The sequence below is a fragment of the Salmo trutta genome, chromosome 13, assembly GCF_901001165.1.
Source record: "Salmo trutta chromosome 13, fSalTru1.1, whole genome shotgun sequence".
Classification (NCBI taxonomy): domain Eukaryota; kingdom Metazoa; phylum Chordata; class Actinopteri; order Salmoniformes; family Salmonidae; genus Salmo; species Salmo trutta.
The window spans coordinates 41,373,962-41,491,566 of NC_042969.1; the positions used below are offsets into that span (position 1 = coordinate 41,373,962).

At 44.3% G+C, this 117,605-nt stretch overlaps 3 protein-coding genes across 6 annotated transcripts; 2 read left to right on the forward strand and 1 right to left on the reverse strand.

The window, feature by feature from the left end:
* Nucleotides 1-27,909: 27,909 nt before the first annotated feature.
* Nucleotides 27,910-29,001, reverse strand: LOC115204904 (neuropeptide Y receptor type 2-like). The gene has a single exon (XM_029770497.1). The coding sequence runs from the start codon at nt 28,999-29,001 to the stop codon at nt 27,910-27,912; it is 1,092 nt and encodes a 363-aa protein (XP_029626357.1).
* A 17,740-nt stretch (nt 29,002-46,741) lies between these two features.
* On the forward strand, nt 46,742-78,596 carry trim105 (tripartite motif containing 105). Of its 4 annotated transcripts, XM_029772097.1 has the most exons (10): nt 46,742-46,853; nt 48,907-49,278; nt 50,698-50,793; nt 52,268-52,501; nt 57,679-57,692; nt 58,055-58,170; nt 59,586-59,767; nt 61,050-61,211; nt 61,684-61,919; nt 78,569-78,596. In XM_029772097.1, the coding sequence occupies exons 2-9, from the start codon at nt 48,994-48,996 to the stop codon at nt 61,897-61,899; spliced, it is 1,305 nt and encodes a 434-aa protein (XP_029627957.1). In that variant the 5' UTR covers nt 46,742-46,853; nt 48,907-48,993; the 3' UTR covers nt 61,900-61,919; nt 78,569-78,596. The 4 variants fall into 4 exon arrangements, with proteins under 4 accessions (XP_029627957.1, XP_029627956.1, XP_029627959.1 ...); XM_029772096.1 differs by lacking the exon at nt 78,569-78,596 and having other exon boundaries at nt 61,684-62,365; XM_029772098.1 differs by lacking the exons at nt 46,742-46,853; nt 78,569-78,596 and adding an exon at nt 46,861-47,128 and having other exon boundaries at nt 61,684-62,365.
* On the forward strand, nt 69,903-110,633 carry LOC115206769 (mucin-1-like). Its single transcript, XM_029773972.1, has 4 exons — nt 69,903-70,396; nt 103,948-104,044; nt 107,758-108,395; nt 110,551-110,633. Exons 1-4 carry the CDS (start codon nt 70,339-70,341, stop codon nt 110,631-110,633), a joined length of 876 nt encoding a protein of 291 aa, XP_029629832.1. The 5' UTR covers nt 69,903-70,338.
* Nucleotides 110,634-117,605: the final 6,972 nt, after the last annotated feature.

Here is a 117,605-nt window from a genome sequence, read left to right on the forward strand (position 1 = left end):
TTTCCCAGCTCTGTGCGTCATGTAGATTTTTCCCAGCTCTGTGCTGTCATGTAGATATTTCCCAGATCTGTGCTGTCATGTAGATATTTCCCCTCTGTGCTGTCATGTAGATATTTCCCCCAGCTCTGGTGCTATCATGTAGATATTTCCCAGCTCTGTGCTGTCATGTAGACATTTCCCAGATCTGTGCTGTCATGTAGATATTTCCCAGATCTGTGCTGTCATGTAGATATTCCAGCTCTGTGCTATCATGTAGATATTTCCCAGCTCTGTGCTGTCATGTACATATTTCCCAGATCTGTGCTGTCATGTAGATATTTCCCAGCTCTGTGCTGTCATGTAGATATTTCCCAGCTCTCTGCTATCATGTAGATATTTCCCAGCTCTGTGCTGTCATGTAGACGTTTCCCAGATCTGTGCTGTCATGCAGATATTTCCCAGCTCTGTGCTGTCATGTAGATATTTCCAGATCTGTGCTGTCATGTAGATATTTCCCAGCTCTGTGCTGTCATGTAGATATTTCCCAGCTCTGTGCTGTCATGTAGATATTTACCAGCTCTGTGCTGTCATGTAGATAATTCCCAGCTCTGTGCTGTCATGTAGATATTTCCCAGCTCTGTGCTGTCATGTAGATATTTCCCAGCTCTGTGCTGTCATGTAGATATTTCCCAGCTCTGTGCTGTCATGTAGATAATTCCAGCTCTGTGCTGTCATGTAGATATTCCCAGCTCTGTGCTGATATGTAGATATTTCCAGATCTGTGCTGTCATGTAGATATTTCCCAGCTCTGTGCTGTCATGTAGATATTTCCCAGCTCTGTGCTGTCATGTAGATATTTCCCAGCTCTGTGCTGTCATGTAGATAATTCCCAGCTCTGTGCTGTCATGTAGATATTCCCAGCTCTGTGCTGATATGTAGATATTTCCAGATCTGTGCTGTCATGTAGATATTTCCCAGCTCTGTGCTGTCATGTAGATATTTCCCAGCTCTGTGCTGTCATGTATACATTTCCCAGATCTGTGTTGTCATGTAGATATTTCCCAGATCTGTGCTATCATGCAGATATTTCCCAGATCTGTGCTATCATGCAGATATTTCCGAGATCTGTGCTGTCATGTAGATATTTCCCAGCTCTGTGCTGTCATGTAGATAATTCCCAGCTCTGTGCTGTCATGTAGATATTTCCCAGCTCTGTGCTGATATGTAGATATTTCCCAGCTCTGTGCTGTCATGTAGATATTTCCCAGCTCTGTGCTGTCATGTAGATATTTCCCAGCTCTGTGCTGTCATGTAGATATTTCCCAGATCATTGCTGTCATGTAGATATTTCCCAGCTCTGTGCTGTCATGTAGATATTTCCCAGCTCTGTGCTATCATGTAGATATTTCCCAGGTCTGTGCTGTCATGTAGACTTTTCCCAGATCTGTGCTGTCATGTAGATATTTTCCAGCTCTGTGCTATCATGTAGATATTTCCCAGCTCTGTGCTGTCATGTATACATTTCCCAGATCTGTGTTGTCATGTAGATATTTCCCAGCTCTGTGCTGTCATGTATACATTTCCCAGATCTGTGTTGTCATGTAGATATTTCCCAGCTCTGTGCTGTCATGTAGATATTTCCCAGCTCTGTGCTGTCATGTAGATATTTCCCAGATCTGTGCTGTCATGTAGATATTTCCCAGATCTGTGCTGTCATGTAGATATTTCCCAGCTCTGTGCTATCATGTAGATATTTCCCAGCTCTGTGCTGTCATGTAGATATTTCCCAGATCTGTGCTATCATGCAGATATTTCCCAGCTCTGTGCTGTCATGTAGATATTTCCCAGCTCTGTGCTGTCATGTAGATATTTCCCAGCTCTGTGCTGTCATGTAGATATTTCCCAGCTCTGTGCTGATATGTAGATATTTCCCAGATCTGTGCTGTCATGTAGATATTTCCCAGCTCTGTGCTGTCATGTAGATATTTCCCAGCTCTGTGCTGTCATGTAGATATTTCCCAGATCATTGCTGTCATGTAGATATTTCCCAGCTCTGTGCTGTCATGTAGATATTTCCCAGCTCTGTGCTATCATGTAGATATTTCCCAGGTCTGTGCTGTCATGTAGACTTTTCCCAGATCTGTGCTGTCATGTAGATATTCCCAGCTCTGTGCTATCATGTAGATATTTCCCAGCTCTGTGCTGTCATGTATACATTTCCCAGATCTGTGTTGTCATGTAGATATTTCCCAGATCTGTGCTGTCATGTAGATATTTCCCAGCTCTGTGCTGTCATGTAGATATTTCCCAGCTCTGTGCTGTCATGTAGATATTTCCCAGATCTGTGCTGTCATGTAGATATTTCCCAGCTCTGTGCTGTCATGTAGATATTTCCCAGCTCTGTGCTATCATGTAGATATTTCCCAGGTCTGTGCTGTCATGTAGACATTTCCCAGATCTGTGCTGTCATGTAGATATTTCCCAGATCTGTGCTATCATGCAGATATTTCCCAGATCTGTGCTGTCATGTAGATATTTCCCAGCTCTGTGCTGTCATGTAGATATTTCCCAGCTCTGTGCTGTCATGTAGATATTTCCCAGCTCTGTGCTGTCATGTATACATTTCCCAGATCTGTATTGTCATGTAGATATTTCCCAGCTCTGTGCTGTCATGTAGATATTTCCCAGCTCTGTGCTGTCATGTAGATATTTCCCAGCTCTGTGCTGTCATGTAGATATTTCCCAGCTCTGTGCTGATATGTAGATATTTCCCAGATCTGTGCTGTCATGTAGATATTTCCCAGATCTGTGCTGTCATGTAGATATTTCCCATCTCTGTGCTGTCATGTAGATATTTCCCAGCTCTGTGCTATCATGTAGATATTTCCCAGCTCTGTGCTGTCATGTATACATTTCCGAAATCTGTGTTGTCATGTAGCTATTTCCCAGATCTGTGCTGTCATGTAGATATTTCCCAGCTCTTTGCTGTCATGTAGATATTTACCAGCTCTGTGCTGTCATGTAGATATTTCCCAGATCTGTGCTGTCATGTAGATATTTCCCAGCTCTGTGCTGTCATGTAGATATTTCCCAGCTCTGTGCTATCATGTAGATATTTCCCAGCTCTGTGCTGTCATGTAGATATTTCCCAGATCTGTGCTATCATGCAGATATTTCCCAGCTCTGTGCTGTCATGTAGATATTTCCCAGCTCTGTGCTGTCATGTAGATTTTTCCCAGCTCTGTGCTGTCATGTAGATATTTCCCAGATCTGTGCTGTCATGTAGATATTTCCCAGCTCTGTGCTGTCATGTAGATATTTCCCAGCTCTGTGCTATCATGTAGATATTTCCCAGCTCTGTGCTGTCATGTAGACATTTCCAAGATCTGTGCTGTCATGTAGATATTTCCCAGATCTGTGCTGTCATGTAGATATTTCCCAGCTCTGTGCTATCATGTAGATATTTCCCAGCTCTGTGCTGTCATGTACATATTTCCCAGATCTGTGCTGTCATGTAGATATTTCCCAGCTCTGTGCTGTCATGTAGATATTTCCCAGCTCTGTGCTATCATGTAGATATTTCCCAGGTCTGTGCTGTCATGTAGACTTTTCCCAGATCTGTGCTGTCATGTAGATATTTTCCAGCTCTGTGCTATCATGTAGATATTTCCCAGCTCTGTGCTGTCATGTATACATTTCCCAGATCTGTGTTGTCATGTAGATATTTCCCAGCTCTGTGCTGTCATGTATACATTTCCGAGATCTGTGTTGTCATGTAGATATTTCCCAGCTCTGTGCTGTCATGTAGATATTTCCCAGCTCTGTGCTGTCATGTAGATATTTCCCAGATCTGTGCTGTCATGTAGATATTTCCCAGATCTGTGTTGTCATGTAGATATTTCCCAGCTCTGTGCTATCATGTAGATATTTCCCAGCTCTGTGCTGTCATGTAGATATTTCCCAGATCTGTGCTATCATGCAGATATTTCCCAGCTCTGTGCTGTCATGTAGATATTTCCCAGCTCTGTGCTGTCATGTAGATATTTCCCAGCTCTGTGCTGTCATGTAGATATTTCCCAGCTCTGTGCTGATATGTAGATATTTCCCAGATCTGTGCTGTCATGTAGATATTTCCCAGATCTGTGCTGTCATGTAGATATTTCCCAGCTCTGTGCTGTCATGTAGATATTTCCCAGATCATTGCTGTCATGTAGATATTTCCCAGCTCTGTGCTGTCATGTAGATATTTCCCAGCTCTGTGCTATCATGTAGATATTTCCCAGGTCTGTGCTGTCATGTAGACTTTTCCCAGATCTGTGCTGTCATGTAGATATTTCCCAGCTCTGTGCTATCATGTAGATATTTCCCAGCTCTGTCCTGTCATGTATACATTTCCCAGATCTGTGTTGTCATGTAGATATTTCCCAGATCTGTGCTGTCATGTAGATATTTCCCAGCTCTGTGCTGTCATGTAGATATTTCCCAGCTCTGTGCTGTCATGTAGATATTTCCCAGATCTGTGCTGTCATGTAGATATTTCCCAGCTCTGTGCTGTCATGTAGATATTTCCCAGCTCTGTGCTATCATGTAGATATTTCCCAGCTCTGTGCTGTCATGTAGACATTTCCCAGATCTGTGCTGTCATGTAGATATTTCCCAGATCTGTGCTATCATGCAGATATTTCCCAGATCTGTGCTGTCATGTAGATATTTCCCAGCTCTGTGCTGTCATGTAGATATTTCCCAGCTCTGTGCTGTCATGTAGATATTTCCCAGCTCTGTGCTGTCATGTATACATTTCCCAGATCTGTATTGTCATGTAGATATTTCCCAGCTCTGTGCTGTCATGTAGATATTTCCCAGCTCTGTGCTGTCATGTAGATATTTCCCAGCTCTGTGCTGTCATGTAGATATTTCCCAGCTCTGTGCTGATATGTAGATATTTCCCAGATCTGTGCTGTCATGTAGATATTTCCCAGATCTGTGCTGTCATGTAGATATTTCCCAGCTCTGTGCTGTCATGTAGATATTTCCCAGCTCTGTGCTATCATGTAGATATTTCCCAGCTCTGTGCTGTCATGTATACATTTCCGAAATCTGTGTTGTCATGTAGCTATTTCCCAGATCTGTGCTGTCATGTAGATATTTCCCAGCTCTTTGCTGTCATGTAGATATTTACCAGCTCTGTGCTGTCATGTAGATATTTCCCAGATCTGTGCTGTCATGTAGATATTTCCCAGCTCTGTGCTGTCATGTAGATATTTCCCAGCTCTGTGCTATCATGTAGATATTTCCCAGCTCTGTGCTGTCATGTAGATATTTCCCAGATCTGTGCTATCATGCAGATATTTCCCAGCTCTGTGCTGTCATGTAGATATTTCCCAGCTCTGTGCTGTCATGTAGATTTTTCCCAGCTCTGTGCTGTCATGTAGATATTTCACAGATCTGTGCTGTCATGTAGATATTTCCCAGCTCTGTGCTGTCATGTAGATATTTCCCAGCTCTGTGCTATCATGTAGATATTCCCAGCTCTGTGCTGTCATGTAGACATTTCCAAGATCTGTGCTGTCATGTAGATATTTCCCAGATCTGTGCTGTCATGTAGATATTTCCCAGCTCTGTGCTATCATGTAGATATTTCCCAGCTCTGTGCTGTCATGTACATATTTCCCAGATCTGTGCTGTCATGTAGATATTTCCCAGCTCTGTGCTGTCATGTAGATATTTCCCAGCTCTGTGCTATCATGTAGATATTTCCCAGCTCTGTGATGTCATGTAGACGTTTCCCAGATCTGTGCTGTCATGCAGATATTTCCCAGCTCTGTGCTGTCATGTAGATATTTTCCAGATCTGTGCTGTCATGTAGATATTTCCCAGCTCTGTGCTGTCATGTAGATATTTCCCAGCTCTGTGCTGTCATGTAGATATTTCCCAGCTCTGTGCTGTCATGTAGATATTTCCCAGCTCTGTGCTGTCATGTAGATATTTCCCAGCTCTGTGCTGATATGTAGATATTTCCCAGATCTGTGCTGTCATGTAGATATTTCCCAGATCTGTGCTGTCATGTAGATATTTCCCAGCTCTGTGCTGTCATGTAGATATTTCCCAGCTCTGTGCTGTCATGTAGATATTTCCCAGCTCTGTGCTATCATGTAGATATTTCCCAGGTCTGTGCTGTCATGTAGACTTTTCCCAGATCTGTGCTGTCATGTAGATATTTCCCAGCTCTGTGCTATCATGTAGATATTTCCCAGCTCTGTGCTGTCATGTATACATTTCCCAGATCTGTGTTGTCATGTAGATATTTCCCAGATCTGTGCTGTCATGTAGATATTTCCCAGCTCTGTGCTGTCATGTAGATATTTCCCAGCTCTGTGCTGTCATGTAGATATTTCCCAGATCTGTGCTGTCATGTAGATATTTCCCAGCTCTGTGCTGTCATGTAGATATTTCCCAGCTCTGTGCTATCATGTAGATATTTCCCAGGTCTGTGCTGTCATGTAGACATTTCCCAGATCTGTGCTGTCATGTAGATATTTCCCAGATCTGTGCTATCATGCAGATATTTCCCAGATCTGTGCTGTCATGTAGATATTTCCCAGCTCTGTGCTGTCATGTAGATATTTCCCAGCTCTGTGCTGTCATGTAGATATTTCCCAGCTCTGTGCTGTCATGTATACATTTCCCAGATCTGTGTTGTCATGTAGATATTTCCCAGATCTGTGCTATCATGCAGATATTTCCCAGATCTGTGCTATCATGCAGATATTTCCGAGATCTGTGCTGTCATGTAGATATTTCCCAGCTCTGTGCTGTCATGTAGATTTTTCCCAGATCTGTGCTGTCATGTAGATATTTCCCAGATCTGTGCTGTCATGTAGATATTTCCCAGCTCTGTGCTGTCATGTAGATATTTCCCAGCTCTGTGCTATCATGTAGATATTTCCCAGCTCTGTGCTGTCATGTAGATATTTCCCAGATCTGTGCTATCATGCAGATATTTCCCAGCTCTGTGCTGTCATGTAGATATTTCCCAGCTCTGTGCTGTCATGTAGATAATTCCCAGCTCTGTGCTGTCATGTGGATATTTCCCAGCTCTGTGCTGATATGTAGATATTTCCCAGCTCTGTGCTGTCATGTAGATATTTCCCAGCTCTGTGCTGTCATGTAGATATTTCCCAGCTCTGTGCTGTCATGTAGATATTTCCCAGATCATTGCTGTCATGTAGATATTTCCCAGCTCTGTGCTGTCATGTAGATATTTCCCAGCTCTGTGCTATCATGTAGATATTTCCCAGGTCTGTGCTGTCATGTAGACTTTTCCCAGATCTGTGCTGTCATGTAGATATTTCCCAGCTCTGTGCTATCATGTAGATATTTCCCAGCTCTGTGCTGTCATGTATACATTTCCCAGATCTGTGTTGTCATGTAGATATTTCCCAGATCTGTGCTGTCATGTAGATATTTCCCAGCTCTGTGCTGTCATGTAGATATTTCCCAGCTCTGTGCTGTCATGTAGATATTTCCCAGATCTGTGCTGTCATGTAGATATTTCCCAGATCTGTGTTGTCATGTAGATATTTCCCAGCTCTGTGCTATCATGTAGATATTTCCCAGCTCTGTGCTGTCATGTAGATATTTCCCAGATCTGTGCTATCATGCAGATATTTCCCAGCTCTGTGCTGTCATGTAGATATTTCCCAGCTCTGTGCTGTCATGTAGATAATTCCCAGCTCTGTGCTGTCATGTAGATATTTCCCAGCTCTGTGCTGATATGTAGATATTTCCCAGATCTGTGCTGTCATGTAGATATTTCCCAGATCTGTGCTGTCATGTAGATATTTCCCAGCTCTGTGCTGTCATGTAGATATTTCCCAGATCATTGCTGTCATGTAGATATTTCCCAGCTCTGTGCTGTCATGTAGATATTTCCCAGCTCTGTGCTATCATGTAGATATTTCCCAGATCTGTGCTGTCATGTAGATATTTCCCAGCTCTGTGCTGTCATGTAGATATTTCCCAGCTCTGTGCTATCATGTAGATATTTCCCAGCTCTGTGCTGTCATGTAGACATTTCCCAGATCTGTGCTGTCATGTAGATATTTCCCAGATCTGTGCTGTCATGTAGATATTTCCCAGCTCTGTGCTATCATGTAGATATTTCCCAGCTCTGTGCTGTCATGTACATATTTCCCAGATCTGTGCTGTCATGTAGATATTTCCCAGCTCTGTGCTGTCATGTAGATATTTCCCAGCTCTCTGCTATCATGTAGATATTTCCCAGCTCTGTGCTGTCATGTAGACGTTTCCCAGATCTGTGCTGTCATGCAGATATTTCCCAGCTCTGTGCTGTCATGTAGATATTTTCCAGATCTGTGCTGTCATGTAGATATTTCCCAGCTCTGTGCTGTCATGTAGATATTTCCCAGCTCTGTGCTGTCATGTAGATATTTACCAGCTCTGTGCTGTCATGTAGATAATTCCCAGCTCTGTGCTGTCATGTAGATATTTCCCAGCTCTGTGCTGATATGTAGATATTTCCCAGATCTGTGCTGTCATGTAGATATTTCCCAGATCTGTGCTGTCATGTAGATATTTCCCAGCTCTGTGCTGTCATGTAGATATTTCCCAGCTCTGTGCTGTCATGTAGATATTTCCCAGCTCTGTGCTATCATGTAGATATTTCCCAGCTCTGTGCTGTCATGTAGATATTTCCCAGATCTGTGCTATCATGCAGATATTTCCCAGCTCTGTGCTGTCATGTAGATATTTTCCAAATCTGTGCTGTCATGTAGATATTTCCCAGCTCTGTGCTGTCATGTAGATATTTCCCAGCTCTGTGCTGTCATGTAGATATTTCCCAGCTCTGTGCTGTCATGTAGATAATTCCCAGCTCTGTGCTGTCATGTAGATATTTCCCAGCTCTGTGCTGATATGTAGATATTTTCCAGATCTGTGCTGTCATGTAGATATTTCCCAGCTCTGTGCTGTCATGTAGATATTTCCCAGCTCTGTGCTGTCATGTAGATATTTCCCAGCTCTGTGCTGTCATGTAGATAATTCCCAGCTCTGTGCTGTCATGTAGATATTTCCCAGCTCTGTGCTGATATGTAGATATTTCCCAGATCTGTGCTGTCATGTAGATATTTCCCAGCTCTGTGCTGTCATGTAGATATTTCCCAGCTCTGTGCTGTCATGTATACATTTCCCAGATCTGTGTTGTCATGTAGATATTTCCCAGATCTGTGCTATCATGCAGATATTTCCCAGATCTGTGCTATCATGCAGATATTTCCCAGATCTGTGCTATCATGCAGATATTTCCGAGATCTGTGCTGTCATGTAGATATTTCCCAGCTCTGTGCTGTCATGTAGATAATTCCCAGCTCTGTGCTGTCATGTAGATATTTCCCAGCTCTGTGCTGATATGTAGATATTTCCCAGCTCTGTGCTGTCATGTAGATATTTCCCAGCTCTGTGCTGTCATGTAGATATTTCCCAGCTCTGTGCTGTCATGTAGATATTTCCCAGATCATTGCTGTCATGTAGATATTTCCCAGCTCTGTGCTGTCATGTAGATATTTCCCAGCTCTGTGCTATCATGTAGATATTTCCCAGGTCTGTGCTGTCATGTAGACTTTTCCCAGATCTGTGCTGTCATGTAGATATTTTCCAGCTCTGTGCTATCATGTAGATATTTCCCAGCTCTGTGCTGTCATGTATACATTTCCCAGATCTGTGTTGTCATGTAGATATTTCCCAGCTCTGTGCTGTCATGTATACATTTCCGAAATCTGTGTTGTCATGTAGATATTTCCCAGCTCTGTGCTGTCATGTAGATATTTCCCAGCTCTGTGCTGTCATGTAGATATTTCCCAGATCTGTGCTGTCATGTAGATATTTCCCAGATCTGTGTTGTCATGTAGATATTTCCCAGCTCTGTGCTATCATGTAGATATTTCCCAGCTCTGTGCTGTCATGTAGATATTTCCCAGATCTGTGCTATCATGCAGATATTTCCCAGCTCTGTGCTGTCATGTAGATATTTCCCAGCTCTGTGCTGTCATGTAGATATTTCCCAGCTCTGTGCTGTCATGTAGATATTTCCCAGCTCTGTGCTGATATGTAGATATTTCCCAGATCTGTGCTGTCATGTAGATATTTCCCAGCTCTGTGCTGTCATGTAGATATTTCCCAGCTCTGTGCTGTCATGTAGATATTTCCCAGATCATTGCTGTCATGTAGATATTTCCCAGCTCTGTGCTGTCATGTAGATATTTCCCAGCTCTGTGCTATCATGTAGATATTTCCCAGGTCTGTGCTGTCATGTAGACTTTTCCCAGATCTGTGCTGTCATGTAGATATTTCCCAGCTCTGTGCTATCATGTAGATATTTCCCAGCTCTGTCCTGTCATGTATACATTTCCCAGATCTGTGTTGTCATGTAGATATTTCCCAGATCTGTGCTGTCATGTAGATATTTCCCAGCTCTGTGCTGTCATGTAGATATTTCCCTGCTCTGTGCTGTCATGTAGATATTTCCCAGATCTGTGCTGTCATGTAGATATTTCCCAGCTCTGTGCTGTCATGTAGATATTTCCCAGCTCTGTGCTATCATGTAGATATTTCCCAGGTCTGTGCTGTCATGTAGACATTTCCCAGATCTGTGCTGTCATGTAGATATTTCCCAGATCTGTGCTATCATGCAGATATTTCCCAGATCTGTGCTGTCATGTAGATATTTCCCAGCTCTGTGCTGTCATGTAGATATATCCCAGCTCTGTGCTGTCATGTAGATATTTCCCAGCTCTGTGCTGTCATGTATACATTTCCCAGATCTGTATTGTCATGTAGATATTTCCCAGCTCTGTGCTGTCATGTAGATATTTCCCAGCTCTGTGCTGTCATGTAGATATTTCCCCGCTCTGTGCTGTCATGTAGATATTTCCCAGCTCTGTGCTGATATGTAGATATTTCCCAGATCTGTGCTGTCATGTAGATATTTCCCAGATCTGTGCTGTCATGTAGATATTTCCCAGCTCTGTGCTGTCATGTAGATATTTCCCAGCTCTGTGCTATCATGTAGATATTTCCCAGCTCTGTGCTGTCATGTATACATTTCCGAAATCTGTGTTGTCATGTAGCTATTTCCCAGATCTGTGCTGTCATGTAGATATTTCCCAGCTCTTTGCTGTCATGTAGATATTTCCCAGCTCTGTGCTGTCATGTAGATATTTCCCAGATCTGTGCTGTCATGTAGATATTTCCCAGCTCTGTGCTGTCATGTAGATATTTCCCAGCTCTGTGCTATCATGTAGATATTTCCCAGCTCTGTGCTGTCATGTAGATATTTCCCAGATCTGTGCTATCATGCAGATATTTCCCAGCTCTGTGCTGTCATGTAGATATTTCCCAGCTCTGTGCTGTCATGTAGATTTTTCCCAGCTCTGTGCTGTCATGTAGATATTTCCCAGATCTGTGCTGTCATGTAGATATTTCCCAGCTCTGTGCTGTCATGTAGATATTTCCCAGCTCTGTGCTATCATGTAGATATTTCCCAGCTCTGTGCTGTCATGTAGACATTTCCCAGATCTGTGCTGTCATGTAGATATTTCCCAGATCTGTGCTGTCATGTAGATATTTCCCAGCTCTGTGCTATCATGTAGATATTTCCCAGCTCTGTGCTGTCATGTACATATTTCCCAGATCTGTGCTGTCATGTAGATATTTCCCAGCTCTGTGCTGTCATGTAGATATTTCCCAGCTCTGTGCTATCATGTAGATATTTCCCAGCTCTGTGCTGTCATGTAGACGTTTCCCAGATCTGTGCTGTCATGCAGATATTTCCCAGCTCTGTGCTGTCATGTAGATATTTTCCAGATCTGTGCTGTCATGTAGATATTTCCCAGCTCTGTGCTGTCATGTAGATATTTCCCAGCTCTGTGCTGTCATGTAGATATTTCCCAGCTCTGTGCTGTCATGTAGATAATTCCCAGCTCTGTGCTGTCATGTAGATATTTCCCAGCTCTGTGCTGATATGTAGATATTTCCCAGATCTGTGCTGTCATGTAGATATTTCCCAGATCTGTGCTGTCATGTAGATATTTCCCAGCTCTGTGCTGTCATGTAGATATTTCCCAGCTCTGTGCTGTCATGTAGATATTTCCCAGCTCTGTGCTATCATGTAGATATTTCCCAGGTCTGTGCTGTCATGTAGACTTTTCCCAGATCTGTGCTGTCATGTAGATATTTCCCAGCTCTGTGCTATCATGTAGATATTTCCCAGCTCTGTGCTGTCATGTATACATTTCCCAGATCTGTGTTGTCATGTAGATATTTCCCAGATCTGTGCTGTCATGTAGATATTTCCCAGCTCTGTGCTGTCATGTAGATATTTCCCAGCTCTGTGCTGTCATGTAGATATTTCCCAGATCTGTGCTGTCATGTAGATATTTCCCAGCTCTGTGCTGTCATGTAGATATTTCCCAGCTCTGTGCTATCATGTAGATATTTCCCAGCTCTGTGCTGTCATGTAGACATTTCCCAGATCTGTGCTGTCATGTAGATATTTCCCAGATCTGTGCTATCATGCAGATATTTCCCAGATCTGTGCTGTCATGTAGATATTTCCCAGCTCTGTGCTGTCATGTAGATATTTCCCAGCTCTGTGCTGTCATGTAGATATTTCCCAGCTCTGTGCTGTCATGTATACATTTCCCAGATCTGTGTTGTCATGTAGATATTTCCCAGATCTGTGCTATCATGCAGATATTTCCCAGATCTGTGCTATCATGCAGATATTTCCGAGATCTGTGCTGTCATGTAGATATTTCCCAGCTCTGTGCTGTCATGTAGATTTTTCCCAGATCTGTGCTGTCATGTAGATATTTCCCAGATCTGTGCTGTCATGTAGATATTTCCCAGCTCTGTGCTGTCATGTAGATATTTCCCAGCTCTGTGCTATCATGTAGATATTTCCCAGCTCTGTGCTGTCATGTAGATATTTCCCAGATCTGTGCTATCATGCAGATATTTCCCAGCTCTGTGCTGTCATGTAGATATTTCCCAGCTCTGTGCTGTCATGTAGATAATTACCAGCTCTGTGCTGTCATGTAGATATTTCCCAGCTCTGTGCTGATATGTAGATATTTCCCAGCTCTGTGCTGTCATGTAGATATTTCCCAGCTCTGTGCTGTCATGTAGATATTTCCCAGCTCTGTGCTGTCATGTAGATATTTCCCAGATCATTGCTGTCATGTAGATATTTCCCAGCTCTGTGCTGTCATGTAGATATTTCCCAGCTCTGTGCTATCATGTAGATATTTCCCAGGTCTGTGCTGTCATGTAGACTTTTCCCAGATCTGTGCTGTCATGTAGATATTTCCCAGCTCTGTGCTATCATGTAGATATTTCCCAGCTCTGTGCTGTCATGTATACATTTCCCAGATCTGTGTTGTCATGTAGATATTTCCCAGATCTGTGCTGTCATGTAGATATTTCCCAGCTCTGTGCTGTCATGTAGATATTTCCCAGCTCTGTGCTGTCATGTAGATATTTCCCAGATCTGTGCTGTCATGTAGATATTTCCCAGATCTGTGTTGTCATGTAGATATTTCCCAGCTCTGTGCTATCATGTAGATATTTCCCAGCTCTGTGCTGTCATGTAGATATTTCCCAGATCTGTGCTATCATGCAGATATTTCCCAGCTCTGTGCTGTCATGTAGATATTTCCCAGCTCTGTGCTGTCATGTAGATAATTCCCAGCTCTGTGCTGTCATGTAGATATTTCCCAGCTCTGTGCTGATATGTAGATATTTCCTAGATCTGTGCTGTCATGTAGATATTTCCCAGATCTGTGCTGTCATGTAGATATTTCCCAGCTCTGTGCTGTCATGTAGATATTTCCCAGATCATTGCTGTCATGTAGATATTTCCCAGCTCTGTGCTGTCATGTAGATATTTCCCAGCTCTGTGCTATCATGTAGATATTTCCCAGGTCTGTGCTGTCATGTAGACTTTTCCCAGATCTGTGCTGTCATGTAGATATTTCCCAGCTCTGTGCTATCATGTATATATTTCCCAGCTCTGTGCTGTCATGTATACATTTCCCAGATCTGTGTTGTCATGTAGATATTTCCCAGATCTGTGCTGTCATGTAGATATTTCCCAGCTCTGTGCTGTCATGTAGATATTTCCCAGCTCTGTGCTGTCATGTAGATATTTCCCAGATCTGTGCTGTCATGTAGATATTTCCCAGCTCTGTGCTGTCATGTAGATATTTCCCAGCTCTGTGCTATCATGTAGATATTTCCCAGGTCTGTGCTGTCATGTAGACATTTCCCAGATCTGTGCTGTCATGTAGATATTTCCCAGATCTGTGCTATCATGCAGATATTTCCCAGAACTGTGCTGTCATGTAGATATTTCCCAGCTCTGTGCTGTCATGTAGATATATCCCAGCTCTGTGGTGTCATGTAGATATTTCCCAGCTCTGTGCTGTCATGTATACATTTCCCAGATCTGTATTGTCATGTAGATATTTCCCAGATCTGTGCTATCATGCAGATATTTCCGAGATCTGTGCTGTCATGTAGATATTTCCCAGCTCTGTGCTGTCATGTATATTTTTCCCAGATCTGTGCTGTCATGTAGATATTTCCCAGATCTGTGCTGTCATGTAGATATTTCCCAGCTCTGTGCTGTCATGTAGATATTTCCCAGATCTGTGCTATCATGTAGATATTTCCCAGCTCTGTGCTGTCATGTAGATATTTCCCAGATCTGTGCTATCATGCAGATATTTCCCAGCTCTGTGCTGTCATGTAGATATTTTCCAGATCTGTGCTGTCATGTAGAGATTTCCCAGCTCTGTGCTGTCATGTAGATATTTCCCAGCTCTGTGCTGTCATGTAGATATTTCCCAGCTCTGTGCTGTCATGTAGATACTTCCCAGCTCTGTGCTGATATGTAGATATTTCCCAGATCTGTGCTGTCATGTAGATATTTCCCAGATCTGTGCTGTCATGTAGATATTTCCCAGCTCTGTGCTGTCATGTAGATATTTCCCAGCTCTGTGCTATCATGTAGATATTTCCCAGCTCTGTGCTGTCATGTAGACATTACCCAGATCTGTGCTGTCATGTAGATATTTCCCAGATCTGTGCTATCATGCAGATATTTCCCAGCTCTGTGCTGTCATGTAGATATTTTCCAGATCTGTGCTGTCATGTAGACATTTCCCAGCTCTGTGCTGTCATGTAGATATTTCCCAGCTCTGTGCTGTCATGTAGATATTTCCCAGCTCTGTGCTGTCATGTAGATATTTCCCAGCTCTCTGCTGTCATGTAGATATTTTCCAGCTCTGTGCTGTCATGTAGATATTTCCCAGCTCTGTGCTGATATGTAGATATTTCCCAGATCTGTGCTGTCATGTAGATATTTCCCAGATCTGTGCTGTCGTGTAGTTATTTCCCTGCTCTGTGCTGTCATGCAGATATTTCCCAACTCTGTGCTATCATGTAGATATTTCCCAGCTCTCTGCTGTCATGTATACATTTCCCAGATCTGTGCTGTCATGTAGATATTTCCCAGATCTGTGCTGTCATGTAGATATTTCCCAGCTCTGTGCTGTCATGTAGATATTTCCCAGCTCTGTGCTGTCATGTAGATATTTCCCAGATCTGTGCTGTCATGTAGATATTTCCCAGCTCTCTGCTGTCATGTAGATATTTCCCAGCTCTGTGCTATCATGTAGATATTTCCCAGCTCTGTGCTATCATGTAGATATTTCCCAGCTCTGTGCTGTCATGTAGACATTTCCCAGATCTATGCTATCATGTAGATATTTCCCAGCTCTGTGCTGTCATGTAGATTTTTCCCAGCTCTGTGCTGTCATGTAGATATTTCCCAGATCTGTGCTGTCATGTAGATATTTCCCAGCTCTGTGCTGTCATGTAGATATTTCCCAGCTCTGTGCTATCATGCAGATATTTCCCAGCTCTGTGCTGTCATGTAGATATTTTCCAGATCTGTGCTGTCATGTAGATATTTCCCAGCTCTGTGCTATCATGTAGATATTTCCCAGCTCTGTGCTGTCATGTAGATATTTACCAGCTCTGTGCTGTCATGTAGATTTTTCCCAGATCTGTGCTGTCATGTAGATATTTCCCAGATCTGTGCTGTCATGTAGATATTTCCCAGCTCTGTGCTGTCATGTAGATATTTCCCAGCTCTGTGCTATCATGTAGATATTTCCCAGCTCTGTGCTGTCATGTAGATATTTCCCAGATCTGTGCTATCATGCAGATATTTCCCAGCTCTGTGCTGTCATGTAGATATTTTCCAGATCTGTGCTGTCATGTAGAGATTTCCCAGCTCTGTGCTGTCATGTAGATATTTCCCAGATCTGTGCTGTCATGTAGATATTTCCCAGCTCTGTGCTGTCATGTAGATATTTCCCAGCTCTGTGCTGTCATGTAGATATTTCCCAGCTCTGTGCTGATATGTAGATATTTCCCAGATCTGTGCTGTCATGTAGATATTTCCCAGATCTGTGCTGTCATGTAGATATTTCCCAGCTCTGTGCTGTCATGTAGATATTTCCCAGCTCTGTGCTATCATGTAGATATTTCCCAGCTCTGTGCTGTCATGTAGACATTACCCAGATCTGTGCTGTCATGTAGATATTTCCCAGATCTGTGCTATCATGCAGATATTTCCCAGCTCTGTGCTGTCATGTAGATATTTTCCAGATCTGTGCTGTCATGTAGACATTTCCCAGCTCTGTGCTGTCATGTAGATATTTCCCAGCTCTGTGCTGTCATGTAGATATTTCAAAGCTCTGTGCTGTCATGTAGATATTTCCCAGCTCTCTGCTGTCATGTAGATATTTCCCAGCTCTGTGCTGTCATGTAGATATTTCCCAGCTCTGTGCTGATATGTAGATATTTCCCAGATCTGTGCTGTCATGTAGATATTTCCCAGATCTGTGCTGTCGTGTAGTTATTTCCCTGCTCTGTGCTGTCATGCAGATATTTCCCAACTCTGTGCTATCATGTAGATATTTCCCAGCTCTCTGCTGTCATGTATACATTTCCCAGATCTGTGCTGTCATGTAGATATTTCCCAGATCTGTGCTGTCATGTAGATATTTACCAGCTCTGTGCTGTCATGTAGATATTTCCCAGCTCTGTGCTGTCATGTAGATATTTCCCAGATCTGTGCTGTCATGTAGATATTTCCCAGCTCTCTGCTGTCATGTAGATATTTCCCAGCTCTGTGCTATCATGTAGATATTTCCCAGCTCTGTGCTATCATGTAGATATTTCCCAGCTCTGTGCTGTCATGTAGACATTTCCCAGATCTATGCTATCATGTAGATATTTCCCAGGTCTGTGCTGTCATGTAGATTTTTCCCAGCTCTGTGCTGTCATGTAGATATTTCCCAGATCTGTGCTGTCATGTAGATATTTCCCAGCTCTGTGCTGTCATGTAAATATTTCCCAGCTCTGTGCTATCATGTAGATATTTCCCAGCTCTGTGCTGTCATGTAGACATTTCCCAGATCTGTGCTGTCATGTAGATTCTTCACAGATCTGTGCTATCATGCAGATATTTCCCAGCTCTGTGCTGTCATGTAGATATTTTCCAGATCTGTGCTGTCATGTAGATATTTCCCAGCTCTGTGCTGTCATGTAGATATTTCCCAGCTCTGTGCTGTCATGTAGATATTTACCAGCTCTGTGCTGTCATGTAGATATTTCCCAGCTCTGTGCTGTCATGTAGATATTTCCCAGCTCTTTGCTGATATGTAGATATTTCCCAGATCTGTGTTGTCATGTAGATATTTCCCAGATCTGTGCTGTCATGTAGATATTTCCCAGCTCTGTGCTATCATGCAGATATTTCCCAGCTCTGTGCTGTCATGTAGATATTTTCCAGATCTGTGCTGTCATGTAGATATTTCCCAGCTCTGTGCTGTCATGTAGATATTTCCCAGCTCTGTGCTGTCATGTAGATATTTCCCAGCTCTATGCTGTCATGTAGATATTTCCCAGCTCTGTGCTGTCATGTAGATATTTCCCAGCTCTGTGCTGTCATGTAGATATTTCCCAGCTCTGTGCTGTCATGTAGATATTTCCCCGATCTTTGCTGTCATGTAGATATTTCCCAGCTCTGTGCTGATATGTAGATATTTCCCAGATCTGTGCTGTCATGTAGATATTTCCCAGCTCTGTGCTGTCATGTAGATATTTCCCAGCTCTGTGCTATCATGTAGATATTTCCCAGCTCTGTGCTGTCATGTATACATTTCCGAAATCTGTGTTGTCATGTAGCTATTTCCCAGATCTGTGCTGTCATGTAGATATTTCCCAGCTCTGTGCTGTCATGTAGATATTTCCCAGCTCTGTGCTGTCATGTAGATATTTCCCAGATCTGTGCTGTCATGTAGATATTTCCCAGCTCTGTGCTGTCATGTAGATATTTCCCAGCTCTGTGCTATCATGTAGATATTTCCCAGCTCTGTGCTGTCATGTAGACATTTCCCAGATCTGTGCTGTCATGTAGATATTTCCCAGATCTGTGCTATCATGCAGATATTTCCCAGCTCTGTGCTGTCATGTAGATTTTTCCCAGCTCTGTGCTGATATGTAGATATTTCCCAGATCTGTGCTGTCATGTAGATATTTCCCAGATCTGTGCTGTCATGTAGATATTTCCCAGCTCTGTGCTGTCATGTAGATATTTCCCAGCTCTGTGCTGTCATGTAGATATTTCCCAGCTCTGTGCTGTCATGTAGATATTTCCCCGATCTTTGCTGTCATGTAGATATTTCCCAGCTCTGTGCTGATATGTAGATATTTCCCAGATCTGTGCTGTCATGTAGATATTTCCCAGCTCTGTGCTGTCATGTAGATATTTCCCAGCTCTGTGCTATCATGTAGATATTTCCCAGCTCTGTGCTGTCATGTATACATTTCCGAAATCTGTGTTGTCATGTAGCTATTTCCCAGATCTGTGCTGTCATGTAGATATTTCCCAGCTCTTTGCTGTCATGTAGATATTTCCCAGCTCTGTGCTGTCATGTAGATATTTCCCAGATCTGTGCTGTCATGTAGATATTTCCCAGCTCTGTGCTGTCATGTAGATATTTCCCAGCTCTGTGCTATCATGTAGATATTTCCCAGCTCTGTGCTGTCATGTAGACATTTCCCAGATCTGTGCTGTCATGTAGATATTTCCCAGATCTGTGCTATCATGCAGATATTTCCCAGCTCTGTGCTGTCATGTAGATTTTTCCCAGCTCTGTGCTGATATGTAGATATTTCCCAGATCTGTGCTGTCATGTAGATATTTCCCAGATCTGTGCTGTCATGTAGATATTTCCCAGCTCTGTGCTGTCATGTAGATATTTCCCAGCTCTGTGCTATCATGTAGATATTTCCCAGCTCTGTGCTGTCATGTATACATTTCCCAGATCTGTGTTGTCATGTAGATATTTCCCAGATCTGTGCTGTCATGTAGATATTTCCCAGCTCTGTGCTTTCATGTAGATATTTCCCAGCTCTGTGCTGTCATGTAGATATTTCCCAGCTCTGTGCTGTCATGTAGATATTTCCCAGCTCTGTGCTATCATGTAGATATTTCCCAGCTCTGTGCTGTCATGTATACATTTCCCAGATCTGTGTTGTCATGTAGATAATTCCCAGATCTGTGCTGTCATGTAGATATTTCCCAGCTCTGTGCTGTCATGTAGATATTTCCCAGCTCTGTGCTGTCATGTAGATTTTTCCCAGATCTGTGCTGTCATGTAGATATTTCCCAGATCTGTGCTGCCATGTAGATATTTCCCAGCTCTGTGCTATCATGTAGATATTTCCCGGCTCTGTGCTGATATGTAGATATTTCACAGATCTGTGCTGTCATTTAGATATTTCCCAGATCTGTGCTGTCATGTAGATATTTCCCAGCTCTGTGCTGTCATGTAGATATTTCCCAGCTCTGTGCTATCATGTAGATATTTCCCAGCTCTGTGCTGTCATGTATACATTTCCCAGATCTGTGTTGTCATGTAGATATTTCCCAGATCTGTGCTGTCATGTAGATATTTCCCAGCTCTGTGCTGTCATGTATACATTTCCCAGATCTGTCTTGTCATGTAGATATTTCCCAGCTCTGTGCTGTCATGTAGATATTTCCCAGCTCTGTGCTGTCATGTAGATATTTCCCAGCTCTGTGCTATCATGTAGATATTTCCCAGCTCTGTGCTGTCATGTATACATTTCCCAGATCTGTGTTGTCATGTAGATATTTCCCAGATCTGTGCTGTCATGTAGATATTTCCCAGCTCTGTGCTGTCATGTAGATATTTCCCAGCTCTGTGCTGTCATGTAGATATTTCCCAGATCTGTGCTGTCATGTAGATATTTCCCAGCTCTGTGCTGTCATGTAGATATTTCCCAGCTCTGTGCTATCATGTAGATATTTCCCAGGTCTGTGCTGTCATGTAGACATTTCCCAGATCTGTGCTGTCATGTAGATATTTCCCAGATCTGTGCTATCATGCAGATATTTCCCAGATCTGTGCTGTCATGTAGATATTTCCCAGCTCTGTGCTGTCATGTAGATATATCCCAGCTCTGTGCTGTCATGTAGATATTTGCCATCTCTGTGCTGTCATGTAGATATTTCCCAGCTCTGTGCTGTCATGTAGATATTTCCCAGATCTGTGCTGTCATGTAGATATTTCCCAGCTCTGTGCTGTCATGTAGATATTTCCCAGATCTGTGCTGTCATGTAGATATTTCCCAGATCTGTGCTGTCATGTAGATATTTCCCAGCTCTGTGCTGTCATGTAGATATTTCCCAGATCTGTGCTGTCATGTAGATATTTCCCAGCTCTGTGCTGTCATGTAGATATTTCCCAGATCTGTGCTGTAATGTAGATTTTTCCCAGCTCTGTGCCGATATGTAGATATTTCCCAGATCTGTGCTGTCATGTAGATATTTCCCAGATCTGTGCTTTCATGTAGATATTTCCCAGCTCTGTGCTGTCATGTAGATATTTCCCAGCTCTGTGCTATCATGTAGATATTTCCCAGGTCTGTGCTGTAATGTATACATTTCCCAGATCTGTGTTGTCATGAATATATTTCCCAGATCTGTGCTATCATGCAGATATTTCTCAGCTCTGTGCTGTCATGTAGATATTTCCCAGATCTGTGCTGTCATGTAGATATTTCCCAGCTCTGTGCTGTCATGTAGATATTTCCCAGCTCTGTGCTGTCATGTAGATATTTCCCAGATCTGTGCTGTCATGTATACATTTCCCAGATCTGTGTTGTCATGTAGATATTTCCCAGATCTGTGCTATCATGCAGATATTTCCCAGCTCTGTGCTGTTATGTAGATATTTCCCAGATCTGTGCTGTCATGTAGATATTTCCCAGCTCTGTGCTGTCATGTAGATATTTCCCAGCTCTGTGCTGTCATGTAGATATTTCCCAGCTCTGTGCTGTCATGTAGATATTTCCCAGATCTGTGCTGTCATGTAGATATTTCCCAGCTCTGTGCTGTCATGTAAATATTTCCCAGCTCTGTGCTATCATGTAGATATTTCCCAGCTCTGTGCTGTCATGTAGATATTTCCCAGATCTGTGCTGTCATGTAGATTCTTCACAGATCTGTGCTATCATGCAGATATTTCCCAGCTCTGTGCTGTCATGTAGATATTTTCCAGATCTGTGCTGTCATGTAGATATTTCCCAGCTCTGTGCTGTCATGTAGATATTTCCCAGCTCTGTGCTGTCATGTAGATATTTACCAGCTCTGTGCTGTCATGTAGATATTTCCCAGCTCTGTGCTGTCATGTAGATATTTCCCAGCTCTGTGCTGATATGTAGATATTTCCCAGATCTGTGTTGTCATGTAGATATTTCCCAGATCTGTGCTGTCATGTAGATATTTCCCAGCTCTGTGCTATCATGCAGATATTTCCCAGCTCTGTGCTGTCATGTAGATATTTTCCAGATCTGTGCTGTCATGTAGATATTTCCCAGCTCTGTGCTGTCATGTAGATATTTCCCAGCTCTGTGCTGTCATGTAGATATTTCCCAGCTCTATGCTGTCATGTAGATATTTCCCAGCTCTGTGCTGTCATGTAGATATTTCCCAGCTCTGTGCTGTCATGTAGATATTTCCCAGCTCTGTGCTGTCATGTAGATATTTCCCCGATCTTTGCTGTCATGTAGATATTTCCCAGCTCTGTGCTGATATGTAGATATTTCCCAGATCTGTGCTGTCATGTAGATATTTCCCAGCTCTGTGCTGTCATGTAGATATTTCCCAGCTCTGTGCTATCATGTAGATATTTCCCAGCTCTGTGCTGTCATGTATACATTTCCGAAATCTGTGTTGTCATGTAGCTATTTCCCAGATCTGTGCTGTCATGTAGATATTTCCCAGCTCTTTGCTGTCATGTAGATATTTCCCAGCTCTGTGCTGTCATGTAGATATTTCCCAGATCTGTGCTGTCATGTAGATATTTCCCAGCTCTGTGCTGTCATGTAGATATTTCCCAGCTCTGTGCTATCATGTAGATATTTCCCAGCTCTGTGCTGTCATGTAGACATTTCCCAGATCTGTGCTATCATGCAGATATTTCCCAGCTCTGTGCTGTCATGTAGATTTTTCCCAGCTCTGTGCTGATATTTAGATATTTCCCAGATCTGTGCTGTCATGTAGATATTTCCCAGATCTGTGCTGTCATGTAGATATTTCCCAGCTCTGTGCTGTCATGTAGATATTTCCCAGCTCTGTGCTGTCATGTAGATATTTCCCAGCTCTGTGCTGTCATGTAGATATTTCCCCGATCTTTGCTGTCATGTAGATATTTCCCAGCTCTGTGCTGATATGTAGATATTTCCCAGATCTGTGCTGTCATGTAGATATTTCCCAGCTCTGTGCTGTCATGTAGATATTTCCCAGCTCTGTGCTATCATGTAGATATTTCCCAGCTCTGTGCTGTCATGTATACATTTCCGAAATCTGTGTTGTCATGTAGCTATTTCCCAGATCTGTGCTGTCATGTAGATATTTCCCAGCTCTGTGCTGTCATGTAGATATTTCCCAGCTCTGTGCTGTCATGTAGATATTTCCCAGATCTGTGCTGTCATGTAGATATTTCCCAGCTCTGTGCTGTCATGTAGATATTTCCCAGCTCTGTGCTATCATGTAGATATTTCCCAGCTCTGTGCTGTCATGTAGACATTTCCCAGATCTGTGCTGTCATGTAGATATTTCCCAGATCTGTGCTATCATGCAGATATTTCCCAGCTCTGTGCTGTCATGTAGATTTTTCCCAGCTCTGTGCTGATATGTAGATATTTCCCAGATCTGTGCTGTCATGTAGATATTTCCCAGCTCTGTGCTGTCATGTATACATTTCCCAGATCTGTGTTGTCATGTAGATATTTCCCAGATCTGTGCTGTCATGTAGATATTTCCCAGCTCTATGCTTTCATGTAGATATTTCCCAGCTCTGTGCTGTCATGTAGATATTTCCCAGCTCTGTGCTGTCATGTAGATATTTCCCAGCTCTGTGCTATCATGTAGATATTTCCCAGCTCTGTGCTGTCATGTATACATTTCCCAGATCTGTGTTGTCATGTAGATATTTCCCAGATCTGTGCTGTCATGTAGATATATCCCAGCTCTGTGCTGTCATGTAGATATTTCCCAGCTCTGTGCTGTCATGTAGATTTTTCCCAGATCTGTGCTGTAATGTAGATATTTCCCAGCTCGGTGCTGCCATGTAGATATTTCCCAGCTCTGTGCTATCATGTAGATATTTCCCGGCTCTGTGCTGATATGTAGATATTTCACAAATCTGTGCTGTCATTTAGATATTTCCCAGATCTGTGCTGTCATGTAGATATTTCCCAGCTCTGTGCTGTCATGTAGATATTTCCCAGCTCTGTGCTATCATGTAGATATTTCCCAGCTCTGTGCTGTCATGTATACATTTCCCAGATCTGTGTTGTCATGTAGATATTTCCCAGATCTGTGCTGTCATGTAGATATTTCCCAGCTCTGTGCTGTCATGTATACATTTCCCAGATCTGTCTTGTCATGTAGATATTTCCCAGCTCTGTGCTGTCATGTAGATATTTCCCAGCTCTGTGCTGTCATGTAGATATTTCCCAGCTCTGTGCTATCATGTAGATATTTCCCAGCTCTGTGCTGTCATGTATACATTTCCCAGATCTGTGTTGTCATGTAGATATTTCCCAGATCTGTGCTGTCATGTAGATATTTCCCAGCTCTGTGCTGTCATGTAGATATTTCCCAGCTCTGTGCTGTCATGTAGATATTTCCCAGATCTGTGCTGTCATGTAGATATTTCCCAGCTCTGTGCTGTCATGTAGATATTTCCCAGCTCTGTGCTATCATGTAGATATTTCCCAGGTCTGTGCTGTCATGTAGACATTTCCCAGATCTGTGCTGTCATGTAGATATTTCCCAGATCTGTGCTATCATGCAGATATTTCCCAGATCTGTGCTGTCATGTAGATATTTCCCAGCTCTGTGCTGTCATGTAGATATATCCCAGCTCTGTGCTGTCATGTAGATATTTGCCATCTCTGTGCTGTCATGTAGATATTTCCCAGCTCTGTGCTGTCATGTAGATATTTCCCAGATCTGTGCTGTCATGTAGATATTTCCCAGCTCTGTGCTGTCATGTAGATATTTCCCAGATCTGTGCTGTCATGTAGATATTTCCCAGATCTGTGCTGTCATGTAGATATTTCCCAGCTCTGTGCTGTCATGTAGATATTTCCCAGCTCTGTGCTGTCATGTAGATATTTCCCAGATCTGTGCTGTCATGTAGATATTTCCCAGCTCTGTGCTGTCATGTAGATATTTCCCAGATCTGTGCTGTAATGTAGATTTTTCCCAGCTCTGTGCCGATATGTAGATATTTCCCAGATCTGTGCTGTCATGTAGATATTTCCCAGATCTGTGCTTTCATGTAGATATTTCCCAGCTCTGTGCTGTCATGTAGATATTTCCCAGCTCTGTGCTATCATGTAGATATTTCCCAGGTCTGTGCTGTAATGTATACATTTCCCAGATCTGTGTTGTCATGAATATATTTCCCAGATCTGTGCTATCATGCAGATATTTCTCAGCTCTGTGCTGTCATGTAGATATTTCCCAGATCTGTGCTGTCATGTAGATATTTCCCAGCTCTGTGCTGTCATGTAGATATTTCCCAGCTCTGTGCTGTCATGTAGATATTTCCCAGATCTGTGCTGTCATGTATACATTTCCCAGATCTGTGTTGTCATGTAGATATTTCCCAGATCTGTGCTATCATGCAGATATTTCCCAGCTCTGTGCTGTTATGTAGATATTTCCCAGATCTGTGCTGTCATGTAGATATTTCCCAGCTCTGTGCTGTCATGTAGATATTTCCCAGCTCTGTGCTGTCATGTAGATATTTCCCAGATCTGTGCTGTCATGTAGATATTTCCCAGCTCTGTGCTGTCATGCAGATATTTCCCAGCTCTGTGCTGTCATGTAGATATTTTCCAGATCTGTGCTGTCATGTAGATATTTCCCAGCTCTGTGCTGTCATGTAGATATTTCCCAGCTCTGTGCTATCATGTAGATTTTTCCCAGCTTTGTGCTGTCATGTAGATATTTCCCAGATCTGTGCTGTCTTGTAGATATTTCCCAGCTCTGTGCTATCATGTAGATATTTCCCAGATCTGTGCTATCATGCAGATATTTCCCAGATCTGTGCTGTCATGTAGATATTTCCCAGATCTGTGCTCTCATGTAGATATTTGCCAGATCTGTGCTGTCATGCAGATATTTCCCAGATCTGTGCTGTCATGTAGATATTTCTGAGCTCTGTGCTGTCATGTAGATGTTTCCCAGTTCACCATTATTCAGAAATTCCCAGCAGAGGATAAACAGCACTGAGTTCAATGAATGACGGCTTAGTTGAACTACATCCTGTTGTGAATGATTCCGGAACGTTGACAGTTGTTGCGTCTCAAACCGCATCCTATTCCCTTTATAATACACTACTTTTGACCAGGACCCTATGGGAAGGGATCAAAAGAAGACCACTATATAGTGAATAGGGAGCCATGTTGGACACAGCCTGTCACGTTCCTCGTATTCTCCCTCATCGGAAGATATATCGAAATCACTCGATGACCAATACGCTGCGGGTTGACTGTTCCACATCATATTTATTATAGATGGAAACTACAAAACAAAATAAACACGCAAAGGAGAAAGGTGACAGTTTCACAGGTGAAACGAAACACAGTGCAAAATACAATTACCCACAAACACACAGACAAACACACCCTACTAATATAGGACTCCCAATCAAAGGCAACTCAACACACCTGCCTTCAATTGAGAGTCCAGCACCCAACCTACACATAGAAAACCTAACCTAGAACCTAAACCAACACTCACAACCCCACTATACCATAACCAAACATAACTCTGCCACGTCCTGACCAAATATAATACAAAAATACCTAAGTATATGGTCAGGACGTGACACAGCCACTGATTTAAACAAGTAAAAAAAATCCATTCATGTAAATGACCATGTCTTCTCTCTGCTCATCCTGTTTGTGGTCAGTTTTAAAGAGTCCTGTTACAACCAAAGATGATGGCTTGATCAATCAACACATCTTTCAATTCATTGGACAAGCGTAGTTAATTATTTAGAAGTACCATACACAGTTAGATGAAATAGCGACACATAAAACATTTACACATGCAATGCCTTCTTTCAACTTTAAACCTCAGTTAGTCAGTAATCTTAAGGTAGAAGCCAGATAGTCAATGTCAGGCCATTCAATTCAGACAGTTTCAGTTTCACCTTATTAAGGTCCTTTATAAAGTCTCATATTAATCTTCAAATAGGGCCAGGAGTTTTTCCCTGATCCAGACCATGTGATCTGACCAAAGCTATATAACTAGGACCCAGAAATGTTCTAGTCATCCCACACAGTCAGGTAACTATAGGGTCCAGAGTTTATCCTAGTTATACCATACGGTCAGGTAACTATAGGGTCCAGAGTTTTTCTTGCACAGGTCGCTTGTGAGGTCAGGAAAACTCCTGGTCCTAGTCATCATCATTGATGAGCGGCTTTAATGATAAGTGCAGGAATTCAGATGTCCTTTCTGTTGGCACTAATATCACTCCATACAGCAGTATAGTGTCCTGTCCAGGGGGTGTACTCCATACAGCAGTATACTGTTCTGTCCAGGGGGTATACTCCATACAGCAGTATAATGTCCTGTCCAGGGTGTGTACTCCATACAGCAGTATAATGTTCTGTCCAGGGGGTATACTCCATACAGCAGTATAATGTCCTGTCCAGGGTCTGTACTCCATACAGCAGTATAATGTTCTGTCCAGGGTGTGTACTCCATACAGCAGTATAATGTTCTGTCCAGGGGGTGTACTCCATACAGCAGTATAATGTCCTGTCCAGGGGGTGTACTCCATACAGCAGTATAATGTCCTGTCCAGGTGTACTTGTACATAAATATATCATATGCCATTTAGCAGGCGCTTTTTTCCAAAGCGACCTACGTTCTGGTTCACTCTACAGAAACAGGAGATGGACTCCTGCCCTATGGGCCATTCTGTTTCACTGTACAGAAACAGGAGATGGACTCCTGCCCTATGGGCCGTTCTGGTTCACTCCACAGAAACAGGAGATGGACTCCTGCCCTATGGGCCGTTCTGGTTCACTGTACAGAAACAGGAGATGGACTCCTGTCCTATGGGCCGTTCTGGCTCCGACAAGGCTTATTTAAAAAATGTTCAGCAGCCTCAGATTCCCGGCAGATCAATCAAGCAATCAGACGGCAGATCAATCAACCAATCAGACGGCAGTAGGAGGGTGTCCTCCGTTCCTCCTGTTCAGAGACATTCTCCTTAGTGTCCGGGTCCTGAAGGATCCCTCAGGGTGAATACTGTCTGGTTTATCCTCACACCTGAACACCATGAGGAACCCATTCCTGTAGTTCTTATTCATCCAGCCGTACAGGAGCGGGTTGGCGAAGGTGGAGCACATGGCTACGATGTGGAAGAGAGTATAGATGAGCTTGTATTGTCTTAAGCTGAGCACCAGGTCTAGGTCACTGGCTAGTTGAAACACGTGGAAGGGCAGCCAACATGTGGCGAAGACTACAACCACCATAACCAGCATCTTGGTGGTCTTCTTTCTGCGCTGGACCGCGTCGATGCGGCTCGCTGGACTCACGTGGTTCTTCAGCTTCACCCAGATGCAGATGTAGGCATAACTGATGATGGAGAGTGGCAGCACGTACTGCAGCAGTAACATAGACAGGCTGTAAATGACTCCATCTCTGCTGCTGCCGTAAGGCCACTTCTCATAGCAGACTGAGATCCTCAGGTTGATGGACGGGATCTCCTCCTGACGGTACTCTCTGAAGATGGCGAGCGGGCCGGCCAGCACGGCGGACAGCGTCCAGGTGAAAGCCATGATGAGCAGGCTGCTTCGCCAGGTGAGGCGCTGGCCCAGGTGGAACACGATACACCTGTAGCGCTCCAGAGCGATGACGGCCAGCATCAGGATCGATACGTGCACGCTCAGCGCCTGGGCGAACGGGACCATGTGACACAGCACTGCGCCAAACTTCCACTCGTCGAGCAAGGTATAAACCAGTTTGAACGGTAAACACAACGTATCCACCAACAGGTCGGCCAGGGCCAGGTTAGCTATGAAGAAGTTAGTGACTGTCCTCATGTTCCGGAAGTGGATGATCATGTAGATGACTAGGGCGTTGCCTACTAGGCCCAGTAAGATGATCAGACTATACGCTGTGATCAAAGCAGCCTGGACTCCTACATGCTTGGTGATGTCAGAGTGGAACCCCGGCCGGTCGAGGTGGAGGCTGAGACTGTCGTTACCCAGGATGCCTTGTTGCAAGTGGGTGGAGGTGGTGTCCATGTGGACTGGCAGGCCAGGTGCTAGGTCGGCCGTGCTGTTGGTTGGGTGGAGGTGGTGTCCATGTGGACTGGCAGGCCAGGTGCTAGGTCGGCCGTGCTGTTGGTGGGGTCTGAGGGGTCCAGGGGGCTCATGTTGTCTGCTGGGAGGGAGGGTGGGGTATTATACGATATTATCTATTGTCTGTAGTGGTGAGTTAACTTATCTTTGACCCTAACCTACCCAGCACCTCATTACTCCCAGCCTCAGCCTCCAACCCTCCCAGCACCTTATCCCTCCCAGACTCAGCCTCCAACCTTCCCTGCACCATATCCCTCCCAGCCTCAGCCTTCAACCCTCCCAGCACCTCATCCCTCCCAGACTCAGCTTCCAACCCCCCAGCACCTCATCCCTCCCAGACTCAGCCTCCAACCCTCCCAGCACCTCATCCCTCCCAGCCTCCAATCCTCCCAGCTCCAGGGGAGACAAACACAGATAGAAATGGAATGCCAGAAAGAATTCTGACTGAAATATAGAATCAGAAGCATGCTGCATGCGTCTGGGTCAGAAATAAGGCTTACGAATACATCTATCTGGGTTTGTGTTTATTACACAGGCTATACTGAGATTGGGACCATAACAACTGGGTTTGTGTTTATGACGCAGGCTATACTGAGATTGGGACCATAACAACTGGGTTTGTGTTTATTACACAGGCTATACTGAGATTGGGACCATAACAACTGTGTTTGTGTTTATTACGCAGGCTATACTGAGATTGAAGTACTTGGTGCTTAGTGATTGCCTCCAGGGCTTTGTAAAGAGCAGGCATTTGATTCCAATAAACTTATACACCACGCAGAAGCCAACTCACCATTTACAGTGGCTTGCGAAAGTATTCACCACCCTTGGCATTTTTCCTATTTTGTTGCCTTACAACCTGGAATTCAAATGGATTTTAGGGCGGTTTATATCATTTGATTTTCACAACATGCCTACCACTTTGAAGTTGCAAAATATTTTTTATTGTGAAACAAAAACCAAATAAGACAGAAAAACAGAACACTTGAGCGTGCATAACTATTCAACCCCAAAGTCAATACTTTGTAGAGCCACCTTTTGCAGCAATTACAGCTGCAAGTATCTTGGGGTATGTCTCTATAAGCTTGGCACATCTAGCCACTGGGATTTTGCCCATTCTTCAAGGCAAAACTACTCCAGCTCCTTCAAGTTGGATGGGTTCCGCTGGTGTACAGCAATCTTTAAGTCATACAACAGATTCTCAATTGGATTGAGGTCTTGGCTTTGACTAGGCCATTCCAAGACATTTAAATGTTTCCCCTTAAACCACTCAAGTGTTGCTTTAGCAGTATGCTTAGGGTCATTGTCCTGCTGGAAGGTGAACCTCCATCCCAGTCTAAAATCTCTGGAAGACTGAAACAGGTTTCCCTCAATAATTTTCCTGTATTTCGGCGCCATCCATCATTCCTTCAATTCTGACCAGTTTCCCAGTCCCTGCCAATGAAAAATATCCCCACAGCATGATGCTGCCACCACTATGCTTCACTGTGGGGATGGTGTTCTCAGGGTGATGGGAGGTGTTGGGTTTGCGCCAGACATAATGTTTTACTTGATGGCCAAAAAGCTACATTTTAGTGTCATCTGACCAGAGTACCTTCTTCCATATGTTTGGGGAGTCTCCCACATGCCTTTTGGCGAACACCAAATGTGTTTACTTATTTCTTTCTTTAAGCAATGGCTTTTTTCTGGCCACTCTTCCGTAAAGTCCAGCTCTGTGGAGTGTACGGCTTAAAGTGGTCCTATGGACAGATACTCCAATCTCCACTGTGGAGCTTTGCAGCTCCTTCAGGGTTAATTTTGGTATCTTTGTTGCCTCTCTGATTAATGCACTCCTTGCCTGGTCCTTGAGTTTTGGTGGGCGGGCCTCTCTTGGCAGGTTTGTTGTGGTGCAATATTCTTTCAATTTTTTTATGAATGGATTAAATGGTGCTCCGTGGAATGTTCAAAGTTTCAGATATTTTTTTATAACCCAACCCTGATCTGTACTTCTCCACAACTTTGTCCCTGACCAGTTTGGAGCGCTCCTTGGTCTTCATAGTGCCGCTTGCTTGGTGGTGCCCCTTGCTTAGTGGTGTTGCAGACTCTGTGGCCTATCAGTACAGGTGTGTATATATACTGAGATCATGTGACAGATCATGTAACACTTAGATTGCACACAGGTGGACTTTATTTAACTAATTATGTGACTTCTGAAGGTAATTGGTTGCACTAGATCTTATTTAGGGACTTCATAGCAAAGGGGGTCGATACATGTGCACAAACCACTTTTCAGTTTTATTTAATTTTTTATTTTTTGAAACAAGTGATTTTTTTCATTTCACTTCACCAATTTGAACAACTTTGTGTATATTCATTATATGAAATCCAAATAAAAATCAATTGAAATTACAGGTTGTAATGCAACAAAATAGAATAAAAACGCCAAGGGGGTGAATACTTTTGCAAGGCACTCTGTATACCACACAGAAGTCAACTCACCATTTATATACCACACAGAAGTAAACTCACCATTTATATACCACACAGAAATCAACTCACCATCTGTATACCACAAAGAAGTCAACTCACCATCTGTATACCACACAGAAGTCAACTCACCATCTGTATACCACACAGAAGCCAACTCACCATTTATATACCACCCAGAAGTCAACTCACCATCTGTATACCACACAGAAGTCAACTCACCATCTGTATACCACACAGAAGCCAACTCACCATTTAAATACCACACAGAAGTCAAGTCACCATCTGTATACCACACAGAAGTCAACTCACCATCTGTATACCACACAGAAGCCAACTCACCATTTACATACCACACAGAAGTCAACTCACCATCTGTATGCCACCCAGAAGTCAACTCACCATCTGTAGATCACCCAGATGTCAACTCACCATCTGTAGATCACCCAGATGTCAACTCACCATCTGTATACCACACAGAAGTCAACTCACCATCTGTAGATCACCCAGAATTCAACTGACCATCTGTATACCACCCAGAAGTCAACTCATCATCTGTATACCACCCAGAAGTCAACTCATCATCTGTAGATCACACAGAAGTCAACTCACCATCTGTATAACACACAGAAGTCAACTCACCATCTGTATACCACACTGAAGTCAACTCACCATTTATATACCACCCAGAAGTCAACTAACCATCTGTAGATCCCTATTCATAGTCTAGTGACAGCGCACTACTCATCAAGATCCATGTGTAATTTAATTATCCTTATTGTGTGTTGGGTTTAGGCTGTATGGATGTTATTTAATCATGTCTCAGTAGTCTCTATTTACCAAAGGCAGTGCTTATACATTTAATCAGAATCCATCACGCTGTATCACTGAAACAGATGATGATGAAAGTGCGTTGCGTTAACCTACGGACGGGTCCTTCAGATCCCTAAACTATTAACCGGGATATATACCGTCACGCTTTGATCATCACATTATAAAACTGGTCGATCAACAGTCATTTTTAATCATGTCAATGTATACTCCAAATCAGTTCTATATTATTGTGTAGGTAAACTACATACATCTTCGGTAACCTATCCACCCGTTCAATTACTCACCTTTCCCCCTCTTAGTCGCAGGCTATAGCTCCTTGGTAAACGGTGTCTTCATATGAGATGTTGCACAGAACAAGTGAAAATCCTGAAGCTCCTCCTGAGCAGAGAACAGAGAGGAGTGTAGAGCGCATATGGTGCATGTGCCTTTTTTCTCTCTCTCTCTCTCTCTCTCTCTCCTCTCTCTCTCTCTCTCTCTCTCTCTCTCTCTCTCTCTCTCTCTCTCTCTCTCTCTCTCTCTCTCTCTCTCTCTCTCTCTATATATATATATATATATATATATATATATATAAATATATCTATCTCTCTCTCTATATATATATATATCTGTCTATATCTCTCTCTATATATATATATATATCTATCTCTCTCTCTCTATATATATATATATCTGTCTATCTCTCTCTCTATATATATATATATATCTATATCTCTCTCTCTCTATATATATATATGTCTATCTCTCTCTCTATATATATATATATATATATATCTCTATATATATCTGTCTATCTCTCTCTCTATATATGTATATATATATCTGTCTATATCTCTCTCTCTATATATATATATCTATCTATCTCTCTCTCTCTATATATATATATCTGTCTATCTCTCTCTATATATATATATATATCTATATCTCTCTCTCTATATATATATATATGTCTATCTCTCTCTCTATATATATATATATATATATCTCTCTATATATATCTGTCTATCTCTCTCTCTATATATGTATATATATATCTGTCTATCTCTCTCTCTATCTATCTCTCTCTCTCTCTGTTGTGTAAACTAGCAGCAAAATAGGATAAATTATAGAATTGTTAGTGTCACTAAAAGGTCATTGTCTGTTTTAGCTAGGGAATCTTGACCCTGCAATCTCTGATCAAAATAGTCACTAGACCAGTACATTGTAATATAAGAACACCATAAAGACAGAGTAAGCTCTCAGGAGATCATAAAGACAGAGTAAGCTCTCAGAATATCATAAAGACAGAGTAAGCTCTCAGGAGATCATAAAGACAGAGTAAGCTTTCAGAACATCATAAAGACAGAGTAAGCTCTCAGAACATCATAAAGATAGAGTAAGCTCTCAGAATATCATAAAGACAGAGTAAGCTCTCAGAACATCATAAAGACAGAGTAAGCTCTCAGAACATCTGTAACGTTCGTCTTTGGAAGAAGGAGTAGACCAAAGCGCAGCGTGGTACGTGTTCATGATGTTTATTAATAACTTGAACACTGCAACAACAAAACAAAGTGGAACAAAACGCAACAGCTCTGTCATGTGAACACACCAAACAGAAAACAACTACCCACACCAACCCTGTGGGAAAGGGCTACCTAAGTATGGTTCCCAATCAGAGACAACGATAGACAGCTGTCCCTGATTGAGAACCATACCCGGCCAAAACAAAGAAATACTAAAACATAGAAAAAGGAACATAGAAAATCCACCCTAGTCACACCCTGGCCTAACCAAAATAGAGAATAAAAACCTCTCTATGGCCAGGGCGTGACAACATCATAAAGACAGAGTAAGCCACATTAAAAGATAAAGATACATTGATTAATGAATATGGGTCCCAAATAGCACCTTATTATCTCAAGGCCCTGGTCAAAAGTAATGCACTACATAAGGAATAGGGTCAAAAGTAGTGCACTACATAGGGAATAGGGGCAAAAGTAGTGCAATACATAAGGAATACGGTCAAAAGTAGTACACTACATAGGGAACAGGGTCAAATGTAGTGCACTACATAGGGAATAGTTTGCCATTTGGGACACAAGTAATCAGATGCTGGTGTTCTCCACCTCATATTCAGAATGGGTCTGCTGTCTATTCAGAATGGGACTGCTGTCTATTCAGAATGGGTCTGCTGTCTATTCAGAATGGATCTGCTGTCTATTCAGAATGGATCTGCTGTCTATTCAGAATGGATCTGCTGTCTATTCAGAATGGGACTGCTGTCTATTCAGAATGGGACTGCTGTCTATTCAGAATGGGACTGCTGTCTATTCAGAATGGGTCTGCTGTCTATTCAGAATGGGACTGCTGTCTATTCAGAATGGGTCTGCTGTCTATTCAGAATGGATCTGCTGTCTATTCAGAATGGATCTGCTGTCTATTCAGAATGGGACTGCTGTCTATTCAGAATGGGACTGCTGTCTATTCAGAATGGGACTGCTGTCTATTCAGAATGGGTCTGCTGTCTATTCAGAATGGGACTGCTGTCTATTCAGAATGGGTCTGCTGTCTATTCAGAATGGGTCTGCTGTCTATTCAGAATGGGTCTGCTGTCTACATTGCATTACGACATGTGTGGATGTTTAATTCCCTGAAACATAGTTGAATCCAGGGAACATTTATGTCATTTAACAGATGGTCTTATCCAGAGCGACTTACAGGAGGAATTAAGGGTTAAGTGCCTTGCTCAAGAGCAAACGGACAGATGTTGTGTAATTTGGAACACAGCCACTGTACAGAGAGAACTGCCTCTGTCTGTGATTGTAACATTTGGGATATATCAACTGAAGCTGGTAAAAAGAGACTACAACATGTAAAGCCTACAGTTTATAAGCATAGATTAGCCTGTCAACGTGAGAAATAAATGACATGTGAATATCTTAGTATATAGACCTAGTGGTATTATCTATCACAGTATACAGACCTAGTGTATCCACCGGATGTGCACCAAACTCACTAAAAGTGGCAGTAACAAAGCCTCTCTTGAAAAAGCCAAATCTTGACCTGGAAAATATTAAAAACTATCGGCCTATATCGAATCTCCCATTTCTCTCAAAACAAAATTAAAAAGCTGTTGCGCAGCAACTCACTGCCTTCCTGAAGACAAAAAATGTATACAAAACGCTTCAGTCTGGTTTTAGACCCCATCATAGCACTGAGACTGCACTCGTGACGGTGGTAAATGACCTTTAAATGGCATCAGACTGAGGCACTGCATCTGTCCTCGTGCTCCTAGACCTTAGCGCTGCTTTTGATACAATCGATCACCACATTCTTTTGGAGAGATTGGAAACCCTAATTGGTCTACACAGACAAGTTCTGGCCTGGTTTAGATCTTATCTGTCGGGAAAGATATCAGTTTGTCTCTGTGGATGGTTTGTCCTCTGACAAATCAACTGTAAATTTCGGTGTTCCTCAAGGCTCCGTTTTAGGACCACTATTGTTTTCACTATATATTTTACCTCTTGGTAATGTCATTCGGAAACACAATGTTCACTTTCACTGCTATGCGGACGATACACAGCTGTACATTTCAATGAAACATGGTGAAGCCCCAAAATTGCCCTCCCTGGAAGCCTGTGTTTCAGACATAAGGAAGTGGATGGTGGCATATGCTCTACTTTTAAACTCGGACAAAACAGAGATGCTAGTGCTAGGTCTCAAGAAACAAAGAGATCTTCTGTTGAATCTGACACTACATCTTAATGGTTGTACAGTTGTCTCAAATAAAACTGAAGGACCTCGGCGTTACTCTGGACCCTGATCTCTCTTTTGACGAACATATCAAGACTGTTTCAAGGGCAGTTTTTTTCCATCTACGTAACATTGTAAAAATCAGAAACTTTCTGTCAAAAATGATGCAGAAAAGTTAATCCATGCTTTTGCCACTTCCAGGTTAGACTACTGCAATGCTCTACTTTCCACCTACCCAGATAAAGCACTAAATAAACTTCAGTTAGTGCTAAACATGGCTGCTAGAATCTTGACTAGAACCCAACAATGTTATCATATTACTCCAGTGCTAACCTCTCTACACTGGCTTCCTGTTAAGGCAAGGGCTGATTTCAAGGTTTTACTGCTAACCTACAAAGCATTACATAGGCTTGCTCCTACCGATCTTTCCGATTTGGTCCTGCCGTACATACCTACATGTACGCTACGGTCACAAGACGCAGGCCTCCTTACTGTCCCTAGAATATCTAGGCAAACAGCTGGAGACAGGGCTTTCTCCTATAGAGTTCCATTTTTATGGAATGGTCTGCCTACCCATGTGAGAGACGCAGACTCGGTCTCAACCTTTAAGTCTTTATTGAAGACTAATTTCAGTAGGTCCTATGATTGAGTGTAGTCTGGCCCAGGAGTGTGAAGGTGAACAGAAAGGCTCTGGAGCAACGAACCGCCCTTGCTGTCTCTGCCTGGCCAGTTCCCCTCTCTCCACTGGGATTCACTGCCTCTAACCCTATTACAGGGGCTGAGTCACTGGCTTAATGGTGCTCTTCCATGCCGTCCCTAGGAGGGGTGCATCATTTGAGTGGGTTGAGTCACTGACGTGGTCTTCCTGTCCGGGTTGACGCCCCGCCTTGGGTTGTGCCGTGAAGGAGATCTTTGTGGGCTATACTCTGCCTTGTCTCAGGATGGTAAGTTGGTGGTTGAAGATATCCCTCTAGTGGTGTGGGGGCTATGCTTTGGCAAAGTGGGTGGGGTTATATCCTACCTGGTTGGCCCTGTCCGGGGGTATCATCGGATGGGGCCACAGTGTCTCCTGATCCCTCCTGTCTCAGCCTCCAGTATTTATGCTGCAGTGGTTTATGTGTCAGGGGGCTAGGGTCAGTCTGTTATATCTGGAGTATTTCTCCTGTCTTATCCGGTGTCCTGTGTGAATTTAAGTATGCTCTCTCTAATGCTCTCTTTCTTTCTCTCCTTCTCTTTTTCTTTCTTTCTCTCTCTCGGAGGACCTGAGCCCTAGGACTATGCCTCAGGACTACCTGTCCTGATGACTCATTGCTGTCCCCAGTCCACCTGGCCATGCTGCTTCTCCAGTTTCAACTGTTCTGCCTGCAGCTTTGGAACCCTGACCTGTTCACCGGACGTGCTACCTGTCCCAGACCTGCTGTTTTCAACTCTCTAGAGACAGCAGGAGCGGTAGAGATACTCTGAATGATCGGCTATGAAAAGCCAACTGACATTTACTCCTGAGGTGAAGACCTGTTGCACCCTCGACAGCCACTGTGATTATTATTATTTGACCCTGCTGGTCATCTATGAACATTTGAACATCTTGGCCATGTTCTGTTATAATCTCCACCCGGCACAGCCAGAAGAGGACTGGCCACCCCTCATAGCCTGGTTCCTCTCTAGGTTTCTTCCTAGGTTCAGGCCTTTCTAGGGAGTTTTTCCTAGCCATCGTGCTTCTACACCTGCATTGCTTGCTGTTTGGGGTTTTAGGCTGGGTTTCTGTACAGCACTTTGTGACATCAGCTGATGTAAGAAGGGCTTTATAAATAAATTTGACTGATTGATTTGATAGTGGTACTATCTATCACAGTATATAGACCTGGTGGTATTATCTATCACAGTATATAGACCTGGTGGTACTATCTATCACAGTATATAGACCTAGTGGTACTATCTATCACAGTATATAGACCTTGTGGTACTATCTATCTATCTCAGTATATAGGACTAGTGGTATTATCTATCACAGTATATAGACCTAGTGGTACCACTGTATCTATCTCAGTATCAAATCAAATTGTATTTGTCACATGCGCCGAATACAACAGATGTAGACCTTACAGTGAAATGCTCACTTACAAGCCCTTAACCAAAAATGCAGTTTTAAGAAAACACAGAGAGAAAAAATGTAAGAGATAAGAATAACAAATAATTAAAGAGCAGCAGTAAATAACAATAGCGAGGCTATATACAGGGGGTACCGGTACAGAGTCAATGTGCGGGGGCACCGGTGTCAAGGTAATTGAGGTAATATGTACAGAAAGTGAGGGGGGGCAAGCAAATAGTCTGGGTAGCCATTTGATTAGATGTTCAGGAGTCTTATGGCTTGGAGGTAGAAGCTGTTTAGAAGCCTCTTGGACCTAGACTTGGCACGCAGGTACTGCTTGCCGTGCGGTAGCAGAGAGAACAATTTATGACTAGGGTGACTGGAGTATTTGACAATTTCTAGGGCCTTCCTCTGACACCGCCTGGTATAGAGGTCCTGGATGGCAGGAAGCTTGTCCCCAGTAATGTACTGGGCCATACGCACTACCCTCTGTAGCACTTTATGGTCAGATGCCAAGCATTTGCCATACCATGCAGTGATGCAACCAGTCAGGATGCTCTCGATGTTACAGCTGTAAAACATTTTTAGGATCTGAGGACCCATGCCAAATCTTTTCAGTCTCCCGAGGGGGAATAGGTTTTGTCATGCACTCTTCACGACTGTCTTGGTGTGCTTGGACCATGTTAGTTTGTTGGTGGTGTGGAACTTGAAGCTGTGTGGACGTCAAGGAACTGTCTCATCGTTGTCGGTGATTAGGCCTACCACTGTTGTGTCGTCAGCAAACTTAATGATGGTGTTGTGTTTGGCCACGCAGATGTGGGTGAACAGGGAGTACAGGAGGGGACTAAGTACACACCCCTGAGGGGCCCCAGTTTTGAGGATCAGCGTGGCAGACGTGCTGTTGCCTACCCTTACCACCTGGGGGCGGCCCGTCAGGAAGTCCAGAATCCAGTTGCAGAGGGAGGTGCTCAGTCACAGGGTCTTTAGCATATTGATGAGCTTTGTGGGCACTATGGTGTTGAACACTGAACTGTAGCCAATGAACAGCATTCTCACATAGGTGTTCCTTTTGTCCAGGTGGGAAAGGGCAGTGTGGAGTGCGTTTGAGATTGCATCATCTGTGGATCTATTGGGGCGGTATGCAAATTGGAGTGGGTCTAGGGTATCTGGGAGGATGCTGTTGATGTGAGCTATGATCAGCCTGTCAAAGCACTTCATGGCTACCAACGTGAGTGCTACGGAGCGGTAATCATTGAGGCAGGTTACCTTCACTTCCTTGGGCACAGGGACTATGGTGGTCTTCTTGAAACATGTAGGCATTACAGACTTGGCCAGGGAGAGGTTGAAAATGTCAGTGAAGACATTTGCCAGTTGGTCCGTGCATGCTTTGAGTACACATCCTGGTAATCCGTCTGGCCCCGCGGCTTTGTGAATGTTGACCTGTTTTAAGGTCTGGCTCACATCGGCTACCGAGAGCGTTATCATACAGTCATCCAGAACAGCTGGTGCTCTCGTGCATGCTTCAAGTGTTGCTTACTTCGAAGCGAGCATAAAAGGCATTTAGCTCGTCTGGTAGGCTCGTGTCACTGGGCACCTCACATCTGGGTTTCCCTTTATAGTCCGTAATAGTTTTCAAGCCCTGCCATATCCGACGAGCGTCAGAGCCGGTGTAGTAGGATTCAATATTAATCCTGTATTGACACTTTGCCTGTTTGATGGTACGTCTGAGGGCATAGCGGGATTTCTTATAAGCATCCAGATTAGTGTCCCGCTCCTTGAAAGCGGCAGCTCTAGCTTTTAGCTTGATGCAGATGTTGCCTGATGTCCATGGCTTCTGGTTGGGATATGTACGTATGGTCACTGTGGGGACGACGTCATCGATGCATTTATTGATGAAGCTGGTGACTGAGGTGGTAAACTCCTCAATGCCATTGGATGGACCCTGGAACATATTCCAGTCTGAGCTGCAAAACAGTCCTGTAGCGTAGCATCCACGTCATCTGACCACTTCCGTATTGAGCGAGTCACTGGTACTTTCTGTTTTAGTTTGTAAGCAAGAATCAGGAGGATAGAATAATTTATTTTACTAGGCAAGTCAGTTAAGAACAAATTCTTATTTTCCATGACGGCCTAGGAACAGTGGGTTAACTGTCTTGTTCAGGGGCAGAACGACAGATTTTTTACCTTGTCAGCTCGGGGATTCGATCTTGCAACCTTTTGGTTACTAGTCCAATGCTCGAACCACTAGGTTACCTGCCGCCAGGGCGGGGGAGAGCTTAGTATGCATCTCTGTGTGTGGAGTAAAGGTGGTCTAGAGTTTGTTTTCCTCTGGTTGCACATGTGACATGCTGGTAAAAATTTGGTAAAACTGATTTAAGTTTGCATTAAAGTCCCCGGCCACTAGGAGCGTCACTTCTGGATGAGCATTTTCTTGTTTGCTTACGACCTTATTTGGCTCGTTGAGTGCGGTCTTAGTGCCAGCATCGGTCTGTGGTGGTAAATAGACGGCTACGAATAATATAGATGAGAACTCTCTTGGTAGATAGTGTGGTCTACAGCTTATCATGAGGTACTCTACCTCAGGCGAAAAATACCTCAAGACCTTAATATTAGACATGCACACCAACTGTTATTGACAAATAGACACACACACCCACCCCTCGTCTTTCCAGACGTAGCTTCTCTGTTCTGCCAGTGCATGGGAAATCACACCAGCTCTATATTATTCGTGTCTCGGTGAAACATAAGATATTACAGTTTTTAATGTCCAGTTGGTAGGATAATCTTAATCATAGGTCATCAATTTTATTTTCCAATGATTGCACGTTAGCCAATAGAACGGATGGCAGTGGGAGTTTACTCGATCGCCAACCAATTCTCAGAAGGCAGCCTGACAGCCGCCCCCTTTTTCTTTGTTACCTATGCATAGTCACTTTAACTCTACCTACATGTACATATTACCTCAATTACATTGACTCTGTACCGGTACCCCCTGTATATAGCCTCGCTATTGTTATTTTACAGCTGCTGTTTAATTATTTGTTACTTTTATTTTCTATTTTTTACTTAACACTTTCTTTTTGTTTTTCTTAAAACTTCTTAAAACATTTTTGGTTAAGGGCTTGTAAGTAAGCATTTCACTGTACGGTCTACACATGTTGATTTTGGCACATGTGACAAATAAAATTTGATTTGAGTCTTAATAATAACCCTAAAGAAAAAGTACCGAAGACAAACTGTGTCGTTCTTCTTCTATAAAGGTTTCATTGGCGGACTACATCCAAAAAGGTGGATTGCCGCCACCTACTGGGTGGGGTGAAAACTAAATAAAACAATCACATTATTCTCAATAATCAAAAGTCAATTTATTCCTTCACTTAGTCAACTGTAGTCAGATCCCTACAAAGGCTCTGGGCCCTGGGGGAAGCATCTTCAGACAGTATTTCCTGGTTCAGCTGTGAAATCCTAGAGATCCAAGAACCTTTTTAGCCATTTTCACAATGATGTCCAGTTTCTTTTGATTTGTTTGTTAGTTTGTCCTGTACAATTAATCACCTGCGCAATAAAACACAAAAAAATCAACCTTCTTCACGATTAGTGTTTCAGGATCTCTCAACTGACTGACATCCACAGGCTGCTGGGTATCCACTGGGCATCCACTGGGCATCCACTGGACATCCACTGGGCATCCACTGGGCATCCACTGGGCATCCACTGCCATAGCTTCATCATCTCTATCCGTTCCTTTGAACACGTTTCACCGCCTCTGTACAGGAGACCTTCAACCGCCCTAATCCTTTCTGCTTTGAGCCTCCTTCAACCCTAACAGGGCAATAAGGGAACTCTGAAACGTGATTCCCATCACAATTGCAACACTGTGCATCCTCAGACTATTCAACAATGATATTCCGTTTGCAGACGCTTGACACGTGGCCAAAGGTTTTTTTTCTATTTATGGCATTGAAGTGGCTTTTGTACATAAGTTCGCATCGCATATCTCATATATCACAGATTGACACGGGTCAGGAGAAATTCTTCATCAAACATCAATAATATAAAGACTTTCCTCCTCGTTTCCATTCATCGTGCGGGTTAAGTGATGTGAATCAACTGTTCCTGGCATGTTCCTCTTAAACCATGAAGCCTCAATATCCATCGAGACACCTGATATGACAGCTTTTATTGGTGCCCTACTCCGATAATCATAACGTTCCACTTTATGTGTCGATAAAAGAGCCACAGTGCTTTCCCCTTTTGTTCTTTTGTTTCTTTTCACACATGAAAAATCAACATCATACCACTCCTGGTCACTCTGACGACTCCACTTCTCCCAATGATTCCTTCACCATCTTTGTGACCGCAAACGGATTCCTCCCTCAAAAAAACATCCTTGCTCATGAATCACACTCCAACAAGGAATGAGGCATTATCGTACCGAGGTTAATCTTCAATAAACAGCTTTAGGCCTTTCAGCTCCGTTTTTAGATGTTACAGCGTTCCATTCCCCCTATCTTCACTCACACCAACAGAATCCATCAGTGCTTCTGCTTCTGCTTCAGCCACTGCTCCCATAACGTTCCCTTATAGCATTTCAAAGCAACAGCAAACATCCTCAACTGGAAAATTCTTATTCGATTGGGTTTAACGGCAGTTGGCATCCAATATTAATGGTGCATTACCGCCACCAGTTTTGGACAGGATATTGAACGAGAAAACACTAATATATTGCTAGTAAGGGGGGGAAAAATACAAAATACAAAAATAGACATGTTAAACAAACAATCCCTATCCCACTTATTCAATCACACTCCAGAATGCATCCCTACACAGGCTCAGGGGCCTGTGATGGAGCTACATTCACAGACAGGATTTCTTGCACGGCCTCGGCTGTGAAATCACGAAAACCCCAAAACTGTTCAGCGGCATTCATAATGAATCCAATTTTCTTAGACTTCTTCTCCGCTTGTGCTGTAGTTTAGAACTATTTCAATAAATAATACAAAATCCACCATTTTAACATGTAGCATTTCACTATCCCTCAGTTGATGAGAAACATTCACTGGTCGTGGTCGCTCTACTACCATTGTTTCTTCCCCGCCACTCGTTCTTCTCACTGCCTCCAGACAGGAGACAGGCTGGACACTCCTTACCCTTGCCACCTCATTCTCCTTCAACCCTAACAGGACACTCCAAGAAATTCAGGCGCATGTTCACCTCCACAGTTGTAGCGTTTCCCTTCATCTGGCACCCGATACTCTTCTCTTCTGCACACACTTGGCACATCTTTTACATTTATGACACTGAAGGGGCTTGTGCACAAAAGCTCTTTCAGGGTATCTCATGAATCCGAACTTTATATGAGAAGGGAGAGACTCTTCATCAAAGAACAGTAGCATGGATGAAGTAAATGTATTTTCTCCAGCAACCATATGGGTCAGTCGACGAGCACCAACCACTCCATTGACGTCTTCAGTAATATACTCTGCCTTTATTTTTTGCGCCATCCCAGAAATAACCCCCTCCCTCGATAGGCGCCCTGCTTCGAAAATCCACACGGGAAACATTCCACTCCGATATCTTTTTGAGTCTTAAAACATGCTTCTTCTGCTCCTCAGACTCACAATAAGACCACTTGTGACTCTCACAAACTCCACACTTTCCTCCAACACATTCCAGATTTTCCTTGAGACATTAAACAGATTTTCCATGTAGCATTGGTCCAACACCTTCACTCTGACTAAAAACGAGTCTAAGGGTTTCCTAAGTTTCCACCACAACTGTACTTCTCTTGTATCCCTTTTTTCGTCACCATGGTAACCCACTCATTCTCACTTTCTGTACTATTAGCTTCACCTGACTCACTAGCAGTTTCAAACAAAACCTCAGTTTCTGCAATCTTCTCACTTCCTTGAAGTAATTCCAATCTCCACAAGTTTCTATCTACTGCAGAGATAGCCTGCAGAGTTCTGTCGTGCTATCCAGGTCTGTGCCCAAACAGTTCGAGCTTCTACGTTTAAAAATCCACCTTTCCAGAAATAAGTCTCTCACTGTTGCCGCTTGTTATAGACCCCCCTCAGCCCCCAGCTGTGCTCTGGACACCATATGTGAATTAATTGCCCCCCATTTATCTTCAGAGATTGTACTGTTAGGTGACCGAAACTGGGATATGCTTAACACTCTGGCCGTCCTACAATCTAAGCTAGATGCCCTCATTCTCACACAAATTATCAAGGAACCTACCAGGTACAACCCTAAATCCGTAAACACGGGCACCCTCATAGATATCATCCTGACCAACCTGCCCTCTAAATACACCTCTGCTGTCTTCAACCAGGATCCCTGCTTCCGTAATGGGTTCGCGGTCAAATGACCATCCCTCATCACTGTTAAATGATCCCTAAACACTTCAGCGAGCAGGCCTTTCTAATCGACCTGGCCCGGGTATCCTGGAAGGATATTGACCTCATTCCGTCAGTAGAGGATGCCTGGTTATTCTTTAAAAGTGCTTTTCTCACCATCTTAAGTAAGCATGCCCCATTCAAAAAATGTAGAACTAAGAACAGATATAGCCCTTGGTTCACTCCAGACCTGACTGCCCTTTACCAGCACAAAAACATCCTGTGGTGTACTGCATTAGCATAAAATAGCCCCCGCGATATGCAACTTTTCAGGGAAGTTAGGAAACAAGATACACAGGCAGTTTGGAAAGCAAAGACTAGCTTTTTCAAACAGAAATTTGCATCCTGTAGCACAAACTTCAAAAAGTTCTGGGACACTGTAAAGTCCATGGAGAATAAGAGCACCTCCTCCCAGCTGCCTACTGCACTGAGGATAGGAAACACTGTCACCACTGATAAATCTACGATAATCGAGAATTTCAATAAGCATTTTCCTATCGCTGGCCATGCTTTCCACCTACAAATTGGATGTAGTCTATCACAGTACCATCCGTTTTGTCACCAAAGCCCCATATACTACCCACCACTGCGACCTGTATGCTCTCGTTGGCTGGCACTCGCTTCATATTCGTTGCCAAACCCACTGGCTCCAGGTCATCTATAAGTCTTTGCTAGGCAAAGCCCCGCCTTATCTCAGCCCACTGGTCACCATAGCAGTGCCCACCCGTAGCACGCGCTCCAGCAGGTATATTTCACTGGTCACCCCCAAAGCCAACTCCTCCTTTCGCCGCCTTTCCTTCCAGTTCTCTGCTGCCAATGACTGGAACGAATTGCAAAAATCACTGAAGCTGGAGACTTATATCTCCCTCACTAACTTTAAGCATCAGTTGTCAGAGCAGCTTACCAATCATTGCACCTGTACATAGCCCATCTGTAAATAGCCCATCCAACTACCTCATCCCAAAACCATTCTTTTTTATTTTTTGCTCCTTTGCACCCCAGTATCCCCAGTATCTCTACTCTGCACATCTATCACTCCAGTGTTTAATTGCTAAATTGTAATTATTTCGCCACTACGGCCTATTTATTGCCTTACCTCCCTAATCGTACTACATTTGCACACACTGTATATAGACTTTTCTATTGTGTTATTGACTGTACGTTTTGTTTATCCCATGTGTAACTCTGTTGTTTGTGTCACACTGCTCTGCTTTATCTTGGCTAGGTCGCAGTTGTAAATGAGAACTTGTTCTCAACTGGCCTACCTGGTTAAATAAAGATGAAATAAAAAATAAAATAAATAAAAAAGTCGATGTTGAAACAAACACTGCTTGAATGGACCCTCCATTCAAACTTGCCACAGCAGAGGTCCAAATGTATAACAAAATCCAGCCATGAGTAGTGAAATGACACACCTGGATCATTCACGCCCCACTGTTTACTGACCGAGCCAGATGAACCTGAGTGGCGCAGCGGTCTACGAGGTGTTAATACAGACACCCTGGTTTGAATCCAGGCTGTATCACAACCGGCTGTGATTGGGAGTCCAATAGGGACTCACACCAGTTGGCTGGTGTGAGGCCTTCATTGTAGATAAGATTTGTTCTTAACTGACTTGCCTAGTCATGTTAAATAAAAACCAATCACGGAAGCCTTTGTACTATTGGGGCGTACACAGTACATCATGTCCCCTGTTCAGGATCGCAATCTTTGCAAGTTACCGTTACATTGAGCTACTTAGAAAACGATGTCGCGGGTGAAAATGTGTTTCGGGTTTTTGGCCTACTTCTAAATTACACAGCGGCCCGCCACGACATTTTTCTTTAAAAATATATATATATTTCACTGTGACCTGCTGATTATCAGTGAATAAGTAAAGGCAGGAGTGTGTGTTGAGGCTGATCACTGCTGCAGGCAGCTGAGTCACCTGATTCAGAGGATACTTTTTACCAGTTGAAGGTAGGCTGTGTAAATTGTCACAACAGAGATACCTATTTCCAACCTTTTTTTCCCTTTTCATCCATAAAACATTAACGCGCATCAAAGAAATAACGGCGACAACGCACAGAAACAGACTTTTAATGCGCATTAAATAAGTTCACTTGGAAATAGTTTTCAAGCCTTGTGTGGGCGGGTTTTGAGTAGTCAATAATTGGCTAGAAATTGACTGTAGACCTGGCAACCCTGACTGTGTCTGGACTTCACAGGCGAGGCGGGGAGTGCAGCTAACAGCTGGCGAAAAGCTCGTTGAAAGCTCTCCAACTCGGCTTGCAGAGACAGTAGGTCACATTCCTTCGACTCCTTTTATACACAAGTTGTAGTTTGTATATTAAATAGTAGCTTGCTAGTGTGTGACTGTTGTTGTTTTTTAGCATGTAGCTAGATAGCGTGTATTAGCTAACTAGAGTATGCTGGCTAGCTTGCCAGCTAACTACAACCGCAAAGGTTTCTAAACAAGAGGCGCAAGATTGGAAAACTTCAGGAAAAACTCCAGGGGAAACTTACGAAAGAGACCAAACCGACCAGGCCTGGGTTTGAGAATTCAATGAGAGAAGTACAAAATGATTCCTTTTAGTTAATTTTTTTTCAATCTAAAGGCATCACGAAGTAGTTAAACATTGTCAATTTCACGCGGTTGGTGTAATAACAAACTGACAAGTTTTCATTTTCGTAAAAAATTACTTTATATCATTTCTGTCTTTGCTATTTACCCCAGCTAGCTAGCTAGCTAGCTAACGTTAGCTAGCTGTTCTTGTCAGCTGACTATGCCAATATCCAGGTTACTTTCGAGTGCAGAGAACTGGGACCAGCTAACGTTATTACGAAAAAACTAAAAATGACTTGTGATTTAGAAGCTTCTAATGATAGACTGGAAACAGGAACATTTTAACAATATATATTTATTTTCTTCTCTTCATAATATTGCCGTAGTTTTGAAGTAATCACGAAACAAAAACCAGGCCTTTTATTTTTGGCCCATTTTTCACCCTGCCACCTCCTGTTAGTTATATTGAGCACCGTGGTACCAACTCGCCTGCAGAACCGTCTATTCCCAGTTTATTGTTCCGTGTGGCTCAGTTGGTAGAGCATGGTGTTTGCAACGCCAGGGTTGTGGGTTCGATTCCCACGGGGGACCAGTACGGAGAAAAAGAAAAAAAGAATGTATGAAATGTATGCATTCACTACTGTAAGTCGCTCTGGATAAGAGCGTCTGCTAAATGACTAAAATGTAAATGTGGTGTTTTACGGCACCATGCCTGCTTTGCTACTGTGGGCAATGAGATCTGTCCACGTTACTGCTCGTTAAGATGTAAACAACATGACTCATGTTACTCTGTCGTCCCATTGTTTTACTATAGGGGAAATATAGGTATCTCTGTCTATTTTGCCAAATATCTCGCAATGTGTACATTTAGTTTTTGTTTTAATTGGACATGATGATCTTATCTTTCTAATTATGTAAGGCAGGGCAGCGTACTCCATTGTCACCAAAAGGCTAGCCCCGAAATACCTTTTGCCCTTTGAACGTTGAGCTACCCCCCCATTGTTTTCCTATGGAGAGGCATGCTTGTCTTTCGCAAAATATCTCGCAATATGTACATTTTAGATTTTTTTTTTTAAGGTCGTACAGCAGTTTTAGTCAGGATACTCTCCTCTTTCTAATTACATAAGGTTGGGCAGCGTACTCTGCTGTGGTCGATCCCTTAGACCAGAAATAGTCAATCCCCCCCAGTCACTTTCTCGTTCTGCAGACACAAGCACACTTGGCACCATCGAGGTGTTTTACTTTCGACACAAGTTATTTTTCAGTTTCGTTCTAAGAACATATTGTTGTGGTAAAATAAGAAAGGGGCTAAACCATTTTGAAATGGAACTGTAAGCGTCTAAACAGGCGAACGGTCCATTCATCGGCTATGGGCTCGGCTTAGACAACGTTCGTTGGACAAATTTTTCAGACTTGGCTGAATTTTCGATTCATTCTATTGTCCAGCCTACTAATGAGCTGTAAATGCATGTTTTCTTTAGTGAACATCCCCCAGCCTAATGGTTAGCTATGTAATAGACCTAATGTTATTTGCTTGCTGGGTGCAGTCTCTCTGAAGGCTGTTACTTTAGCCTGGCTGAAAACATCATTTTGTGTTTTGATAAATTCCATTATAGATGGTGATAGAGTTTAGAAAGCTAAAAGGCTAAACTATTAGCCTACTGTCAGTTAATGTCACTGAGAAGCAGTGTAGCTAGCTACTGTACTGATATGAATACTGTGTGTGTGTTAGAAACGCACCAAAAAAACTCTGACACAGGACTCTCTCACTTTCTCTCACCCTCCAGTCTCTTAGCTACCAGCCCTGTGGTCTGCCTCTAACCCATCTATGAACTGAAGTGCCTCGTTTCTAAAAGAACAGACGGTGCCCCATCATGTCTGCGGCGGCTCCCAACAGTAAGAGCCAGTCCAGTCTCAGAGAAGACTTGACCTGCGCTATCTGCTGTGACCTCTTTACTGAGCCGGTGATGCTGGGGTGTATGCACCACTTCTGTAAGCACTGTATCAGTACCTACTGGAGGGGTACCCAGACACCGGTTTCCTGTCCCCAGTGTAGGAAGGAGTTCACCACCAAACACTTCCAGACTAACTATCTGGTGACTGCCATGGTGGAGAAGGTTAGGGCCTCCACCTCGGACTGCTATGTCAAGAATATACAGGTGAGTTAGATATTTTAAGAGTGAGTTGAGAATATAGAGGTGAGTTAGTTATTTTCAGAGTTGTCTTTTGGTTTGTGCACCTGTTGTGAGTTTTGTAGTATGGAGTGTGATGTGTTGTTTTCTTATATTACCGAACAAATGAAAAGCAATGGTTGGTGCACACCTAAAAAAGAATGTAGGTGGAGGTGCAGATTAATGGCTAGTAAACTGTAGCCTATAAAAATGCATAGTCGGACTATATATATGTGCACGCAAGCTCCCAGTCATTTATTGGGTAAACAGACATTTTGGTATCACTGTGCCTTCTTCAGACCCCTGAAGGCAGAGTGATGCTGAAACATTGTCGGTTTATCCAATAAAAATGACGGAGTTTGTATTGTCTAACTTCAAGCCTTCCTTGACTTTCACTAAAGATTTGGTTCATCCGTGTGCAGTAACATGCGTGAGGATGATTCAGGGATTCTGTTTGAAACTTTAATGAATAGAAACTTCAAGTCATCATATGTCAACATGAATGGAAAGTGACCTTTGAGTTAAGGAAGTGGGGGAAAATGGCTTCTCGTCTGTCTCTTACTCTTTCCTCATCTCGCTCTCTTCCCCCCTCCGTCTCTCAATTCAATTAAGAGGGCTTTATTGGCATGGGAAACGTATGTTAACATTGCCAAAGCAATTGAAGTAGATAATACATTTAAACAGTATACATTACACTCACAAGTTCCAAAATAATAAAGACATTTCATACGTCTATATACAGTGTAACTGTAACCACCTCCCTGTCTCTCTCTCTCTCTCGCTGTTCCTCCCTGTCTCTCTCTCGCTGTCTGGGTGCTGAGGTAATGAAGGAATGTTCTTCCACCAAGCAGCACAGTGTAATCTAACTGACAATAATTCACTCTAGGGGTTCATCCCAAATGACCCTATACCCTATACCCTTTCTTTTGACCGGGGGCCGTAGGGATTATATAGGGAATAGGGTGCCATTTGGAACACATGGTCTCAAACCAAAGGTCTCTTTCCTTTTATATTCCCTGATATCAGGGATGGGCAACTTGTATCCCTGCAGGCCTGTGGTTTTCTCTTGTTATGTTAGCCACAGTAATTCAATTAACCCATGTTATTTTCCAATAGTTGCGTCCGGAATGCAAATCAATTTATAACATTTTTGACATGCGTTTTTCTGGATTTTTTTGTTATTCTGTCTCTCACTGTTCAAATAAGCCTACCATTAAAATGAGAGACTGATCATTTCTTTGTCAGTGGGCAAATGTACAAAATCAGCAGGGGATCAAATACTTTTTTCCCTCACTGTATATTCTTCCAATTAAGACACAGGAACCCGGTAAACACTTTCCTCATTAACGTGTTTCTTTTGACGTAGTGTAACATTTTGACCACATTATTTTTATGTTTCGCTGTCAGAAACAACAGAAGGATTTGTTGGAGGCCCACAGACAGAGACGAGAGGATTTCATCACTGTTCTAAACCGAGACAAGGACAAGATGGAGTGCATCAAGGTGAAGACCACTGTGTGTGTGTGTGTGTGTGTTATATGCAGAGACGAGGAACGCATGGAGTCCATAAAGGTATCGTAGGACATCCATCAACATTGTCTGTCCTCTTGTCCGACACAAGTTAAAACAAATAGTTGGACAAAAAAATTAGTTTTAATTTAAAAAAATCATTAGTGTCTAGTTTGAGAAACAAGTCCTCAACTGGCAGCTTGATTAAATAGTACCTGCAAAACACCAGTCTCGACGTCAACAGTGAAGAGGCGACTCCGGGATGCCGGGAGTTCCTCTGGCCAGCGTCTGTCCTTTTGCCCATCTTAATCTTTTATTTTTATTGGCCAGTCTGAGTTATGGCTTTTTATTTTCAACTCTTCCTTGAAGGCCAGAATCCTGGAGTCGATAAGTGACCCCAAACTTCTGACGTTGACTGGTGTTTTGTGGGTACTATTTAATGAAGCTGCCAGTTTAGGATTTGTGAGGCGTCTGTCTCAAACTAGACACTCAAATGTACTTGTCCTCTTGCTCAGTTTTCTACCGGGGCCTCCCACTCTTTCTATTCTAGTTACAGCCAGTTTGCGCTGTTCTGTGACGGGAGTAGTACACAGCATTGTATGAGATCAATGGCAATTTCTCGCATGGAATAGCCTTCATTTCTCATAACAAGAATAGACTGAAGAGTTTCAGAAGATAGTTCTTTGTTTCTGGCCATTTTGAGCCTGTAATCGAACCCACAAAGGCTGACGCTCCAGATACTCAACTGTCTAAAGAAGGCCAGTTTTATTGCTTCTTTAATCAGGACAACAATTTTCAGCTGTGCTAACATAATTACAAAAGGGTTTTCTATTGATCAATTAGCCTTTAGAAATGATAAACATGGATTAGCTAACACAACGTGCCATTGGAACACAGGAGTGATGGTTGCTGATAATGGGCCTCTGTAGATATTCCATTTTTTTTTTTAAATCAGCCGTTTTCAGCTACAATAGTCATTTACAACATTAACAATGTCTACACTGTATTTCCGATCAATTTCAGTTTATTGTAATGGACATAAAGCACCTTGTTTTTCCTTTAAAAAAACAGGGACATTTCTAAGTGACCCCAAACTTTTGAAAGGTAGTATATATATTTTTTGTATATCGGCCCAGGGGTGACAGGTGGCTAAAAACAAGTTACTGTCAAACCTGTAGTGTGTTGAAGGGGAGGACTGTAGTTAGAAGTTATTTATGTTCCTTTGTTTTGGATGGTTGTTGGTGTGTAAGATGGGGGTTTGGTTGTTCTTGTGTTTCCTGATTTCATGAGCGTCCCACTCAGGTCAGTTCATCTCACACGGCTATGGATTCATCTTAATTCAGTCAACTTTATTTTCCCCAGAAGGATTTATTTATTTAATTTAGGAGTTGATTTTATTTATGCTGTCAACATATTCAGGTTGACGTCCATCCCCCCCCCCCCCCCCATCACTCCCCTCTGTCTGTAGAGAATTGGCTCTGAGCTGCAGGTGCGGATCCAGGGGGAGTTCCAGGCGTTGCGGGCTTTCCTTGCGGAGGAGGAGGCGTGTGTGTTGGAACGGCTGCGGAGGGAGCAGGAGGCGGCTCTGGAACAGCTGCAGCGCCACCTGGAGGTCGTCAGAGAGGCTGTCAGTCAACTGGATCACAGTATGAGACTCCTGCATGAGGCTGCTACCACCACGCACCAGGCTGGACTAGTAGAGGTATTGAAGAGTTCTTCATGGTTTATAGAAATCCCAAGTAGGCGTGTATGTGACTAATAGAGAAGGTAATGTTGTGGGGTTGAGAACGGAGAATAGTGTTTCCTAAAACTCTCCTTGACTTGAGCATTAACGACCACGTTCCAGTCTGCTAATAGAGGGGACTACTGTTGGACTGTTTTGACTCTTCAGGGTTTATAGAGGGGACTACTTAAGGCCATTTTTTTGCAATTCTACACATTTTGCCATGCAGCTGAGACAACATCTTGCAGTTTTAAAGCAAATGTCCTGCTATGCTACATATTCTAACATAGATTTTAAGGAAATGTTTGCAGATTTTAAAATTAATTTCCAGAATTTAGGGGGATTTTTGCCACAGCTAATGCTGTGCTCGATTGCTCATAATACAATCTATATGGCTAAATTCATTGTTTTTGGAATACATTTTTCCTGACTGTCTAACTTTGATTTGGGTGATTGTTAGTTATTAAACATTATAATCATTATTAAACATTATAATACTTCTTTTCTACATTTATCTACTAGATACACTACCGTTCAATAGTTTGTGCTCACTTAGAAACGTCCTTGTTTTTGAAGGTGAAGCACTTTTTTTTTTGTACATTTAAAATAACCTCATTGATCAGAAATACAGTGTTAATGTTGTAAATTACTATTGTAGCTGGAAAATAAAAATAATTTAAAAAAATGTATGGAATATCTACATAGGCATACAGAGGCCCATTATCAGCAACCATCACTCCTGTGTTCCAGTGGCACGTTGTGTTAGCTAATCCAAGTTTATCATTTTAAAAGGCTAATTGATCATTAGAAGACCCTTTTGCAATTATGTTAGCACAGCTGAAAACTGTTGTCCTGATTTTAAAGAAGCAATAAAACTGGCCTTTTTTAGACTAGTTGAGTATCTGGAGCATCAGCATTTGTGGATTTGATTACAGGCTCAAAATGGCCAGAAACAAAGAACTTCCTTCTGAAACTCGTCAGTCTATTCTTGTTCTGAGAAATGAAGGCTATTCCATGTGAGAATTGCCAAGAAACTGAAGATCTGGTACTGTGTACTACTTCCTTCACAGAACAGCTCAAACTGGCCCTAACCAGAATAGGAGTGGGAGGCCCCGGTGCACAATTGATCAAGAGGACAAATACATTTGAGTGTCTAGTTTGGGAAACAGTCGCCTCAAGTCCTCAACTGGCAGCTTCATTAAATAGTACCCACAAAACACCAGTCTCAATGTCAATAGTGAAGAGGTGACTCCGGGATGCTGGCCTTCTAGGCAGAGATGCAATGAAAAAGCCATATCTCAGACTGGCCAGTTTTTAAAGAACATATTAAGATGGCAAAAGAACAAACACTGGACAGAGGAAGATTGGAATAAAGTGTTATGGACAGACAAATCTAAGTTTTGAGGTGTTCGGATCACAAAACATTCGTGAGACGCAGAAAAAATGAGAAGATGCTTGACGCTATCTGTGAAGCATGGTGGAGGCAATGTGATGGTGTGGGGGTGCTTTGGTGGCGGTAAAGTGGGAGATTTGTACAGGGTAAAAGGATCTTGAAGAAGGAAGGCTATCACTCCATTTTGCAACGCCATGCCATACCCTGTGGACAGCGCTTAATTGGAGCCAACTTCCTCCTACAACAGGAAAATGACCCAAAGCACAGCTTCAAACTATGCAAGAACTACACTGCTCAAAAAAATAAAGGGAACACTTACATTGTGTTGTTTAACTCCAAGTCAATCACACTTCTGTGAAATCAAACTGTCCACTTAGGAAGCAACACTGATTGACAATACATTTCACATGCTGTTGTGCAAATGGAATAGACAACAGGTGGAAGTTATAGGCAATTAGCAAGACACCCCCAATAAAGGAGTGGTTCTGCAGGTGGGGACCACAGACCACTTCTCAGTTCCTATGCTTCCTGGCTGATGTTTTGGTCACTTTTGAATGCTGGCGGTGCTTTCACTCTAGTGGTAGCATGAGACGGAGTCTACAACCCACACAAGTGGCTCAGGTAGTGCAGCTCATCCAGGATGGCACATCAATGCGAGCTGTGGCAAGAAGGTTTGCTGTGTCTGTCAGCGTAGTGTCCAGAGCATGGAGGCGCTACCAGGAGACAGGCCAGTACATCAGGAGACGTGGAGGAGGCCGTAGGAGGGCAACAACCCAGCAGCAGGACCGCTACCTCCACCTTTGTGCAAGAAGGAGCAGGAGAGGCACTGCCAGAGCCCTGCAAAATGACCTCCAGCAGGCCACAGATGTGCATGTGTCTGCTCAAACGGTCAGAAACAGACTCCATGAGGGTGGTATGAGGGCCCGACGTCCACAGGTGGCGGTTGTGCTTACAGCCCAACACCGTGCAGAACGTTTGGCATTTGCCAGAGAACACCAAGATTGGCAAATTCGCCACTGGCGCCCTGTGCTCTTCACAGATGAAAGCAGGTTCACACTGAGCACATGTGATAGACGTGACAGAGTCTGGAGACGCCGTGGAGAACGTTCTGCTGCCTGCAACATCCTCCAGCATGACCGGTTTGGCGGTGGGTCAGTCATGGTGTGGGGTGCCATTTCTTTGGGGGCCGCACAGCCCTCCATGTGCTCGCCAGAGGTAGCCTGACTGCCATTAGGTACCGAGATGAGATCCTCAGACCCCTTGTGAGACCATATGCTGGTGCGGTTGGCCCTGGGTTCCTCCTAATGCAAGACAATGCTAGACCTCATGTGGCTGGAGTGTGTCAGCAGTTCCTGCAAGAGGAAGGCATTGATGCTATGGACTGGCCCGCCCGTTCCCCAGACCTGAATCCAATTGAGCACATCTGGGACATCATGTCTCGCTCCATCCACCAACGCCACGTTGCACCACAGACTGTCCAGGAGTTGGCGGATGCTTTAGTCCAGGTCTGGGAGGAGATCCCTCAGGAGACCATCCGCCACCTCATCAGGAGCATGCCCAGGAGTTGTAGGGAGGTCATACAGGCACGTGGATGCCACACATACTACTGAGCCTCATTTTGACTTGTTTTAAGGACATTACATCAAAGTTGGATCAGCCTGTAGTGTGGTTTTCCACTTTAATTTTGAGTGTGACTCAAAATCCAGACCTCCATGGGTTGATAAATTGGATTTCCATTGATTTCTTTTTGTGATTTTGTTGTCAGCACATTCAACGATGTAAAGAAAAAAGTATTTAAGACGTCTTGACTATATTTCCTATTCATTTTGCGACTCATTTCATGTATGTTTTCATTGAAAACAAGGACATTTCTAAGTGACCCCAAACTTTTTGTGTATATACACTACCGGTCAAAAGTTTTAGGACACCGACTCATTCAAGGGTTTTTCTTTATTTTTATTATTTTCTACATTGTAGAATAATAGTGAAGGTGAAACTATTAAATAACACATATATAGTAACCAAAAAAGTGTTAAACAAATTAAATTTGAGGTTCTTCAAATAGCCAACCTTTGCCTTGATGACAGCTTTGCACATTCTTGGCATTCTCTCAACCAGCTTCACCTGGAATGCTTTTCCAACAGTCTTGAAGGAGTTCCCACATATGCTGAGCACTTTTTGGCTGCTTTTCCTTCACTCTGCGGTCCGACTAATCCCAAACCATCTGTTGGGTGATTGTGGAGGCCAGGTCATCTGACGCAGCACTCCATCACTCTCCTTCTTGGTAAAATAGCCTTTACACAGCCTGGAGGTGTGTTGGGTCATAGTCCTGTTGAAAAACAAATGATAGTCACACTAAGCCCAAACCAGATGGGATGGCGTATCGCTGCAGAATGCTGTGGTAGCCATGCTGGTTAAGTGTGACTTGAATTCTAAATAAATCCAGACAGTCACCAGCAAAACACCCCCACACCATAACACCTCCATGCTTCACGGTGGAAACCACACATGCAGAGATCATCCTTTCACCCACACCACGTCTCACAAAGACACGGCGGTTCTCAGAAAGACACGGCGGTTGGAACCGAAAATCGCAAATTTGGAGTCATTAGACTAAAGTACAGATTTCCACCGGTTTAATGTCCATTGCTCGTGTTTCTTGGCCCAATCAAGTGTCTTCTTATTCGTGTCCTTTTAGTAGTGGTTTCTTTGCAGCAATTCAACCATGAAGGCCTGATTCACGCAGTCTCCTCTGAACAGTTGCTGTTGAGATGTGTCTTACTTAAACTCTGAATTTATTTGGGCTGCAATTTGAGGCTGGTAACTCTCTCTAATGAATTTATTCTCTGCAACAGAGGTAACTCTGGGTCTTCCTTTCCTGTGGCGGTCCTCATGAGAGCCAGTTTCATCACAGCGCTTGATGGATTTTGTGACTGCACTTGAAGAAACTTCTGAAGTTCTTGAACTGTTCTGAATTGACTGACCTTAATGTGTTTTAAAGTAATGAACTGTCGTTTCTCTTTGCTTATTTGAGCTGTTCTTGCCATAATATGGACTTGGTCTTTTACCAAATTGGGCTCTTCTGTACCTTGTCACAACACAACTGATTGGTTCAAATGTATTAAGAAGGAAACAAATTCCACAAATTTGCTTTTAAGGCACGCCTGTTAATTGAAATGCATTCCAGGTGACTACCTCATGAAGCTGGTTGAGAGAATGCCAAAAGTGTGCAAAGCTGTCATCAACGCAAGGGGTGGCTATTTGAAGAATCTCAAATATAAAATGTTTTTGTTTAAAAAAAAAGAAAAGTTGGTTACTACATGAATCCATGTGTTATTTCATAGTAGAATAATAGTGAAGATAAACAGTAGAAAATTGTAAAAATAAAGAAACCCTTGAATGAGAAGGTGTCCAAACCTTTGACTAGTACTGTGTGTGTGCTTTTAGAAAGGACTTCAATGGCAGGGAAACCCCTGTATTCCAGTTGGGAAACCCCTGTATTCCAGTTGGGAAACCCCTGTATTCCAGTTGGGAAACCCCTGTATTCCAGTTGGGAAACCCCTGTATTCCAGTTGGGAAACCCCTGTATTCTAGTTGGGAAACCCCTGTATTCTGTGCAATTGAAAGTATATATTTTTTTGAGACAGTAGAGCAGTGTTCCCTACAGTAGAGTATTGGGATCTGAATTGGTCCTTTAAAAAAAAAAATGTTTTAAACGCCTTGAATTAGTAGCTAATATCTCTCCCTCTCTCTCCCCCTCCAGCTTCCACAGCTACGGTGAGTGTTTCTTGGACTCCCCCCTCTGTCATGGCCAACAGTGTTGAACCTCTTCCCTATCTAACATGTTTGTTTTCATACAATGTGTAAAGAAATAAAAAAAAATAAAGGTGACTAAAGGAGCACAATGGCTTTATAGTGCCCTCCGTTTGACTGGTGCTCATACAAAGGTGGTGCACTAATTAAGAGAATAGGCTCTGGTCAAAAGTAGTGCACTACGTAGGAAATGGGGTGCAATTTGGGAGGTATTTAATAGAAATGTCAATCAATCACATGTATTTTGTTGCCCTTTTTTAAATTAGCAGTTTTCACCAAGTGATTTTTACAGAATGTAAAGAGAACATATTTCCTGTCTTCACCAGGCCTCCGTTAGAGGTGGACCCAGGACCAGAGCTAGACTTGAGTGGCTTCAGCAGTAGATACGTGGCACCGCTACAGTACATTACATGGAGGAAGATGTTCAAGTCTCTCAAACCTGGTAAGACCCCACCCTTCCACGGCTGGCCTAGTTACAGGATGCGTGCCAGACGGGCCCCACGGCTGGCCTAGTTACAGGATGCGTGCCAGACGGGCCCCACGGCTGGCCTAGTTACAGGATTCGTGCCAAATGTCTGCTCGTCTTTATTGCATTCACCCGCATTAGATTTTCCTCTTCCTGGCACTGATTTGGGCTGACAGCCGTAGAGTTAGACACCACTCAAATAGAAGAAAAGCAATACAAATATATCCGGACGTGTCAATAAAGTACATCATAGAAAGTAGTAACTGGGGCGTAGCTCATCTACCTCAACCTAAGGAAACATTTTACCTCTTCCCCCAGGACTACTGGACGTGTCAATAGAAAACATTTAACCTTTGCAAACTTAAACGCCTTATTTACATAAGTATTCAGACCCTTTGCTATGAGACTAGAAATTGAGCTCAGGTGCATCATGTTTCCATTGATCATCCTTGATGTTTCTACAACTTACTACCAGTGGACTCCAATCAAATACAAAATATTGGAGATGATATGGAAAGATGTCTTAACAGTTTTGACTCTGGGTCAAAATTCTACAAAGATGCAGCTAATAAAAAGGACCATATTCATTTCAGGTAAAATAACAACCCAAATGTTCATCTCCCAGGACAAATTAGCAAGCTTGCTAAATGTTAATTTAATGTTTTGTGTGTGTGTGTGACAAATTTTAATATTTGTTTTGATCGTGCCTGGTGTGGATGGACAAAGTCAACATTCGCATGATGGCAGACTCATGGCCTGTGTAGTCAGCATATAAGTCATACCATATATCTGACACGATCTCATGACTGGCTCATCCTTTGTTCCTGTTTTTAGTTTCTCTGCCCCCCCCCCCCCCCCCCCCCCCCAGACATGGAACCAACTCCAGTGTCACTTATAGCAGGAAGTTGCTGTATCCAAATAACATTTTGTTGGTTACATATACAAATGATTGGCAGATGTTATTGCGGATGTAGTGAAATGCTTTGTGCATCTAGCTCCGACAGTGCTGTAATATCTAACAAATATCTAACAAGTAATATCTAACAAATTGCACAACATATACCCAATATACACATCTAAGTAGGAATGAATTAAGACTATATACATGTAGATGAAAAATGGTGCATGACACAAATCTAAATCCTAAGTTTAAGAGCTAGTCGCCATGCTACCATCTCCGTCGGCACCCTCTTGATCCTACGCTTGTTTTAAAAGGTGCTCTGTCCTAGGATTGTTTTAAAGCATTAAGGATTTATTTTTCTGTAGTTCTCGTCAGGGCTCGGGGGGGGGGGGGAAGAGAGACCTGGGTCTCAATGTTGACATCCCTGTAAACATAAAGTTGATATCAAATTGAAAAGCATTGAACTTTCATGTAACCCTTCTCCCCTCAGGTCCAGCCCCGGTAACGTTCGATGTGGACACGGCTCATCCCAGTGTCTATGTATCCAGAGACAGAATCATCGCAGTAGACTGTGATAGTATGGTCCCCTACCAGCCCAACCCTAAGAGGTTCCTACAGTCTGTCAACGTGCTGGGGGCTCAGGGCTTCCAAGATGGACGCCACTACTGGGAGGTAGGGTGGTGTGTATACAGTGCATTTGGAAAGTATTTAGACCCCTTTTTTTCCCCCACATTTTATGTTAGTCTTATTCTAAAATTGATTAAATTCTCCCCCCCCCCCCCCTCAATCAACACACAATACCCCATAATGACAATGCAAAAACAGGCTAGAAATTTTTGCAAATGTATAAAATAAAAAAAATGCATGACATTTCAATAAGTATTCAGACTGTTTACTGAGTACCTTTTTGTTAAATGTGTCTGTGTATAATACAGAAAAAATAGAAATGCAACAATTTTAAAAGATTTTACTGAGTTCATAATAAAATCGGTGAATTGAAATACATTTATTAGGCCCTAATCTATGGCTGGGCCTGGAAGGGCATAGGCCCGGCCACTGGGGAGCCTGGCCCGGCCAACCCCAGGAGAAAAAGAAGCTGCTGCTGCCTTGGCAGGAACTAATGTGGATCCATAAATACAAATCAGAACGAGTTTATTTTTTTATTTTTTTTTCCCCCAACAGAAGGGCTTTATTACGAACAGAAATCTTCCTCGGCATGAACATTAAATTCACTGCCAACAGCTCTGGTGGACATCTGTGGCATTGTGTTGTGACACAACTGCACATTTAAAGTATTTTTATTTTATTGTAAAGTAATTCTGTCTCAGCCTTGTCTATCTCCTGTTTCTGTAGTGTGATAACTTGATGTTCAGGACACTAGCCTATCTCTTGTTTCTGCCCTAAAAATTGTCAGGCTCTGCCACCGCACGGCAAGCAGTACCGGAGCGCCAAGTCTAGGACCAAGAGGTTTCTAAACAGCTTCAAGCCATAAGACTCCTGAAGATCTAGTAAAATGGCTACCTAGACTATTTGCTATTTGCACCCCCCCCCCCCCTTACACTGCTGCTACTCTCTGTTATCATCTATGCATAGTCACTTTAATAACTCTACCTACATGTACATATTACCTCAACTAACCAGTGCCCCCGCACATTGACTCTGTATTGGTACCCCCCTGGATATTGTCTCGCTATTGTTATTTTACTGCTGCTCTTTAATTACTTGTTACTTTTATTTCTTATTCGTATCTGTAATTACATTTTTTCAACAGCATTGTTGATTTAAGGGCTTGTAAGCATTTCACTGTTTGGCGCATATGTGACTAATAAAATTTGATGTACAGCTTGATGTACAGGACACCTCCTGGACAGGACATAAGTCTCTGTTTATTCTATAACAGGATATTTTATTGTGGTATTTACCTCTCTATCTATCCCTCCCTCCCTCCCTCTAGGTTGGAGTGGGCAGCAAGGCCAAGTGGGACCTGGGTGTGGCGTCGGAGAGGGTTGACCGTCAGGCCCGGGTCAAGCTGAGTCCTGAGAGTGGTTACTGGACCCTACGACTGAGAGAGGGAGACCAGTACTCTGCAGGCACACAGCCCTGGACACGGCTCCAGGTGGGATCCTCTGCAGTACAGTGTTGACCCTTCAGGGTTTAGTGAAACTCAGTGTAGACTCTTTGGCTGTCCCCACTGGAGAACCATATTGGGTTCCATTTAGAACCCCTTTCGATGAGGGGTTCTACTTGGAATCCTGAGGGGTTCTACTTGGAATCCTGAGGGGTTCTACTTGGAATCCTGAGGGGTTCTACTTGGAATCCTGAGGGGTTCTACTTGGAATCCTGAGGGGTTCTACTTGGAATCCTGAGGGGTTCTACTTGGAATCCTGAGGGGTTCTACTTGGAATCCTGAGGGGTTCTTCAAATGGTTTTCCTGTGGGGACAGCCAATAACTGTTTTTATCTTCCTAAGAGTGTGAGACCTGTGGAGTGTTGGAGCTGAAGTGACTCTTTAATTTAACATTGATCCAGTACTGCTTCACCTAATAACATCTGGTTGTTTCTCTCTCCCCTCCATGTTGTGTCTTGCAGGTTGGGTGGTCTCCCCAGAGGATAGGGGTGTTCCTGGACTGTGACGAGAGGAAGGTGTCCTTCTATAACGCTGATGACATGAGTCTCCTGTACTCCTTCAGTAACGGCCCCAGAGGCAGAGTGCTGCCGTTCTTTAGCCCCTGTGTCAATGATACTAACCAGAAACCACAGCCCATACAGCTGCTGCATTATCCTCCTGTTGACCTGACTTGTTAGGACGTGTGTGTGTGTGTGTGAACAATAGGTGTATCAGACTGGTGTATCAATGACTATAGTCAGAAACCATATCCCATAATGCTCCCCTTGGTCCTGATATGTTTCTCTGATCCTTGGCTCTTGATTTGCCAGTGGGCAAACTACTACATCAAAAGTGTCTACTGTCTGAGCTTCCCAAGTCTAAATCACCAAAACGCTCCATATCACTTCATTTCATTCCTCTGTGAGGCATTTACTTCCAAAGGGTTTTGCAATGGAACAGTTGCTATAGTAAATGTCTCATCACCAGGACCCTCTTTATCAGCATGATGCATCATGGGCATCATAACGTGGTCTCATTATAATGGTGCAGTAGAAATATTGTAATAAATTCTGCTTTAGTGGCTATATGTACTTTTTGGGTGACCAAATTCACACAGAAATGTGAGTTATAGATATTTCATTCTTAAACAAGTCTAAAGTGGTAGATGTGTTCTATTTGTGGTGTTTCTTTTTGGTTTTTGCGTTCGGTTTTGTACACCAGCTTCAAAAAGCTGAAACAACTATATTTTTGGTTATGGAAGGTATTTTTTCCACAGGGGTTTAGATGGTACAATGATTCTCTACACTATACTACCTTGTTTTGTCACACAAACTGAAATTAGGCAAACTACTAGAGTTTTAGAAACCAGGAAATGGCAGAGCGATTTCTGCATAGTGCATCTTTTTTTAAGTATCAGCCATATGCCTGTCGCTCTTTTGACAAAATGGGGCCCGTTGTCCAATTTTAGTGGATGTTTCCTCCTGTGTTTAAGTCACTGTAGATACTGATGGGTGCCATAATTGCACTGTACCTTTAAATCACCCTGCTTTCTCATCAGGGCTTATGTTATGCCTTCTCACCTTTTTTATGTAATCTCTATTTTTAATCGGTTCAATATAGCTTTAAAAAAAAGAAGTTATTTCATCACAGTACTTTATAATTTTGTTTTGAGTTCTTTGCGATCATTTTTTTTTTTTCTAATCTTAATCTTAATAGTACACATTTTACATATCTCAATCAATCTGTGCTCATCAGATTAAAATAAGGACTGATTTTACTGTAATCCGAGAAAGGACATTGTTTTGGGGGGGAGATGTCTTTGACAATGAACCAAATCAAACACTGTCATGTCTATGGTCTCCAGCTTTCAGATGCTCTGAGTACTGCAACACAGATTTTGTCTGAAAATTACAGATTGAGCCAATGGTTTTTAAATGGGAGTCATCTGACTGATGTCCGTTTTTTATTTTTTTCATAATATGTCAACCTTTTCGTCGTATGCAGCTCGTCCGAAAATAGTGGAGTGGTTAACTTGACGAACTGACAATTCATTATATACAATTTCCTCTGTGTTCATGAGTCTCGGTTGTAGTCGGGGTTAGCGCAGTGCACCTGGGGGGGAAGTGTGTTGTATCCCTGAGTAACATCCCTGACATCCCCCTGCCAGTCACCCAGCGAGGTTGCACCTCAGTTATCGCCTCTAACATACCGCTCAGCCACTTCCTGTTTCCTCTTACAAAGTGCAGAGGTCACACAAACACACTGACAGGAGGGAAGGGTTGGGGATTAGGCCTGCAGCCTTCTAGCTGGTAACTAACTGGCCCCAGGGTGTTTATGGTTGGCACTGTGCAGGATGGCCAGCAGTGCTTCATTTGGAAATTGGGAGGTTCTGGAACACGCAGTCAGGGAGGGAGGAGGGTTATCGGGGGGGCTCTGAGGTACCGAAACACATTGAGGAAAAAGTGTCATACACAACGTAGCAGCACAGCAGACAGTAGGCTACATGGCTGTTTACTATCTATGGTGGTGAAACGGACAGCACTCCCAAGGTGCTGATTTAATTCAAATCATTTTAGACGTCACTGCAGTATACCCACATACTTGAGAAAAGCTGCGGGGAAGTTGCACAAGTCCACATTTCTTAGAGCCTAATTTTCTAGACATCAATGTACAGTGATATTTTTAGCTGACTGCAGAACATTCACCGTATGCGTACAGTGGCCTGCAAAAGTATTCACGCCCTTGGCATTTTTCCTATTTTGTTGCCTTACAACCTGGAATTAAAATATATATTTTTTTGGGGGGGTTGTATCATTTGATTTACACAACATGCCTACCACTTTGAAGATGCAAAATATTTTTTTGTGACAAAGAAGAAATAAGACAAAGAACTTGAGTGTGCATAACTATTTCCCCCCCCCCCCCCAAAAAAAAGTCAATACTTTGTAGAGCCACCTTTTGCAGCAATTACAGCTGCAAGTCTCTTAGGGTATGTCTCTATAAGCTTGGCACATCTAGCCACTGCGATTTTTTTTTTTTTTTTGATTTTTTTTTTTTTGCCCATTCTTCAAGACAAAACTGCTCCAGCTCTTTCAAGTTGGATGGGTTCCGCTGGTGTACAGCAATCTTTAAGTCATACCACAGATTCACAATTGGATTGAGGTCTTGGCTTTGACTAGGCCATTCCAAGACATTTAAATGTTTTCACTTCTGGGTGTGGTTCCCCCTGCATCACTTCTGGGTGTGGTTCCTCCTGCATCACTTCTGGGTGTGGTTCCCCCTGCATCACTTCTGGGTGTGGTTCCTCCTGCATCACTTCTGGGTGTGGTTCCCCTTGCATCACTTCTGGGTGTGGTTCCCCCTTGCATCACTTCTGGGTGTGGTTCCTCCTTGCATCACTTCTGGGTGTGGTTTCCCCTTGCATCACTTCTGGGTGTTGTTCCCCCTTTGCATCACTTTTGGGTGTTGTTCCCCCTTTGCATCACTTTTGGGTGTGGTTCCCCCTTTGCATCACTTTTGGGTGTGGTTCCCCCTTTGCATCACTTTTGGGTGTGGTTCCCCCTTGCATCACTTCTGGGTGTGGTTCCCCCTTGCATCACTTCTGGGTGTGGTTCCCCCTTGCATCACTTCTGGGTGTGGTTCCCCCTGCATCACTTCTGGGTGTGGTGTTCTGGTCCGTGTGGTGTCATGGCTCAGTGAGCCCTGAACAGCTCGTCTGGAGCCTGATGCTGAAGCCAAGGCAAGCACACACACACACACACCACCCTGTAATTACCAAGTATCACAGGATTTCACAGGAATCATAAACCTGCACTTTACAAATCTGTGTGTGTTTGTGTTCATGTATCTCTGTGTGTGTGTTAGCCTGTGAGCATGCCTGTGTGTGTGTTTTACTACAGAGGTTTGTCACTTCCACATGTCCTGTATCTTCCTCTAATATACAGCTGATAGCAGGCCTGTGTTCCGAATGCCTCCCTATTTAGTGCACTAATATGGGCTCTGGTTACACAGAACTGGTCCGGCTTTTAGCACGTTTCCCATTCACACCCCAACAAGTCCTTGGAGAGGAGAAGGAGAGTGATATAGGGGCAGGTGATAGTCTATAGTCCTATACAGTGGGGGAAAAAGGTATTTGATCCCCTGCTGATTTTTTACATTTGCCCACTGACAAAGAAATGATCAGTCTATAATTTTAATGGTAGGTTTATTTGAACAGTAAGAGACAGAATAACAACAAAAAGATCCAGAAAAACACATGTCAAAAATGTTAGAAATTGATTTGCATTTTAATGAGGGAAATAAGTATTTGACCCCTCTGCAAAACATGACTTAGTACTTGGTGGCAAACCCTTGTTGGCAATCACAGAGGTCAGACGTTTCTTGTAGTTGGCCACCAGGTTTGCACACATCTCAGGAGGGATTTTGTCCCGCTCCTCTTTGCAGATCTTCTCCAAGCCATTATGGTTTCGAGGCTGACGTTTGGCAACTCGAACCTTCAGCTCCCTCCACAGATTTTCTATGGGATTAAGGTCTGGAGACTGGCTAGGCCACTCAAGGACCTTAATGTGCTTCTTCTTGAGCCACTCCTTTGTTGTCTTGGCCGTGTGTTTTGGGTCATTGTCATGCTGGAATACCCATCCACGATCCATTTTCAATGCCCTGGCTGAGGGAAGGAGGTTCTGACCCAAGAATTGACGGTACATGTCCCTGTCCATCGTCCCTTTGATGCGGTGAAGTTGTCCTGACCCCTTAGCAGAAAAACACCCCCAAAGCATAATGTTTCCACCTCCATGTTTGACGGTGGGGATAGTGTTCTTTGGGTCATAGGCAGCATTCCTCCTCCTCCAAACACGGCGAGTTGGGTTGATGCCAAAGAGCTCCATTTTGGTCTCATCTGATCACAACACTTTCACCCAGTTGTCCTCTGAATCATTCAGATGTTCATTGGCAAACTTCAGACGGGCATGTATATGTGCTTTCTTGAGCAGGGGGACCTTGCGGGCGCTTCAGAATTTCAGTCCTTCACGGCGTAGTGTGTTACCAATTGTTTTCTTGGTTACTATGGTCCCAGCTGCCTTGAGATCATTGACAAGATCCTCCCGTGTAGTTCTGGGCTGATTCCTCACCGTTCTCATGATCATTGCAACTCCACGAGGTGAGATCTTGCATGGAGCCCCAGGCTGAGGGAGATTGACAGTTCTTTTGTGTTTCTTCCATTTGCGAATAATCGCACCAACTGTTGTCACCTTCTCACCAAGCTGCTTGGCGATGGTCTATGCTGCTTGGCGGTGGAATGTAGCCCATTCCAGCCTTGTGTAGGTCTACAATCTTGTCCCTGACATCCTTGGAGAGCTCTTTGGTCTTGGCCATGGTGGAGAATTTGGAATCTGATTGATTGATTGCTTCTGTGGACAGGTGTCTTTTTATACAGGTAACAAGCTGAGATTAGGAGCACTCCCTTTAAGAGTGTGCTCCTAATCTCAGTTTGTTACTTGTATAAAAGACACTTGGGAGCCAGAAATCTTTCTGATTGAGAGGGGGTCAAATACTTATTTCCCTCATTAAAATGCAAATCAATTTATAACATTTTTGACATGCGTTTTTCTGGATTTTTTTGTTGTTATTCTGTCTCTCACTATTCAAATAAACCTACCATTAAAATTATAGACTGATAATTTCTTTGTCAGTGGGCAAACGTACAAAATCAGCAGGGGATCAAATACTTTTTTCCCTCACTGTAGGGGCTGGTGATAGTCTATAGTGATATAGGTACTGGTGATGGTCTATGGTGATATAGGGGCTGGTGATGGTCTATGGTGATATAGGGGCTGGTGATAGTCTATAGTGATATAGGGGCTGGTGATAGTCTATAGTGATATAGGTGATGGTCTATGGTGATATAGGGGCTGGTGATAGTCTATAGTGATATAGGGGCTGGTGATAGTCTGTATACTAGTGATATAGGGGCTGGTCATAGTCTATAGTGATATAGGGGCTGGTGATAGTCTGTATACTAGTGATATAGGGGCTGGTGATAGTCTATAGTGATATAGGGACTGGTGATAGTCTATAGTGATAGGGGCTGGTGATAGTCTATAGTGATATAGGGGCTGGTGGTAGTCTATATACTAGTGATATAGGGGCTGGTGATAGTCTATATACTAGTGATATAGGGGCTGGTGATAGTCTATATACTAGTGATATAGGGGCTGGTGATAGTCTATATACTAGTGATATAGGGACTTTTGATAGTCTATAGTGATATAGGGGCTGGTGATAGCCTATAGTGATATAGGGGCTGGTGGATAGGGCTGGTGATAGTCTATAGTGATATAGGGACTGGTGATAGTCTATAGCGATATAGGGGCTGGTGGTAGTCTATATTCTAACAACACATTAATTTTATTCTAACGGTGACAAACGGTGCCCACAAACTGTTTGGGTCTACATACAGCAGTCCCAACACCTTACCACTGCTACACCTGGCTATCAGCGGAGCCTTGTCCGTCTGTAAGAGTTGGTGTGTGTGTCAGTCAGTTGTGTTTTTGGGTGGAAACATGTTCTCATGCATGGAAGAAATATATAGAGGGCATTCAGAAAGTATTCAGACCCCTTCACCTTATTCACATTTTGTTATGTTACAGCCTTATTCAAAAATGTATTAATTTGTTTTTTCCCCCTCAATCTACACACAATACCCAATAATGGCAAAGCAAAAACTGGTTTGTAGAATTTTTTGATAATTCATAAATAAAATAAAAAATGGAATTATCACCTTTATATTCAGATGCTTTACTCAGTACTTTGTTGAAGCACCTTTGGCAGCGATTACAGCTTTGAGTCATCTTGGGTATTGTGCAACAAGCTTGGCACACCTGTATTTGAGGAGTTTCTCACATTCTTCTCTGCAGAACCTCTCAAGCTCTGTCAGGTTGGATGGGGAGCGTCGCTGCACAGCTATTTTCAGGTCTCTTCAGAGATGTTCGATGGGGTTCAAGTCCGGGCTCTGGCTGTGCCAATCAAGGACATTCAGAGACTAGTTCCGAAGCCACTCCTGTGTTGTCTTGGCTGTGTGATTAGGGTTGTTGTCCTGTTGGAAGGTGAACCTTCGCCCCAGCCTGAGGTCCTGAGCGCTCTCGGGAAAGTTTTCATCAAGAATCTCTCTGTACTTTGCGCTGTTCATCTTTCAATCTTGACTAGTCTCTCAGTCCCTGCCGCTGAAAAACATCCCCACAGCATGATGCTGCCACCACCATGCTTCACCGTAGGGTTTGTGCCAGGTTTCCTCCAGATATGAAACTTGGCCTTCAGGCCAAAGTGTTCAATCTTGGTTTCATCAGACCAGAGAATCTTGTTTCTCATGGTCTGAGAGTCCTGTAAGTTAATTTTGACAAACTCCAAGTGCTGCAGAGATGGTTGTCCTTCTGGAAGGTTCTCCCATCTCTATAGAGGAACTCTGTCAGTGACTATCTGGCTCTTGGTCACCTCCCTGACCAAGGCCCTTCTCCCCCGATTGCTCAGTTTGGCTGGGTGGCCAGCTCTAGGAAGAGTCTTGGTGGTTCCAAACTTCTTCCATTTAAGAATGATGGAGGCCACTGTGTTCTTGGGGACCTTCAATGCTGCAGAAATGTTTTGGTGCCCTTCCTCAGATCTGAACCTTGACACAATCCTGTCTCTGAGCTCTACGGACAATTCCTTCGACCTCATGGCTTGGTTTTTGCTCTGCCATGCACTGTCAACTGTGGGACCTAATATAGACAGGTGTGTGCCTTTCCAAATCATCTCCAATCAATTGAATTTCCCACAGGTGGACTCCAATCAAATTGTAGAAACATGTCAAGGATGATCAATGGAAACAGGATGAACCTGAGCTCAATTTCGAGTCTCATAGCAAAGGATCTGAATAACTATGTAAAAAAGGTATTTTGTTTTTTTATTTTTAATGCATTTGCACAAATGTCTAAATCCCTGTTTTCACTTTGACGTTATGGGGTATTGTGTGTAGATTGATGAGGGGGGGAAAAATCAATGTATCCATTTTAGAATAAGGCTGTAACTTAACAAAATGTTGAAAAAGGAAGGGGTCTGAATACTTTCCAAATGCACTGTAGCATCTCTAAGGGACTTAAAGATATCTGAGGCTGAAATTGATATTGACAGACATATTTGTTTGTGGCATGACCTTACCAGAATCTAATTGTATATTGTTAACCATTAAAACAAGTTTTCAATTCTGCAAAAATGCTATTGTTTTCATATGATCCAGAACGGGGGATTAAATCAAGTTAAAGAGAACACTTCCATTAACGATTTTAAATGTCAAAAGGTACAAGTTGAATTTGGGAAATTATATCATTCTTTACAGTGACTATAAATGGAGGAGACTGAGTCAAGGATATAACTGTCATTAACTCGCCTATGTATGTCTAAGGTTAAAGTTGAAAATTGTGAATTGGTAAATTACTTGGCTGTGAAGTGTTGAATTTCAAGAGAAGCAACAGTGACATACCAGTTAAATGAAGCAGTCTAACGTGGTAATAATTTAGTGTTGGGATTACATCTTACATTTAAGTCATTTAGCAGACGCTCTTATCCAGAGCGACTTACAGTAGTGAATACATACATTTCATGGATTTTTTTTTTTTTTTTTACTGGCCCCCCGTGGGAATCGAACCCACAAGCCTGGTGTTGCACACACCATGCTCTACCAACTGAGCCACAGGGAAGGGCATATTTCTCATGGGGGTTCCTCCATGGTTACTGGAAGGCTTAGCCTGTTTTATGAACGAGAGTGGCGTGTGTGTGTGTACGTCCCAGTCACGAGCGAGGGAAAAGGAAACCATTGTGAGTCCATTCAGGACTTGATTCATCCTTTGGTTTTTAACAGGAAAATAGGAAAAGGTTTATTTTAGTTTTGTCCATTTCACCCAGCACATCCTCTTCGTGGGGTTCTAATGACAGAGTCACCGCTTCCCACTTCCACAGCTCCCGCACCTGAGTTGGTCCCATTATCCCTCACGGAGTTTTATTTGACCCCCTTTTTCTCTGCGGCTCTTGCAGTCAACACCTCAAACACGCGACGTTTTGTAGTAAAAATAATAATCGGTTAAAACTTCGCAGAACCGGGAGAATTGGAAATGAAGAGAGATTTTACGTGTTTCTGTCGGATTTGGTTTGGGATCGCTGCTTCTTCAGGTAAGTGGAGAAATACGCTTTGTTTTATTATCAGACCGTTTTGGATGGCGCAGTCAAACGTTTATAGCGGCAACACGCACATCAGGGAGGGGGGTTTGTGTGGTGTTGCGGGTCTGATAGAAACTTTATCCCGTGTTGTTTTTTAACAGATGTGGACTAGGATAATAACAACCAATTATTTTAGGAATACTATATATTTAATGTTAGTTTTAATTAGCTAAGTTCAAATAAGTGTTCTCCAACTCAGCCGACCAACTTCATTCTCATATTAACTGACATCATAGTCTGATACGACATACGTTTTTGTTTCTACAGCTGATTGGCCCCGGTGCTTGGTCAATTAAAAACCATCTAAAAAGAAAGATGAGTTATGAAGTAGTTTTTGACTTCCTAAAGCTATGTTGTACTATTATAGGGTGCTTTCTGAAAATAGAAAATTCATTTTGAAGTGTATCCTCCCTCTAAAGCTCAGGTTTTCCATGTGAATATGAGTTTGTCAATCTTCACCTAGAAGCCTAAAATGGGATTTTCTTATAAATTATTATTATTTTTTTTTAAACAATCCCTTTTAAAATGATGATTGCTTACAAATGAATGAATGGGAAAACAGCGTTGACTTCCGGACCACAAGGTGATCAGTCCTCTTCTGGCTGTGCCGGGTGGAGATTATAACAGTACATGGCCAAGATGTTCAAACGTTCATAGATGACCAGCAGGGTCAAATAATAATAATCACAGTGGTTGTAGAGGGTGCAACCTCAGGAGTAAATGTCAGTTGGCTTTTCATAGCTGATCATTCAGAGTAACTCTACTGCTCCTGCTGTCTCTAGAGAGTTGAAAACAGCAGGTCTGGGACAGGTAGCACGTCCGGTGAACAGGTCAGGGTTCCATAGCCGCAGGCAGAACAGTTGAAACTGGAGAAGCAGCATGGCCAGGTGGACTGGGGACAACAATGAGTCATCAGGCCAGGTTGATGGTCCTACGGCTCAGGTCCAGAGAAAGAGAGAGAGAGAGAGAGAGAATACTTAAATTCACACAGGATAGGACAGGAGAAATACTCCAGATGTAACAGACTGACCCTAGCTCCCCGACACATAAACTATTGCAGCATAAATACTGGAGGCTGAGAGAGGAGGGGTCGGGAGACACTGTGTCCCTGTCCGACGATACCCCTGGACAGGGCCAAACAGGCAGGATATAACCCCACCCACTTTGCCAAAGCACAGCCCCTACACCCCTAGAGGGATATCTTCAACCACCAACTTACCATCCTGAGACAACATTTACATTTAAGTCATTTAGCAGACGCTCTTATCCAGAGCGACTTACAAATTGGTGCATTCACCTTATGATATCCAGTGGAACAACCACTTTACAATAGTGCATCTAAATCTTTTAGGGGGGGGGGGGGTTAGAAGGATTACTTTATCCTATCCTAGGTATTCCTTAAAGAGGTGGGGTTTCAGGTGTCTCCGGAAGGTGGTGATTGACTCCGCTGTCCTGGCGTCGTGAGGGAGCTTGTTCCACCATTGGGGTGCCAGAGCAGCGAACAGTTTTGACTGGGCTGAGTGGGAACTGTGCTTCCTCAGAGGTAGGGAGGCGAGCAGGCCAGAGGTGGATGAACGCAGTGCCCTTGTTTGGGTGTAGGGCCTGATCAGAGCCTGAAGGTACGGAGGTGCCGTTCCCCTCACAGCTCCGTAGGCAAGCTCCATGGTCTTGTAGCGGATGCGAGCTTCAACTGGAAGCCAGTGGAGAGAGTGGAGGAGCGGGGTGACGTGAGATAACTTGGGAAGGTTGAACACCAGACGGGCTGCGGCGTTCTGGATGAGTTGTAGGGGTTTACTGGCACAGGCAGGGAGCCCAGCCAACAGCGAGTTGCAGTAATCCAGACGGGAGATGACAAGTGCCTGGATTAGGACCTGCGCCGCTTCCTGTGTGAGGTAGGGTCATACTCTGCGAATGTTGTAGAGCATGAACCTACAGGATCGGGTCACCGCCTTGATGTTAGACAAGGCAGAGTATAGCCCACAAAGATCTCCCCCACGGCACAACCCAAGGGGGGGCACCAACCCGGACAGGAAGATAATGTCAGTGACTCAACCCACTCAAATGATGCACCCCTCCTAGGGACGGCATGGAAGAGCACCAGTAAGCTAGTGACTCAGCCCCTGTAATAGGGTTAGAGGCAGAGAATCCCAGTGGAGAGAGGGGAACCGGCCAGGCAGAGACAGCAAGGGCAGTTCGTTGCTCCAGAGCCTTTCCGTTCACCTTCACACTCCTGGGCCAGACTACACTCAATCATTGGACCTACTGAAGAGATGAGTCTTCAATAAAGACTTAACGGTTGAGACTGAGTCTGCATCTCTCACATGGGTAGGCAGACCATTCCATAAAAATGGAGCTCTTTAGGAGAAAGCCCTGCCTCCAGCTGTTTGTTTAGAACTTCTAGGGACAATTAGGAGGCCTGCGTCTTGTGACCGTAGCGTACGTGTAGGTATGTACGGCAGGACCAAATTGGAAAGATAGGTAGGAGCAAGCCCATGTAATGCTTTGTAGGTTAGCAGTAAAACCTTGAAATCATCCCTTGCCTTAACAGGAAGCCAGTGTAGGGAGGCTAACACTGGAGTAATATGATCAAATTTTTGGCTCTAGTCAGAATTCTAGCAGCTGTGTTTAGCACTAACTGAAGTTTATTTAGTGCTTTATCTGGGTAGCCGAAAAGTAGAGCATTGCAGTAGTCTAACCTAGAAGTGACAAAAGCATAGATTAATTTTTCTGCATTTTTGGACACAAAGTTTCTGATTTTTGTCATGTTACGTAGATGGAAAAAAGCTGTCATTGAAACAGTCTTGATATGTTCGTCAAAAGAGAGATCAGGGTCCAGAGTAACGCAGAGGTCCTTCAGTTTTATTTGAGACAACTGTACAACCATCAAGATTAATTGTCAGATTCAACAGAAGATCTCTTTGTTTCTTGGGACCTAGAACAAGCATCTCTGTTTTGTCCGAGTCTAAAAGTAGAACATTTGCCGCCATCCACTTCCTTATGTCTGAAACACAGGCTTCCATTGAGGGCAATTTTGGGGCTTCACCATGTTTCATTGAAATGTACACCTGTGTTGTCCGCATAGCAGTGAAAGTTAACATTATGTTTGAGAATGACATCACCAAAAGGTAAAATATATAGTGAAAACAATAGTGGTCCTAAAATGGAGCCTTGAGGAACACCGAAATTTACAGTTGATTTGTCAAGAGGACAAACCATCCACAGAGACAAACTGATATATTTCCGACAGATAAGATCTAAACCAGGCCAGAACTTGTCCGTGTAGACCAATTTGGGTTTCCAATCTCTCCAAAAGAATGTGGCGATCGATGGTATCAATAGCAGCACTAAGGTCTAGGAGCACGAGGACAGATGCAGAGCCTCGGTCTGACGCCATTTAAAGGTAATTTACCACCTTCACAAGTGCAGTCTCAGTGCTATGATGGGGTCTAAAACCAGACTGAAGCATTTCATATACATTGTTTGTCTTCAGGAAGGCAGTGAGTTGCTGCGCAACAGTTTTTCTAAAATGTTTGAGAGGAATGAGACATTTGATATAGGCTGATTTAGTTTTTTATATTTTCTGGGTCAAGGTTTGGCTTTTTCAAGAGAGGCTTTATTACTGCCACTTTTTTAGTGAGTTTGGTACATATCCGGTGGATAGAGAGACATTTATTATGTTCAACATAGGAGGGCCAAGCACAGGAAGCAGCTCTTTCAGTACTTTAGTTGGAATAGGGTCCAGTATGCAGCTTGAAGGTTTAGAGGCCATTACTATTTTCATGAATGTGTCAAGAGATATAGGATTAAACAATTTGAGTGTCTCCCTTGGTCCTAGTTCCTGGCAGAGTTGTGCAGACACAGGAAAACTGAGCATCGGAGGAAATCGCAGACTTAAAGAGGAGTCCGTAATTTGCTTTCTAATGATCATGATCTTTTCGTCAAGGAAGTTCATGAATTTATCACTGCTGAAGTGAAAGCCAGTATCAAAAATACATTTTGGATTGTTCTTATTCTCCTCAATTAAGTTGGAAAAATAGGATGATCGAGCAGCAGTGAGGGCTCTTCGATACTGCACGGTACTGTCTTTCCAAGCTAGTCGGAAGACTTCCAGTTTGGTGTAGCGCCATTTCCGTTACAATTTTCTGGAAGCTTGCTTCAGAGCTCGGGTATTTTCTGTATAGCAGGGAGCTAGTTTCTTATGACAAATGTTTTTAGTTTTTAGGGGTGTGACTGCATCTAGGGTATTACGCAAGGTTAAGTTGAGGTCGTTAACTGATTTTTGTCCTTGGGTAGGTGGAGGGAGTCTGAAAGGGTATCTAGGAATATTTGGGTTGTCTGAGAATTTATAGCATGGCTTTTGATTATCCTTGGCTGGGGTCTGAGCAGATTATTTGTTGCGATTGCAAACATAATAAAATGGTGGTCTGATAGTCCAGGATTAGGAGGAAAAACATTAAGATCCACAACATTTATTCCATGGGACAAAACTAGGTCCAGAGTATGATTGTGGCAGTGAGTAGGTCCGGAGACATGTTGGACAAAACCCACTGAGTCGATGATGGCTCCGAAAGCCTTTTGGAGTGGGTCTGTGGACTTTTCCATGTGAATATTAAAGTCACCAAAAATGTGAATATTATCTGCCATGACTACAAGGTCCGATAGAAATTCAGGGAACTCAGTGAGGAACGCTGTATATGGCCCAGGAGGCCTGTAAACAGTAGCTATGAAAAGTGATTGAGTAGGCTGCATAGATTTCATGACTAGAAGCTCAAAAGACAAAAATGTTGTTTTTAAAAAAAAATTGTAAATTGAAATTTGCTATCGTAAATGTTAGCAACACCTCCGCCTTTGCGGGATGCACGGGAGATATGGTCACTAGTGTAACCAGGAGGAGAGGCCTCATTTAACACAGTAAATTCATCAGGCTTAAGCCATGTTTCAGTCAGGCCAATCACATCAAGATTATGATCAGTGATTAGTTCATTGACTATAACTGCCTTGGAAGTGAGGTATCTAAAATTAAGTAGTCCTGTTTTGAGATGTGAGATATCACAATCTCTTTCAATAATGGCAGGAATGTAGGAGGTCTTTATTCTAGTGAGATTGCTAAGGTGAACACCGCCATGTTTAGTTTTGCCCAACCTAGATCGAGGCACAGACACAGTCTCATTGGGGATAGCTGAGCTGACTACACTGACTGCTAGTGTCGGACTCCACTAAGCTGGCAGGCTGGCTAACAGCAGACCCTATCTCATTGTGGAGCTAGGGGAGTTAGAGCCCTGTCTATGTTCGTAGATAAAATGAGAGCACCCCTCCAGCTAGGATGGAGTCCATCACTCCTCAACAGGCCAGGCTTGGTGCTGTTTGTGGGTGAGTCCCAGAAAGAGGGCCAATTATCTACAAATTCTATATTTTGGGAGCGGCAGGAAACAGTTTTCAACCAGCGATTGAGTTGTGACTGCTGTAGAGCTCATCACTCCCCCTAACTGGGAGGGGGCCAGAGACAATTACTCAATGCCGACATTTTTTTGCTGATTTACACGCTGAAGCTATGCTGCGCTTGGTGACCTCTGACTGTTTCATCCTAACATCGTTGGTGCCGACGTGGATTACAATACCCGTATACTCTCTACACTCTGCAGTTTTAGCTTTAGCCAGCACCACCTTCAGATTAGCCTTTACGTCGGTAGCCCTGCCCCCTGGTAAACAGTGTATGATCGCTGGATGATTCGTTTTAAGTCTAATACTGTGGGTAATGGAGTTGCCAATGACTAGGGTTTTCAATTTGTCAGAGATAATGGTGGGAGGCTTCGGCGTCTCAGACCCCGTAACGGGAGGAGTAGAGAACAGAGATGGCTCGACCTCTGACTCCGACCTGTTGCTTAATGGGGAGAACTGGTTTAAAGTTTCTGTCGGCTGAATGAGCGACACCGGCTGAGCATTCCTACAGCATTTCCTTCCAGAAGCCATGAGAAAATTGTCCAGCTGCGGGGACCGTGCGAGGGGATTTATGCTACTATCTGTTCTTACTGATGGCGCAGACGCTGTTTCATCCTTTCCTACACTGAAATTACCCTTGCCTAACGATTGTGTCTGAAGCTGGGCTTGCAGCACAGCTATCCTCGCCGTAAGGCGATCGTTCTCCTGTATATTATGAGTACAGCGACTGCAATTAGAAGGCATCATGTTAATGTTACTACTTAGTTTCGACTGTTGGAGGTCCTGACGAACCACGTCCAGATAAAGGTGAAAAGGTTGAATGAAAAAAGTCGAGCGACGGGGAAAAAATAAAAATATAAACTTAAAAAAATTAAAACTGGCAGGTAGCAAAGTAAGGTTTGCAACACACCGCACAGCAGCACGTAAACAAGTCTACAAGTTGTAGCAGTATTAGTAGTAGTAGTTTTCATGTGGTTGTGGTAGTAGTAGTAGTGGTGGTGGTAGTAGTAGTAGTAGTAGTAGTAGTAGTAGTAGTAGTAGTAGTAGTAGTAGTAGTAGTAGTAGTAGTAGTAGTAGTGGTGGTAGTGGTGGTAGTGGTAGTGGTAGTAGTCGTAGTATTAGTAGTAGTGGTGGTAGTAGTGGTGGTAGTAGTGGTAGTAGTAGTAGTAGTAGTGGTGGTAGTAGTGGTGGTAATGGTAGTGGTAGTGGTGGTAGTGGTAGGTTTCATTAAATTAGCTGTAGTAGCAGCAGAATTTCATGTCATGTGTCTTTTACTGAGGAGTGGCTTCCGTCTGGCCACTCTACCATAAAGGCCTGATTGGTGGAGTGCTGCAGAGATGGTTGTCCTTCTGGAAGTTTCTCCCATCTCCACAGAGGAACCATAGAGCTCTGTCAGTGACCATCGGGTTCTTGGTCACCTGCCTGACCAAGGCCCTTCTCCCCCGATTGCTCAGTTTGGCCGGGTGGCCAGCTCTAGGAAGACTGTTGGTGTTTCCAAACTTTTTCCATTTTTGAATGATAGAGGCAACTGTGTTCTTGGGGACCTTCAATGCTGCAGACATTTTTTGGTACCCTTCCCCAGATCTTTGCCTCGACACAATCCTGTCTCGGAGTTCTATGGACAATTCCTTCGACCTCATGGCTTGGTTTTTGCTCTGACATGCATTGTCAACTGTGGGACCTTATATAGACAGGTGTGTGCCTTACCAAATCATATCCAATAAATTGAATTTACCACATGCGGAATTCAATCAAGTTATAGAAACAGCTCAAGGATGATCAATGGAAAACAGTATGCCTCCCCACCCAAACACACACTTAGTCAGGCCATATCCTGTCTCTGGGCTCTGCGATTTGACTGACTGTTTGTCTATTGGCTGTGACTGATGTAACAGAGTTAGCTTTGTAACCTCACTCCCCTTCAGAGGGGAACGTAATTGGCTAAGACGTTGTCAAGCGGGCAATCACTTGTGTTTTGTGAGGACCTGAGATGATGTACCAGTAAGGTTAGGGTCTGTTAAGCCAGCACAGTGACGCCTGTTACAATGGCTGTACATTTATTTCCTACTCAAAGCAGAAGAGAGTCTGCCAACTGGGCACAGATGCCAATTCAACATCTAATGTCATCGAAATGACGTGGAAACTACATTGACATGTGGAAACACTACCCACTGGACAGAGTGTGTGTTTCTGAGGGATGAGTTGTCTCTTCACTTGACAAGGTTATGTCATCTATTGTGATCATTGCCTTTCTATCTTTCTTTCTTTCTTTCTCCCCCCTCTCTCTCTCTCTCTTCTCTCTCTCTCTCTCTCTCCTCTCTCTCTCTCTCCTCTCTCTTTCTCTCTCTCTCTCCCTCTTCCGCTCTCTATTGTCCACCCCCTCTCTCTCTTTCTCTCTTTCTGTCTCTGAGTTGTCTTTTCACATGTCCTCCTCTCCTCATCCCTCTTGCCCCCTAAACGCACTGTCCTCACTGTTTCAAGTTACTGTAGAGGTAAATGCAAAGCATCGTAAAGCCTGTGATTTGTTTAAGATGCTCGGTGCTGTGGGTTTGAACTGAAACAGCTCTTCAACTCCAGGGAATATAACTCTGATGAGCTCAGAACTCAAGAGTAGAGCTGCTAGATGCTTTCTGCCTTCTGCAAAGTTGTGTGAATCTGTAAGTGGTTTCCTCTTTAAGTGGTATTTGTGTGTGTGTGTGTGTGCGTGCGTGTGCGCGTGCGTGTGCGTGTGCGTGTGTGTGTGCGTGTGTGTGTGTCACAGCTAATTAAGTCAGAAAACAACTCAAGGGGATTCAAATAAAGGTTCAATGACACACACACACACACACACACACTCAGACACACATTAAAACAGTCTGCAGTGTAGATGAACTTTAGCTAAACAAATCACACCACCAGATTACACTGGACACCCAGAAAGACAATAAGATGCAGTTTGGAAGAGAAGTTGGAGTGATTTGAGAGTTTGTCTTCCAACTTTTTCCCTATCTAGGGCCCAAAGAAAGGGCTCTGGTCAAAAATAGTGCACTATATATAGGGAAAAGGGTGCCATTTTGGGACTCAGTTTCAGTGTGGTGGAGTAAAGGTGTTGGAGGACATCGCTCCTCATCCTTAACTGGGTTCAGTTCAAGTAGGCTGAACTTTGGCACTCAGTGGCTGTGTCCCACATGACACCCTATTACCTATAAGTAGTGCACTACTTTTGACAAGAGCTTATTAAGTAGTGCACTATATAAGGAACAGGGTGGCTCAGTTGGTAGAGCATGGTGTTTGCAACGCCAGGGTTGTGGGTTCAATTCCCACGGGGGACCAGTACGGGGAAAAAAAGTATGAAATGTATGCATTCACTACTGTAAGTCGCTCTGGATAAGAGCGTCTGCTAAATGACTAAAATGTACAAATTTAAGTTGGCTGAACTTGGTCTGTATCAGGAGAAGGCACTTCACATCTATCTGTAGTAATATTATTTAAATCAATGGAAAATAGACCATGACAGATTTGAATTGATCGTTTTACCCAGAAACAAAATAGTGTAAAAGGAAGTCCACTACTCATTAATTACAGTTAAAAAGTATTTCAGATGTGTTATATAAACATTTTCTTTAGCTCTGACCTAGAAAAATCATCATTGGTAGTAATAGTCTGCTACTGGCATACAGTACATTACAGGGAACAGCCATAGATTGCAATCCTGCCTGTGTTGATTGACCCCCAGCCTCAGTCAGCTTTTCCTGGAGTCAATGACCGAAAATCCCTCTTTGGCCTCATGGGTGGAATGCTGTTAATCTTTTTTATAATTAATACCGTTTTTTTATTTATTTTTACAGACGGAAATCCAGTGTTTCTTCTGAGGTACAGTTGAAGTTGGATGTTTACATACACCTTAGCCAAATACATTTAAACCCAGATTTTCACAATTCCTAGTAAAAATTCCCTGTCTAAGGTCAGTTAGGATCACCACTTTATTTGAAGAATTTGAAATGTCAGAATAATAGTAGAGAAAATGATTTCTTTCAGCTTTTATTTCTTTCATCACATTCCCAGTGGGTCAGAAGTTTACATACACTCAATTAGTATTTGGTAGCATTGCATTTAAATTGTTTAACTTGGGTCAAACGTTTTGGGTAGCCTTCCACAAGCTTCCCACAATAAGTTGGGTGAAATTTGGCCCATTCCTCCTGACAGAGCTGGTGTAACTGAGTCAGGTTGTAGGCCTCCTTGCTTGCACACGCTTTTTCAGTTCTGCCCACAAATTTTCTATGGGATTGAGGTCAGGGCTTTGTGATGGCCACTCCAATACCTTGACTTTGTTGTTGTTAAGCCATTTTGCCACAACTTTGGAAGTATGCTTGCGGTCATTGTCCATTTGAAAGACCCATTTACGATCAAGCTTTAACTTCCTGACTGATGTCTTCAATATATCCACATCAGTGCACAAATCCATTCTGCAGCAAAGCAGGCCCACAACATGATGCTGCCACCCCCGTGCTTCACGGTTGGGATGGTGTTCTTTGGCTTGCAAGCATCCCCCTTTTTCCTCCAAACATAACGATGGTCATTATGGCCAAACAGTTCTATTTTTGTTTCATCAGACCAGAGGACATTTCTCCAAAAAGTATGATCTTTGTCCCCGTGTGCAGTTGCAAACCGTAGTCTGCCTTTTTTTATGGCGGTTTTGGAGCAGTGGCTTCTTCCTTGCTGAGCGGCCTTTCAGGTTAAGTCAATATAGGACTTGTTTTACTATGGATATAGATACTTTTGTACCTGCTTCCTCCAGTATCTTCACAAGGTCCTTTGCGGTTGTTCTGGGATTGATTTGCACTTTCACACCAAAGTACGTTCATCTCAATGAGACGGAACGCGTCTCCTTCCTGAGAGATATGACGGCTGCGTGGTCCCATGGTGTTTATACTTGCGTACTATTGTTTGTACAGATGAACGTTGGTACCTTAAGGCGTTTGGAAATTGCTCCCAAGGATGAACCAGACTTGTGGAGGTCTACAATTTTTTCAGAGGTTTTGGCTGATTTCTTTTGATTTTCCCATGATGTCAAGCAAAGAGGCACTGAGTTTCAAGGTAGGCCTTGAAATACATCCACAGGTACACCTCCAATTGACTCATATGATGTAATTAGCCTATCAGAAGCTTCTAAAGCCATGACATAATTTTCTGGAATTTTCCAAGCTGTTTAAAGGCACAGTCAACTTAGTGTATGTAAACTTCTGACCCACTGGAATTGTGATACAGTGAATTATAAGTGAAATAATCTGTCTGTAAACAATTGTTTGAAAAATTACTTGTGTCATGCACAAAGTAGATGTCCTATCCGACTTGCCAAAACTATAGTTTGTTAACAAGAAATTTGTGGAGTGGTTGAAAAACGAGTTTTAATGACTCCAACTGTACTACCCACCGCTGCGACCTGTATGCTCTCGTTGACTGGCCCTCGCTTCATATTCGTCGCCAAACCTACTGGCTCCAGGTCATCTATAAGTCTTTGCTAGGTAAAGCCCCGCCTTATCTCAGCTCACTGGTCACCATAGCAGCACTCACCCGTAGCATGCACTCCAGCAGGTATATTTCACTGGTCACCCCCAAAGCCAATTCCTCCTTTGGCCGCCTTTCCTTCCAGTTCTCTGCTGCCAATGACTGGAACGAATTGCAAAAATCTCTGAAGGTGGAGACTCATATCTCCCTCACTAACTTTAAGCACCAGCTGTCAGAGCAGCTCAGAGATCACTGCACCTGTACATAGCCCATCTGTAAATAGCTCATCCACCTACCTCATCCCCATATTGTTATTTATTTTTTTGCTCCTTTGCACCCAAGTATCTCTACTTGCACATTCATCTTCTGCACATCTATCACTGTCTGGAGCATCTAGCCGTAGGTTCTCATCGAAATCGCAGTAAATTTCCTCATTTAAAAAATAAATATATTTCACCTTTATTTAACTAGGCAAGTCAGTTAAGAACAAATTCTTAATTTCAATGACAGCCTAGGAACAGTGGGTTAACTGCCTTGTTCAGGGGCAGAATGACAGATTTTTACCTTGTCAGCTCAGGGATTCGATCTAGCAACCTTTCAGTTACTAGTCCAACGCCCCGTATGATTTGTTACATACAGTACATCTCTGAATTTGTCAATATCATATATTTTTTTTACTTACTGTGAAGTAAAATCATAATACTAATCATCATAGTAGGACATTTGAGTATCATACTTTTATGTTTCTACTTTACAGACATACATTTTACTTTTTTACTTTACAGACATACATTTTACTTTTTCACTTTACAGACATACATTTTACATTACAGACATACATTTTACATTACAGACATACATTTTACATTACAGACATACATTTTACATTACATACATACATTTTACTTTAAATATTATTTTCATTATGAAGTTGTCAGTCTGTAGTAGACTAACCCGTTGAGATGTAACATCTCTAGGTTTACTAACAAACCATCACGTAGTCGTCAATTAAGAACAGTTGGATTTTTAAGTAACAGTAAAATGTATTTTAGCAAAAAGAGAATCATATCAGAAGTGTTGTTGTGGGCATTGCAATGTGAAACATCTATTTATAGATGAAACACTAAGTGTTTGGTGAAAACAATTATTCAGATTTTTTTGTGTTGTACTGGAAATGTGGAAATGTGCTTAGAGATTTGAAACAGCTGCCATTTTGATAATTTGTTGAGTTTTGTAAGAGTTGTACCAAAATTGTACCAAAGCAGAAAAAAAGGCATTATTAATAATGTCAACATTGCTGATTACAAATATTAATACATTGGGAAGTATTCCAACTTTGGGATTTTGAATAGGCACTTGAGAAACTCAGACACCTCTGTTAGCCTCATTGAAGATACAAAATTTCCCCCAGTGACCTAAAAATATCTGAAAGTCACATCCCTACTTAAGCCACGCCTCCACTCCATGGTTCCTCCAGGAACGCTTTGCTACATTAAAACGTTAAAGGTTTCTCCAAGAACCCATCAACTAACCAAAGGTGCAAACATGAACCACTTGGGATCCGCATGGTTCCTCGAGTCACCACTAATTCTAAGAGTCTAGGGCCATGTTGTGATTGGTAAGAGCCTGCAGTAGGATTGATTGGAGTGTGTACGGTAACGTTTGTCAGTGCCACAGCTGGGCCTGTCGGTGGGAGGTCATTGTGGTTTCATGAGAACATAATGCCTGGAAGAGTCAGAGAAAATGACCAGTTTCCCCTTGTAGCACCTTGTCAGTCCCCACTATCCCCCTATCCCTGGCCCAGTCTCTCTGCCCCCACTATCCCCCTATCCCTGACCCAGTCTCTCTGTCCCCACTATGCCCCTATCCCTGGCCCAGTCTCTCTGCCCCCACTATCCCCCTATCCCTGGCCCAGTCTTTCTGCCCCCACTATCCCCCTATCCCTGACCCAGCCCAGTCTCTCTGCCCCCACTATCCCCCTATCCCTGACCCAGCCCAGTCTCTCTGCCCCCACTATGCCCCTATCCCTGACCCAGCCCAGTCTCTCTGTCCCTGACCCAGCCCAGTCTCTCTGCCCCCACTATCCCCCTATCCCTGACCCAGCCCAGTCTCTCTGCCCCCACTATGCCCCTATCCCTGACCCAGCCCAGTCTCTCTGTCCCTGACCCAGCCCAGTCTCTCTGTCCCTGACCCAGCCCAGTCTCTCTGTCCCTGACCCAGCCCAGTCTCTCTGCCCCCACTATCCCCTTATCCCTGACCCAGCCCAATCTCTCTGCCCCCACTATCCCCCTATCCCTTACCCAGCCCAGTCTCTCTGACCCTGACCCAGCCCAGTCTCTCTGTCCCTGACCCAGCCCAGTCTCTCTGTCACCGTTTTAAGATAAATATTTTTTAAAGCCAGAGAGGACTATTGAAGAAACTACCCACATAAGAAGCCTTTTCAGTTAAAATTCCTTTGACCTGGACACAGAGTAGACCTGGACACAGAGTAGACCTGGACACAGAGTAGACCTGGACACAGAGTAGACCTGGACACAGAGTAGACCTGGACACAGAGTAGACCTGGACACAGAGTAGACCTGGACACAGTAGACTTGGACACAGAGCAGACCTGGACACAGAGTAGACCTGGACACAGAGTAGACCTGGACACGGAGTAGACCTGGACACAGAGCAGACCTGGACACGGAGCAGACCTGGACACGGAGCAGACCTGGACACAGAGCAGACCTGGAAATGAATAATATTGAAAATAATATATAAAATTCCAAAAGCAAATCATTCATAAAATTCCCCAACATGTAATTCTTAAGATCAAATAATGCTACAAACAACAACAACAAAATCGATTTTTTCCAACTATAAAAATAAAGTTTCCCTGCCCTACATAGAGCCCTACATAGAGCCCTACATAGAGCCCTGCTATTGACCAGAGCCCTACATAGAGCCCTGCTATTGATCAGAGCCCTACATAGAGCCCTACATAGAGCCCTACATAGAGCCCTACATAGAGCCCTACTATTGACCAGAGCCCTACATAGTGCCCTACATAGAGCCCTACTATTGACCAGAGCCCTACATAGAGCACTACTATTGACCAGAGCCCTACATAGAGCCCTACATAGAGCCCTACTATTGACCAAAGTCCTATGGGTACTATAAAGGGAATAGGGTGCCATTGGGGATGCAGATTTGTAGCGGAGGACAGGACACCCGAGCCGCGGTCGGCCAGCGTTTATCAGCCTCACTGGGACATCTGAGTCAGATTAGTGACGAGGTGTTTATCACTGTGCGCACCAGGCCCGACAGACCGTGGTTTAGTAGCGCTGTGCGACATCACAGCGTGACTGTGCTTTAGAGATATGTCTGTGTTACCTGCTGGTGCTCTAATCAATGATAATACACTGCTCAAAAAAATAAAGGGAACACTTAAACAACACATCCTAGATCTGAATGAAAGAAATAATCTTACTAAATACTTTTTTCTTTACATAGTTGAATGTGCTGACAACAAAATCACACAAAAAGAATCAATGGAAATCCAATTTATCAACCCATGGAGGTCTGGATTTGGAGTCACACTCAAAATTAAAGTGGAAAACCACACTACAGGCTGATCCAACTTTGATGTAATGTCCTTAAAACAAGTCAAAATGAGGCTCAGTAGTGTGTGTGGCCTCCACGTGCCTGTATGACCTCCTTACAACGCCTGGGCTTGTTCCTGATGAGGTGGCGGATGGTCTCCTGAGGGATCTCCTCCCAGACCTGGACTAAAGCATCCGCCAACTCCTGGACAGTCTGTGGTGCAACGTGGCGTTGGTGGATGGAGCGAGACATGATGTCCCAGATGTGCTCAATTGGATTCAGGTCTGGGGAACGGGCGGGTCAGTCCATAGCATCAATGCCTTCCTCTTGCAGGAACTGCTGACACACTCCAGCCACATGAGGTCTAGCATTGTCTTGCATTAGGAGGAACCCAGGGCCAACCGCACCAGCATATGGTCTCACAAGGGGTCTGAGGATCTCATCTCGGTACCTAATGGCAGTCAGGCTACCTCTGGCAAGCACATGGAGGGCTGTGCGGCCCCCCAAAGAAATGCCACCCCACACCATGACTGACCCACCGCCAAACCGGTCATGCTGGAGGATGTTGCAGGCAGCAGAACGTTCTCCACCGTGTCTACAGACTCTGTCACGTCTGTCACGTGCTCAGTGTGAACCTGCTTTCATCTGTGAAGAGCACAGGGCGCCAATGGCGAATTTGCCAATCTTGGTGTTCTCTGGCAAATGCCAAACGTCCTGCACGGTGTTGGGCTGTAAGCACAACCCCCACCTGTGGACGTCGGGCCCTCATACCACCCTCATGGAGTCTGTTTCTGACCGTTTGAGCAGACACATGCACATTTGTGGCCTGCTGGAGGTCATTTTGCAGGGCTCTGGCAGTGCTTCTCCTGCTCCTCCTTGCACAAAGGCAGAGGTAGCGGTCCTGCTGCTGGGTTGTTGCCCTCCTACGGCCTCCTCCACGTCTCCTGATGTACTGGCCTGTCTCCTGGTAGCGCCTCCATGCTCTGGACACTACGCTGACAGACACAGCAAACCTTCTTGCCACAGCTCGCATTGATGTGCCATCCTGGATGAGCTGCACTACCTGAGCCACTTGTGTGGGTTGTAAACTCCGTCTCATGCTACCACTAGAGTGAAAGCATTCAAAAGTGACCAAAACATCAGCCAGGAAGCATAGGAACTGAGAAGTGGTCTGTGGTCCCCACCTGCAGAACCACTCCTTTATTGGGGGTGTCTTGCTAATTGCCTATAATTTCCACCTGTTGTTTATTCCATTTGCACAACAGCATGTGAAATGTATTGTCAATCAGTGTTGCTTCCTAAGTGGACAGTTTGATTTCACAGAAGTGTGATTGACTTGGAGTTACATTGTGTTGTTTAAGTGTTCCCTTTATTTTTTTGAGCAGTATATTTATTATGTTTCACAAGAGGGAGAGAGGTAGAATTTGACTCTAATCACAATACGAAGTTGTTTCCGGAGTATACTTTCTCCTTTCCCTGCAGGGGAAATCATTTCTGAGTGATAAAAGTGATGAGATATTAAAAGTGTCCGGTTGCAGGGAGGGGGGGGGGGGGGTGGTTGGAGGGAGCAACAGAGAAAGAGAGTGGGGGAGAGAGTGTGAGAGCAACAGAGAAAGAGAGTGGGGGAGAGAGAGATGTCCTGTGTGGACAGGTACAGGAAAACATAGTCAGGGTCAGACAGAGAGGCTGCTGGGAAGGGATACAGGAAACAGATCCAGATGGCCCCATAACATCCTCACTTCACACCCTATAAACACCCCCTCCTCCTCCTCCTACCCCCCTCCTCCTCCTCCTCTACCTGCCCACCTCCTCTATCCCTCCTCATCCTCCTCCTCTACCCCCCTCCTCATCCTCCTCCTCTACCTCCCATCATCCACCTCTAGCCCTCCTCCTCCTCTACCTCCCCTTTTCCTCCTTCTCTACCCCCTCCTCCTCTACCTCCTCCTCCTCCTCATCCTCCTCCTCTACTTGCCCACCTCCTCTATCCCTCCTCATCCTCCTCCTCTACCTCCCTCCTCCTCCTCCTCTACCTGCCCACCTCCTCTATCCCTCCTCATCCTCCTCCTCTACCTCCCATCATCCTCCTCCTCTAGCCCTCCTCCTCCTCCTCTACCTCCCCCTTTCCTCCTTCTCTACCCCCTCCTCCTCTACCTCCTCCTCATCAACACCTCCTCCTCCTCTACCCCTCCTCCTCCTCTACCCCCCTCCTCCTCTTCCTCCTCGTCCTCTTCCTCCTCTACCCCTCCTCATCCTCTAACTCTCCTCCTTCTCTACCCCACCTCCTCCTCCTCTACCCCCCCTCCTCCTCCTCAGGGAGAGCGAGACATAAAGAGAAAGAGATGTCCTGTCCCCTGTACAAGGTGAGGCCTGTCCCTGTCTACTGGTAAATCCAGGGAGGGCTGCTGACTCCACAGCCTAGGCAGGAGGTCTGTTGTGTGGCCTGGCTGCCCTCCTGGCTGGCTTCCCTCCTCCAGGCTCTTGCCAGACTGACATACAGTCTATTTCTGTATGTCAGATTTCAGATTTTATTTCAGATTTTCACAGCTTTGACCCCGAGCTACACTGTGAGCCATCATTCGTTAATATGGTCTTCTGAAGCAGATTCTTTCATTCAATGTAAACCGAGAATGTATGGCCCACCACAATATGGTCAATGTAAACAGAGAATGTATGGCCCACCACAATATGGTCAATGTAAACAGAGAATGTATGGCCCACCACAATATGGTCAATGTAACCAGATAATGTATGGCCCACCACAATATGGTCAATGTAAACAGAGAATGTATGGCCCACCACAATATGGTCAATGTAAACCGAGAATGTATGGCCCACCACAATATGGTCAATGTAAACAGAGAATGTATGGCCCACCACAATATGGTCAATGTAAACAGAGAATGTATGGCCCACCACAATATGGTCAATGTAAACAGAGAATGTATTGCCCACCACAATATGGTCATTTAGCAGTTGTTCGTTCTTATCTGAAGTGACAGATGTAGGATCTTAATTTGATCACCCTGTTGCAGGAGAACTTTCCTTCAATGCAGGTAGTGTAAAACCTGTAGTGTATTTGAGGTTTAAAAAGGCTTCTGAAGTTTTGTAAATTTCCACTTTGACATTTCAGACTTCATTTTCCCTTTACAAAAAAAGTATCAACTGTATACAACAATGTTAATTAATTATAATAATTCACATTTCATGTTACTGCTGTAGAAAACTGGCTCTATTATGATCCTCCATCTGTAGTTTATTTATTTTACATTTATTTAACTAGGCAAGTCAGTTAAGAACAAATTCTTATTTTCAATGACGGCCTGGGAACAGAGGGTTAACTGCCTTGTTCAGGGGCAGAACGACAGATTTGTGTCTTGTCAGCTCAGGGATTCGAACTTGCAACCTTTCGGTTACTAGTCCAACACTCTAACCCCTAGGCTACCCTGTGAGTGTGGACCATCCTGTGGTCAGCAGCTGGCTGGTTTCCAACGGGACTAATGTGTGGCTTCAGGTCCCTCCAGATTCAACTGTTAAACTGAACTGACTACATCTTCAGGTCCCTCCAGATTCCTCTTTCTTTCTTTCTTTCTTTCTTTCTTTCTTTCTTTCTTTCTTTCTATTTATGTTTCTTGGACTTTTTAACTCTGCGTTGTTGGGAAAAGTGCTCGTCAGTAAATATTTCACAGTAAAGTCTAGACCTGTTGTGTTCGGCGCATGTGACCAGTAACATTTGATTTGAACTCATTCCCCCAACCTTGGTGTTACCAGCACCGCTTTTAACATCATTGCTTTCAACCAATTGATTCATTGCTGTTGACTAAAGTCATTTAATTTCTGAAAACCTTTGTTTTTAATCGGACTATTTTGAGAGTCATCTGTTTGTTGCATCCTCTAAATCTGTGACTCTTAGAAAGGGATTAATTTGTTGATATAAACCCTCTATTTCCTGTCATGTGACCTGATCAGATTTTTTAAATTTTTTTATTTCACCTTTATTTAACCAGGTAGGCAAGTTGAGAACAAGTTCTCATTTACAATTGCGACCTGGCCAAGATAAAGCAAAGCAGTTCGACAACATACAAAAACACAGAGTTACACATGGAGTAAAACAACATACAATCAATGATGCAGTAGAAAAAAATAAGATTATATACAATGTGAGCAAATGATGTGAGATAAGGGAGGTAAAGGCAAAAAAATGCCATGGTGGCAAAGTAAATAAAGTATGGCAAGAAAAACACTGGAATGGTAGATTTGTAGTTTGAAGAAAGTTAAAATATAAATAATATGGTGCAAAGGAGCAAAATAAATAAAATAAATAAATACAGTAGGGGAAGAGGTAGTAGTTTGGGCTAAATTAAAGATGGGCTATGTACAGGTGCAGAGATCTGTGAGCTGCTCTGACAGCTGGTGCTTAAAGCTAGTGAGGGAGATAAGTGTTTCCAGTTTTAGAGATTTTTGTAGTTCGTTCCAGTCATTGGCAGCTGAGAACTGGAAGGAGAGACGACCAAAGGAGGATATTACAGACAACCCAGGAAGCAGGAACGCCAACATCTCTCTCTCTCTCTCTTTCTGTCCCTGAAAGCAGGAAGTGGAAGAGCAGAAAGACTGTCAGGAAAACAGGACATCTGTTGAGAGAAAAAAAACAGAGCAGTTCAGTTCTCACACAAAGCTTTCCCATGTTTCCTGTGTGTAGCTGGGAGAGCGAGGAGGAGAGAAAATCCTTTCACTTCACAATGTGTGTGCTAAATGGCAGCCGGTTCCCTTTCTAGCGCACTACTTAGTGCACTGTGAATGTAAGACGGTTCCATTTGGGACGCAGCCATGGGTTACCTTTGATGCTGTTTGATGATCTCCAGCTGGGTTAATGTCTGTCTGTCAGACAGACGAGCTGTACATGTTTCACCAAGATGAGAGTGGCCTGTGGCAGGAAGGCATGTCTATGTGTGTGTGCCTGTGTGTGTGTTTCTGTGTGCGTGCTTGCAGCAGGACGACAGGCCATAACGCTTGCCGTTTAGTTTTTTAATAGCGTTGCGTGACATTACAGCGTGTCCAGTCAGCAGGACTCCAGTACAGTATAACAGCATGTCCAGTCAGCAGGGCTCCAGTACAGTATAACAGTATGTTTCAGTATTCTCCCTGACTGTCACAAATGGATCTAGTTTCCCCTGTAAGGAACACAGTGGAGAGGAGGGGATAGATTCATGTCCAGATTCCTCACTCAGAACCTCAGAGAATGGTTAGAGTGGTTACAGTCACTTTATACAGTACTCCTCTTCATGAAATAACCAAGTAAAAACATAGTAATAATTGATACTACAATTAAATAAGTCTTGAGAGGGACGGAACAGGGACAGTAGTTTAAATGGGGGTTAAGTCCTGAGAGAGATGGGACAGTAGTTTAAATGGTGGGTAAGTCCTGAGAGGGATGGGACAGTAGTTTAAATGGTGGGTAAGTCCTGAGAGAGATGGGACAGTAGTTTAAATGGTGGGTAAGTCCTGAGAGAGATGGGACAGTAGTTTAAATGGTGGGTAAGTCCTGAGAGAGATTGGACAGTAGTTTAAATTGTGGGTAAGTCCTGAGAGAGATGGGACAGGGAAGATAAAATATTACAAAGTGCTGTTTCAGTTTAGTATGTAGCGGTAGAACAACAATATGAAGTCCTTGAACTCTGGGAAGGAAAGAGGCAACTTCCAGATCTTTCCTGTCGGTGGTGATTGTTAGCAGTGTTTACTATCGACGCACACACACTGGAACACAGCAGTGGGGATCATGATGAGAGACCTGTAGCTGGACCACAGCAGTGGTGATCATGATGATAGAGGCCTGTAGCTGGAACACAGCAGTGTTGATCATGATGAAAGAGACCTGTAGCTGGAACACAGCAGGGTTGATCATGATGAGGACCTGTAGCTGGAACACAGCAGTGTTGATCACAATGAAAGAGACCTGTAGCTGAACACAGCAGGGTTGATCATGATGAGGACCTGTAGCTGGAACACAGCAGTGTTGATCATGATGAAAGAGACCTGTAGCTGGAACACAGCAGCGTTGATCATGATGAAAGAGACCTGTAGCTGGAACACAGCAGTGTTGATCATGACGATAGAGGCCTGTAGCTGGAACACAGCAGTGTTGATCATGATGAAAGAGACCTGTAGCTGGAACACAGCAGGGTTGATCATGATGAGGACCTGTAGCTGGAACACAGCAGTGTTGATCACAATGAAAGAGACCTGTAGCTGAACACAGCAGGGTTGATCATGATGAGGACCTGTAGCTGGAACACAGCAGTGTTGATCATGATGAAAGCGACCTGTAGCTGGAACACAGCAGCGTTGATCATGATGAAAGAGACCTGTAGCTGGAACACAGCAGTGTTGATCATGATGATAGAGGCCTGTAGCTGGAACACAGCAGTGTTGATCATGATGAAAGAGACCTGTAGCTGGAACACAGCAGTGCTGATCATGATGAAAGCGACCTGTAGCTGGAACAGCTGATAAACTCCTGGATAGACTGGTCTCTCTCTCTCTCTCTCTCTCTTTCTTTCTTTCTTTCTTTCTTTCTTTCTTTCTCTCTCTCTCTAATCTGCTCTCTCTCGATCAATGCAAAGGGCTTTATTGGCATTGGAAACATATGTTTACATTGCCAAAGCAATTGGAATAGACAATTAACAAAAGGGAAATAAACAAGGGAAACATTAGTAAACATTACTCACAAAAATGTAAAAAGAATATAGACAAATTGTCACGTCCTGACCAGTATAGGGGTTATTTGTATTTGTAGGTTGGTCAGGACGTGGCAGAGGGTATTTGTTTTATATGGTTCGGGGGTTATGAGTATTGTAGAGGGGTGTTTTATTTATGTATTACGGGGTTTTGGTGTATGTTCTGGGTTTTGTATTCTAGGTTGGTTTTCTAGTTTGTTTATTTCTGTGTGGTCTGCGTGGCTCCCGATCAGGAACAGCTGTACGTCGTTGTTCCTGATTGGGAGTCATATATTAGTTGCGTGTTTTCACCTGGGGATTTGTATTTCGCACTGCTAGTGATTATTGTAGCCTGTGAAACTGTCGTTTATTGTTTTGTTTCATGTCATCTTTATTCATTAAATATAATGATGAACATGCAACCCGCTGCGCCTTGGTCCTCTCTACAATACGACAGCCGTTACACTAATGTTATTATTGTCTATGTACAGTATTGTAACAATGTTCAAGTAATTGAAGGATGAAAGGTAAAATAATAAACAGATAAATACAGGTTGTATTTACAGTGTTTGTTCTCCATTGGTTGTCCTTTTGTCATGGCAACGGGCCACGAATCTTGCTGCTGTGATGACACATTGCTGTATTTCACCTAACAGTTATGGGAGTTTATCAATATATGAATTGTTTTCAAATTCTTTTTGGGTCTGTGTAATCTGAGGGAAATGCGTGTCTCAAATATGGTCATACAGGAAGTGTAGCTCTTGTTTCCACCTCATTTTGTGGGCAGTGGGTACATAGCCTGTCATCTCTCGATGACAATGGAGGCCTCTCTCAATACAACTCCCCAAATACAGGTGTACCAAGCTTGTAGTGTTTTACCCACAAAGACTCGATCACTGTCAAAGGTGTTTCAACAAAGTACTGAGTAAAGGGTTCTGAATGTGATATTTCCGGGGGTTTTTTTATTTGCAAAAATTTCTAAAAACCTGTTTTTTGCTTTGTCATTATGAGGTATTGTGATGTCATTATGAGGTATTGTGATGTCATTATGAGGTATTGTGTGTAGATGAGTGAAAAAATGATTTAATCAATTTTAGAATAAGGCTGTAACGTAACAAAATGTGGAAAAAGTCAAGGGGTCTGAATACATTCAGAATGCACTGTATATGTTGTAGAGGGTGGGGCTCAAGCTGCATCCCTGTCTCATCCCACAACCCTGAGGAAAGACATCGGTGTGTTTTATTGCCTATTTTAACTACACACTTGTTTGTGTACATACATTTTATAACGTCATATGTTTCCCCCCCAACACTGCTTTCCATCAGTTTGTATAGCAGTTCCTCATTCCATATTGAGTCAACATCAGTTTGTATAGCAGACCCTCATTCCATATTGAGTCAACATCAGTTTGTATAGCAGATCCTCATTCCATATTGAGTCAACATCAGTTTGTATAGCAGATCCTCATTCCATATTGAGTCAACATCAGTTTGTATAGCAGACCTTCATTCCATATTGAGTCAACATCAGTTTGTATAGCAGACCCTCATTCCAAATTGAGTTGAAAAAAAAATGATGTAAAAGCATCAGAATATTGTTTTGTTTTGTTTGTTTGTCAATAAGGGTATGTATGGTGTATACCTGTTCTGTCGTATGGTATTTTGGTAAGACGCCAATTTGACATTTGCTCAGGACATTGTTTTCACTGAGGAAATCTCTTTCTCTTTCACGTTTTGGCCTTCTTCACCCTTCTCTGGGTGGGGGTCCCACTGTCAGGCTTGTACACCCAAGCCAGGCCTGTGTCAACACCCTGGGTCGGCCCTCTATCTCTGTGTATAAACTCTGTGTTTATCTAGAGGCCCCAGGTTTCACACAGAGACCCCCAGGGCAGCCCTGGACAATACAAGGCATGGTGATTGACCCCTCAGGACCTGGTCTGAATCACACCACCAGGAGCCCTGGACAATACACAAGCAGCGTACACACCACACCTAAGACAATATCTAGTAAAACTCTGAGGCTCTGAGACTGTCCTTTAGAAAGGAGAGGCCCCCCTGTCTATAGAGGGATGGTTTGAGGCAGGAATCTATAGAGTGCCGGTGTGAGGTAGGAATCTATAGAGGGCCGGTGTGAGGCAGGAACCTATAGAGGGACGGTGTGATAGGAACCTATAGAGGGACGGTGTGAGGCAGGAATCTATAGAGGGACGGTTTGAGGCAGGAATCTATAGAGGGACGGTGTGAGGCAGGAAACTATAGAGAGGCGGTTTGAGGCAGGAATCTATAGAGGGAAGGTTTGAGGCAGGAATCTATAGAGGGACGGTTTGAGGCAGGAATCTAGAGGGACGGTTTGAGGCAGGAATCTATAGAGGGACGGTGTGAGGCAGGAATCTATAGAGGGACGGTGTGAGGCAGGAATCTATAGAGGGACGGTGTGAGGCAGGAATCTATAGAGGGACGGTGTGAGGCAGGAATCTATAGAGGGACGGTTTGAGGCAGGAATCTATAGAGGGACGGTGTGAGGCAGGAATCAATAGAGGGACGGTTTGAGGCAGGAATCTATAGAGGGACGGTGTGAGGCAGGAATCTATAGAGGGACGGTGTGAGGCAGGAATCTATAGAGGGACGGTGTGAGGCAGGAATCTATAGAGGGACGGTGTGAGGCAGGAATCCCCAGCTGGGAGAGTATCTGGGAACGCTTCACAGACTGCTGCTGCTGCTTCACGATGCTCCCAGGGCAGCCTTGGACAAGGAGACAAGCAACACCTATAACCTCCACAATGTGAGGCAGGTTAACCCCAGGACCAGGACAATACCAGACAGGTTACCCTCCAGGACCAGGACAATACCAGACAGGTTACCCCCCAGGACCAGGACAATACCAGACAGGTTACCCCCAGGACCAGGACAATACGAGGCAGGTTACTGACCAGGACAATACCAGACAGGTTACCGACCAGGACAATACCAGACAGGTTACTCCCAGGACCAGGACAATACGAGACAGGTTGCCGGCCAGGACAATACGAGACAGGTTACCCCCAGGACCAGGAAAATACGAGTCAGGTTACCCCACAGGACTAGGACAATATGAGTCAGGTTACCCCATAGGACTAGGAAAATACGAGACTTGTTAACCCCAGGACAAGGACAATAGGAGGCAGATTACCCGACAGGACCAGGACATAGTGTCACGTCCGTTGTTTGAATGAGACCAAGGCGCAGCGTGGGTATCGTTCCACATGGACCGTGGAGGCGCACTGGAGGTCTGGAGCGTAGAGCTGGCACAACCTGTCCTGGCTGAATGCTCACTTTAGCCCGGCAAATGCGGGGCGCTGGCACAGGACGAACTGGGCTGTGAATGCGCACTGGCGACACAGTGCGTAGAGCTGGCGCAGGATATCCTGGACCGAGGAGGCGTACTGGAGACCAGGAGCGCTGAGCCGGCACAACCCGTCCTGGCTGAATGCCCACTCTAGCACGGCAAATGCGGGGCGCAGGCACAGTGCGCATCACCACATAACACGGTGCCTGACTGGTCACACGCTCCCCACAGTAAGCACGCCCGCTCTGCAGCGCTCTCAACGCCAACACCTCTCTCCGGAATCTTTCGTCGAGTACCTCACTGGACTCCCTGAGTGGCTCTGGTTCACCCCTCGGCTCCGCCGACCACTCCGTGTGCCCCCCCCCCCCCAATTGTTTTTTGGAGCTGCCTCTCGGGCTCTGTTGTTGCCTTGCTAATTCCTCGTAGCGTCGCCGTTCCTCTTTTGCTGCCTCTATCTCCTCCCTTGGACGGCGATACTCCCCAATCTGCGTCCAGGGTCCCTTGCCGTCCAGGATCTCTTCCCATGTCCACTCCTGGCCACGCTGCTTGGTCCTTTGGTGGTGGGAGATTCTGTCACGTCCGTCGTTTGAATGAGACCAAGGCGCAGCGTGGGTATCGTTCCACATCATTTATTTTAATGTGAAACTATGCAAGACATACAATAAACCATAAACAAAACAACAAACCGTGACGAAGAGGTGCAACATGCACTAACTCAAAATAATCTCCCACAAAACACAAGTGGGAGAAACAACTACTTAAATATGATCCCCAATTAGAGACAATGATGACCAGCTGCCTCTAATTGGGAATCATACGAAAACCCCAACATAGAAAAAAGAAACTAGAACATAGAAAAATTCAACTAGACAAAAAACCCCAGTCACGCCCTGACCTACTCTACCATAGAAAATACGAGCTCTCTATGGTCAGGACGTGACACATAGGCAGGCTGAAACACCTCTCCACCCTGGGACTCTCAAGATGTCTTAGACAATGGATGTGTCCCAAATTGCACCCTAGTCCCTACATAGTGCACTACTCTTCTCTATGGATGGGGGCCCCGCTGTGTCGGCTCTGTATGCTCAGCAAGACCCCTATGCCTGTACGTAAATCCTGTGTTTATCTTAAGAGGCCCCAGGTTTTACACAGCGAGCCCCAGGGGCAGCCCAGGACAACGACAAGCAGGCTGATTGACCACACAGGCCCGAATCACACCTCTACAGGTCCAGGACAATATGGGGCAGGTTACCCCCAGGACAACATTTTTACATTTTAGTCATTTAGCAGACACTCTTATCCAGAGCGACTTACTGTAGTGAATGCATACATTTCATTTCATGCCTTTTTTAAATTATTTTTTTGTTGTTGTACTGGCCCCCCGTGGGAATCAAATCCACAACCCTGGCGTTGCACACACCATGCTCTACCAACTGAGCCACAGGGAAGATGGGGCAGGATACCCCCCAGGACAATATGGGGCAGGTTACCCCCCAGGACAATATGGGGCAGATTACCCCCCAGGACCTGGACAAAGGCAAGATGTCAAGATGTCTCAGACAATATGTAGGGAAACACTGTGCTGCTTCGCTGAGACTGGGAGCTCTACCCAGGTTTAGGGACCCCTGTAGGCTGTCCTTGTTCATAGCCAGCTCTTCCCAGGTTTAGGGACTCCTATAGGCTGTCCTTGTTCATAGACAGCTCTACCCTTTGAAAGGAGAGGCCGACATTAGGCAGGATTACCTCGCTGCGAGAAGGGGCTGGGAACCATACGATTCACGAACCACCACTGCTTCCCAACGTTCTCTTCCCACCTCTTCCAACCTCAGACCCACTCATTGTTTGTTTTCAGTAAAGCCATGCTGGACGAAACGTAATGTCATTCATCGAGCCAGCTAGTGTAGGTGCCATGCCTGCTTTCATTCCCAAGGTGGTGAAGGAAGACACTAGTTTATCGTCTGCTGTTTGGAAAACAGCACAATGAACTGTCTACTTTAATTTTATTTATTTTTATTTAACCAGGCAAGTCAGTTAAGAACAAAGTCTTATTTACAATGACGGCCTACCAAAAGGCCCCTGCAGGGACCTAATAAATACAATATAAATATAGGACAAAACACACATCACGACAGACAGTCCTAAGACAACAACATAGCAAGGCAGCAACACATGACAACACAGCAACACAACATGACAACAACATGGTAGTAGCACAAAACATGGTACAAACATCATTGGGCACAGTCAACAGCACAAAGGGCAAGAAGGTAGAGACAACATTACATCACGCTAAGCTGCCACAACTGTCTGTAAGTGTGTCCATGATTGAGTCTTTGAATGAAGAGATGGAGATAAAACTGTCCAGTTTGAGTATTTGTATCTGGGTCCTTCTCATGCATTCACAAGCAGAGAGATATGATGGATGAGAGTACATTAGGATGTTATTGCTCTTATCCTTATCAGTGACTGATGACAGAGAGAGTGATAAAGTGTGTTTGGAAAGTGTGAAAGGTAAACAAAGCACTAGCAGGGGTAACATCAGTAACATCAATAACGTAGACATGCATGTTGCTGCCTTTTGATTCACAGCTTAACACAATACACCAGGGATTATCAACTAGATTCAGCTGGAGTGGATGAACGGGGGGCCGGAACATATTAATAAATAATCATTTGTAGGGCCTCCCGAGTGGCGCAGCGGTCTAAGGCACTGGATCGCAGTGCTTGAGGTGTCACTACAGCCCCGGGTTCAATCCCAGGCTGTGTCACAGCCAATCGTAACCGGGACACCCATGAGGCAGCGCATAATTGGCCTAGCTCTGTCTTGGTTAGGGGAGGGTTTTGCCGGCCGGGATTTCCTTGTCCCATCGCGCTCTAGCGACTCCTTGTGGCGGGCCTGGCACCTGCAAGTTGACTTCGGTTGCCAGTTGGACGGTGTTTCCTCTGACACATTTCCTCTGGTGCGGCTGGCTTCCAGGTTAAGCGGACAGTGTGTCAAGAAGCAGTGCGGCTTGGCAGGGTTGTATTTCAGAGGACACATGGCTCTCGACCTTTGCCTCTCCCGAGTACGTAGGGGAGTTGCAGCGATGGAACAAGACTAACTACCAATTGTATATCACGAAATTGGAGAGAAAAAGGAATACAAAATAGAAGACTGCAAATTGACCACAAGAAGCCCAAACATATATAATGTTGAACTAAAACATAATAATTTAAAACTTTTCTTACAATTTGTATACGATCACGTCTCTCTATTATTGTCAAGTCCTCCTCTTGTTCACCATCCAAAGGACACAGGGACAACTACATTTTCCAACTCAATCTTTTTTATTTTTAGTTTGCCTTCAGTTGATTGGTCTGTCCAGTAAATTAGCCAGTAAATTAAGTTGTAAACCTTTAAAGACGGAACAAAAAGTTACCATCTTAATTAAACATTTTAATGAACTTAAATTAGTTTATACATTTAAATAACATTCTAAATAACTAAGATGAATTAACCATTTAAGCCTTTTACCATTGGCGTCTTTGGACTGAACCTGTGAGTTTTCCCTCTGAAGTTTGTTCTTCTGAATGACTGACGCCCTCCATGCCTTCACAGGTGCTCCAAATCAGTGAAAATGATTGATCAGGTGACAAGCAGCTGGTTTGCTGCTGCTGGTGCACTCTGGGAAGTGGAGTTCTTTGACTCACTCCTGATATTCAGCTCAACAATTATGCTTGGGAATACTTGGGAACAGATTTCTTTAAATTAAAATCACTTGGAGCTGATTTCCTGGTGTTTTTACAGTCATGATCAACAATTACATTTTTTTCATACAAATAAAATAAACATTTGCTCAGAAGACTTTGGGGGCCCAAATAAAACCAGTTGCAGGCCACCAGTTGGGGAACCCTGCAATACACAGTAAAGTTGTGGCGCTCTCATGGCTGTCTCCAGGCTACTAGGAATACAGCCTTCCACTGAGATCAACTATAACTGACTCTAAACTACATCCTTACTACTACCTACTACTAACATATTGATTTAACACACAGTAAAGTTGTGGTGCTCTGTTCCCCAGGCGCAGATGATGTCGATTAAGGCAGCCCCCCTGCAATTCTCTGATTTCAGAGGGGTTCGGTTAAATGCAGAAGATCAAAGATTATTGGTCACATACACATACTTAGCAGATGTTATTGCGGGTGTAGTGAAATGCTTGTGTTCCTAGCTCCAACAGTGCAGTAGTATCTAACAATTCACAACAATACACACACATCTAAAAGTAAAATAATGGAATTAAGAAATATATAAATATTAGGATGAGTAATGTCTTAGTGGTATTGACTAAAATACAGTAGAATAGAATACAGTATATACATATGAGATGAGTAAAGCAGTATGTTAACATTAAAGTGACTAGTGATTCCATGTCTATGTATAGAGGGCAGCAGCCTCTAAGGTGCAGGGTTGAGTAATAGGGTGGTCGCCGGCCAGTGATGGATATTTAATAGTCTGATGGCCTTGAGATAGAAGCTGTTTTTCAGTCTCTCGGTCCCAGCTTTGATGCAGCTGTACTGACCTCGCTTTCTGGATGATAGTGGGGTGAACAGGCCGTGGCTCGGGTGGCTGAGCTCCTTGATAATCTTCAAATCTAATTTTATTTGTAACTTGCGTCGAATACGACAGGTGTAGAACTTACAGTGAAATTCTTACTTACAAGCCAACCACACAGTTAAGAAAATAGAGTTAAGAAAATATTTACTGAATAAATTAAAGTTTACATTTTTTTTACAATAAAATAACAATAACGAGGCTATATACAAGGGGTACCGGTACCGAATAAATGTGTGGGGGAACACGTTAGTCGAGGTAATTTGTACATGTAGGTAGGGGTGAAGTGACTATGCATAGATAATAAACAGCGAGTAGCAGCAAGGGTGGGGGGGCGTCAATTCAAATAGCACCTTCCTGTGACACCAGGTGCTGTAGATGTCCTGGAGGGCCGGTAGTTTGATCCCGGTGATGCTTTGGGCAGACCTCACTACCCTCTTAAGAGCCCTGCTGTTGCGGACGGTGCAGCTGCCGTACCAGGCGGTGATACAGCCCGACAGGATGCTCTCAATGGTGCATCTGTAAATGTTTGTGAGGGTTTTAGGTGACAAGCCAAATTGCTTCAGCCTCTTGAGGTTGAAGAGGCGCTGTTGCGCCTAATTCACCACGCTGTCTGTGTGGGTGGACCATTTCAGTTTGTCAGTGATGTGCACACCGAGGAACCTGAAGCTATTGCCCCTCTCCACTGCGGCCCCGTCGATGGTATAGGAGAGAGAGCACGACCCTGTCTCCTGAAGACCCCGATCAGTTCCTTCATTTTGTTGACGTTGAGGAGGAGGAGGTTATCTTCCTGGCACCACTCCGCCAGAGCCCTCACCTCCTCCCTATAGGCTGTCTCGTTGCTGTCTCGTCATTAGCCTGTTGTGTCGTCTACAAACTTGATGATTGAATTGGAGACGTGCTTGGCCACGCAGTCATGGGTGAACAGGGATTACAGGAGGGGGCTGAGCATGCACCCTTGAGGTGCCCCAGTGTTGAGGATCAGTGAAGAGGAGATGTTGTTTCCTACCTTCACCACCTGGGGGCGGCCCGGCAGGAAGTCCAGGACCCAGTTGCACAGAGAGGGCTTCAGACCAAGTGACCCAGTTGGAGGGCACCATGGTGTTGAAAGCTGAGCTGTAGTCAATAAACAGAATTCTTACAGAGGTATTCCTCTTGTCCAGGTGAGATAGGGCAGTGCGATGGCGATGGCGATGTCCGTGGATCTGCTGGACAAACGTACCCTCAATTGTTGCCTTCCAAATGGCACCTTATTCCCTACATATTGCACCTATTGAGACCTGGTGAAAAGTAGTCCACTACTGTATATAGGTAATAGTAAACCATTTAGGACAGACTCCACTACTGTATATAGGTAATAGGACACCATTTAGGACAGACTCCGCTACTGTATATAGGTAATAGTAAACCATTTAGGACAGACTCCACTACTAGGTCGCCAGGTGTACGCTATTTCAGGTGTACGGTGTTTTCTCCGACACATTGGTGTGGCTGGCTTCCGGGTTGGATGTGCGCTGTGTCAAGAAGCAGTGCGGCTTGGTTGGGTTGTGTTTCGGAGGACGCATGGGTCTCGACCTTCGCCTCTCCCGAGTCCGTATGGAAGTTGCAGCGATGAGACAAGACTGTGATATCACGAAATTGGGGAGAAAAAGGGGGTAAAATCATTTTTTTTAAATAAAAAAACAACTAAAAAAAAATAACAATTCCTAATCATTTTAGAATAAGTCTGTTACATAAGAAAATGTGGAAAAAGTGAAGGGGTGTGAATACTTTCCGAATGCCCTGTGTGTGTACCTCTATATCTTTATATTTTACAGCCCTGAGCGAGCTACGTGTAATATAATCAAATCAAATTCAACAGAAGATCTCTTTGTTTCTTGGGACCTAGAACAAGCATCTCTGTTTTGTCCGAGTTTAAGAGTAGAACGTTTGCAGCCATCCACTTCCTTATGTCTGAGACACAGGCTTCTAGCGAGGGCAATTTTGGGGCTTCACCATGTTTCATTGAAATGTACACCTGTGTTGTCCGCATAGCAGTGAAAGTTAACATTATGTTTTCGAATGACATCCCCAAGAGGTAAAATATATAGTGAAAACAATAGTGGTCCTAAAACGGAACCTTGAGGAACACCGAAATTTACAGTTGATTTGTCAGAGGACAAACCATTCACAGAGACAAACTGATATATTTCCGACAGATAAGACCTAAACCAGGCCAGAACTTGTCCATGTAGACCAATTTGGGTTTCCAATCTCTCCAAAAGAATGTGGTGATCGATGGTATCAAAAGCAGCACTAAGATCTAGGAGCACGAGGACAGACGCAGAACCTCGGTATGACGTCATTAAAAGGTAATTTACCACCTTCACAAGTGCAGTCTCAGTGCTATGATGGGGTCTAAAACCAGACTGAAGCGTTTCGTGTACATTGTTTGTCTTCAGGAAGGCAGTGAGTTGCTGCGCAACAGCTTTTTCAATTTTTTTTGAGAGGAATGGAATATTCGATATAGGCCGATAGTTTTTTTTATAATTTCTGGGTCAAGATTTGGCTTTTTCAAGAGAGGCTATATTACTGCCACTTTTAGTGAGTTTGGTACACATCCGGTGGATAGAGAGCCGTTTATTATGTTCAACATAGGAGGGCCAAGCACAGAAAGCAGCTCTTTCAGTAGTTTAGTTGGAATAGGGTCCAGTATGCAGCTTGAAGGTTTAGAGGCCATGATTATTTTCATCATTGTGTCAAGAGATATAGTACTAAAACACTTTAGTGTCTCCCTTGATCCTAGGTCCTGGCAGCGTTGTGCAGACTCAGGACAACGGAGCTTTGGAGGAATACGCAGATTTAAAGAGGAGTCCGTAATTTGCTTTCTAATGATCATGATCTTTTCCTCAATGAAGTTCATGAATTCATCACTGCTGAAGTGAGAGCCATCCTCTCTTGGGGAATGCTGCTTTTTAGTTAACTTTGCAACAGTATCAAAAATAAATTTCGGATTGTTCTTATTTTCCTCAATTAAATTGGAAAATAGGATAATCGAGCAGCAGTGAGGGCTCTTCGATACTGCACGGTACTGTCTTTCCAAGCTAGTCGGAAGACTTCCAGTTTGGTGTGGCGCCATTTCCGTTCCAATTTTCTGGAAGCTTGCTTCAGAGCTCGTGTATTTTCTGTATACCAGGGAGCTAGTTTCTTATGACAAATGTTTTTAGTTTTTAGGGGTGCAACTGCATCTAGGGTATTGCGCAAGGTTAAATTGAGTTCCTCGGTTAGGTGGTTAACTGATTTTTGTCCTCTGACGTCCTTGGGTAGGCAGAGGGAGTCTGGAAGGGCATCAAGGAATCTTTGGGTTGTCTGAGAATTTATAGCACGACTTTTAATGCTTCTTGGTTGGGATCTGAGCAGATTATTTGTTGCGATTGCGAACGTAATAAAATGGTGGTCCGATAGTCCAGGATTATGAGGAAAAACATTAAGATCCACAACATTTATTCCATGGGACATAACTAGGTCCAGAGTATGACTGTGGCAGTGAGTAGGTCCAGAGACATGTTGGACAAAACCCACTGAGTTGATGATGGCTCCGAAAGCCTTTTGGAGTGGGTCTGTGGACTTTTCCATGTGAATATTAAAGTCACCAAAAATTAGAATATTATCTGCGATGACTACAAGGTCCGATAGGAATTCAGGGAACTCAGTGAGGAACGCTGCATATGGCCCAGGAGGCCTGTAAACAGTAGCTCTAAAAAGTGATTGAGTAGGCTGCATAGATTTCATGACTAGAAGCTCAAAAGACAAAAACGTCGTTGTTGTTTTTTTTGGGGTAAATTTAAATTTGCTATCATAAATGTTAGCAACACCTCCGCCTTTGCGGGATGCACGGGAGATATGGTCACTAGTGTAACCAGGAGGAGAGGCCTCATTTAACACAGTAAATTCATCAGGCTTAAGCCATGTTTCAGTCAGGCCAATCACATCAAGATTATGTTCAGTGATTAGTTCATTGACTATAACTGCCTTTGAAGTGAGGGATCTAACATTAAGTAGTCCTATTTTGAGATGTGAGGTATCACAATCTCTTTCAATAATGGCAGGAATGGAGGAGGTCTTTATACTAGTGAGATTGCTAAAGCGAACACTGCCATCTTTAATTTTGCCCAACCTAGATCGAGGCACAGACATGAATAACATTTGACAGCTTTGGTTGGTACATCCTGTCGGGTTGAGTTCCTGTTCAGCGTGACACTAAGGGGGTTTGACAGAGTCTTTTTAAATCAATACACACTAATTGAGCTTTGTGGGAATCTGTTTCTCATCAAATCAGTGTTTTGAGTGTCAGCGTCCAATCATATGACTTTGTTTTGTTCCCTCAGGGTTGGTGATTGGCTATTCTATGACTCCGCCCACCCTTGACAGCCCCAAAGAAGAGCTTGTGATCCACGCAGATGAAACACTGTCCATTACATGCAGGTAGAGTACTGTCTCTCTGTCCATTACATGTAGGTAGAGTACTGTCTCTCTGTCCATTACATGTAGGTAGAGTACTGTCTCTCTGTCCATTACATGCAGGTAGAGTACTGTGTCTCTCTCTGTCCATTACATGTAGGTAGAGTACTGGGTCTCTGTCTCTCTGTCCATTACATGTAAGCTTAGATCATTTGTTAAAGCTGTGTAGTGTTCGGGCAAAATCCAAAATGTGCACCCCTTGGGGTCCAGAGGACCGAGTTTGGGAAATGCTCTCTTAACGCCATTGAAAATAGCATACTCCATTTTTAAAATTTCATATACTATACCTCTTTTCAGTGTTCAATTTAAACAACTTAATCCAAATAGAAAAGATAATGGACCTAAATATACATAGTTGAAGTCAGAAGTTTACATACCACTCCACAAATTTCTTATTAACAAACTATAGTTTTGGCAAGTCGGTTAGGACATCTACTTTGTGCATGACTGTCACGGCTGTCGAAAGGAGCGGACCAAAGTGCAGTGTGGTTGTAGTTCCACATTTTATTTAATCCGTGAAACTTTGCAATACATAAATAACTGAATTGACAAAACAACAAACCGTGACGCATAGAGAAACAAACACTACTCAAAATATAATAACCCACAAAACCCAGGAAGAAAAACCCCTACTTAAATATGATCTCCAATTAGAGACAACAAGGACCAGCTGCCTCTAATTGGAGATCAACCCAAAAAACCCAACATAGAAATAGAAAAACTAGAACTTAAACATAGAAATACAAAACACAGAAAAACACAAAACACCCCCGTCACGCCCTGACCTACTCTACCATAGAAAATAACCTCTTACTATGGTCAGGACGTGATAGTACCCCCCCACCCCAAAGGTGCAGACTCCGAATGCTCCTAAACAAAAACAAACAAAAACAAAAGGGAGGGTAGGGTGGGCAACTCCTGCTTATGGTGGCTCTAGTGCAGTCCACATAACCTTAACCTCCAGCAGAGGAGGCGGCTCCAGGTCAGGGCGTAATCCCTGCTCCAGCCGCTGATCCTTCTGCTTTATTACCACCGGACCGTGGATCGTCGTTGAAAGAACCGGACTGCAGGCCGTCGCTGAAGACTCTGGGCTGCAGGCCGTCGCTGAAGTCTCTGGGCTGCAGGCCGTCGCTGAAGTCTCTGGGCTGCAGGCCGTCGCTGAAGTCTCTGGGCTGCAGGCCGTCGCTGAAGTCTCTGGGCTGCAGGCCGTCGCTGAAGACTCTGCAGGCTCCATGCCATGGATCATCACTACAGGTTCCACGCCATGGATTATCTCTGGAGGCTTCGTGCCATGGATCATCCCTACAGGCTCCGGGCCATGGATTATCTCTGGAGGCTTCATCCCATGGATCATCCCTACAGGCTCCGGGCCATGGATCATCACTGGAGGCTTCGTGCCATGGATCATCCCTACAGGCTTCAGACCATAGATCATCACTGGAGGCTTCTTTCGTGGAGCTGGAATAGGTCTCACCGGACTAGAGAACGTCGCTGAGAGTTCTGGACTAGGGAACGTCGCTGCAGGCCGGGTGCGCGGAGCAGGCACAGGGTATACTGGGACGTGGAGGCGCACTGGAGGTCTGGAGCTTATGGCTGGCACAACCCGTCCTGGCTGGATAACCTCCATAGCCCGGCAAGCGCGAGGCGTTGTGACAGGTTGCACAGGTTTGTGTTGGCGAACTGGGGGTAACGTGCGTAGAGCTGGCACAGGATACCCTGGGCCGAAAAGACGCACCGGAGACCAGGAACGCTGAGCAGACACACTCCTTCCTGGCTGAATGCCAACTCTAGCACGGCAACTGTGGGGAGCTTGCACCGAGCGCACCGGGCTGTAGTTGCGCACAGGCGACACCATAGAAAATAACCTCTTACTATGGTCAGGATGTGACAGTGACACAATTTTTCCAACAATTGTTTACAGACAGATTATTTCACTTAAAATTCACTGTATCACAATTCCAGTGGGTCAGAAGTTTACATGCACTAAGTTGACTGTGCCTTTAAACAGCTTGGAAAATTCCAGAAAATGACTTTAGAAGCTTTAGAAGCTTCTGATAGGTTAATTTACATTATATGAGTCAATTGGAGGTGTACCTGTGGATGTATTTCAAGGCCTACCTTCAAACTCAGTGCCTCTTTGCTTGACATCATGGAAAAATCAAAAGAAATCAACCAAGACCTCAAGAAAAAAATTGTAGACCTCCGCAAGTCTGGATCATCCTTGGGCGCAATTTCCAAATGCCTGAAGCTACCACGTTCATCTGTACAAACAATAGTGAATTTTCAAAACAAAAGTATCTATATCCACAGTAAAACAAGTCCTGTATTGACATAACTTGAAAGGCCGCTCAGCAAGGAAGAAGCCACTGCTGCAAAACTGCCATAAAAATGCCAGACCACGGTTTGCAATTGCACATGGGGACAAAGATCATACTTTTTGGAGAAATGTCCTCTGGTCTGCTGAAACAAAAATAGAACTGTTTGGCCATAATGACCATCATTATGTTTGGAGGAAAAAGGGTGAGGCTTGCAAGCTGCAGATCACCATCCCAACCGTGAAGCATGGGGGTGGAAGCATCATGTTGTCGGGGTGCTTTGCTGCAGGAGGGACTGGTGCACTTTACAAAACAGATGGCATCATGAGGCAGGAAAATTATGTGGATATACTGAAGCAACATCTTAAGACATCCGTCAGGAAGTTAAAGCTTGGTCTCAAATGGGTCTTCCAAATTGACAATGACTCCAAGCATACTTCCAAAGTTCTGGCAAAATGGCTTAAGGACAACAAAGTCTAGGTATTGGAGTGGCCATCATAAAGCCCTGACCTCAATCCTATAGAAAATCTGTGGGCAGAACTGATTAAGTGTGTGCGAGCAAGGAGGCCTACAAACCTGACTCAGTTACACCAGCTCTGTCAGGAGGAATGGGCCAAAATTCACCCAACTTATTGTGGGAAGCTTGTGGAAGGCTACCTGAAAAGTTTGACCCAAATTAAACAATTTAAATGCAATTCTACCAAATACTAATTGAGTGTATGTAAACTTCTGACCCACTGGGAATGTGATGAAAGAAATAAAACCTGAAAAAAATCATTCTCTCTACTATTATTCTAACATTTCACATTCTTAAAATAAAGTGGTGATCCTAACTGACCTAAGACAGGGAATCTTTTGTAGGATTAAATGTCAGGAATTGTGGAAAACTGAGTTTAAATGTATTTGGCTAAGGTGTATGTAAACTTCCGACTTCAACTGTATATATATTTATAATAGCCAACAACTGGTTTACTGTCTCTACCGTCATGAAGGAAATCAGATTGATTCTGCTGGCTGACTGACATCTCGTTCATAAAGCCCTGAGGTGTAATATGTCCCCATAGCTGAATTTATGGATGGGTGAGGTGAAGAATAGGAGAGGGGGAAACACACACACACACACACACACACACACACACACACACACACACACACACACACACACACACACACACACACACACACACACACACACACACACACACACACACTATTTCACAATCTGTCGCAGTCGCTAACGTCACACACCTGTCATTTGTACAGCCCTAACCTGTTCTGATTGGTTAAAAACCTAATTGACCCATCTGTGACCTCTCACTTGACCTTTCTTCTGACCTCTAACCCCTAACCTCTGACCTCCAGGGGTCAGCGTACTCTGTCCTGGGTGTGGCCTGAGACAACCCTGGTGGGAGAGGAGCTGACTGACCATCAGGCCGGCCCCGGGCCCAGCAGAGCCCCAGGGGGAGAGGAGCTGACTGACCGTCAGGCCGGCCCCGGGCCCAGCAGAGCCCCAGGGGGAGAGGAGTTGACTGACCGTCAGGCCAGCCCCAGGCCCAGCGGAGCCCCAGGGGGAGAGGAGCTGACTGACTGTCAGGCCGGCCCCGGGCCCAGCAGAGCCCCAGGGGGAGAGGAGCTGACTGACCGTCAGGCCAGCCCCAGGCCCAGCAGAGCCCCAGGGGGAGAGGCCGAGACTGGGTCTGGAACCCCTGTTGGTAACCCTGGGGCTGGGTCTGGAACCCCTGTTGGTACCTCTGGGGCTGGAGTTTTGGGGGACCACCCCGTGGCCGGGGAGGGGGCTGGTACGCCTCCTTCGGTCCCTGTCCAGAGAAGGGGAGTCAGCATCCTGGAGTGTCCAGGGGAGCCTGGAAGGCCTTATTGCAAGACCCTGATCCTCACTGGAGCTAAAGGGAATGATACGGGGTACTACCGCTGTTACTACAGAGATGTCAAGGCTGTCATCGACGGGACCACGGCTGTTGCTGTATATGTGTTTGTCAGAGGTGAGAAGAGTTTATACACAGAGAGACGCACACATCCTGTTGCTCTCTCTCTCTCTCTCTCTCACACACACACACACACACACACACACACACACACACACACACGGATACACGCATTCACACACACAGATACATGCATTTTCACACACACACACACAGGTACACGCATACACACACACACACACACACACACACACACACACACACACACACACGGATAGATGCATTTTCACACACACACACACACACACACACACACACACACACACACACACACACACACACACAGACACAAACATATTCTCACACACGGATACACACATTCTCACACACGGATACACACATTCTCACACACGGATACACACATTCTCACACACGGATACACACATTCTCACACACGGATACACACATGTACGCATGGTTTTTCGTCAGTGCCAGTGTTAGCGTTATCATCATGGTAATCTCTATGACCAGCGTTGTTAAAGTGATGCTCCAGAACATTTGTATAATTTCAGCCAGTAGTCACGAGCCAAAACGGGTCCCCGTTTATTGTGTACTACGTCATCCATTCCCCGTTTATTGTGTACTACGTCATCCGTTTATTGTGTACTACGTCATCCATGTCCAAGAATTGACTGTTGTTTACAAAGTCATTCTAGTCACATTAGCGCATATTGAGCAACAACTGTCCCGGTTAAGGGACACTGATCCTGTAGAGACCCCGGACTGCATCTTTCATCTAACGTAAACTAACTCCTGGTCCTGGTCATCCTCTGGTCAGTTAGTCATCCTGTGGTCCGTTAGTCATCCGTTAGTCATCCTGTGGTCTGTTAGTCATCCTCTGGTCAGTTAGTCATCCTGTGGTCCGTTAGTCATCCTGTGGTCTGTTAGTCATCCTGTGGTCCGTTAGTCATGCTGTGGTCCGTTAATCATGCTGTGGTCTGTTAGTCATCCTGTGCTCCGTTAGTCATCCTGTGCTCCGTTAGTCATCCTGTGGTCCGTTAGTCATCCGTTAGTCATCCTGTGGTCTGTTAGTCATCCTGTGGTCTGTTAGTCATCCTGTGGTCCGTTAGTCATCCTGTGGTCCGTTAGTCATCCTCTGGTCTGTTAGTCATCCTCTGGTCTGTTAGTCATCCTGTGGTCTGTTAGTCATCCTGTGGTCCGTTAGTCATCCTGTGGTCCGTTAGTCATCCTGTGGTCCGTTAGTCATCCTGTGGTCCGTTAGTCATCCTGTGGTCCATTAGTCACCCTGTGGTCCGTTAGTCATCCTGTGGTCCATTAGTCATCCTGTGGTCCTACTCATCCTGTGGTCTGTTAGTCATCCTGTGGTCTGTTAGTCATCCTGTGGTCTGTTAGTCATCCTGTTGTCCGTTAGTCATCCTGTGGTCCGTTAGTCATCCTGTGGTCCGTTAGTCATCCTGTGGTCCATTAGTCATCCATTAGTCATCCTGTGGTCTGTTAGTCATCCTGTGGTCTGTTAGTCATCCTGTGGTCTGTTAGTCATCCGTTAGTCATCCTGTGGTCCGTTAGTCATCCAGTGGTCTGTTAGTCATCCTCTGGTCTGTTAGTCATCCGTTAGTCATCCTGTGGTCCGTTAGTCATCCTGTGGTCTGTTAGTCATCCTGTGGTCTGCTAGTCATCCTGTGGTCTGTTAGTCATCCTGTGTTCCGGTAGTCATCCTGTGTTCCGGTAGTCATCCTGTAGTCTGTTAGTCGTCCTCTGGTCATCCTGTGGTCTGTTAGTCATCCGCTAGTCATCCTGTAGTATGTTAGTCATTCTGTGGTCTGTTAGTCATCCTGTGGTCTGTTTGTCATCCTGTGGTCCGTTAGTCATCCTGTGGTCTGTTAGTCATCCTGTGGTCTGCTAGTCATCCTGTGGTCTGTTAGTCATCCTGTGTTCCGGTAGTCATCCTGTGTTCCGGTAGTCATCCTGTAGTCTGTTAGTCATCCTCTTGTCATCCTGTGGTCTGTTAGTCATCCGCTAGTCATCCTGTAGTATGTTAGTCATTCTGTGGTCTGTTAGTCATCCTGTGGTCTGTTTGTCATCCTGTGGTCCGTTAGTCATCCTGTGGTCCGTTAGTCATCCTGTGGTCCGTTAGTCATCCTGTGGTCCGTTAGTCATCCTGTGGTCCGTTAGTCATCCTGTGGTCTGCTAGTCATCCTGGTCATCCTGTGGTCCATTAGTCATCCTGTCATCCTGGTCATCATGTGGTCCGTTAGTTATCCTGTGTTCCGTTAGTCATCCTGTTGTCTGTTAGTCATCCTGTGGTCCGTTAGTCATCCTGTGGTCCGTTAGTCATCCTGTGGTCCGTTAGTCATCCTGTGGTCCGTTAGTCATCCTGTTGTCTGTTAGTCATCCTGTGGTCCGTTAGTCATCCTGTGGTCCGTTAGTCATCCTGTGGTCTGTTAGTCATCCTGTGGTCTGTTAGTGGTCCTGTGGTCTGTTAGTCATCCTGTGGTCCGTTAGTCATCCTGCGGTCCGTTAGTCGTCCTGTGGGCCGTTTGTCATCCTGTGGGCCGTTTGTCATCCTGTGGGCCGTTTGTCATCCTGTGGTCCGTTAGTCATCCTGTGGTCCGTTAGTCATCCTGTGGTCCGTTAGTCATCCTGTGGTCCGTTAGTAATCCTGTGGTCTGTTAGTCATCCTGTGGTCTGTTAGTCATCCTGTGGTCCGTTAGTCATCCTGTGGTCCGTTAGTCATCCTATTGTCTGTTAGTCATCCTGTGGTCCATTAGTCATCCTGTGGTCCGTTAGTCATCCTGTCGTCTGTTAGTTATCCTGTGGTGTGTTAGTCATCCTCTGGTCTGTTAGTCATCCGTTAGTCATCCTGTGGTCCGTTAGTCATCCAGTGGTCTGTTAGTCATCCTCTGGTCTGTTAGTCATCCGTTAGTCATCCTGTGGTCCGTTAGTCATCCTGTGGTCTGTTAGTCATCCTGTGGTCTGCTAGTCATCCTGTGGTCTGTTAGTCATCCTGTGTTCCGGTAGTCATCCTGTGTTCCGGTAGTCATCCTGTAGTCTGTTAGTCGTCCTCTGGTCATCCTGTGGTCTGTTAGTCATCCGCTAGTCATCCTGTAGTATGTTAGTCATTCTGTGGTCTGTTAGTCATCCTGTGGTCTGTTTGTCATCCTGTGGTCCGTTAGTCATCCTGTGGTCTGTTAGTCATCCTGTGGTCTGCTAGTCATCCTGTGGTCTGTTAGTCATCCTGTGTTCCGGTAGTCATCCTGTGTTCCGGTAGTCATCCTGTAGTCTGTTAGTCATCCTCTTGTCATCCTGTGGTCTGTTAGTCATCCGCTAGTCATCCTGTAGTATGTTAGTCATTCTGTGGTCTGTTAGTCATCCTGTGGTCTGTTTGTCATCCTGTGGTCCGTTAGTCATCCTGTGGTCCGTTAGTCATCCTGTGGTCCGTTAGTCATCCTGTGGTCCGTTAGTCATCCTGTGGTCCGTTAGTCATCCTGTGGTCTGCTAGTCATCCTGGTCATCCTGTGGTCCATTAGTCATCCTGTCATCCTGGTCATCATGTGGTCCGTTAGTTATCCTGTGTTCCGTTAGTCATCCTGTTGTCTGTTAGTCATCCTGTGGTCCGTTAGTCATCCTGTGGTCCGTTAGTCATCCTGTGGTCCGTTAGTCATCCTGTGGTCCGTTAGTCATCCTGTTGTCTGTTAGTCATCCTGTGGTCCGTTAGTCATCCTGTGGTCCGTTAGTCATCCTGGTCATCCTGTGGTCCATTAGTCATCCTGTCGTCCTGGTCATCCTGTGGTCCGTTAGTCATCCTGTGTTCCGTTAGTCATCCTGTTGTCTGTTAGTCATCCTGTGGTCCGTTAGTCATCCTGTGGTCCGTTAGTCATCCTGTGGTCCGTTAGTCATCCTGTTTTCCGTTAGTCATCCTGGTCATCCTGTGGTTCGTTAGTCATCCTGTGGTCCATTAGTCATCCTGTCATCCTGGTCATCCTGTGGTCCGTTAGTCATCCTGTGTTCCAGCTCTGGTAATGAGTCAGTCCTGCTCTGTGGGGAGTAGACTGCCTGGTAATGAGTCAGTCCTTCTCTGTGGGGGGTAGACTGCTCTGGTATTGAGTCAGTCCTGCTCTGTGGGGAGTAGACTGCTCTGGTAATGAGTCAGTCCTGCTCTGGTAATGAGTCAGTCCTGCTCTGTGGGGAGTAGACTGCTCTGGTAATGAGTCATTCTTCTCTGTAGAGAGTAGACTGCTCTGGTAATGAGTCAGTCCTGCTCTGTGGGGCGTAGACTTCTCTGGTAATGAGTCAGTCCTGCTCTGTCGAGAGTAGCCTGCTCTGGTAATGAGTCAGTCCTTCTCTGTGGGGAGTAGACTGCTCTGGTAATGAGTCAGTCCTGCTCTGGTAATGAGTCAGTCCTGCTCTGTGGGGAGTAGACTGCTGTGGGAATGTGCCAGTCCTGCTCTGGTAATGAGTCAGTCCTGCTCTGTGCAGTGTAGACTGCTCTGCTAATGAGTCAGTCCTGCTCTGGTAATGAGTAGGTCCTGCTCTGGTAATGAGTCAGTCCTGCTCTGGTAATGAGTCAGTCCTGCTCTGTAGGGAGTAGACTGCTCTGGTAATGAGTCAGTCCTGCTCTGTAGGGAGTTGACAGCTCTGGTACTGAGTCAGTCCTACTCTGGTAATGAGTCAGTCCTCCTCTGTGGCGAGTAGACTGCTCTGGTAATGAGTCATTCCTGCTCTGTAGGGAGTAGACTGCTCTGGTAATGAGTCAGTCCTGCTCTGTGGGGTGTAGACTTCTCTGGTAATCAGTCAGTCCTGCTCTTTGGGGAGTAGACTGCTCTGGTAATGAGTCAGTCCTGCTCAGGTAATGAGTCAGTCCTGCTCTGTGGAGTGTAGACTGCTCTGGTAATGAGTCAGTCCTGCTCTGTGGGGACTAGACTGCTCTGGTAATGAGTCAGTCCTGCTCTGGTAATGAGTCAGTCCTGCTCTGGTAATGAGTCAGTCCTGCTCTAGTAATGAGTCAGTCTTGCTCTGTAGGGAGTAGACTGCTCTGGTAATGAGTCAGTCCTGCTCTGTAGGGAGTTGACAGCTCTGGTAATGAGTCAGTCCTGCTCTGTGGGAGTAGACTGCTCTGGTAATGAGTCAGTCCTGCTTTTTCGGGAGTAGACGGCTCTGGTAATGAGTCAGTCCTGCTTTGTAGGAAGTAGACTGCTCTGTAATGAGTCAGTCCCGCTCTGGGCGGAGTAGACTGCTATGGTAATGAGTCAGTCCTGCTCTGTGGGGTGTAGACTTCTCTGGTAATGAGTCAGTCCTGCTCTTTGGGGAGTTGACTGCTCTGGTAATGAGTAAGTCCTGCTCAGGTAATGAGTCAGTCCTGCTCTGTGGAGTGTAGACTGCTCTGGTAATGAGTCAGTCCTGCTCTGTGGGGACTAGACTGCTCTGGTAATGAGTCAGTCCTGCTCTGGTAATGAGTCAGTCCTGCTCTAGTAATGAGTCAGTCTTGCTCTGTAGGGAGTAGACTGCTCTGGTAATGAGTTAGTCCTGCTCTGTAGGGAGTTGACAGCTCTGGTAATGAGTCAGTCCTGCTCTGTGGGGGGTAGACTACTCTGGTAATGAGTCAGTCCTGCTTTTTCGGGAGTAGACGGCTCTGGTAATGAGTCAGTCCTGCTCTGTAGGAAGTAGACTGCTCTGGTAATGAGTCAGTCCCGCTCTGTGCGGAGTAGAATGCAATGGTAATGAGTCAGTCCTGCTCTGTGGGAGTAGACTGCTCTGGTAATGAGTCAGTCCTGCTCTGTGGGGACTAGACTGCTCTCGTAATGAGTCAGTCCTGCTCTGGTAATGAGTCAGTCCTGCTCTGGTAATGAGTCAGTCATGCTCTGGTAATGAGTCAGTCCTGCTCTAGTAATGAGTCAGTCTTGCTCTGCAGGGAGTAGACTGCTCTGGTAAGGAGTCAGTCCTGCTCTGTAGGGAGTTGAAAGCTCTGGTAATGAGTCAGTCCTGCTCTGTGGGGGGTAGACTACTCTGGTAATGAGTCAGTCCTGCTTTTTCTGGAGTAGACGGCTCTGGTAATGAGTCTGTCCTGCTCTGTAGGAAGTAGACTGCTCTGGTAATGAGTCAGTCCCACTCTGTGCGGAGTAGACTGCTATGGTAATGAGTCAGTCCTGCTCTGTGGGATTAGACTGCTCTGGAAATGAGTCAGTCCTGCTCTGTAGGGCATAGACTGCTCTGGTAATGAGTCAGTCCTGCTCTGTGGGGAGTAGACTTCTCTGGTATTGAGTCAGTCCTGCTCTGATAATGAGTCAGTCCTGCTCTGTGGGGAGTAGACTGCCTGGTAATGAGTCAGTCCTGCTCTGGTAATGAGTCAGTCCTGCTCTAGTAATGAGTCAGTCCTGCTCTGTGGGCAGTAGACAACTCTGGTAATGAGTCAGTCCTGCTCTGGTAATGAGTCAGTCCTGCTCTGGTAATGAGTCAGTCCTGCTCTAGTAATGAGTCAGTCTTGCTCTGTAGGGAGTAGACTGCTCTGGTAATGAGTCAGTCCTGCTCTGTAGGGAGTTGACAGCTCTGGTAATGAGTCAGTCCTGCTCTGTGGGGGGTAGACTACTCTGGTAATGAGTCAGTCCTGCTTTTTCGGGAGTAGACGGCTCTGGTAATGAGTCAGTCCTGCTCTGTAGGAAGTAGACTGCTCTGGTAATGAGTCAGTCCCGCTCTGTGCGGAGTAGAATGCTATGGTAATGAGTCAGTCCTGCTCTGTGGGAGTAGACTGCTCTGGTAATGAGTCATTCCTGCTCTGTAGGGAGTAGACTGCTCTGGTAATGAGTCAGTCCTGCTCTGTGGGGTGTAGACTTCTCTGCGAATGATTCAGTCCTGCTCTTTGGGGAGTAGACTGCTCTGGTAATGAGTCAGTCCTGCTCTGTGGAGTGGAGACTGCTCTGGTAATGAGTCAGTCCTGCTCTGGTAATGAGTCAGTCCTGCTCTGGTAATGAGTCAGTCCTGCTCTGGTAATGAGTCAGTCCTGCTCTAGTAATGAGTCAGTCTTACTCTGCAGGGAGTAGACTGCTCTGGTAATGAGTCAGTCCTGCTCTGTGGGGGGTAGACTACTCTGGTAATGAGTCAGTCCCGCTCTGTGGGGAGTAGACTGCTCTGTGGGGAGTAGACTGATCTGGTAATGAGTCAGTCCCGCTCTGTGGGGAGTAGACTGCTCAGTAGGGAGTAGACTGCTCTGGTAATGAGTCAGTCCTGCTCTGTAGGGAGTAGACTCCTCTGGTAATGAGTCAGTCCTTCTCTGTGGGGAGTAGACTGCTCTGGTAATGAGTCAGTAAGCTCTGGTAATGTGTCATTCCTGCTCTGGTAATGAGTCAGTCCTGCTCTGTGGTGAGTAGACTGCACTGGTAATGAGTCAGTCCTGGTCTGGTAATGAGTCAGTCCTGCTCTGTGGGGAGTACACTGCTCTGGTAATGAGTCAGTCCTGCTCTGTGGGGGGTAGACTGCTCTGGTAATGAGTCAGTCCTACTCTGGTAATGAGTCAGTCCTGCTCTGGTAATGAGTCAGTCCTGCTATGTGAAGAGTAGACTGCTCTGGTAATTAGTTCGTCCTGCTCTGTGGGGAGTAGACTGCTCTGGTAATGAGTCAGTCCTGCTCTGTGGGGAGTAGACTGCTCTGGTAATGAGTCAGTCCTGCTCTGTGGCGAGTAGACTGCTCTGGTAATGAGTCATTCCTTCTCTGTAGGGAGTAGACTGCTCTGGTAATGAGTCATTCCTGCTCTTTGGGGAGTAGACTGCTCAGGTAATGAGTCAGTCCTGCTCTGTGGAGAGTAGACTGCTATGGTAATGAGTCAGTCCTGCTCTGTGGGGAGTAGACTGCTCTGGTAATGAGTCAGTCATGCTCTGGTAATGAGTCAGTCTTGCTCTAGTAATGAGTCAGTCCTGCTCTTTGGGGAGTAGACTGCTCTGGTAATGAGTCAGTCCTACTCTGTGGGCGGTAGACTGCTCTGGTAATGAGTCAGTCCTGCTCTGTGGGGAGTAGACGGCTCTGGTAATGAGTCAGTCCTGCTCTAGTAATGAGTCAGTCTTGCTCTGTAGGGAGTAGACTGCTCTGGTAATGAGTCAGTCCTGCTCTGTAGGGAGTTGACAGCTCTGGTAATGAGTCAGTCCTGCTCTGTAGGGGGTAGACTACTCTGGTAATGAGTCAGTCCTGCTTTCTCGGGAGTAGACGGCTCTGGTAATGAGTCAGTCCTGCTCTAGTAATGAGTCAGTCTTGCTCTGTAGGAAGTAGACTGCTCTGGTAATGAGTCAGTCCCGCTCTGTGTGGAGTAGACTGCTATGGTAATGAGTCAGTCCTGCTCTGTGGGAGTAGACTGCTCTGGTAATGAGTCAGTCCTGCTCTGTAGGGAGTAGACTGCTCTGGTAATGAGTCAGTCCTGCTCTGTGGGGTGTAGACTTCTCTGGTAATGAGTCAGTCCTGCTCTTTGGGGAGTAGACTGCTCTGGTAATGAGTCAGTCCTTCTCAGGTAATGAGTCAGTCCTGCTCTGTGGAGTGTAGACTGCTCTGGTAATGAGTCAGTCCTGCTCTGTGGGCCCTAGACTTCTCTGGTAATGAGTCAGTCCTGCTCTGGTAATGAGTCAGTCCTGCTCTGGTAATGAGTCAGTCCTGCTCTAGTAATGAGTCAGTCTTGCTCTGTAGGGAGTAGACTGCTCTGGTAATGAGTCAGTCCTGCTCTGTCGGGAGTTGACAGCTCTGGTAATGAGTCAGTCCTGCTCTGTGGGGGGTAGACTACTCTGGTAATGAGTCAGTCCTGCTTTTTCGGGAGTAGACGGCTCTGGTAATGAGTCAGTCCTGCTCTGTCGGAAGTAGACTGCTCTGGTAATGAGTCAGTCCCGCTCTGTGCGGAGTAGACTGCTATGGTAATGAGTCAGTCCTGCTCTGTGGGGAGTAGACTTCTCTGGTATTGAGTCAGTTCTGCTCTGGTAATGAGTCAGTACTGCTCTGTGGGGAGTAGACTGCCTGGTAATGAGTCAGTCCTGCTCTGGTAATGAGTCAGTCCTGCTCTGGTAATGAGTCAGTCCTGCTTTGTGGGGGGTAGACTGTTCTGGTAATGAGTCAGTCCTGCTCTGTTGGGAGTAGACTGCTCTGGTAATGAGTCAGTCCTGCTCTGTGTGGAGTAGACTGCTCTGGTAATGAGTCAGTCCCGCTCTGTGGGGAGTAGACTGCCCTGGGTGGAGTAGATTGATTTGGTAATGAGTCAGTCCTGCTCTGTGGGGAGTAGCT

Bases quoted from the DNA above. Each gene is read 5' to 3' on its own strand.
- LOC115204904 (XM_029770497.1), bottom strand. From the start codon at position 29,001: ATGGACACCACCTCCACCCACTTGCAACAAGGCATCCTGGGTAACGAC.
- trim105 (XM_029772097.1), top strand. From the start codon at position 48,994: ATGTCTGCGGCGGCTCCCAACAGTAAGAGCCAGTCCAGTCTCAGAGAA. The intron at 49,279-50,697 runs GTGAGTTAGATA...TTTCGCTGTCAG, and splicing joins GCTATGTCAAGAATATACAG to AAACAACAGAAGGATTTGTT. The intron at 61,212-61,683 runs GTGGGATCCTCT...TGTGTCTTGCAG, and splicing joins AGCCCTGGACACGGCTCCAG to GTTGGGTGGTCTCCCCAGAG.
- LOC115206769 (XM_029773972.1), top strand. From the start codon at position 70,339: ATGAAGAGAGATTTTACGTGTTTCTGTCGGATTTGGTTTGGGATCGCT. The intron at 104,045-107,757 runs GTAGAGTACTGT...TCTGACCTCCAG, and splicing joins ACACTGTCCATTACATGCAG to GGGTCAGCGTACTCTGTCCT. The intron at 108,396-110,550 runs GTGAGAAGAGTT...GTGGTCTGCTAG, and splicing joins TGTATATGTGTTTGTCAGAG to TCATCCTGGTCATCCTGTGG.